General features: G+C 42.0%; 2 protein-coding genes across 3 annotated transcripts; both read left to right on the top strand.

Moving 5' to 3' along the window:
* Window positions 1-3,226: 3,226 nt before the first annotated feature.
* LOC130293222 (5-hydroxytryptamine receptor 3A-like) lies at window positions 3,227-51,603 on the top strand. Its single transcript, XM_056541725.1, has 9 exons — window positions 3,227-3,290; window positions 4,348-4,511; window positions 9,971-10,015; window positions 13,536-13,645; window positions 18,307-18,476; window positions 22,647-22,804; window positions 23,208-23,418; window positions 38,566-38,802; window positions 51,413-51,603. The coding sequence occupies exons 1-9, from the start codon at window positions 3,227-3,229 to the stop codon at window positions 51,601-51,603; spliced, it is 1,350 nt and encodes a 449-aa protein (XP_056397700.1).
* Window positions 51,604-64,567: 12,964 nt separating this feature from the next.
* On the top strand, window positions 64,568-114,357 carry LOC130293713 (5-hydroxytryptamine receptor 3A-like). Of its 2 annotated transcripts, none has more exons than XM_056542740.1 (7): window positions 64,568-64,636; window positions 67,140-67,249; window positions 82,424-82,593; window positions 89,825-89,982; window positions 103,763-103,973; window positions 107,413-107,640; window positions 114,076-114,357. In XM_056542740.1, the coding sequence occupies exons 1-7, from the start codon at window positions 64,634-64,636 to the stop codon at window positions 114,342-114,344; spliced, it is 1,149 nt and encodes a 382-aa protein (XP_056398715.1). In that variant the 5' UTR covers window positions 64,568-64,633; the 3' UTR covers window positions 114,345-114,357. The 2 variants fall into 2 exon arrangements, with proteins under 2 accessions (XP_056398715.1, XP_056398714.1); XM_056542739.1 differs by lacking the exon at window positions 64,568-64,636 and adding an exon at window positions 64,829-64,945.
* Window positions 114,358-124,474: the final 10,117 nt, after the last annotated feature.

Here is a 124,474-nt window from a genome sequence, read left to right as displayed (position 1 = left end):
CTAGGTAGGCATCATAGTTCCCCCCACATTAGGTTATCAGCATAGTTCTCCCACATTTAGTTGTCAGCATAGTTCCCCCCCCCCCACATTAGGTTGTCAGCATAGTTCCCACCACATTGGCTTGTCAGAATAGTTCCCCCACATTAGGTTGGCAGTACAGTTCCCTCACATTAGGTTGTCGTTCCCCCACATTAGGTTGGCAGTATAGTTCCCCCACATTAGGTTGGCGGTATAGTTCCCCCCAAATTAGGCTGGCAGTATAGTTCCCTCCACATAAGGTTGTAGTTCCCCCACATTAGGTTTTAGTTCCCTCACATTAGGTAGGCAGTGGACCCCACAGACATGCAGCCTTCAGCCATATACAGTGTATAGCTGGAGGCTGTATGCCTATGTACTGCCCCACTTCAGTGCTCCGACCACCGGTCCTCCGGTCCAGGGTCACGATCTACTGCGTGTGCTACCTACCGGCGGCCCCTGTATTTTTAAAGATAACGCGGGGCCGCAGAAAGGTCTTTCGGGACACAGGGATGTCCCAAATATGACAGGGGAAGTTAATCTCGGGCGGGATGCCCGTGGTATAGATAATCCATACCCTGGGCATCCCAGCCAACTGCAGCACCCGGTGTATAAGACGACACCCGACGTATAAGACATCTCCTGACTTTTGAGAACATTTTACGAGGTTAAAAAGTAATCTTATATGCCGGAAAATACGGTATTATTTATTTATTTACAGTGATTCCTCAAGATACAATGGTCTTAGTTTACAATATTATGTAGAATACATTTGTCTTATCTGAACCATTATAACTTTGCACCATACTCAACACACAATGCTATAAACAGTCTGGATCTGAGGCTTTTGTGAATGACTGATAAATCCAATCAATCAGAGTCGGCATTTTACTGGTAAAACCCCTGTATTTTTTAAGTGTATACACTGATTTTCTGTCTAGTAGCACATCCCTACATTATAGTGCGGTAATGTACTACTCTTTACCTGTGCCAGGATTAGCTGCTCCTTTGGACACAAGGTGAGATAGGCTTCATGTTGTATCTCCGGTGTGTACTGTACAGGACGATAGAGAAGCACCTGTCCTCTCTGTATAAAGTGATTTATAGCTTCTAGCAGATATTTATGACTCTAATACAGGACTTGTATTATCTGTATTAGTAATCTTCATTTTTTCATATTTTTGGATTACATTCTAGAGACTCTGGAATCGATTATCAGTTTTCAATAGGGTTATTGCTTTAAGATTTATTTTTAATGTGTTATTTGCTGGAAGATACTAATATGTAGGCCCCTTAAAACTAGTTTACAACTGAATTGAAGGGTAGAAATACTGTGGAGGAGATTTATAAAAATATGCATAGGGAAAGGTATTGCAGTTGCCCATAGCGACCAATCAGATTGCGTATTTCATTTTTCAGATTCATTTTTAAAAATAAAAGAAGCAATCAGATAGGTTGCTATGGGCACCCGCACCACTATTCCTCTACACAGGTTTTGATAAATTTCCCCCTGTATGTTTTAGAAACTTTCTTGACAATTGAAAAAAAATAATAATTGCTGCATAACTAATAGGTAGGTATTCAAACATATAAAAATGTTTAGAAAATGATGACAACATAAAAAAAATGAAAACAGGGACGTCAATATACAATGTACGATTAAGGGTGCAGAAAAAGCTCCTAAAATGCATTACATTTTGTATCCTGACTTTGGTTTTAAACAATAAAGGATTGGTTCTGAAAGGACGAGTTCTGTGAAGGACGTCCCTGTTTTCGTTCATCCACTGAGTTTGTGCTGCCTTACATAGTGCAGGTCACAGAGAGACTGAAAGGGTGAGCTGGAGCACTCTTCATTTTCCTCTAACATAAAAAAATATATTTTCATTTATTGACTAATTATATATCTCACTATCTATCTATTTATATTAAACATTATGGCTGAACCTTACAATGTCTTTTGAAATAATAATCTTTGAATCACTTGGATATATCAATGCATTCCAAAGGTATAATCACATAAACTGACAGTGCTGAAATAAGAACAAAAAAAGTTACATCCATAAAATGACTACACAAAAATCCCAATTTTGCCTTCACTACTTATTGACTAAACAAGGGGAATAACTGCAAGTTGTCAACATTTTAGAAGAGTGAAATGAGGTATACATTGAACTATTCCAAATCCCCTCTGAGAGTTTTTAATAGAACTGCTTTGCTTGTGTGGTTTGGCAACATAGCAACAGGAATGTTTGCTCCTAGATTCCATACGGCTGACCAACTTGTAGGAAAGTCCCTACACCCACCAAAAAACAGGTTGTTCTCCTCTCTAAGATTAACATTGTTTGTCAGAATTTATAGGATTAAAAGGTTCTGGCAGGTTTGTTTTTGTTACCGGGTTATGCTTAGCTGTCTGGCTGGTCAGCTGACCTTTTGACGATAGAACCTGCTGGGTTGCCTATTTAACCTGGCAGTTTGCTCTCATTCAGTGCCTGCGAGAGAGTCCAACTCCTATAGCTAGCAATATACCCTGTTTGTTCTTGTTTACCCGGTATCTGTGACTTTTGGCTTTACTTCTCAACTTCTCTCTGGTATTAGCGTTTTTTTGTACTACTCCTGGTTTTGATGCGGATAGTGGACATTGACTTATTGTGTGTGTGTTAGTTATGCTTGTTAGTCTGTCTGCTCTCTACTGTACCCTGACCTGTGTCTGTATTATTGTAGTTTGTTGTGTTGACTGTTGTTTCCATCACTTATATAGGAAGGGATCGGCACTGTGGTTACGGACCCGCTGCCTAGGGCGGGTACAAAAGCAGGCAGGGACAGAGACTGTCAGTTAGTTCAGGGCTGCACTCTTTCCCTGCCCAGATGTGACAATATTGGAGCATTTTTTTTTGCCAAGACACCACAGAAAGCTATTGAAAATTTTTTGCAGAAATGTCTGTAAACCAGTCACAAATGGATACATAAATTTATGAATAATAGATAGAGAATACCTGCTTTAAATAATGCATTAAAATGAGAACTTGAAAGCAAGAGCGGTAGAAACCAAAGTATAAAATACATCCTGTGTTTAGGACATGTCTCATTTACTGGCGAGTTAATGGTCAGCTATCCAATAGATACACGTCAAGGCAGAGATTATATGATCTGATTGAAATTTTCTTCCTCACTACCCTCGATTTTCATACAGTTCTCTTACATAAGTACAATAATGGTGCAGGGCTGGATTCACAAGAGCTTATTCTGTCTTCTTCTTCAAATAACTTATGGCTCAGGTGAGTGAATTATCAACAAAAAAAAGTAGATTTGGATCTGCTGTCACATTTCCATTATCTGATATCATTTGCTGGAATAGTTTTATGGTACTTTATACATTTAATGAAGGTATATTGACAATAACAAGGATTGTATGCCTCAGATAACTGATACATTTGCTACACTGTTCTCTACATACCCAACGTTTACTGTGCTACTATATTCCTTTACTACATGTACTCTATGGCTTAGTGGTCACTAGCTGTACTATATTTACTGTACTGTTATCTACTTGAACTTTCTTTACCTGTTCTACATGTACTGGCTTGTTATTTTCCTGTGCTTCATCTGCAATGTACGGCCCTATATATACTATGCTGTTCACCTAGATAACTGCCTGTTCTATACAGCATTCTATTTATGCTACATGTACTGTCATTATCTTTTATTGGGTCATAATATATTGCTTCTATTGGCACCTGGTAAAGGAGGCTCCATTTGTATCATTATCATAAACGGTGCATACCATACCATACGTAAAATAACTTCAATCTTTGAAGGCTATAGAGACCATTGAAAAGGATATTTTACACTTGCTTTGTAGTTATTATAGTGCAAAACCTTTTTCTCCATATGTTTTTATTACAAAATGTTTGTGTTCTTCAGCATCTGTTATCAGTAAAGTTCATCAGAAAAGTAAGTCTTTGCCAGGCTATTTATCGACCTCTCTCTTCTTCTTCTGATCCAACTGTTTAAAGAGATGTATGACCAATTCAAAGGTAAACAATAATGTAGTCTCAAATCAGACTAGATGTATCTTCAGGAGAACAAAGAAAGGCTGATAAAAATCCTGTCGAGAATAGCTTCTCTGACAGACTTTACTAGTAACAAACTGTAGAGCACAAACGTTTCGAAAGTTGTCCATTGCCTTGTACATAGAAAATGACGAAACAGCTAATTTCGTACCTTTTTGCCTATGATGTAAGGATCTGATTCAGTTATTTACATCTGTTTTTTCTTTGGAGTTAACATTTTGCACATTTACTAGCATAGTACTTGTTTGTGTGTTTCTCATAGGAGACCAGAAAGAAAGAAATAGTACTGCAGATTCAAATTTGGCCCAAGTACGTCTATTACACTCTCTGTTAGATGGATATGAAAAGGATCTAAGACCTGTAAAGTACTGGAAAAATGGCACTACAGTGAATATAGATATAACAATATATTCAATTTTTGCAGCGGTAAGTACAGATAGTTGGATGCCTCCCAATGCAAACGTTCTTTTTATGCTGGACCTTTTATTAGTAATAATATAAATAGTAATAATCTAAATACAGGCACAAAATTACATATAATATAATGCTATGCAAGGCATATCACTTATCCTTACTGAGAGAGGTACAAGTAGTACTATTGCTTGCACCCCAATCTGACACCAGATGCCAGAAACTATGGAGAGGCAGATGCATAGGATGTCGCCACATTTTCTAGGTAATTAACTGGGCAGTGTTATTTAGTATGTACTGTACTGCCTTCCAGTGTCTTTTGGGAATCTCAAGGATATTTTAACACAATATATTTTTCCCAAGAAGGAAAATACACTGGGAGACATATTCAAAACTCTTTAAGTAAAAAATGATGTGTTTCACGCCAAAATTTTGGCGCAAAAAAGTTTTTATCAGATATTCAAAGTGTTTTACATTAGAATAAACCAAGGTTTGCACTACTCACTCCAATTTAGCAAAACTGGGCATGGTGATGTTTTACATAACATTTTGAAAGGGTGAGAGTCCAATTTACATCCAAAAATTTCCCACCAGCTCTTTGCTAGTGTAGAAATCACAAAAATTGTTGTTTTTTTCCTTTTGTGAAAAAGTGTTATTTATTCAATTATTGAAATATAAATATTAATTATTGGCAAATCTTAATATTTTTTTTCCATGGTTACTGCACCTGCACTCCCATTTAACCCTTGGACATATTTTATCGACACAGTTATCACTTCTCTGGGCACTAGTGTCATGGATTATTACATGTCATGCTTCCATCAGAATTTTCCGTGATTTAAAAATTTGCTGTTTTTGGTGTCAAACTCAGCAGTTTTGACCCCACACCCCCAATTTTTTTTGGTCTCCAAACTAAAAAAAAAAAAAAATTAAAAATAAAAAAGGCACAAAAATGGACTATCATAGTGTGAATCATTGTGTGAACTGTGTCATCTATTCACAATGAAAACAATGAGGCATGTATTTTGGCACTTAGTATGTGCCGAATGTGATAAGACAACCTTTTTAAAAAAAAATTTAGGGACTCCATAGGAATATAGTCTGTCAATATATAGTAAATATGGGGCCAATATTCAAAAAGGGGTCAAATAGTTACTCTGGAAGCTATAGGTCTGTAGGCATAGGCGTGCGCAGCCTATTGCATTAGGGTGTGCACCCTAAAGCACAAACTCACGCTGCGCGCGTGCATATATATATATATATATATATATATATATATATATATATATACGCACACAGTTAGTATAGTTCCCCCACATTAGGTGCAGTAGAGTTCCCCCACATTAGGTGCAGTACAGTTCCCCCACATTAGGTGCAGTAAAGTTCCCTACATTAGGTGCAGTACAGTTCCCCCACATTAGGTGCAGTATAGTTCCCCCACATTAGGTGCAGTATAGTTCCCCCACATTAGGTGCAGTACAGTTCCCCCTCATTAGATGCAGTTCAGTTCCCCTCCATTAGGTGCAGTACAGTTCCCCCACATTAGGTGCAGTATAAGTCCCACCACATTAGGTTGGCAGTATAAGTCGCCGCACATTAGGTTGGCAGTACAGTTCCCCCACATTAGGTTTGCAATACAGTTCCCCCACATTAGGTTGGCAGTACAGTTCCCCCATATTAGGTGCAGTTCAGTTCCCCCACATTAGGTGCCACCTAATGTGGGGGAACTGTACTGCACCTAATGTGGGGGAACTGTACTGCACCTAATGAAGGGGAACTGTACTGCACCTAATGATGGGGAACTGTACTGCACCTAATGTGGGGGAACTGTACTGCACCTAATGTGGGGGAACTGTACTGCACCTAATGTGGGGGAACTGTACTGCACCTAATGTGGGGGAACTGTACTGCACCTAATGGAGGGGAACTGAACTGCATCTAATGAAGGGGAACTGTACTGCACCTAATGTGGGGGAACTTTACTGCACCTAATGTGGGGGAACTGTACTGCACCTAATGTGGGGGAACTGTACTGCACCAGTACAGTTCCCCTACATTAAGTGCAGTACAGTTCCCCCACATTAGGTGTAGTATAGTTCACCACATTATGTGCAGTGCAGTTCCCCTACATTAGGTGCAGTATAGTTCCCTCACATTAGGTGCAGTATAGTTCCCCCACATTAGGTGCAGTATAGTTCCCCCACATTAGGTGCAGTATAGTTCCCCACATTGGGTGCAGTATACTTCCCCCACATTAGGTGCAGTACAGTTTCCCCACATTAGGTTGGCAGTATAGTTCCCCACATTAGATTGGCAGTATAGTTCCCCACATTAGGTGCAGTATAGTTCCCCACACATTAGGTGCAGTATAGTTCCCCCCACATTAGGTGCAGTACAGTTCCCCCACATTAGGTGCAGTACAGTTCCCCCACATTAGGTGCAGTACAGTTCCCCCACATTAGGTGCAATACAGTTCCCCCACATTAGGTGCAGTACAGTTCCCCCACATTAGGTGCAGTACAGTTCCCCCACATTAGGCTGGCAGTATAGTTCCCCCACATTAGGTGCAGTATAGTTCCTCCACATTAGGTGCAGTATAGTTCCCCACATTAGGTGCAGTATAGTTCCCCCACATTAGGTGCAGTATAGTTTCCCACATTAGGTGCAGTATAGTTCCCCACATTAGGTGCAGTATAGTTCCCTCACATAAGGTTGGCAGTATAGTTCCCCCACATTAGGTGCAATATAGTTCCGACATTAGGTGCAGTATAGTTCCCACATTAGGTGCAGTATGTTCCCCCACATTAGGTGCGGTATAATTCGCCACATTAGGTGCAGTACAGTTCCCTACAAAAGCAAAATAGACATGGAGGCCACCAGCATCTGGGGGTGCTACCTTCCTACTGGCAGGAAGAGGGGGTTGATTTGAGGGTACTACCTTCTTACTGGGGGGGGGGTTAATCTGGGGGTACTACCATCCTACTGGGGGGGAGGGGGTTAATCTGGGGGTACTACCTGCCTACTCGGGGCCCCAGATTAACCCCCTCCCCCCCTGAAGGAATGCAGAACCCCCCAGATTAACCCTATCCCCCCACCCTGTTAGAAGGTAGTACCCCCCTGATGACCCCCTCCTCCCCAGTAGGATGGTAGTACCCCCCAGTTTAACCCCCTCTCCCCCCTGAAGGAATGCAGTACCCCCTAGATTAACCCTATCCCCCCACCCTGTTAGAAGGTAGTACCCCCCTGATGACCCCCTCCCCCCAGTAGGATGGTAGTACCCCCCAGTTTAACCCCCTCTCCCCCCTGTAGGAATGCAGTACCCCCCAGATTAACCCTATCCCCCCACCCTGTTAGAAGGTAGTACCCCCCTGATGACCCCCTCCCCCCCAGTAGGATGGTAGTACCCCCCAGTTTATCCCCCTCTCCCCCCCCCTGTAGGAATGCAGTACTCCCCAGATTAACCTTATCCCCCCACCCTGTTAGAAGGTAGTAACCCCCTGATGACCCCCCCCCCCAGTAGGATGGTAGTACCCCCCAGTTTAACCCCCTCTCCCCCCTGTAGGAATGCAGTACCCCCCAGATTAACCCTATCCCCCAACCCTGTTAGAAGGTAGTACCCCCCTGATGACCCCCTCCCCCCCCAGTAGGATGGTAGTACCCCCCAGTTTAACCCCCTCTCCCCCCCTGTAGGAATGCAGTACCCCCAAGATTAACCCTATCCCCCCCCCTGTAGGAAGATAGTACGGTGCGCCAGATTAACCTCCTCCCCCCAGACCCAGTAGGCAGGTTGCAATAACATTCACTCACTCAGCGTGGTAATCCTGCGAACCGCATACCGTCACGTCACGCTCTGGGGCCGGCGTCCTTGAATACAGCGTGACGTCCTGATGGTCATGTGATGGCAGTAATGCGCCGTCACATGACCGGAGCAACTGAAGGTGAGCCAGAGCGGAGCGGGGCGGGGCACAAACAGGAGCAGGAGGCAGCGCTGTGCGGTGTGCTTGACGGACAGGCGCACCGCACAGCGGGGGGGCGGGGGTCTGGGCTGGTGAAGGACGGTCGGGCATGGTGCGGAGCGTCTTGGTATCACCCGGTGCGGGCCGTAACGCCACTGGATTAGGGTGTGCCTGGGCACACCCGGCACACCCCGTGCGCACGCCTATGTCTGTAGGTTTAACCTCTACTGTATGTAAATTGTTGGGAGGTTTTCTTAGAGACGCTATACTGGAGTATTGCCATGAAAGCAAATATATAACTTCACATTAGCATGGGTTTATGAGGGATCAGTCCTGTTAGCCTAACCTGATCCACATTTATAAGGAGGTGATTGGACTGGGGTGAATCGCTGGATATCGTATTTCTGGATTTTTCCAAAGCATTTGATACAGTGCCACATAAAAGGTTGGTACATAAATTGAGAATGCTTGGGCTGGTAGGAAATGTGTGTAAGTGGGCAAGTAACTTACTCAGTGATAGGAAACAGAGGATGGTTATTAATAGTACATGCTCTGAGTGGGTGACTGTTGCTAGTTGGGAATAAAGGTATCAGCATCAGAGAGGTCACTGTTACTAGTGCTGTACCACAAGGGTCAGTATTAGAGAGGTCACTGTTACTAGTAGGTATCAGTTTTAAACCTTATTCTTCTATATTTAATAATGGCCTCGTATTGGGATTGTACAATATCCCTTTTTTTGGGGGGATATTACGGTGTAAAGTGGTTAACACAATAGAGCACAGTGCACTATTGCAAATGAATCTGATAGATTAGAGGCTTTAGCAGAAAAGTAGCAGATGAAGTTCAACACTAATAAATATACGGTAAGGTACAAGGAAAGGGGAAATTCATGCCAATTTTATTTATTAAATGGGAAAAACCGACATGGAAAAGTACTCAGGAGTCTGGGTACTGGGTACACTAAGTGTAACTGTGCTCCATGAACACTGGAAAGGAAAAGTTTAGGCCATCAATTACACTGCATTATATTTGCCCATAAAGGGGATACAAGACACAAACACTTAAAGAACACAAAAAAGAACATTTCTGTCTGATGCACTTTCTTCAGTTTTCCACTGAAAACTAAAAAGATGGGTGCCTTTTTTCTATTTTCTTGCCAAAAACAGGTGGATAGCCCAATATTAGTTACTCTTGGAGAACCTCTTTAAATGTATATACCATACATCTGTATTTATTGATACTCCGTTCATACTATTTATAATTGTGCTGCAATTTGCTACATTAGTGCCCCCCATTGGAATTGCAGCTTTGCAACAGCTGGAAAGCTCCAGTGTGGATAACACTGTAAAATATGGTAAAAACAGCAAAATTCTAGTGGGATCTCCCAGACTTGCATTTCCATCCACTAAGAACAGAACTGTCATAGCAATCAGATATTCATGGATGCCTTGATGCAGATGTGAACAGAGTCTTATTTTGCTTCTTTTCTTGGATGCCATGTTTGTTTGTCCTTTGCAGGATGAGAAGAATCAGCTGGTGTCAATGTACTTCTTGTATAATCGGGTAAGAGACATCTATAAAATTAATAGTTAAGGTTAAAAAATAATTTTACCTTAAATACAACATGAAATTATTTTAGAACCTTGAACTTGTGTACCTATGGGATCTTGACATTTTTAAATTTATGGTCTATCATCTAGGTGAATAGTAGTGGGATGATGTTGTAGCCTAGCATGCATGCTGCCATTTCATCCAACTTTAGAAGTGGTATAGAAACAGCCAAGCACTATGACTTGGGCAAGAGGCTCCCATTCTTGCAATTGATGATGTTCCCATTGGTTGGTCTATCACTGAATTGGACTAGGACTACTGTAAATAGGTTATAGTTTCTGTAGACAGGAGATTAATGCTAATATTGAGCTCCAGTCTTTAGTTTAAAGGGGTACTCTGCCCCTCCATGCATGTCAACATAAATATTCAGAACACCGGGGTGCCAGCTCTTGAGGTTTCGGCAGGTCCCAGGGGCCGTACCCCCTGAAATCAGACATCTAGGGGTGGAGTACCCCTTGAATTTCAGATGAAAAATAGACACACGACTCTGTGGATAGCAGACTACAATTCCCATCATGCATTGCTGGCATCTATTTCAGGCTGTATTCTCCTGACTGCTAAAGAGAAAGTGCCCCCTCACTGCTGATCCTCTCACATTTCTTCCTAAATCTGCTGTTTCATAGACAAACAGCTCACCCTCCCCTCCTAGTGATATAACTGAGCATGTGCAACCAGAAAGCGAATGTTTAATTACAAGTCATAACCATAGCTATAAACTTCACATTTTAGGCACGTAAGTGGTTAGTGATTGTGTAAAACTTCTGAAAAGACTTGATGACTATATGTTGATGATTTTTATTTTGTATTGTATACTTTCAAATGGGATACAGCATCATATCTTACTTCTTGGGCTCATACACTTGACCTCATACACTTATGCTTTGTTGGACACAGATATGTGCAGTAAGTGGTGTTGAATGCCATAGTGCCACTTAATTTCAGAAGCAGGGTTTCCTTTCTTTTACAGGAGTCCCTGTTCCTGTATGTAGTTTCCATGGCACCTATACTGTCAGCAGAAGGTGCTACAGAAATTGCATCCAAGAGCAGAGACTCCTGAGAGGAGGAATCCCTGCTCCTATACTCACTGAGCAGCAAGGCATACAGTGAATATTTTCTGTGTCCAGCTCCGTAAAAGTGGGTAAGCCTTATGTATGGCTACTGAATTGCCACTGCCCTCCTGGCTGCACACATTCACTGGGCCGGGTTCCCTGTGCCAAAATCACATGTTCACTAAGGAAGTACGGAAGAAAATAAAATTAGGGAGGTATCCAAATTTCTTCTTATTGTGTGTCTGTGTAGATTCTTCCTGGATTTTAGTCTTTGTTTCACCAGAGACTAAAATCCAGGGAAGATTCTTGTGTACTTTCTACATATAACCTAAAATATATAGAGGAAAATGCAGGGAGATAAATCATTTCTGGTATTGGGACCTTAACAGAGTGGAAAATATTCTAGGTCCTTTAGTAAGACACACATGTAGCTATGTCCAAGACACCATAGACATCTTGGAACGTTCACCCTTAGGTCCACTACCAGACAGCACAATGGGGGGGAAGTTACTAAGTAAAATCCCACTTGCATTTGGCAGATTTATTATGAGGAACACAACTCTTAATAAATCTAGCTGTTTAGAGGCTGCCCAGTGTGCAGCACTTTATAATCTGTGGAAGTCTGTCCTGTATTCAGCTGAGACCACTGGTGGTCAGTGCCGCAGATGCCCAGTGGTTCGTTGTGTTTACTTGTACTTGTGGGATAAAGTGCCAAGCAGGGCCGGCTGCATTCCTTATCTGAGAGACTTTATAATCTATGTCATCTATGATGGAGCTTGCATAGATGTCATCTACAACTGCTAGATCTCTGATATAAATTGTAGTAAATCTGGTGGGTACTGTGGATACACCCAATTTTCACTGAGCCCCAGCTACTTTTGAAAATTGTTGCAGCTGGCATAAGAGGGCAAAAAGTAAAAAAAACTTTGTACAAACGGGAGGCTTGCACAAAAATTAAATAGGTTATAGTTTCTGTAGACAGGAGATTAATGCTAATATTGAGCTCCAGTCTTTAGTTTAAAGGGGTACTCTGCCCCTCCATGCATGTCAACATAAATATTCAGAACACTGGGGTGCCAGCTCTTGAGGTTTCGGCAGGTCCCAGGGGCCGTACCCCCTGAAATCAGACATCTAGGGGTGGAGTACCCCTTGAATTTCAGAGGCTACCCAGTGTGCAGCACTTTATAATCTGTGGAAGTCTGTCCTGTATTCAGCTGAGACCACTGGTGGTCAGTGCCGCAGATGCCCGGTGGTTCGTTGTGTTTACTTGTACTTGTGCAATAAAGTGCCAAGCAGGGCCGGCTGCATTCCTTATCTGAGAGACTTTATAATCTATGTCATCTATGATGGAGCTTGCATAGATGTCATCTACAACTGCTAGATCTCTGATATAAATTGTAGCAAATCTGGTGGGTACTGTGGATACACCCAATTTTCACTGAGCCCCAGCTACTTTTGAAAGTTGTTGCAGCTGGCATAAGAGGGCAAAAAGTAAAAAAAACTTTGTACAAACGGGAGGCTTGCACAAAAATTTTGCGTGTAAAATTGCATATAAATTTGTAAATTCTCAGTATTTTAAAGGGGTATTCCGGCTTTATGCATCTTATAAGATGTATGATCGCAGGCGTCCCGCTGCTGGGGACCCCCGCGATCTCGGTGCAGCCACAAGAATGCCCAAGAATGCCGGGGGCTGCACAAAGATCGCGGGGGTCCCCAGCGGCGGGACCCCTGCAATCATACATCTTATCCGATGCATAAAGATGTATAAAACCGGAATACCACCTCAATATCCCCTATGGATGGCATAGCGGCATGTCAACACATCTTTTAGAAAAAAGAAAACTATTTGAGGCCATGTTCTGTTTCTCTATTTGTGAGTTACATTTGTATCCTGTCCCCTCTTTCATTTTGTTTTTCCATGGTCAGCACTCCACTACACCTATTTGGATCAGGCATTTTTATTTAGCAGGAGACTGCATAAGGGTTTCCTCCTAGCATTCTCCCAGCCCTCTGACAGGGAGCACATGGTTTGTGTTAACACTGGTGTGGTGCTCTGTGGCAGCCATTGATGCTGTAGCACTTTGTCTGTGGGGTGGTGTGACCTGGACCCGGCGGCTTGGTCGGTCAGCTCTGGGGCTGCCTGGCCACTGGATCATTTCCCCTGTGGGTTTGGTGTCACGGTGGCAGTGGTTTCCACCCTGCGCTACACCAGTGTTAGTTTAGGGACCCAGATCTTATCAGGTGGCCTTGACGTGATGAGCGGGCTTGTATGTTTTGATCAAAAGATACACTAACAACCTGTTAGTTTTTGAAATTATGCTGAGAAGCAATATAGTCATAGTACAAGTTGGGGATGTGCGACCATGTTCTGTATCTCTACTTGTGAATAACATAGATGTAATTTTATGATGTTTTCTCTTTAGTACTGGACTGATGAATTTCTAACATGGAATGCTCTGGAATATGACAATATTACTGTAATTTCTCTTCCTTCTAATATTGTATGGGTCCCAGATGTACTTATCACTGAATTGTGAGTAAAAAAATTAAATAAATACAATGCATTCGGAAAGTCTTTAGACCCTTTCCCCTTTTTCCACATTTTGTTATGTTCTCCATCAATCTGCACTAAATATCCCATACTGAGAATGTGAGAATATAGTTTTTTTAAATTCTGTTGCACTGAAAGTTCCAGAGAGCACAGTAGCTTCCGTAATTCTTAAATCAAAGTTTGGGACAACTAGGACTCTTCCTAGAGCTGATGCCCAACTAAACTAAGCAATTGGGGGGGGGGGGGGGAGAGGGCCTCCTCATATTAATGGTTCACTTGTCTTATTCACTTCACTATTTCTATATTGTTTGGTGTATAAATATGATTCTGCACTGAACCATGTGCGCCGAAGAGCCCTTGGTAGAATTGTGACATATATCAGAAAAACTGAAAAAAAATGTAACTTATATTGCAGCATAACAGCTAATTTACAAATTTACACTGCAGGAACATTTTTTTTGATCCTCTGCTGATATTCTATATTTGCCCCCTGACAAATAAAGATCAGTCTATAATTTTAATGGCAGGTTTCTTTGAACAATGAAATTGAATAACAACAGAAAAATCCAGAAAAAAAACACATTTCAAAGAAATTATGAATTGATTAGTATTGGTGAATTATATATTTGATCCTCTATCAATCAGCAAGATTTCTGCCTCCCAGGTATCCTTTATACAGGTAACAAGCTAAGATTAGGAGCACTCCCTTAAAGAGAGTGCGCCTAATCTCAGCTTGTTACCCGTATAAAAGACACCTGTCCACAGAAACAATAAATCAATCAGATTCCAAACTCTCCACCATGATCAAGACAAAAGAGCTGTCCAAAGACTTTCAAGACCATCGCCAAACAGCTTGGTGAGAAGTTTACAACAGTTAGTGCAATTTTTCACAAATGGAAGAAACAAAAAATGACTGTTAATCTCCCTCGGCTGGGGGCTCCATGCAAGAACTCTCCTCGTGGAGTTGAAATGATTATGAGAACAGTGAGGAATCATACCAGAACTACATGGGAGGATCTTGTCAATGATCTCAAGGCAGCTAGGACTATAGTCATCAAGAAAACAATTGGTAACACACTACGTCATGAAGAACTGAAATCCTGCAAGGTCCCCCTGATCAAAAAAGCACAAGTGCAGGCCCATCTGAAGTTTTCCAATAATCATCTGAATGATTCAGAGGAGAACTGGGTGAAAGTGTTTTGGTCAGATAAGACCAAAATGGAGCTCTTTGGCATCAATTTAACTAGTCGTGTTTGGAGGAGAAGGAATGCTGCCTATGACCCCAAGAACACCATAACCACCGTCAAACATTAAGGTGGAAACATTATGCGTTGGGGGTGTTTTTTCTGCTAAAGGGACATGACAACTTCCCTGCATCAAAGGAATGATGGATGAGGACATATACTTTCAGATGAGAATCTAATTTCCTCGGCCTGGCCACTGAAAGTGGGCAGTGGATGGATATTCCAGCCAAGGAAACAAGTGGCTCAAGAAGAGGCACACTGAAGTTCTGGAGGGGCCTATCCAGTCTCCAGGCCTAATCCCATAGGAAATTTGTGATGGGAGCTGAAGGTTCGAATTGCCAACCATCAGCCTCAAACCTTAATAGCTTGGAAAGGATCTGCAAAGAGGAGTGGGTCAAAATCCCACCTTAGATGTGTGAAAACCTCATAATCCACTACAAGAAACATCTGACCTCTGCGATTTGCCAGAAATGGTTTTGCCACAAAGTACTAAGTCATGTTTTGCAAAGGGGTCAAATAGTATTTCACCGAGTAAAATACAAATTAGGTATTTCATAAGGCAACAGATTTACAACATTTTGAAATGTTTTTTTGTTGTTCTTATTCTGTCTTTCACTGTTTAAATAAAAACCGACCATTAAAATTGTAGACTGGTCATTTCATGTCAGGGGGTGAATATACAAAATCAGCAGGAGATCAAATATTCAATAAGCTAAGATGGCGGAGGAGGGTCCCCTTACCTGCCTCCTGCCGCCAATCGTCGATTCACTGATGCAGCCTGGCTTAGGCTGCATTCACATTGGGGGAGATTTTTCAAAACCTGTGAAGAGGAAAACTTGCCCAGTTGCCTATAGCAACCAATCAGACCGCATCTTTCATTTTTAGGAAGGCCTTTGAAAAATTAAACAAGCGATCTGATTGGTTGCTATGGGCAACTGGACAACTTTCCCTCTGCACAGGTTTTGATGAATCTCCCCCATTATGTTTGCTTGCTACTGCTGCCGAATCCACTCCCTGAGGAAGCCATTCAGTGGTGAAACGATCGTTGGGGTTGGTAGGTAAGGTCTGGCATTCTTGTTCATTTTGGTCTTTGGATTTGGTTCTCTCGTTCATTCCCTCTTCGCCCTCGTGCTTGCGTTTAGCAGTATTCTGGTGCGACTTTACTTTTGATACCTACATCTTATTGCCCTCAGACCTCATACTTATGTTTATTATCCCTTTTATGCTGAGTTCCAGTCCCTACCTACCTATCTGTAGTTTTTTTCGGTGTCTTGCTTTTATCATGTATATGTACTGTTGTTTTTAATTGATGATACACTTTAATAAAGATTTTGTTAACTCTTTTTCTACATGCTGTTCATTTGTGCATAATTTTTTCTGTATTTTTGGTGGTGATCCACTTTAATAAGCCGACTGGAGTCAGATAGTGACTTTGGTCGGTTCATTTTTGCCCCATATCCAGTTTTGTGACTGGAACTAAATCTGTAGTATAATATGGTTTTAAGTCCGGTCACAAGACCGGATACGGGGCAAAAATTAGCCGACCAGTTTCACTATCTGACTCCAGTCGGCTCATAAAAGCGGTATTCCAGTAAAAAACAGGTTTTTCATATAAATTGGCTCCAGAAAGTTAAAAAGATTTGTAAATTACTTCTATTAAAACATTTTAATCCTTCCAGTATGTATCAGCTGCTGAAGTTGGGTTGTTCTTTTCTGTCTGACAACAGTGCTCTCTGCTGACACCTCTGTCGGTCTCAGGAACTGTCCAGAGCATGAGAGGTTTGCTATGGGGCATGCTCCTATTCTGAACAGTTCCTAAGACAGACAGAGGTGTCAGCACAGACAGAAATTAACAACTCAACTTCAGCAGCTGATAAGTACTGGAAGGATTAAGGTTTTAGGGTCCATTCACACGTACAGTATTCTGCGCAGATTTGATACGCAGGATTTGAAGTTGTGTTCAGTCATTTAATTTAGATTGAAATGTGCAGCAGAAAATCCTGTGCATCAAATGGGCGCATCAAATCTGTGCAGAATACTGTATGTGTAAATAGACCATTAAAGTGAATGGGTTTCGGCGCTCGTCCAGCTGGGATATGGGAGCAGCCTCAGTTAGGCTGTGTCAGTGGATCACTGATTATACTGTATAATGTGATGCCATAGGCGTAAAGAGGAAAAAACAAAAATACAAAAATGAAAATTGGCTGTATCCTTAAGGCCAAATTGAGATGTGTCCTTAAGGAAAAAACATTTACAATTTATTGGCACCATAAAATTTCAAACATCAGGCTTTTAGATTTATTTATTTTTAGATAAAAAAAAGGGGGTTAAACTATCAGTATTGGAGTTTTCAGTGATTAGGGGCACGTTTATATCAGCTACACATATGCGGACGATTTTGATGGGTTTTAGTACCAATACTTAGATCATTGTGACATAAATTGTATTGGTGGCATGCTCTGTTGTTTTCATGGAACTCTACTATATGTGACAGAAAGCATGTATGGGATCAGGGCTTTCTGCTTCTATGTAAACTCATTGCTCCTGCACCTTCAGCGATGATGCATTGAGAGCAACCGGCCTTGGGGATGTACAGTAGTGAACGGAAATGCATACAGTATTGCATGTATCTCTTCTCATTTCATATTCACTGGGCCGAGTGCAAAATGGACAACAAACAATCCTGTAAATATACTGTATGCATCACCGCTCACACATTCACTCGGCTAGATGCCCTCACAATTGTACAGTATGTGCCATACCCTACCAGCATGCAGGCAGGAGTTGTACTTTTAAAACAACTAAAGAGCCACGAGTTTGAGTACACTGATCTAGAACAAGGCTTAAAGAAAAAGTCAAAACGTATCTCTTATCCAAAGGATAGGGGATAAGTTTTAGATCTTGGGGGGCTGACTTTCCTTCACCGTGGCATGTCACGACCCCTGCCGAAGAAGAGGCCATCATGCCCCCTCTATATAGCTCTATGGAAGAGCCAAAGATTGGCAAATGGCTCTCCCATTGACCTATATGGAGGAAATGTGGCGGCCCCTGCTTTGGGCAGGGGTCGTGACGTGCCGCTGTGGATGAGAGCCGGGGCTCCAAAAGGGAGATTGCAGAGGGCCCCAGCGCTCGGACTTCCCACAATCTAAAACTTATCCCCTATCCTTTGGATAGGTGATAAGTTTTCTTCCATACTTCTACCATACTTCTCCTTTAAACAAGTGTAGGCATACTAATATCATTCTAGGCTATGTAGACTTTGCTATGCAACAAATGGTAATATCTTCCCAAATCTATGGGAAAATGTAAATGGCAACCCAGTATAGCCACCACTTCAGTATGATTTGCTCTGAATTCCCTGCAGAAACCATACTAATAATCTCTCATCTCTTTCCACAGTGTGAGTTCAGAAACACCACCATTTCGAAGTTTTGTCTACATTCACAACACAGGACTAGTAAACTACCAAAAACCACTCAGAATGTCATCCATGTGCATATTCTACATCTACTACTTCCCTTTTGATCAGCAAAATTGTACCTTGACCTTTCAAAGTCAACTTCACACCGGTACGTCATATCACTTTTCTTTAATGCTGCCAAACATTCTAAAGATTATAAGATTACAATGAGTGATTCTGTTGGATGATAGCAAGTGGAGAACGTGAGGAATTCACATACTCTCATTGACAAAAAAAAAAAACATTATTCACCCTGATAGAAAGGTCAAATTGCCTCAAAGCTCAGCATACAGCTAAGGCAGATATGTAAATATTACTGGTGTGGTCTGAATAGACACTGGGTCTTGCCACGAGATAATGTACAAGTACTTCCCCTGCTGCCCTATAAAAGGAGAGACTACTTTTGGCTAGTGTACCTCTTGGTGACAGCTAGATATGCCTCTATGATGTACTCAAAGACATTTTACCCAGTTGACAGACTTTGAGAGGAGGCCGATCAATGGACTGGGAGAAGCCGGATCATCATTTCAACAAATTGCCTGCCATCCAAGCTGTTCTGACTGAGCTATTAGGAGGTGTTCGGAGCAGTGGTTACGTAAAGGCCCACACAGTGAACAGACACCCAGACAGCTCAATCCTGCTGTTGCATATGACAGGAATCTGCATGCCTCCATGCCCAAATGTATTTCATCTTGTATCCAGGATAGAAGTGACCCAACTAGAGCCTCCTTCAACTAGAGCCTCCTCTTAATTGTACAGTTTCTCCATTATACTTAACATTTTGCCCTCATATTGTAACCACTTATATACTATATCATCATTACATAGTTACATAGTTCATAAGGTTGAAAAACACAAGAGTCCATCAAGGTTAACTTACTACCCTTCCCTGTTGATCAGGGGAAGGAAGATGTCGATCTCTCCATACTTGGAAACAAATAAATTCCTTCCTGATCCAAAATATGGTTATCAGAATAAATCCCTGGATCAACATCCCAACTCCAGAAATCTAATAAACATAACTTGTATATTATATTTTTCAAGAAAGGCATCCAGGTCCTATTTAAATGTGTTCAATGAACAAATCATCACAACATCATGTGGTAGAGATCCATAGTCTCACTGCTCTTACAGTAAAGAACCCCCGTCTGTGATGATCGTGAAACCTTCTTTCCTCTAGACGTAGAGGATGCCCCCTTGTCATGGTTATCAGTAGAGATGAGCGAACTTACAGTAAATTCGATTCGTCAAGAACTTCTCGGCTCGGCAGTTGATGACTTTTCCTGCATAAATTAGTTCAGCTTTCAGGTGCTCCTGTGGGCTGGAAAAGGTGGATACAGTCCTAGGAGACTCTTTCCTAGGAATGTATCCACCTTTTCCAGCCCACCGGAGCACCTGAAGGCTGAACTAATTTACGCAGGATAAGTCATCAACTGTCGAGCCGAGAAGTTTGTGACGAATCAAATTTACTGTAAGTACGCTCATCTCTAGTTATCAACCTAGGTATAGAAAGATCTCTGTATTGTACATTTATATATTTGTACATTGTAATCAGATCGCCCCTAATATGTATTTTCTCCAAACTAAATAACCCCAAGCTTGATAACCTGTCCTGTAATCCTCCCATACCATTAATTATCTTTGTCACCTTCCTCTGCACCCTCTCCAGTTCAGCTATGTCCTTCTTATGTACAAATGCTGAAAATTAAGCATTAAAATTTTAAAATGAAGAAATTTGGCTTGTACAATGTACATCATGGGATTTTGTGCCTTTCTCTAGTTCAACATTATAGGGCAGTGATTCCCAACCGGGGTGCCACAGGATTGTGAAGTCAAAATTACTATTTATTTATTTATTTATTTTAATTTCCCACCCCGGCCTGCGCGCCTGTGACTTCCAGGGGGGAAGGGAAGTATGTGTGCGCTTTGCTGTGCGTGCACACACAGCGTCCCCCAGCATCCCCCTCCCCCCTGCCGCCCAGTGAGTGAGCACCCTGGCGGTGCTCGGCCAGATTACCGTGCCGCTGTAGTGACCCGTGCCCCAGCCTTCCCCTCCCCCCAGCAGCGCAGTGAATGAGTGCCCTGCCGGAGCCCTGAGTCAGTGCCCTGCCGGAGAGGGGAGGAACGTGGAAGCTGCGCCAGATTCCCTTGCCGGTGTAATGAAGAAAAATGGCTTGCTTAAGGTACTGTACCCTTTCCACCCCTCTGTTACCCCTTCTTAACCGTGACCACCCCCCTCCTGTCACCCATGTCCACTCCCCTTCTCACCCATGTCATCCATGTCCACTCCTGTCATCTATGTCCACCTGGTCCCCCCCTGTCACCCATGTTCACCCCCCTGTCTGCCCCCCAGTCTATCCCCCCTGTCTGCCCCAGTCTACCCCCTGTCACAAATGTCTACCACCCAGTCAACCCCGTCACCCATGTCCACCCCCTATTCACCCCTCTGTCACCTCTCTTTTATCCCCCTTGTCATTCTTGCCCACCCTCCTGTCATCCCTGTTCACCCCCATGTCTCCCGTGTCCACTCCCCTGTCATCCATGTCCACCTTGGTTACCCTCTGTCACCCCTGTCCATTCCCCTGTCACACATGTTCACCCCCCTTATCCACCCCTCTGACCACACCCCAGTCTACACCTGTAACCCATGTCTACCCCTCACTATTCACCCTCTGTCCCTTTATCACTCCTGTCCACCCCTCTTTTAACCACTTGTCCACCCTCCTGTCATCTCTGTCCATTCCCCTGTCACCCATGTTCACCCCCCATTGTCCACCCCTCTGTCCACATCCTTGTCACCCATGTTCAACCCTCTGGCCCTTTGTCACCCCTGTTACTACCTTGTCATTCCTGTCCACCTCTGTTACCCCCGATGTCCCCTGTCACCCATTTACACTCTTCTACACCCCTCTGTCACCCATGTACACCCCTGTCACCCATGTACACCCTCCCAATGCCCCCTGTCACCCATGTACACCCCTCTACACCTCTCTGCCACCCAAGTACACTCCTCTACACCCTTCTGCCACCCATGTACACTCCTCTACACCCCTCTGCCACCCATGTACACTCCTCTAAACCCCTCTGTCACCCATGTACACCCTTCTGTCTCCCATGTACACCTCTCTGTTACCCATGTACGCCCCTCTACACCCCTCTGCCACCCATGTACACTCCTCTACACCCCTCTGCCACCCATGTACACTCCTCTACACCCTTCTGTCACCCATGTACACCCCTCTGTCTCCCATGTACACCCCAGTGTCTCCCATGTACACTCCTCTACACCCCCTGTCACCAATGTACACCCGTCTACACTCCTCTGTCACCCCTGTAAACCCCTCTGTCACCCCCTGTAAACTCTGCCACCACTGTACACTCCTCTGTCACCCATGTACACCACTCTGTCACCCATGTACACCCCTCTGTCACCCTTGTACACTCTGCCACCCCTGTACATCTCTCTGTCACCCATGTACACCCCTCTGTCACCCATGTGCACCTTTCCACACCCCTCTGTTACCCCTTTACACCTATATGCCCCTGTATTCCTCTGCACTTGTAAAAGGGGAATCTGGAGGCTTATGCTGGTAAAGTGCAGAGCCTAATAGGTTTGTTTTGCAGGTTTAACGGTGAATAGTTGTGGCTTGAAGAAATGGTCATGATGGCCTGGACCAGATGGAGAAAAGAAGGGAACAACGCTGATCAGAGAAGACGTCATTTGTGAGTTACTGTATAAAGAAGCACTGTGCATTGTGTAATTTTCCTTTTTTTTTATTTGCTCGTCAACTTTGGAAGGGGTGCCCCCACAATTTTTTTTATTTTTTTTTAGGGGTGTCCTGACCCGAAAAAAGGTTGGGAAACACTGCTATAGGGTAATATACATATAAAACTAATAGGTCCTCTCTACTATAGTTAGGGAGGATCTGTATAGGTAGAATGGTTTGCTGGTGGTGAGTAATAGCCCTTATCAACAATTCAACTTATTTCCCTTCTTTCCTTTTGTTTCTCGCTTTGGGTGGATATAGTACCTCTAGTTAAAATTATATGTCTAGAAACAGATACTTTAGACTGTAAAGTGACAGCACTAGTATGGGGTGAATTTAAAAGTTGCAAGGTTTAGTACAAATGCATTTTACCACAAAAATTAGCAATTTGTGAGTTTAGAGCTTCTCAAATCCCTCCATGTGTAGATAGATGTATATTTATAGAAACTATGAAAAACTTTCTATCTTTATCTTGTCATATAGTAAGTTCTACTTATTCCTTTGGATTGTAGTTGAACATATTAACGTGTCCATGTGGAGAAAATCGGAGGAAATGATGAAGGATCTGCAAAAGTTTTATGATAAAGGAGAATGGGAACTTCTCAGTATTAATTCCAATTACAAAGTAGTGGATGAACTGGGGCGCAAATTTGGCGTGGTAGAATACTATGTGAGTTGACTTGATGGCTATTCATTTTATCCATAGTATGCACATTACTGTACACTAAAGGAGAAACTTATCATTCCCCTACCCAGTGCAGTGTGGCAAAATTGTGCAAATTGTCTGAGTAAGCCCCGCCATTGCGCAAACTCCCACATTGTGAAAACGCTAAATTTGTGCAATTTTACCCTGGTGTAGGGAATAATAAATTCTTCCTTCTGTGTTTATTATATAAAAATAATAATAATAATCATCAATATGATCACCATGGAATTCACATTCGGCATTTACGTTATACCATAAGTACATGCTGCCATAATGCCATGCCATTATGTAATGCCATGGTGTCTTCATAGTACAGCAGTGAATGTTTTTGTATTGTTTTTGAATTGTTCAATTTGTTTGCATTTAGGTCAGCTTCAGGAGACATCCAATGTACTATATTGTAAATCTAATTATCCCCAGTGCGTTTCTCATACTTATGGATATCATTGGCTTTTACCTCCCTCCAGAAAGTGGAGAAAGGGTTACTTTTAAGATCACCCTCCTTCTTGGTTATTCGGTCTTTCTCATCGTAGTTTCCGAAACTTTACCTGCTTCGGCCCAAGGGGCTCCAATAATAGGTATGAAGTAAAAAAATATATATAAAAATGTCTGTAAATGTTAAATATCAAATATTTTTTCATTATAAACTAGAAGAAAATCTTAAAGACATTTGTAGTGATGATATTTTGTTTATGTTACCTTTTATACAGTATACCTGAGTTTTCATGAAAAGTTAAAGGGCAGGCCAGATCTTCATTGTCCTAGGATTAATAATAATTGTGGGGCATCCTTACTCCCAGTAACTGGGAGCAAGGATGCACATTAATAAAATAGTGCATTGAGAGTGCGGCAATACCGTTACTGTATGCAAAAAAAAACATATCAAAACAAAAAAAAAAATCTTCCATTATTAACCATTATTAAGTGCAACTGATTATTTTAACGTGTTGTTGAGGGGTTCTTACCATTTTTAGAAAGAAATATAATAAAGATTAAGTTCTTTTTCGGGGGTTCTCAAATGGGTTTTCCCCCAAAAATTGATAGCTTCAATTGCCCTGGAACCTTCAGGGACTTTTTGTTTTTGTGTGACCCTCTACATTTTGCAACCAGATGTGCCTTAGAGATTTTTTTGTTTTAGTGATGATTTGTGCCAAAAAAAAATGAACAAGCCCCATGAGAACTATTGAAACATCACATATACTGTATGTTACCCTAGGCAGGAAAAAGTGCAGCCCTGAACTGACTCACACCCTCTGTCCTTGCCTTTTGGGGTGCCCCGGTATCCCCATGCATGGTGCTGGTCCCTTCCTCACTTATAGCTTTAAAACTTGTGTATAACACAGTCTTCTAAGAACTCCAAATTCCCTGTATAACACTATTAGGTCACCTAGGAATGTATCTTAGAACTTCTAAGCAGTTTTTAAACCAAAGTAAGTGTCAAAACATTTATGGCTATGGGTAAAAAAAGGTCCACAATGTATCCTTTTGTGTGGCAGTGATCTATGCAACAGGTTTTGGCCTAGAAAGTGAAGAAGAAATGGCGTTTTAAGTCATTAAATGATAATCTCTTATTTGGAAACAATAACAGAATTGGCATCCTCAAAAAGGAAGAAGAAATGGCTTTTTACAAATAGTAAATCAAATAAATGAGCCATTTTAATATGATTTGATCTGTAGTTGTGCTGTACCCTGGTAGTAGAAGCAGCAGGGATGGTGGTAAAAGCAGTTGTGCCAGAAGGGCCACAGTATAAAACATTAGGACAAGGGATTTGGGATTGCATAGACCTGGTTGTAGTATGTGGCAGCAGTGGTGGAGTGGTGATAGTAGTAAGGCATTGACAGCAGGAGACATTGTAGTACTAGCAAGTCAACAGCAGCAATGGCATAGACAGTGCACAAAAATGACAGAAAATCCTCTATGCACTGCTTTTTCATGACAATAAGTGTACCACAAAAAAAAAAAGGGAAACTTATCCTGCAATTAAACAGATTTTGCTCTGATAGAACAGATGTAAAATGTCCCTCACATAAATCTTCCTCTAACTGCTATCTGTAATATAACTACTGAAGCTATGTGTATAGCCCCTTAAAGGGAACCAATCATCAGATTTTACCCTATATAATGCTTGGTAAAGCGTTATATAGGGTAAAATCTTTATTTTCACCATTCCCGGGGGATGCTCCTGCCCCCAGGGATGGTGAAGATATGAAGTTATAAACTAGTCACCGCCGCTGCCGTAAGTAGTCACCTGGGCGGGGAGCTCTCCTCACCTACTCCCGTTCTTCGGCCGGCAGCGACGCCCCCTCCGCTTGATTGATGGGCCACGTCATCGTTCCGCTCACTGAACAGACGGAGCAGAGTGATGACGCGGCCCGTCAATCAAGCGGAGGGGGCATCGCTGCCGGCCGAAGAACGGGAGTAGATGAGAAGAGCTCTCCGCCCAGGTGACTACTTACGGCGGTGGCGGTGACTAGTTTATAACTTCATATATTCATCATCCCTGGGGGCAGGAGCATCCCCCGGGAATGGTAAAAATAAAGATTTTACCCTATATAACGCTTTGCCAATTGTTATATAGGGTAAAATCTGATGATTGGTTCCCTTTAAGGACAATGGAAGTACATTTACGTCTATTGTCCGCTCCCCTTCTATGACACGCGCTCAGGAGCTGAGCGTACGTCATAGCGAGATGACAGCTGCAGGGACCCATGGCTAATGCTGGACATCACCGATCATGGTGGTGCCTGGCATTAACCCTTTAGACGTTGCAAATGTTTATGGGGACAAAAAAATTGTGAAAAAAAAAGTTAATAAAAGTAAATTATCCCCTTCTCTAATAAAAGTTTGAATCACCCCCCTTTCCCCATAAAAAAATACATGTAGACAAAAATAAACATAAATATATGTGGCATCGCCACATGCGTAAATGGCCGAACTATAAAAATATAATGTTAATTAAACCGCATGGTCAAAAATACCAAAGTCCACAATTGTGGGTTTTGGTCACTTTGTATACCCTAAAAAAGTACAATAAGATATTTTAATACGATTTTTTTTAAAGAAGTAAAACAAAATAAACCTATATAATTTGGGTATAGTTGTAATTGTATGGACCTAAAGAATAAAGATAAGGTGTCCATTTTACCGAAAAGTGTGCACTGTGTAGAAGCAGAAGCCTCCAAAATGTGCAAAATGGCGTTGTTATAAAAAAAAAACATTTACACCACAAATTATTTTTTTGGGGGTTCGCTGTAGATTTTGTGGTAAAATTATTACTTTACAAAGTAAAATTGGTGGCGCAAAGAACAAGCCCTCACATAGTTCTGTAGGTGGAAAATTTAAAGCGATATGATATTTAGAAGGTGAGGAGGAAAAAACGGAAGTGCAAAAATTTAAAAACCCTGAGCCCTTAGGCTTTAAAGGGGTACTCCACTGGAAAACTGTTTTTCCTAAATCAACTGGTGCCAGAAAGTCAAGCAGATTTGTAAATTACTTCTATTAAAAAAATCTTAATCCTTCCAGTACTTATTAGCTGATGAATACTACAGAGGAAATTATTTTCTTTTTTCAACACAGTGCTCTCTGCTGACATCATGACCACAGTGCTCTCTGCTGACATCTCTGTCCATTTTGGGAACTGCCCAGAGCAGCATATGTTTTCTATGGGGAATTTCTCCTACTCTGGACAGTTCTTAAAATGGACAGAGATGTCAGCAGAGAGCACTGTGTTCCAAAAAGAAAATAATTTCCTCTGTAGTATTCAGCAGCTGATAAGTACTGGAAGGATTAAGATTTTTTTATAGAAGTAATTTACAAATGTGTTTAACTTTCTGGGACCAGTTGATTAACCAAAAAAAAATGTTCCCCTTTAATACTGGCCTTTTTCCTGAGAGTTGTTTGCAAGGTATTGTACTGAAAAAAAGTTCAAGCCAATCTGGATTTGAGAATTATGTACCACAAAATTGCACTAATAAAAACTACAACTCATCCTGAAAAAAACAAAACACACAGCTACATTGGTGTATAAGTAATACATTTTGGCTCTCGGTATACAGCAACACAAAAGTTATATTTTTTCATAAAACATTGTTTTGTAATAAAAATACAAAACTATAAAACAAAAAAAACAGATATATTTGGTATCTCCACATTTCTACTGATCCGCAGAATAAAGAAAAAAAAGTTATTCATTATGGAGAATATTCAATATTGTAGCCACCAAAAATGATTCCTATAAAAACTATGAACTGTCCCACGAAATACACAAAATATAGGGTTTCAAACAGCCACAATTATGAAAAAAGAAGTAATGACTCCTGGAACAAAATTGTGCCAATTCTTAACCCTTTAGTGATGGTGCCTTTTTTTTTTTACCTTAAGGGGTTACTCCGCCCTTAGCCATCTTATCCCCTATCCAAAGGATAGGGGATAAGATGTCTGATAGCGGGGGTGCTGCCACTGGGACCCCCCGCAACCTCCATGCAGCACCGTTGTTAGTTTAGAACGCTGGCTGCGGCCCCAGAGGCTTGTGACATCACGGACATGCCCCCTCGTGATGTCATGCCACGCCCCCCAATGCAAGTCTATGGGAGGGGGCTTGGTGGCCCTTTTTTTCAAATCTGGCATGTGTCTGTTTAAGTAGTAATAACTTTGAAATGCTTTTACTGAGCAACGTGATTCTGAGATTGTTTTTTCATTGCATATTGTGTAATATTGTGTAATATTCATATTAGAGGAAATTTTTTAGCTGACACATGTAAGGTTTTTGTGAAAAACTCCAAAATATTGTGAAAAATTGGCAAATTTCTGCAGTTTTTTTCCCATTATTAGTATTATATTTTTTTGGCATTCACTGTGCAGTAAAAATTATGTTGTTATCTTTATTCTGTGGTATAGTTTTGGCTATACCCAATTTATTTAGCTTTTTATGTTCTTTTTCCTTTTTCCTTTTCACAACAAAAATTATTCATACTCTGACTTAACTTTTTAAACTTTACTTAACTCCTTAAGGATCAAGCCCATTTTGACCTTAAAGGAGAACTCCGGAATAGGAAAATTATCATCCAAACTGCCGGCAGTAAAAAAAATAAACAGGTACATACCTTCCTTCGCTCTCCCGGTGCCTCCGGTAACCGTCTTCGGTCTCCGCCACGATCCTGTTCCTGGTTGCCGGTGGTCGACTGGTCATACTGCGCTCAGCCAAGCACCGGCCGCAGCGAAGTCCCGAATCGGCTGGCGATAGGCTGAGCGGCAGTGTGACGTTCTCGGCCCCCGGCTGCAGGTGCTGGTGGAGTAAAGAATTATGTGTCTTGAAGCGTTCTCACACTGTCGCTCAGCCTATCGCCGGCCGAGTCGGGACTTCGCTGTGGCCGGTGATTGGCTGAGTGCAGTAAGACTCGCCGACCACCGGCAACCAGGAAGAGGATCGTGGCGGAGGCCGGAGCCGGTTACCAGAGGCACCGGGGTGCGAAGGAAGGTATGTACCTGTTTATATTTTTACTGCCGGCAGTATGGACGATAATTTTACTATTCTGGAGTTCTCCTTTAAGGACCAGGCCAATTTTATTTTTGCGTTTTTGTTTTTTCCTTGTCGCCTTCTAAAATCTATAACTCTTTTATATTTCTATCTACAGACCCATATAAGGGCTTGTTTTTTGCATGGCAAATTGACCTTTGTAATGAAACCCCTCATTATACCATAAAATGTAGGGGGAACCCCCGAAAACTTTTTTTTAGGGAGGAAATTTAAATGAAAACCACAATTATGCACATTTTGGAGGGTTTCCTTTTCCCACTGTACATTTTACGGTAAAAATGACATGCGTTTTTTATTCTGTGGGTCAATACGATTAAAATGATACCCATGACTAGATACTTTTATATTTTTGTACCGCTTACAAAAAATCAAAAACTTTTTGTGCAAAACCAGTAATCTTAAATTGCCCTAGTTTGACCACCTATAATTTTTTCATTTTTTCGTATCAGGCGGTATCAGGGCTAATTTTTTGTGCCACCACCTGTTCATTTTATCGATACCACATTTGCATATATAAAACTTTTAGATCATTTTTTATAATTTTTGGGGGGAATAAAATGTGACAAAAAAGCCGCATTTTTGGACATTTTTATTTTTACGCCGTTCACCATACGGGATCATTAACATTATATTTTGATAGTTCAGACATTTACGCATGTGGTAATACCAAATATGTTTATTAAAAAAAATTACGCTTTTTGGGGGTAAAATGGGAAAAACTGACAATTTAAATTTTTATTGGGGAGGTGATTTTTCAAATTTTTTTTTATTTTTATATTTTTCAACTTTTTTTTTTTTACACTTGTTATGTCCCCATAGGGGGACTATCTATAGCAATCATTTGATTGCTAATACTGTTCAGTGCTATGCATAGGAGACAGCACTGATCAGTATTATCGGCTATCTTTTGCTCTGGTCTGCTCGATCTCAGACCAGAGCAGGAGACGCTGGGAGACGGAAGGAGGCAGGTGAGGGGACCTCCGTTCGCCATTACAGATGATCGAATCGCTGCTGCAGCACTGCGGGCGATCCGATCATTTATTTTAACATGCACATTGTCGCAGATGCCGTGACCTGTACTGATCACGGCATCTGGGGGGGTTAATGGCGGACATCCACGTGATTGCGGATGTCTGCCATTACTGGCGGGTCCCCGGAACCTGCAGTGTATGACGCGAGCACCGCTCCGATGCTCGCGGTCATACACAGGACGTAAATGTACGTCCTTGTGCGCGAAGTACCGCCAAACCATGATGTACATTTACGTCTGCGGTCGTTAAGGGGTTAATCATAGTTTTTACCTGTTAGACTATACTACAGAATAACTGTCAGTATTACACTGGCTTTCAATCTGTTAGATCCAACCAACTTGTTCCATGTAGCAGGACCCTGTTCTGTAATACTACATTTTTATAATTCTTTTTAATGTATAACAAATATGAAATAGCTTTCGTGTACTTACAGTGTATATATTTCAATTTTTAGAGGTGTATTTTGTGGTCTGCATGGCTCTGCTCGTCCTCAGTTTGACAGAAAGTATTTGCATAGTTCGTATAGTCAATAAGAAAAATATTCAGTCTAAGGTTCCGAAGTGGATAAAGAAGCTGGTTCTGGAATATATGACCATTTTGCTTTGCATAAATGAAAAGCAACATTCTTTTCAGCCTAATATCAGCTCTTCTGATACATTGCAGATGACAGCAACTCCAAGCACAGGTCAGTCTACATAACATCTCTACAGTATGTGATGCTTACTTATTTAGGGTACGTTCACACATACAGGATCCTGCGCAGATTTGATGCGCAGGATTTGTAACTGCAGATTAGAAGCTGCGCTCAGTCATTCAGTTTACATTGAAATCTGCAGCAGAAAATCCTGTACATCAAATCCTGTGCATCAAATCTTGAGCATCAAATCTGCGTACGTGTGAAAGTACCCTTTAGTACATTTTTGTTACAGCCTGCTACTCCCTTGGCCCAAAAAGAATCCCACTTTCTTTCCTTTTTTATTTAATGTTTTGTTTGAAGTGCAGATAAACGTTTACGGAGTAGACCAGCTAACTGTATATATTTTTCTGAGCTCTAAGATTGCATGGCACCCTCTATTACAGTATACCGATTTAAGATACAGAATGCATAGAGTGCCCAAATAATTTTACCACCTAGTGCCCAATTATTAACAGCGTACAGGATAGAGCCCAAATAACAGTGCCTTACAGTTTTCTAAACAAGGCTGCCACTACTTGCAAATATAATATAATGTAATGTATACTGCTTGGGCAGCCCACACAATGCCAAGTAAGTACCTCCATATAGTGTTTACATCACACAAATCTCACATAATAGCAACATATTGTACGGTGAACGACATCTAATGCATGTGAGTGCATGTGATCCCTAAAGCCAGCAACTGGCTGCAGCAGCTCGTGTACAGTGTAACTGGCAGCTAGTGGAAGGATCAGTATGTTTTTTAATTGTTCTTTACTATTAGCAACATACATGTCTTGAAAACATGCTAGGTCCCTTTTAGTGTATTTTTCATGGGCAAATAACACATTGGGCCTCATTTACTAGCAATGTCAGGTTTTTACTAGTGTGAAATGTTGTTTCAGACTTGTAAGATTCCTCTCTATTTACTATTGGGATCACAGATTTACTAGTCGGGAACATTTTCTGACCAGCTTTTTCTAGGTGGAAAGTTCCAGCCATTTATTCACACGATGTTCTGTGAATTCAATAGTAAATATGTCAGTTTGTGAAACCATGCCCCTTTTTGGTCCATTCACACCCCATTTGTGACAGACCACACCCCTTTTTTGGCTTTTTATAATGCAATGTCAGGTTAGTTGTATTTTCCTGTTGCACACTGTCTGAGAAATGTCTCTTACAGTCTCAGACATGTCTCAGACATATCACAGACACTATGCACCAAAATAACTGTTACGCCGAGCGCTCCGGGTCCCCGCTCCTCCCCGGAGCGCTCGCTTCACTCTCCCCGCGGCAGCGCTCCGGTCACGTCCTCTGACCCGGGGCGCTGCAATTCCGCTGCCAGCCGGGATGCGATTCGCGATGCGGGTAGCGCCCGCTCGCGATGCGCACCCCGGCTCCCCTACCTGACTCGCTCTCCGTCTGTTCTGTCCCGGCGCGCGCGGCCCCGCTCCCTAGGGCGCGCGCGCGCCGGGTCTCTGCGATTTAAAGGGCCACTGCGCCGCTGATTGGCGCAGTGGTCCCAATTAGTGTGTTCACCTGTGCACTTCCCTATATCACCTCACTTCCCCTGCACTCCCTTGCCGGATCTTGTTGCCTTAGTGCCAGTGAAAGCGTTCCTTGTGTGTTCCTTGCCTGTGTTTCCAGACCTTCTGCCGTTGCCCCTGACTACGATCCTTGCTGCCTGCCCCGACCTTCTGCTACGTCCGACCTTGCTTTTGCCTACTCCCTTGTACCGCGCCTATCTTCAGCAGCCAGAGAGGTGAGCCGTTGCTAGTGGATACGACCTGGTCACTACCGCCGCAGCAAGACCATCCCGCTTTGCGGCGGGCTCTGGTGAAAACCAGTAGTGGCTTAGAACCGGTCCACTAGCACGGTCCACGCCAATCCCTCTCTGGCACAGAGGATCCACTACCTGCTAGCCGGCATCGTGACAGTAGATCCGGCCATGGATCCCGCTGAAGTTCCTCTGCCAGTTGTCGCTGACCTCACCACGGTGGTCGCCCAGCAGTCACAACAGATAGCGCAACAAGGCCAACAGCTGTCTCAACTGACCGTTATGCTACAACAGTTACTACCACAGCTTCAGCAGTCTTCTCCTCCGCCAGCTCCTGCACCTCCTCCGCAGCGAGTGGCCGCTCCTGGGATACGCTTATCCTTGCCGGATAAATTTGATGGGGACTCTAAGTTTTGCCGTGGCTTTCTTTCCCAATGTTCCCTGCATCTGGAGATGATGTCGGACCTGTTTCCCACTGAAAGGTCTAAGGTGGCTTTCGTAGTCAGCCTTCTGTCCGGAAAAGCCCTGTCATGGGCCACACCGCTCTGGGACCGCAATGACCCCGTCACTGCCTCTGTACACTCCTTCTTCTCGGAAATCCGAAGTGTCTTTGAGGAACCTGCCCGAGCCTCTTCTGCTGAGACTGCCCTGTTGAACCTGGTCCAGGGTAATTCTTCCGTTGGCGAGTATGCCGTACAATTCCGTACTCTTGCTTCAGAATTGTCCTGGAATAATGAGGCCCTCTGCGCGACCTTCAAAAAAGGCCTATCCAGCAACATTAAAGATGTTCTGGCCGCACGAGAAATTCCTGCTAATCTACATGAACTTATTCACCTAGCCACTCGCATTGACATGCGTTTTTCCGAAAGGCGTCAGGAACTCCGCCAAGATATGGACTCTGTTCGCACGAGGCGTTTCTCCTCCTCGGCTCCTCTCTCCTCTGGTCCCCTGCAATCTGTTCCTGTGCCTCCCGCCGTGGAGGCTATGCAGGTCGACCGGTCTCGCCTGACACCTCAAGAGAGGACACGACGCCGTATGGAGAACCTCTGCCTGTACTGTGCTAGTACCGAACACTTCCTAAGAGATTGTCCTATCCGTCCTCCCCGCCTGGAAAGACGTACGCTGACTCCGCACAATAATGAGACAGTCCTTGATGTCTACTCTGCTTCTCCACGTCTTACTGTGCCTGTGCGGATGTCTGCCTCTGCCTTCTCCTTCTCTACAGTGGCCTTCTTGGACTCAGGATCTGCAGGAAATTTTATTTTGGCCTCTCTCGTCAACAGGTTCAACATCCCGGTGACCAGTCTCGCCAGACCCCTCTACATCAATTGTGTAAATAATGAAAGATTGGACTGTACCATACGTTTCCGCACGGAGCCCCTTCTTATGAGCATCGGATCTCATCATGAGAGGATTGAACTTTTGGTCCTCCCCAATTGCACCTCGGAAATTCTCCTTGGACTTCCCTGGCTTCAACTTCATTCCCCTACCCTGGATTGGTCCACTGGGGAGATCAAGAGTTGGGGGTCCTCTTGTTCCAAGAACTGTCTAAAACCGGTTCCCAGTAACCCTTGCCGTAACTCTGTGGTTCCTCCAGTAACCGGTCTCCCTAAGGCCTATATGGACTTCGCGGATGTTTTCTGCAAAAAACAAGCTGAGACTCTACCTCCTCACAGGCCTTATGATTGCCCTATCGACCTCCTCCCGGGCACTACTCCACCCCGGGGCAGAATTTATCCTCTCTCTGCCCCAGAGACTCTTGCCATGTCCGAATACGTCCAGGAGAATCTAAAAAAGGGCTTTATCCGTAAATCCTCCTCTCCTGCCGGAGCCGGATTTTTCTTTGTGTCCAAAAAAGATGGCTCCCTACGTCCTTGCATTGACTACCGCGGTCTTAATAAAATCACGGTTAAGAACCGCTACCCCTTACCCCTCATCTCTGAACTCTTTGATCGCCTCCAAGGTGCCCACATCTTCACTAAATTGGACTTAAGAGGCGCCTATAACCTCATCCGCATCAGAGAGGGGGACGAGTGGAAAACGGCATTTAACACCAGAGATGGACACTTTGAGTATCTGGTCATGCCCTTTGGACTGTGCAACGCCCCTGCCGTCTTCCAAGACTTTGTCAATGAAATTTTTCGTGATCTGTTATACTCCTGTGTTGTTGTATATCTGGACGATATCCTAATTTTTTCTGCCAATCTAGAAGAACACCGCCAGCATGTCCGTATGGTTCTTCAGAGACTTCGTGACAACCAACTCTATGCCAAAATTGAGAAATGTCTGTTTGAATGCCAATCTCTTCCTTTTCTAGGATATTTGGTCTCTGGCCAGGGACTACAGATGGATCCAGACAAACTCTCTGCCGTCTTAGATTGGCCACGCCCCTCCGGACTCCGTGCTATCCAACGCTTTTTGGGGTTCGCCAATTATTACAGGCAATTTATTCCACATTTTTCTACCATTGTGGCTCCTATCGTGGCTTTAACCAAAAAAAATGCTGATCCCAAGTCCTGGCCTCCTCAAGCAGAAGACGCCTTTAAACGACTCAAGTCTGCCTTTTCTTCGGCTCCCGTCCTCTCCAGACCTGACCCTTCCAAACCCTTCCTATTGGAGGTTGATGCCTCCTCAGTGGGAGCTGGAGCTGTTCTTCTACAAAAAAATTCTTCCGGGCATGCTGTCACTTGTGGTTTTTTCTCTAGGACCTTCTCTCCAGCGGAGAGGAACTACTCCATCGGGGATCGAGAGCTTCTAGCCATTAAATTAGCACTTGAGGAATGGAGGCATCTGCTGGAGGGATCAAGTTCTCCTGTTATTATCTACACCGACCACAAGAACCTCTCCTACCTCCAGTCTGCCCAACGGCTGAATCCTCGCCAGGCCCGGTGGTCTCTGTTCTTTGCCCGATTTAATTTTGAGATTCACTTTCGTCCTGCCGATAAGAACATTAGGGCCGATGCTCTCTCTCGTTCCTCGGATGCCTCAGAAGTTGAACTCTCTCCGCAACACATCATTCCACCTGACTGCCTGATCTCCACTTCTCCTGCCTCCATCAGGCAGACTCCTCCAGGAAAGACCTTTGTTTCTCCTCGCCAACGCCTCGGAATCCTCAAATGGGGTCACTCCTCCCATCTCGCAGGTCATGCGGGTATCAAGAAATCTGTGCAACTCATCTCCCGCTTCTATTGGTGGCCGACTCTGGAGACGGATGTTGTGGACTTTGTGCGAGCCTGCACTATCTGTGCCCGGGATAAGACTCCTCGCCAGAAGCCCGCTGGTTTTCTTCATCCTCTGCCTGTCCCCGAACAGCCTTGGTCTCTGATTGGTATGGATTTTATTACTGATTTACCCCCTTCCCGTGGCAACACTGTTATTTGGGTGGTCGTTGATCGATTCTCCAAAATGGCACATTTCATCCCTCTTCCTGGTCTTCCTTCTGCGCCTCAGTTGGCTAAACAATTTTTTGTACACATTTTTCGTCTTCACGGGTTGCCTACGCAGATTGTCTCGGATAGAGGCGTCCAATTCGTGTCTAAATTCTGGAGGGCTCTCTGTAAACAACTCAAGATTAAATTAAATTTTTCTTCTGCATATCATCCCCAGTCCAATGGACAAGTAGAAAGGATTAACCAGATCTTGGGTGATTATTTGCGACATTTTGTTTCCTCCCGCCAGGATGACTGGGCAGATCTCCTCCCATGGGCCGAATTCTCGTATAACTTCAGGGTCTCTGAGTCTTCCTCCAAATCCCCATTTTTCGTGGTGTACGGCCGTCACCCTCTTCCCCCCCTCCCTACTCCCTTGCCCTCTGGTCTGCCCGCTGTGGATGAAATTTCTCGTGACCTTTCCATCATATGGAGAGAGACCCAAAATTCTCTCTTACAGGCTTCATCACGCATGAAGAAGTTCGCGGATAAGAAAAGAAGAGCTCCCCCCGTTTTTTCCCCTGGAGACAAGGTATGGCTCTCCGCTAAATATGTCCGCTTCCGTGTCCCTAGCTACAAGTTGGGACCACGCTATCTTGGTCCTTTCAAAATTTTGTCTCAAATTAATCCTGTCTCTTATAAACTTCTTCTTCCTCCCTCTCTTCGTATCCCTAATGCCTTTCACGTCTCTCTTCTCAAACCACTCATCCTCAACCGTTTTTCTCCCAAATCTGTTCCTCCCACTCCTGTTTCTGGCTCCTCGGACATCTTCTCGGTCAAAGAAATTTTAGCTGCCAAAAAGGTCAGAGGGAAAAATTTTTTTTTAGTGGACTGGGAGGGTTGTGGTCCTGAAGAGAGATCCTGGGAACCTGAGGACAACATCTTAGACAAAAGTCTGCTCCTCAGGTTCTCAGGCTCTAAGAAGAGGGGGAGACCCAAGGGGGGGGGTACTGTTACGCCGAGCGCTCCGGGTCCCCGCTCCTCCCCGGAGCGCTCGCTTCACTCTCCCCGCGGCAGCGCTCCGGTCACGTCCTCTGACCCGGGGCGCTGCGATTCCGCTGCCAGCCGGGATGCGATTCGCGATGCGGGTAGCGCCCGCTCGCGATGCGCACCCCGGCTCCCCTACCTGACTCGCTCTCCGTCTGTTCTGTCCCGGCGCGCGCGGCCCCGCTCCCTAGGGCGCGCGCGCGCCGGGTCTCTGCGATTTAAAGGGCCACTGCGCCGCTGATTGGCGCAGTGGTCCCAATTAGTGTGTTCACCTGTGCACTTCCCTATATCACCTCACTTCCCCTGCACTCCCTTGCCGGATCTTGTTGCCTTAGTGCCAGTGAAAGCGTTCCTTGTGTGTTCCTTGCCTGTGTTTCCAGACCTTCTGCCGTTGCCCCTGACTACGATCCTTGCTGCCTGCCCCGACCTTCTGCTACGTCCGACCTTGCTTTTGCCTACTCCCTTGTACCGCGCCTATCTTCAGCAGCCAGAGAGGTGAGCCGTTGCTAGTGGATACGACCTGGTCACTACCGCTGCAGCAAGACCATCCCGCTTTGCGGCGGGCTCTGGTGAAAACCAGTAGTGGCTTAGAACCGGTCCACTAGCACGGTCCACGCCAATCCCTCTCTGGCACAGAGGATCCACTACCTGCTAGCCGGCATCGTGACAATAACTTGGAAAGACCCGACAAAAACTAGTGGGTTTTAGCTTAGTAAATGAGGGCCATTCTGCCAAACCAAAACACTAAAAGGGTTATCCATGTTATTATTTTTTTAAATGGCCCCAAACACAATAAAACAATGACTATCCATGCTTACCTATCCAATCTAGCGCTTATTCTCTGTACAAGCTCTGGTCGGCAGCCAGGTGTTATTTGGGAAGTGGATGATGGGTGATCACTGCAGCCAATCAGTGACCTCAGTGGTCGCATGCTGTGTCCTTAGCTTCACTACTCAGTAATGAGTACCATGATGCCAGGAGTATGACATGTGACTGCTGAGGCCACTGATTGGCTGCAGCAGTCATGGGTCATCTGATTCTCAAAAAAAAAAAAAAAAAACACCAACCGGAGCTTGTATATGGGATTGGACAGGTGAATATGGATGGTTTTAGCACAATTGGGGCCATTAAAAAAAAAAAAACTGTTAAAATAAATAAATAAATACCTATTGTGCCAATCAATTCTTAAAACTGTTTATCATTTTTTTTATACATATTTATATTTATAACTATTCCAAAATCAACTATAAGCCTAGATTTGGCACATAGTTCACAAAATACCCCATTCTATGTGTTAATGGATAGTTAACTAACATACTGTATACTGAGTGCTTCCACCTAAGTATTTAAAGGAAATCTGTCATCAGTGTCACCTGCACTAACCGGTCGGTACACTGATGAGAATGATACTTACTTGGTCCTTTTCCATGCTCTGGTTCTTTAGCAATCTTCTGCTGTATCTTCCGTTCCGGGGTCGACTTGGAGCATGGGCGCTCCAGTGCTGTCACCACTGCTGTTCTCTACTGGGTTCTGCTGCTAGCAAACAGCAGAAGTGATGTCACCGCCAATGCTCCAAGTCGGCCCCGAAATGGAAGATACAGTGGAAGATTTTCGGGAGAACCAGGTAAGTATTGTTGTCATCAGTGTCACCTGCACTACCTGTCTGTCCCAACAGGTTAGTGCAGATGACACTGATGGCAAATTTCTTTAATAGGGTGCTTCACTTTAGATAAACTTATTCACTATCCACAGGATAGTGGATAAATATCTGATCGAAGAGGGTCTGGCCTTTGCACCCCACCATGATCTCCCTGAATAGAGCCCATTTCACACCTCTGAACACTATCTCTCCCCACTAAGTGCTCCAAAACACAGGCCATCTTCTGAGATGGCCTCCACTTGTTAAACAGTAATAGCTGCTCAGCCAGTCATTTGAGTACGGTCTCAGCCAGTGATTGGTGGAAGGGCAGTGTGAGGTCTACTCTAAGGAGATAGGAACATTTTTACCAATTTCATCAATTATATATTATATTATGGTCTGTGCTCAGTATGTGGGCCTGCATAGTTTGAGGTCTATTCTGAGGAGACAGGAAAATTTTTACCAATTTCATCAAGTATATATTAGATTATATTTCTGGTATATATTATATCAATCTTTTTGGGTGGTTAACGTTCTGGTGCAATTCATACCTTGGGGGCATTAGTGTTTGTACATATGCTCATAACTAACAATAGCTTTATTTATTTCTTTTCTTTAATTTTTTTCACTTTCCATTTATTATATTATAGATGAATTGTCCAAATATTGTGAAAATGGAGGAAACTTCAATATATCAACAACAACTCTGCTAATGAAAGAAAATCCTGAGATCTTACAAAGTATCTTCAATGAGATTGTGGCTCTTAGACAACATCTGGAGAAGAAGGATCTTCAGGAAAACGCTAATGAATGGCTCAGTGTTGGATATGTACTTGATAAATTTCTTTTCTGGGTGTATGTAGCAACTATTTTGAGTTATATTGCTAGTTTGTCAGTTTGTTGGTCATATCACTATATATCAGATGATTTCAACTAATGTTATTGATTATAGAGTCACCACTTTAACCCCTTAAGGACTCAGCCCATTTTGGCCTTAAGTAACCAACAAATTTTTGGTTTTTGCATTTTCATCTTTTCCTCTTTCCCTTCAAAAAATTCTAACACTTTCAATTTTGCACCTACAGACCCATATAAGGGCTTGCTTTTTGTGTTACCAAATGTGCTTTGTAATTACATTACTTATATGATAATCTATGGTGAAACAAAAAAAAAAAAAAAACGTGTTTGTGGAGTGAAATAAAAAAAAACTCCATTTTGTAAATATTGGGGCCTACCGTTCCTATGCAGTGCACATTTTGGTAAAAATGACACCTGATATTTATTCTGTAGGTCCATATAGTTACAAGGATACCTGATTCATGTAGATTTTGTTTTATTTTACTACTTAAAACAATCATGACTACATGCACCAAAATTTGTATGTTTAAAATTTTCATCTTCTGACCCCTACTGTATAACTTTTTTTTTTCTGCATAGGGGGATACATGAGGGCACATTTTTTGCATCTTAGTCTGTAGTTTTTATTGGTAACATTTTTGTTTTGATGGGACTTTTACTTTTTGATAGATTTTTTTTAATTTTTTTATAGTATATGAAGTTACCAAAAATGCACAATTTTGAACTTTAGTACTTTTTTACATGTATGCTATCGACCGTGCGGTTTAGTTAACCTTATATTTTAATAGTTCAGACATTTACACATGCGGCAGAACCACATATGAATATTTTCATCTTTTATTACATTATTTCATTTTAAAAATGGGAAAATGGGGGGGGGGGGGCAAACTTTTATTAGGAAGGGGTTAATTCTCTCTCTCTTTTTTTTTCATTTTAGCCCCCATAGGAGGCTATACCATGCATTCTTTTGATTGCATATACTGTTCAATGCTATGTCATAGCATAGCATTGATCAGTGCTATCGGTGCTCTGCTGCTCCAGCCTGCTGAAGCTTCCTGGAGCAGCAGATCACAGATTGGATGGCGAGGAGGCAGGTAAAGGCCATCCCGCTGTCCTCTCAGCTGATCGGGACATTGCAGTTATACCGCGATGGTCCCGATCAGCTCCACTGAGCTGCCAGGATACTTTTTTGTTTTAGAAGCTGCGATCAACATTGATTGCAGCGTCTAAAGGGTTAATTCTGGGTATTGGTCCGATCAGCAGTGCCCGGCATTAACCCTGGATCCTGGTTGCTGGCAGTAGTCGGGACCCACGGGGTTTGACTCGTTTTCCGCTCGTGAGAATGCTTTACACCCCTGTAACGGGACCACAGCATACAGGTATGCCCTGCATCCTTAAAGGGGTATTCCAGGAATAAAAAAACAGGCCTTTTTTCTTTCAAAGACTTCTTGCTGTTTGTCTAAACTTTGGGTGTGGTTCTGCAGCTCAGTCCCATTGAAGTGAAAGGTGCCAAGTTTTAATACCACACCCAAAGTGGAGACAAGGAGAGCGCTGTCTTTGAAAGAAAAAATGCCTGTTTTTTTTATTCTTGGAATACCCGTTTAAGTACCAGGAAGCAAGGGCGTACCTGTACGCCCTGCATCCGTAAGGGGTTAAACTCGAGGATGCAACTTCTTTGCATACCATATTTAAAGGGGTACTCCGCTGGTTAATAAGTTAAACAGATTTGTAAATTATTTCTATTTAAAAATCTCAAATGTTCCAGTACTTAGCTGCTGTATGCTCCAGAGGAAGTTGTGCAGTTTTTTTTTGTGTCTGACCACAGTGCTCTCTGCTGACACCTCTGTCCATGTCAGGAACTGTCCAGAGCAGGATAGGTTTGCTATGGGAATTTGCTCCTACTCTGGACAGTTTCTGACATGGACAGAGGTGTCAGCAGAGAGAAAATAAATTTAAAAAGAAAATAACTTTATGTGGAGCATACAGCAGCTGCTAAGTACAGGAAGGATTATGATTTTTAAATAGAAGTAATTTGCAAATCTGTTTAACTTTCTGGCACCAGTGGATTTAGAAACAAAGGGGGGAATTTATCATTGGTTTTACCCTGGTTTTGTGGTTTACATTTGTCTCATAGTTTGTGTCTAAAAAGAACATAACAAGTCATGATTTCAGTTGATATCATGCAGTGGTAAGGAATTCATGAAATGCGACTTTTCAGTTTGTCGCATCTTTTGTCGCAACTGCGCTCAATTAGGTGCAAATCTACACCAGCCCTGACTTGGCTTACAAATCTGACTGCAAACAGCATTATAAAAAAAGTCACACATTTTGTCCCACGGATAAAAAGTCGCCCAAAAAGCCACAGAGGGCACAATACAAAGGGGAGTACTGGAGTAAGAAATGTGATCAGCGCCAGATTTATCACTTGCCAGGCACCATGTAATAAATCTGGTGCAGGTACACAGTTTTCACCACATGAATTAATGGGGGTAAAAAGACGTTCACCTACACCACTTGATGAATACCCCCCCCAAATTGTTTTCCACCCGAGTTGTGTGATTCATGTGATGAGTTACATAAGCCGCCAGTGATGATTTACCATTTTGCACTGTCCCACTCTGTTACATCACCTTTTTAAAAAAAAAATTTTTAATCTGACATAAATATGGCCAAATAAATAGCAAGAGCGATATGACATATGGTTTATTGCGTTGCACTTCATTAAGTGTTTAATATATTAAAGCAGAAATAAAATTGAATTAAACTAAAGTTATACACTAAACTAAAGAAATACACTAAAGTTAAACAGTTTCTGACAATTCTCATAAGAAATTGATAATGGTTATATAAGCGTAGAAAATATAGTGCTTATAAAACTTAAATGTCTCTTTGTACAAATCAGTGTTTTCTCAACAGTGTGTCGCCGACTGTTGCAAAACTACAACTCCCAGCATGCCTGGACAGCTAAAGGCTGTCCGCCATGCTGGAAATTGTTGTTTTGCAACAGCTGAAGGCACACTGTTTGGAAAATACTGGTTTAAATATTTATTGTTCAATGTATTCATGCATGTGATGATAACATGGTAAAATGTGTCACTTGGATTAAGAAAATACATAAGACAGTGTAACAGTTTATTTTCTATTACAATTACATGTTTGTATGGTTAGTGTACTTACTGTCTGGGATGCAGATGGTATTTATTAAAAAAATATAATAAAAATAAATTATTGTTGGCAGAACAAGTCTGAATATGTTACTGTTCCGAAAAAAAAATACCCTTGTATTGAAATAACTGAATTTGAATCTTCATATACGGAAACACAAAAGAAATAATGAAGAAAAAATTATTAAATGGGAATCTGTAAAGGAGTTATCCCTAGAACGCAAAAAAAAAAAAAAAATATATATATATATATATATATATATATATATGTATAAATAAATAAATCTCTATCACTATCCTAACACTATCCATGTAAGAGCAGCCAGTCATGTTCACTTTCATTGTAGCTTATTTCTTCCTCTATATACGATTCTGGACTCCTATGTGGGTCGGCACCTGTGTGATCATGGGCATCATCTGAATTTTATGTATAGAAATAGACATAGACTGGGAATTGCACTTAAAAAGTTCTTTATCTCCAAATTCATCCATGTACAAACAGAGAGATATACAGAACATAATCACCCGGTGCTCAATAGACTGCTCAGAGGTTATTCCACTCGGTGTCTTCAGAACCTTCCATCCCAGACTTGCTGCTTGCTGGACGGTGTGTTCCTGGCCATGTGGACGCTAATTCTGAGAGGGTGTGGAAACGCTCGCTGGCATGCCAGCGAGCGTTTCCACACCCTCTCAGAATTAGCACCGGGTGATTATGTTCTGTATATCTCTCTACTGTTTTGTACATGGATGCACTTGGAGATAAAGAACTTTTTAAGTGCAATTCCCAGTCTATGTCTATTTCTATATATATGGTTTACTACACTCGGGAGACGGAGCCCTGAGATAGACATAGGGAAGCCACCCATTACGTGCACACCTGTGGTCTGATTATGTTGAGAAGTTGATACATCATCTGAATTTACCAGTAGTGTATTGCTGTCTTGCCCTTAGTAACTCCATTACTACCAGAGCACTCTTCTCCTGTCTCCCTCCACCGACCTATATTAAAAGTAATCCCTTACATGCAGCTCCAGAGAGTGCTATAGGATCTAATCTCTCCAGAATATTCTTCTCCAGTGTCCCCACCAATTCATCATTTTTATCTATTGTTTGATCTGTACCTGTATAAGCTGTATAAGTAAAGAAAGATAATATAGTACTAAACAGAGATACATTCTAGTCCCCCACACATACTCCTTCCCACCATTCTAAAAATGCAGTGTGAAAAGACCATTAACCCCTTAAGGACGCATGACGTAAATGTACGTCCTGGTGAGGAGGTACTTAACGCACCAGGACGTACATTTACGTCCTAAACATAACCGTGGGCATCGGAGCGATGCCCGTGTCATGCGCGGCTGATCCCGGCTGCTGATCGCAGCCAGGGACCCGCCGGCAATGGCCGACGCCCGCGATCTCGCGGGCGTCCGCCATTAACCCCTCAGGTGCCGGGATCAATACAGATCCCGGCATCTGCGGCAGTTCGCGATTAAAATGAACGATCGGATCGCCCGCAGCGCTGCTGCGGGGATCCGATCATTCACAACGCCGCACGGAGGTCCCCTCACCTTCCTCCGTGCGGCTCCCGGCGTCTCCTGCTCTGGTCTGTGATCGAGCAGACCAGAGCAGGAGATGACCGATAATACTGATCTGTTCTATGTCCTATACATAGAACAGATCAGTATTAGCAATCATGGTATTGCTATGAATAGTCCCCTATGGGGACTATTCAAGTGTAAAAAAAAATGTAAAAAAATGTAAAAGTAAAAGTAAAAAAAAGTGAAAAATCCCCTCCCCCAATAAAAAAGTAAAACGTCCATTTTTTCCTATTTTACCCCCAAAAAGCGTAAAAAACATTTTTTATAGACATATTTGGTATCGCCGCGTGCGTAAATGTCCGAACTATTAAAATAAAATGTTAATGATCCCGTACGGTGAACGGCGTGAACGAAAAAAAATTTAAAAAGTCCAAAATTCCAACTTTTTTAATACATTTTATTAAAAAAAATTATAAAAAATGTATTAAAAGTTTTTTATATACAAATGTGGTATCAAAAAAAAAGTACAGATCATGGCGCAAAAAATGAGCCCCCATACCGCCGCTTATACGGAAAAATAAAAAAGTTATAGGTCATCAAAATAAAGGGATTATAAACGTACTAATTTGGTTAAAAAGTTTGTGATTTTTTTTAAGGGCAACAATAATATAAAAGTATATAATAATGGGTATCATTTTAATTGTATTGACCCTCAGAATAAAGAACACATGTCATTTTTACCAGAAATTGTACGGCGTGAAAACAAAACCTTCCAAAATTAGCAAAATTGCGTTTTTCATTTTAATTTCCCCACAAAAATAGTGTTTTTTGGTTGCGCCATACATTTTATGATATAATGAGTGATGTCATTACAAAGGACAACTGGTCGCGCAAAAAACAAGCCCTCATACTAGTCTGTGGATGAAAATATAAAAGAGTTATGATTTTTAGAAGGCGAGGAGGAAAAAATGAAAACGTAAAAATTAAATTGTCTGAGTCCTTAAGGCCAAAATGGGCTGAGTCCTTAAGGGGTTAAAGGGGTACTCCAATGAAAAAAAAAAATTTAAATCAACTGGTGCCATTAAGTTAAACAGATTGTAAATTACTTCTATTTAAAAACCGTAATCCTTCCAGTACTTATCATCTGCTGTATGCTCCTCAGGAAGTTGTTTTTCTTTTTGAATTTCCTTCTGAATTACCTCTGTTCATTTTAGGAACTGTCTGGAGCAGGATAGATTTGCTATGGGGATTTCCTCCTACTCTGGACAGTTCCTAAAATGGATAGAGGTGTCAGCAGAGAGCACTGTGGTCAGACAGAAAGGAAATTCAAAAAGAAAAATACTTCCTGTGGAGCATACAGCAGCTGGTAAGTACAGGAAGGATTAAGATTTTTAAATAGAAGTAATTAATAAATCTGTTTAACTTTCTGGCACCAGTTGATTTAAAAAAAAAATGTTTTCCAGGGGAGTACCCCTTTAATACGCTAATTCTGTTTTCCAAATTCCTTTCCTAGGAAACTTATACAAAAGTCCTACATGTGCTATAGCAGTTATGAACACACTTTTTTTTTTTTACTAGATCAACTTAAAAACAAATGTTTTCCCATACTATATATTCTGACATTACTTGACTGTTACATACATGTATAAAAATATAATCTCTTTTCTGTTTATGGTATAAAACATCGCCTGTTGTTGTAACCTGGTGTTCATATTGTTTTTCCTCCTTTTCTTTGGAGTCTTTTGTATTGAAACTCACTTATATGTAATCTGATGAAGAGGGGATTCATGCTACAGTTTCATTAAATCACAGTTTTGGTTTCATGCAGCTATTCGATTCACAAAAAGGTCACCCCAGATCCAAGTTTGTATAATTATTTATTCATGTAGGGTCACTGACATTTCAATCCAATGAGAAAGATGTCACAGCTGTACACCTTGTAGATCCTACAAATATATACATTTACTATACAAACTGCTGTGTTCTTAATACAGCTGAAAACAGTAAGTGCGCTCCCTAAAGAGTTTTACTTTTATATTTTACTGGTGGCTAGTGTTGAGCAGCATAGGCCATATTCAAATTCGCGATATTTCGCGAATATATGGACGAATATTCATCATATATTTGCAAAATTCGCATATTCGTAATATTCGTGTTTTATTTTCGCATATGCGAAAATTCGCGTATGCAAAAATTTGCATATGCAAAAATTAGCATAAACCACAATTAGCATAAGCGACAATTCGCATATGCAAAAATTAGCATATGCAAATTTTAGCATATGCGAAAATCCGCACGCCAGTCTCACACAGTAGTATTAGAGCCTTCTTTACACCACACAAGCTGGAAGCAGAGAGGAATGATCACTGTGATGTTTACTGTGAAAAAAAAAACAAAAACGAATATTCATAATTACGAATATATAGCGCTATATTCGCGAATATTCACGAATTCGCGAATATGCGATATTCGCGAATAAAATTCGCATTGTGAATATTCGCGAGCAACACTAGTGGTTACATGTAATCCTATTAGGTACTCTGACTGTGTTCATTTTCAGTTATTTTTCTGCTTGAGAGGTATTTGTTTGCAGTGAGGATCCATATTTTGAGGTTTATACCTGCTTTCCACTGTATGCCACTACTAAACCAATAACAAGTAAAAGGAAAACACATAGAGCACTAATTAAAAAAGTATTAAATTTAAAAAAAAAAACTCGACACCACCCCTCCTTGACCTTTTATATTAAATAAAAATCAGTTCCGAATCTGACTAAATATATATATATATATATATATATATATATGTATATATATATTGTGACGGATCCTAGAGTCACCCTACCTACTTGGATGGACTTTAGGACATCACTATTTGTACCCCTCAGTTGATGTTGTCCAGTGACATAAAGCTCAGAGTTACTTTTATTTACTGTTTTCATACACTTTTGCACACTGTCCACCTCCTTTACACAATACACCTTTTGCACATGGTTCACATTTTGCACACGGTCCACTTTTGGTACAATGCACTAATTCTACACATGCTTCTCCTTTTTGCACACAGTCCAATTTCTGCACACCTCCACCTTTTGCACTCAAGGCACTGTATAGGGAGAGCTATTTTTATTGGATTATCTCCCAGACTCACTGTCACCTGTATTGTCTTTACTGACCCTTCCCCCTGTGATGTCCTTCCTATAAAAGAAGACACTTGTTCCACAATAAAGAGTTCTGATTTTATACCTGAAGACAAAGGTGTTGCCTGGTTCTTTGGGTACAAGGATGCAATAATCTCTAGTTCTGCCTGGGGATATTGCCTGTGATATGCTGGGGCTTGTCATCCCCAGTGTGTATCAGGCATCCTGAGTTAGAGGTTTGAATTCCTAGGCTGGGTGCGCCCAGCCTAATGAATCTACTAAAATGTAGGTGCCAGTGTGCCAGTGCTGCATCTCGAGGGCTGGCTACAGTACACAGCTGTTCACAGTTTAAGATCTTATTCAATAAATTAGAAAACTAAAGGCAAAAATTTTAAGAAATAAATAAAACTAATAAAAATAGTAATCTCAAATATATTTTACTCATCAAATTCCAACAATTATCCTTAAAATTTTATTTTCGTTATGGCAGGCTAAATAATAGCAGGGAAAATAAAACGTAAGTGTCTTATCGGTTAGAACATTTAATATTCAAAGTAAAGATGCAAGTGATAAATCATAATAGCATGGTAAAATGTATGACTTATATTTAAAAATACAATACTGCATGTGATTGTAGCATAATAATTGTGCTGCTTTAAGATGTTTAACTTGTATTAATATATTTTTTGCTCTTAAATGTTCAAATAACTCATATATTCTGCAGCTCCCAGTAGCATTTATCGAGATTTGTGATTTAATCTTCCACAAAATACTTTGTCTTATTGACTGTATAATATTTTTGCAGTATTAACACTGTTTATTTCTATATTTGTATGTGCCTCAGCACATACATTTTTATGGTAAAGTGTACAGCCTCCAAAAGCTGCTTTTTTTTACCAATATCCCCCCACAAATTTTTATTTTGGTTGCGCCATACATTTTACAGTAAAATGAAAGGTGTCATTACAAAAAAACAATTGGTATACGTAAAAAAAACCTCTCATATTATTATAGTTATGCCTCTTAGAAGGCAAGGAGGAAATGCAAAAATAAAATTGTGTCTTTAAGGTCAAATTAGGCTGTGCCCTTAAGGAGTTAAAAATATAATGTCACCGATAGAATTTTTCTACAACTAGGTAGAATAAGGTGCATATATAGATAGCAATTCCTATTAGTAAACAAATGCACCTGACACTGAATATATCAGCCAAATAAAAAAATCTTTATTATACATATAACAATTAAAATGATTGAAAAAGCAATACATATAGATACACAACACAGCACCAGTACATACAAGGTATAAGAGGATAAGCACAAAGTATTATAAAGATACACAGGTCACAACTAGCAGCGGTAATACCGGATAAAGTACCAGAAATACATATACGAAGTACAATACAGATAAAGCATGGACCTGGTAAAACAATGCAGACAAGTAACATGTAAACAAGCAAGAATACAGTGCCAAATCCTACCTATACCTGACCCCAACGATCGTTTCACAGAATGACTCCGCTTCCTCAGGGGGCGTTTACATCTTACTTGTCTGCATTGTTTTACCAGGTCCATGCTTTATCTGTATTGTACTTCCTATATGTATTTCTGGTACTTTATCCAGTATTACCTCTGCTAGTTGTGACCTGTGTATCTTTATAACATTACATTTTACTATCTTTGTGCTTATCCTCTTATACCTTGTATGTACTGGTGCTGTGTTGTGTATCTATATGTATTACTTTTTAAACAATTTTAATTGTTATATGTATAATAAAGATTTTCTATTTGGCTGATATATTCAGTGTCAGGTGCATTTGTTTACTAATAGGAGTTGTGAGTAAAAAATATGTCAATAGAAAATATAGAAAATTTGAACATTTTTAAAAGCCCTCACCAAAAACTACAGGAAGGATTTAAAGGTGAACTCCACCCCTAGTCATCTTATTCTTTATCCAAAGGATAGGGGATAAAACGTCTGATCATGGAGGTCTGGCTGCTGGCACCACGACATTCTGAACATTTATGTTGTGACGTCACACCCTGCTTCCTCCATCATCTCTATAGGATTGGGTGTGATGACCACCTTCCCCCCTTTCATAGAGATGAATGGAGGGGGCATATTATGACATCACGACCACGGGCATCAGAAGCCGGCATTCTGAACATAAATTTTTAGAACACTGGGGTGCTGGCTCAGAGATTGCGGCTGGACCCCTCTCAATCTGACATCCTATCCCCTATCTTTCAGATAGGGGAAAATATGTTTATGGAAGGAGTACCCCTTTAACAGTGGCAGCCACAGGACCAATGTAACACTGACAAAAAAAAACAGCCACAGGACCCCCATAACATTACCAGCCAGGACCCCCACTGCTGTAATAATGATAAAACTCCCTTGAAGGATACTGCTTCTGGACTGAAAACTGTATGCACTGTAATTGTGGTTTGTGGACAGAGACAGTAAAATAGAGTTTCCTACATTTGCCTATGGACTTGTGATATAGTGTCTTGTTCTTCGAGTCTATTGCAACAATATTTCCAATGTAAACTCCCAGGAATTAATTGTCAGACACAGACTTATTTGACTAAATCTAAAATTACTAAGTCTGTGTTTTTCATGGATATTAAAATACATCCATAAATAGCAGTAAGTTAACCACAAATTTGCTAATAAGTCTGGAGCCGAGATTCAAGTATCGGGTAAACCCAATATTTGTACCGAGGATTTTAATAGAGACAATTGTAAGTCAACTCTGTTGAAAGAGATATTATTTCTCTATATTATATGTAATCTGCCCAGTCTACACTACAATGGCTTATGGTTGGATACAGGGCATCATATTCTGCCTCCTTTGCATCTGGTCAAGTGAGTACATTACAAATGTTGTTTTTAAGTAGATTAATTTATTCATCTCTTTTCATTTATAACAAAAAACAGAAATGATACCAAACGCTGGGGATGATTTGGACATTTTCAAAGTAGAATTTTTTACCTTGTTTCTTGTGGGGATCAACTATATACTATAAAACTTTCTTGAACTCTGTTAGTTTCAGATATAGCCTATGAGTAAAACCTATGGTAAAACCTATGATGAGACCACCGATAAAACCAAAGTTAAAATCACAGGATAAAATCCTCAGGTAAAACCTTATATAAGATAATGATGATGACTGTTTAAAATGCTGGTATATAATGACTATTTAAAGTGCTAGTAAATCGAAGTCGTGGATAATCACACTACTATTAGTGCCGCGATACCCCCCTATTGTCGGGAACGTGTGGAAATATTGAATTAGATTCGCGTATGTAATCTTACTGTGATTCAGAAGTTCCTGGTCCTTGGAGGGTGAGGAGTTCCGTAGTAATGCTCGTACAAAAGAGTCCAAAGGGTGGGGGAAGAGACTGCCCGGCCGGCGGCGTCTCTGCCACTTCAAACCCCGATGTGATATCCGCCCGTGTGTTCCCGGCGGTCAAAGGTGACGTAACTACAGGTACCTGTGTTATCCAAAAACCTTCTGACGCGTTTCAAAAGCATTCAGCTTTCTTCGTCAGGGCTGGTGTGCTTGGATTCCGGTCTCCTTTATATATCCTTCCATCGGGAGTATTAACCCCTGGTGTGCCGGCATAAATTCCTTTCCTCCTGTGGTCCAGGTGAGTAATATTGTTATTTCTCCACAATAGTTTATACATATGTATCTCTGAAGGGAAATGTATATGATGTCCATACAATGTATTTTGTATGGATTACTGTATTGATTTATGTATAAAAAAAGATCATGAAAATTATTTAAAAAAACAAAGACTTCCAATTCCGCATTCAATCCGTGGGGAATCATTGTGTCCAAATTAAAAATCCAATGGGATTCTGCTCGAGATAACTGAGCAATGTAGTTTCCACCCCTCCAAAGTGGGGGGATTTTTTCAATCCCGAAAAAAGTTGATCCAATGGGTGATTTATTGTGGGTGTCGCTATAATGTAGAGATATGAACTATGAACAATACCATCAAGAAAGCTTAAAATTGTTGGGAGATATGCACACATACGAAAAATTAAAGTATAACCCCACTGAAAAATACAACAAACAATTAAAAGGTCTGATCAAAGAAGGAATGGATGAGGGTATATTAACTAAAAAAGAAGCGGAATATATAATAATTCCAACACTACGCATTCCAATATTTTATCACATTCCCAAGATACATATATCGGTGGAAAACCCCCCAGGACGCAAATTGTATCGGGAATAGAGTGTCTGACCTCAAATTTGTCCCGATACATTGATGTATTACTACAACCCTGTGTTGAAAAATTGCCAGCCTATCTTAAGGATACGGCCCATGTATTACGTACACTAAAATATGTGACATGGGAAAAGGATTACATTATAGGGACTCTAGATATAACGTCCCTATACACTATTATACAACATAAAAAAGGAAGAGAAGCGGCTGAGCATTTTTTAAGTTTAGAAAGCACTGCACCCACAAAACAAAAGGAATTTTTAGGAAAATGTATTTTATTCATTTTAGAACATCATTATTTTAAATATGAGGAAGATTTTTACTTGCAGAAGGGGGGTACAGCGATGGGGACCAGATTCGCACCCAGTTATTCAAACCTATATGTCGAACTATGGGAAAAAGAAGTTATATACCCTAGACAGGGACTGAGTGTGAATCTGGTCCTCTGGAAGAGATTTATTGACGACGCTGTTTTTATATTGAAGGGAGATAAAGTTAGTCTGGATACTTTTTTAAATGAAATTAATAAAAATGAATTTTATTTAAACTTTACAGCTACATATAGTAACACTTTAGTCCACTTTTTAGACCTTAATATTAGTATCCAAAACAATATAATTAATACAAGTACCTATGAAGCCAACAGACAGCAACAGCCTTATACAGATCGACAGCTGCCATTTGCCAATTTGGCTTACCAACATACCATGAAGCCAGTTTATGCGTTTGAGGAGAAACTGTTCTGATATAAACACCTACAATACAGAAGCCAATGACTTACAGAAGAAATTCCTAAATAAGGAATACAAGGAGGCACATCTAAAAAATGTAAGTCAAGAGGTGGCAGATATGGATAGGGAAAACCTCATTAAACATAACCCCCTCGAAAAAGATATAAAGGATGAACCACTTCATATCCCTATCATAACTACAAATAGTAAAAAAAAAAAAAAAAAAAATAGGACTAACAAATAAGAACACTGATACAGTAAATAATCAGTTCCTTCCCTTAAAAAATGGCTTTTTTCCTTGAAGACAGTGCAAACCATGCAGGACCCTGGAAAATTGTGCACCAGTATTAAAAATAAAAAATGGCAATGTAGAAAATAAAATTACAAGCCATATCAATTGCAAAACAAAAGGAATAATATATGGACTGAGGTGCCCATGTGGAAAATTCTATATAGGTAGGACAAAAAGACAGTTATCCACACGCATAGGAGAACATATTTAAATATAAACAGAGGATTTGAGGGACACCCATTATCTCTACATTATAGAGACACCCACAATAAATCACCCATTGGATCAACTTTTTTCGGGATTGAAAAAATCCCCCCACATTGGAGGGGTGGAAACTACATTGCTCAGTTATCTCGAGCAGAATCCCGTTGGATTTTTAATTTGGACACGATTCCCCGCGGATTGAATGCAGAATTGGAAGTCTTTGGTTTTTATAATTTTCATAATCTTTTTTTCATACATAAATCAATACAGTAATCCATACAAAATACATTGTATGGACATCATATACATTTCCCTTCAGAGATACATATGTATAAACTATTGTGGAGAAATAACAATATTACTCACCTGGACCACAGGAGGAAAGGAATTTATGCTGGCAAACCAGGGGTTAATACTCCTGATGGAAGGATTTATAAAGGAGATCGGAATCCAAGCACACCAGCCCTGAAGAAGAAAGCTGAATGCTTTTGAAACGCGTCGGAAGGTTTTTTGGACAATACAGATACCTGTAGTTACGTCACCTTTGACCGCCGGGAACACACGGGCGGATATCACATCGGGGTTTGGAGTGGCAGAGACGCCACCGGGCCGGGGCAGTCTCTTCCCCCACCCTTTGGACTCTTTTGTACGAGCATTACTATGGAACTCCTCACCCTCCAAGGACCAGGAACTTCTGAATAACAGTAAGATTACGTACACGAATCTAATTCAATATTTCCACACGTTCCCGACAATAGGGGGGTATCGCGGCACTAACAGTAGTGTGATTATCCACGACATTGATTTACTAGCACTTTAAATAGTCATTATATACCAGCATTTTAAACAGTCATCGTCATTATCTTATATACGGTTTTACCTGTGGATTTTATCCTGTGATTTTACCTTTGGTTTTATCGGTGGTCTCATCATAGGTTTTACCATAGGTTTTACTCATAGGTTTTATTCCAGGTATTCATTAACCGTATTTTAGCAAGTTCTAGCAGTGATATCTTTTAACATATTTTTCAATAGTGGTCTCTATCTTTGTGCGGTTGTCAGGGACACGCACACAAAGGACAGCAGCAGTAGGCACACTCCATAGAACCTATTGTTAGCGCTAGTGTGGTGTATCTGTATAGATACAACTTCTTTCCTAGTTTCAGATATAGTATATCATAGAATTATAATTTGATACAATCTTAGATGGGACAAGCTATTTCCACCCAAGATGGGGATTTTGGTATGTGTCCTACCACTTTTGGTCTCTGAAGTTCAGTCTGATAGCTGTTGAATGGACAACCATTGATGTATTTATTTACTGTTGCCCCATGTCTTACTAGTCCTCTTATTGTTTATAATATATACTTCCTGTTTCCTTCCACCATCATTCCCTCCACATCTTCAGTTCAGATCTGGTACACCTCAATACCCCTTATCTGTAGAAGGGTCCACCAGCTCCTCCTAATCCCACCAGCTCCCCCTAAACTCTCCCCATTGATACTAAACACTAAATATGTTTTATTTTTTTTAATTTTTTTTATCAGTACCTTCTGAGAGCCCAAATTTTTTTTCCCATCAATGAAGCTTCATTATTCATATGGCATAAATAACACATAGGCCCAGATTTATCAAACTGCGTGAGAGAAAAAATGGAGAGATTTTCACCCAGAAAAAAAACCACAGCTCAGCTAACAAGTTCTGGTAAAGTGAAAGCTGAGCTGTGATTGGTTGTTATGGGAAAATCACTCCACACAGTTTGATAAATCTATGCCATAATATGTATTATGTGGTTCAGTGTGATTACGACAGCACAAATTTGCTTTTTTATATTTCTATGTATATTTTGCACAATAATTTTTTTTGTAAATAACTATTGAATAATTTAAAGAATGTTTTTTGCAGGATGAGTTGTATTTGTCATAGGTAACATGAAAAAATGCTGTTCCTGCAGCTATTGCCTGTGTGTCTTTGTGCACTGAGGACAAGCAGGCCTCTGTATACTGAGGACAAGCAGGGATCTGTACACTGAGGACAAGCAGGGCTCTGTACACTAAGGACAAGCAGGGCTCTGTACACTAAGGACAAGCAGGGCTCTGTACACTGAGGACAAGCAGAACTCTATCCACTGAGGACAAACAGGGCTCTGTACACTGAGGAGAAGCAGGGATCTGTGCACCGAGGACAAGCAGGGATCTGTGCACTGAGGATAAGCAGGGCTCTGTACACTGAGGACAAGCAGGGCTCTGTGCAGTGAGGACAAGCAGGGCTCTTTGCAGTGAGGACAAGCAGGGCTCTGTACACTGGGGACAAGCAGGGCTCTGTACACTGAGGACAGGCAGGACTCTGTACACTGAGGACAAGCAGGGCTCTGTACACTGAGGATAGGCAGGGCTCTGTACACTGAGGACAAGCAGGGCTCTGTGCAATGAGGACAAGAAGGGCCATGTACACTGAGGACAAGCAGGGCTCTGTGCTCTGAGGACAAGCAGGGTTCTGTACACTGAGGACAAGCAGGGCTCTGTACACTGAGGACAAGCAGGGCTCTGTACACTGAGGACAAGCAGGTCTCTGTGCAATGAGGACAAGCAGGGCTCTGTGCAATGAGGACAAGCAGGGCCCTGTGCAATGAGGAAAGAAAGGCTCTGTACACTGAGGACAAGCAGGGCTCTGTGCACTGAGGACAAGCAGGGCTCTGTACATTGAGGACAAGCAGGGTTTTGTGCACTGAGGATCTACTACATGCCCGGGCTCACACAGAAGGCTGACCTGTCCTATCCACCCTTCATGTATTTTGTCCCAGCCGAGGCAAACAGATAATAGCTGCAGGGACAGCCTTTTTTCACCAAAAAATATATACATTTTTTAACCAATGTATATAACAGATATACATATGATGTTATTGTCTACATTATATCATATTCTTTGAAATGGCCATATACACTTTATTAGTTATTGGAGTACAGAATTTGCCCTGTACAAATATGGTTGCTAGTGGCCTACGGGCCACTACCTTGCACAGATCGAATAATACTATATATAACACTATAGCCCCCAAGAGAAATAGTGAAAAGTCCTTATTAATGGGGGTAGCACCTTTTTAAAGAACCAGTCTGTATAAATTGCAGCAATAATACCTTCTGATGAAAGGGTACTAAATACTTGCAGAACACAATGTTAACTCTTAAATGTTTCCCTATGGTATGCAGTCAAAGTTTACTTTGCCTTAGATGTCCACTCTGTCCTCTGGCCAGTTCATCTCTAGTTAGGGCCTCTCTCAGCCGGTCACAGTCAGCGGCTCCCAATGCCCTTCACTGTATTGCCACCACACATTCAGTCAGCAGTAACAGACTTGCTACTCAGCAACACAAGCAATTAGTGCTTCTGACATTACGACCATAGTGATACCAGACTCCTCCAGCCAGCATGGAACCAGGAAATCATGTTCCCCATGTGCCCAGTGACATTGGCAGGATATATAAGGGAGAAAGCGACAAAATACCATAACAGTAACCACCTTATAAGTATTAAATAACAATATGGACTTTTTTTTTAATTATTACAATTAGAAAATATTATGCATTGTGTGATCCAACAAAACATCTGATATATAATCATGTGACAACCATCTGTGGTTGTTTATTGGGCAGCATGCTAGAACAACGGCAAATACTTTTTCTTAAAGGGGTACTCCCGTGGAAAACTTTTAGTTTTTTTTAATCAACTGGTGCCAGAAAGTTAAACAGATTTGTAAATTACTTCTATTAAAAAATCTTAATCCTTCCTGTACTTATTAGCTGCTGAATACTACAGCGGAAATTATTTTCTTTTTGAAACACAGAACTGTCTGCTGACATCACGAGCACAGTGCTCTCTGCTGACATCTCTGTCCATTTTAGGAACTGTCCAGGGTAAAAGGAAATCCCCATAGCAAACATATGCTGTTCTGGACAGTTCCTAAAATGGACAGAAAGGTTGTGATTTTTGAAAGAAATTAGCTCTGTTTTTCTATTTCTAGATAATCCCTTTAACCCTATAAAACTACCGTAGGCACTTTATACATCTGAAGATAAGCTTCCCTACCATGTCTGGATGTCCTCTTGCTCATCAGAGAAAGTGGATAAAACAACTTTTAAATGTATGTATATTAGTCATAACTAGTCATTGGCGCTTTCCAAACTAGTCACTGTGCCCAGGCCTGTAATAACACCTCAGGCAGGGTTGGCAGCCCGGGCATGTCCAACTTCATTGTTCTTCTCACTGAATGTCCCACGTGTGGATGCAGCTGCGGCGTACCACATACAGAAGTGCTCACATAGAGGCTCATATAGCCTGCACGTGAATTTAGTAAGAAAATCAGTAACATCCGCTGTGCCTGGGCTGTCAATGATGCCTGAATAGGCTTGATAAGAATTCGAATAAGAATAGACATGGATACAGGTTAAAACTGGAGAAAAACTGTTCCAGGTTAAACCCCCCCAAAGGACGAGGGGGCACGCCCTCCGTCTGGAGAAGAAAAAGTTTAGTCTCAAGGGGCGACACGCCTTTTTTACCATGAGAACTGTGAACTTATGGAACAGTCTACCTCAGGAACTGGTCACAGCAGGAAAAATTAACAGCTTTAAAACAGGATTAGATACATTCCTGGAACAAAATAACATTAATGCTTATGAAGAAATATAAAATCCCATCCCTTATCCAATATCGCGCCACACCCCTACCCTTCAATTCCCTGGTTGAACTTGATGGACATATGTCTTTTTTCGACCGTACTAACTATGTAACTATGTAACTATGTAACAGTGCAGGATGCGGTGACTAGTTTGGAAAGTTGAACACTCCATGACTAGTTGTGACCAATTTTTTTTAATTTGTTTTATCCACTTTGTCTGAAGTTAGTAATGGTGCATATCGTTGGCTCTGTAAATTTCCATATAAAGTATGACATGTACTGAGCATGTGTTCTTTTCATATTGGTAAGATATATTATTATTATTTATTTTTTTGATGGTTTTGTTTGGAGGAACCCAAGAAACATCCATTATTAAACAGTCAAACTCGACCCCAGCGCACCTTTTACATTACCTGATGGATGGATACGAAGCAAAGCTGAGACCAGTAAGAGACTGGAAAAAGGCCATTGTAATGCACATAGACATAGTTATCTATGGAATCCTTAAAGTAGTAAGTGACCATTTCTTTATCATAATGTAAATGTTCTCTAGATGTAGGGTTTCTATGCAATGCTTTAATAAGTGTAACAATGTTAACTACACTTTTCATTCCCTAAACTCTATATAAAGGGGTATGTGGTTTCAGCAAATAAAAATTATTCTTTATATAAATCAAAGTTATAGGATTTCAATTACAATGCATTCCCTGGTAAAAGTTATGGAATCACCACACTTGACTATCTAGCTCGGTGGTCTTAAACTGTGGCCCTACAGATGTTGCAAAACTTCAACTCCCAGTATACCCAAGATTAGGGATCAAACGTGTATCGGTTTGGCCGTTATTATCGGTCAATATTCACGATTTTGGATGTTATCGGTATCGGCAATTACCTTGCTGATAATCCGATAATTCCCCGACCCCCCCCCCCCCCCCCGGACGGCCCCCCCACACTGCACCGCCCCCCCACCACACCACACCCCTCGCACCGCCTCCCCACCGCCCCGGCCAGAGACCGCCGCTGCCCCATTGCCTCCCCCATCCCCGGTTTTATAATTAGCTGTTCCCGGAGCCCGGGGTCCGCGCTACTTCTGGCTCCTGCCGAGTCCTGCATTACGCTCTGCGCTGCACAATGACAATTGAAGTCCTCAACGTGACGTCACCGTCAGTGCGCACAGTGACAGCTCAGTACCTCGCCGGAGCAAGAAGTAGCACGGACCCCGGGAACAGCTAATTATAAAACCGGGGATGGAGGAGGCAATGGGGCAGCGGTGGTGGTTGGACTAGGGAGGACCCCAGGACAGGCAGGGGAGAGAAGCGGGCACCGGCGGCGGTCTTTGGCCCCGCAAAAGCCACTGCAGTTCATTCATTTAAAGCGCCCGCTTTAAATCAATGATCTGCAGCCGCTTCTTCGGGGCCGGGGGGTTGGGGGGTGGGTGGTGGAGAAATAGCCGATAACTTATACTGGAATATGGGTATAAGTTGTCGGCCATCGACCTGAAAGGCCACAGATTATCGGTATCGGCCTTAAAAAAAATGATATCAGTCGATCTCTACCCAAGACATTGATTTTATCAGTGACCTAGTAAATATCTGACCCCGTCCAAATTTGTTATTTCTTTACCAGATTAAGTGCATGCACATAAGTAAATCACACAGACACATTGTCAGTGGTAACATACTTCTAACCGTTTATTTGTCAGTCATCAAGTTATATAGACATTGCAATTAGCATAAGTTCCCATCCTCACTAGGGAGGTGTGTTTAGCTTTGCCATATAAGGTATGCTCTTCCTGTTAGATTTTTTGGAAAGACTTTAGGCGTTAGCTAGAACTGGAAATTCCTTACAAGGTGGGAGAGGGGGAAAACAAGGAGCAGAGCAAGGGCCTTGTCAAATAGTCTTTTTATACTGCATATATATATATATATATATATATATATATATATATATATATATATATCTCCATTACACCCGGACAGTCAACCACTGGAAGTTGAAGTTTTGCAACATCTTTAGGGCCACATTTTGAGACCACTGATCTAGCTTTTTCATTTTGTAACAAATACCCAGACATAACACAAGACAATGTTTGCTTATAAGTTGAACTTTCTGGCTTCATGAAACATAAAAATAAACCCCATATAAATGAAAGGAAATTATTTTAATTAAAGTCATAAGTTTTTAAAGGAAAAATAAAATATTTTGGTGAGTGTTGCCTGTTGCTGCTGATGGCCTGACTTTTTTGAGACACAGGATGATATCCTGACTGGAACTGGAGTATCCCTGTATCCCATGATGCACATGTATGACATCATACATAAATGGTAAAGGAGTACTCCCCTGGAATTTTTTTTTTTTTTTTAAATCAACTGGTACCAGAAAGTTAAACAGATTTGTAAATTACCTCTATTTAAAAGTACTTATCATCTGCTGAAAGCTCCAGAGAAAGTTGTGTAGTTCTTTTCTGTCTGACCACAGTGCTCTCTGCTGACACCTCTGTTCATGTCAGGAACTGTCCAGAGCAGGATAAGTTTGCCATGGGGATTTGCTCCTACTCTGGACAGTTCCTGACATGCACAGAGGTGTCAGCAGAGAGCACTGTGGTGAGACAGAAAATACATTCAAAAAGAAAAGAACTTCCTGTGGAACATACAGCAGCTGATAAGTACTGGAAGGATTACGATTTTTAAATAGAAGTAATTTACAAATATGTTTAACTTTCTGGCACCAGTTGATTTAAAAATTTTTTTCCCCAGTGGAGTACCCCTTTAAGAACTGGTGTATGGAGTGGATCACCGCACTCCATACATGATGGGTGTCTCGGTCCTTTCTGCACCTGACACCAGATGATAGCATTTGGCATCAGCATAAAAAACAACTCCAATGCAGGCCATTTAACGCCCTAGATGCTGAAATAAAAATTAACAATGTTATTTAGATGATAAGCTGCTTGGTACAAGGCCTGTCAGGTTGAAAAGGGGGGGGGGGTGCCAATGGGTTTTCAGTGCCTCTGTTACTTTGTATGCTGGTAGTAGGTACTTGGCTTCAGAGGAACCCGGCTCACGGCGCTGATCGACCAGAAAGGAAGGTATGCTTAAAAGAGGATTTATTGACCAGAATGCAACGCGTTTCGCTGCGCATGCGCAGCGAAACGCGTTGCATTCTGGTCAATAAATCCTCTTTTAAGCATACCTTCCTGTCTGGTCGATCAGCGCCGTGAGCCGGGTTCCTCTGAAGCCAAGTACCTACTACCACTTTAACTCCGGAGGGTAGCAGACGACCTTCCTCTAAATACCCATCCCATTGTTGTGTATGTGCTTACACAACCACCCAGGGTGAGCAATTCTAATATATATATATATATATATATATATATATATATATATATATATATATTTAGCCCCCTGGGTCCATCAATATTATTCTATGGAGCGCTTACTTCCTTATCTCTAGACTTTGTATGCTGGACTTGCTGATAACTCACAGCTGTCTGAGCACCAGAAGAGATAGAAAAGACTATAGAGAAGCAGACCATTATTGCTATTTACAAGGGTGGTGACGTGTTGTCCTGTGTGGAAAAATTACCCCGTATATCACAGACACAGCTTTACTAAGCACCTCCTTACAGGGTCATAAATAGTTAAAGGGGTATTCCAGGCAAAACCTTTATATATATATATATATATATATATATATATATATATATATATATATATTAACTGGTTCCGGAAAGTTAAACAGATTTGTAAATTACTTTGATTAAAAAATCTTAATCCTTCCAATAGTTATTAGCTTCTGAAGTTTTCTGTCTAACTGCTCAATGATGATGTCACGTCCCGGGACGTGAGTCATCAGAGAGCAGTTAGACAGAAAACAACAACTCAACTTCAGAAGCTAATAACTATTGGAAGGATTAAGATTTTTTAATAGAAGTAATTTACAAATCTGTTTAACTTTCCAGGGCCAGTTGATATATAAAAACAAGTTTTGGCCTGGAATACCTTTTTAAATCCTACACATATGGAAACAGGCTACAATGAAGACCTACAGAAATTAACACTTGTTGTCTTAAAGGGGTGCTACTTTTCAACCTCTTCTCCCTCAGCCCACTTGCCTGTCAGGCCTGTTCCCCACAACCTTTTCACTTTCTTTATCCTAGAGTTGTGTCTCCTTCTGTACTTACAAAAAGGTACAAAAAGTATTCTACCATTTGGCTACTAGAAATGATCAGAGTGATCAGAATAAACCTCAGAGTCTGGTGTATTCAGGAGGGTAGTATGTTTCCTTCCTCTCCCTCTCAGTGGTGACTGACAACTGACTGCTATGTATCTGTAGACACAACTACCTGGAGTGCCCCATTACAGAGAGTAAAGGAGATAAGGGGCACACTGCCCTCAGAAACACACCAGATTAAAGGAGTTACCCAGGAATAGAAAAACAGAGCTAATTTCTTTCAAAAACAGCTCCACATCTGTCCCCAGGTTGTGTGCGGTATTACAACTTGGTTCCCTTCACTTTAATGGAACTAAGCTGCAGAACCACACCCACCTGGAGAAAGACAAGGAGTGGGTTTTTGAAAGAAATTAGCTCTGTTTTCCTGTTCCTGGATAACCCCTTTTAAAGGGGTACTCCGGTGGAATTTTTTTTTTTTTTACTAACTGGTGCCAAAAAGTTGAACAGATTTGTAACTTACTTCTGTTTAAAAATCTTAATCCTTCCAGTACTTATCAGCTGCTGTATGTGCCACGGGAAGTTATATTATTTTTAAATTTCCTTTCAGTCTGACCATAGTGCTCTCTGTTGACACCTCTGTCCATGTCAGGAACTGCCCAGAGCAGGAAAAAATCCCCATAGCAAATCTATCCTGCTCTGGACAGTTCCTGACATGGACAGAGGTGTCAGCAGAGAGCACTGTGGTCAGACTGAAAGGAAATTCAAAAAGAAAATAACTTCCTGTGGCGCATACAGCAGCTGATAAGTACTAGAAGGATTAAGATTCTTAAATAGAAGTAAGTTACAAATCTGTTCAAGTTTTTGGCACCAGTTGATAAAAAAAAATGTTTTCCACCGGAGTACCCCTTTAATTATAATCTGGGTGTATTCTTTGATCACTACTGTGTTTCCCCAAAAATACACCCTACTCCGAAAATAAGCCCTAGCTGGATTATCGGGGTGGGCTGCAATTTAAGCCCTACCACAAAAATAAGACCTAGGACAGGGGTACTCAACTGGCAGACCGCGGTCCAGATCCGGACCGCAGCCGCCAGTAAAGAGGACCGGAACGCTCCCCCCCTCCCCCTTTGGCTGGTCCCTTGGCTAGTTAAATGAGCCGGGGCAGGGACGCTGTCGCTTTGAAACGTCCGTGCGTATGCACGCCCGTCATGGACGTGTCCCTGCCCCGGCTGCTAAGCAGCAGAAGGAGATCCCGCCACCGAGAGCTGCAGCTTCAGTTGCGGACGCTGTGAAGGTGGGGAAGTGCTGATTTCCGCTGGGGATGAAATGTGTAGTTTATTATGGCAGAGGGGTGGGGGGGCACTGTAGGAGTGTGGAGGACGACGGGGGAAGGGGAAGATGGGGGGGCTGTAGCAGTGTGGAGGACGGGGGGCTGCAGGAGTGTGGAGAATGGGGGGGGGGCTGCAGGAGTGTGGAGGATGGGGGCTGCAGGAGTGTGGAGGATGGGGGCTGCAGGAGTGTGGAGGATGGGGGGCTGCAGGAGTGTGGAGGATGGGGGCTGTGGGAGTGGGGAGGATGGGGGGCTGTAGCAGTGTGGAAGATGGGGGGGGGTTGCGGCATCCTCCACACTGCTACAGCCCCCCCATCCTCCACACTGCTACAGCCCCCCATCCTCCACACTGCTACAGCGCCCCATCCTCCACACTCCCACAGTCCCCCATCCTCCGCACTGCTACAGCCCCCCCATCCTCCACACTGCTACAGCCCCCCATCCTCCACACTGCTACAGCCCCCCATCCTCCACACTGCTACAGCCCCCCATCCTCCACACTCCCACAGCCCCCCATCCTCCGCACTGCTACAGCCCCCCATCCTTCCACAGCCCCCCATCCTCCACACTCCCACAGCCCCCAATCCTCCACACTCCTGCAGCCCCCCATAAATAAATAAGTCATACACTGAAAATAAGCCCTAGTGTGTTTTTTGTGACTAAAATTTAGATAAGACCCGGTCTTATTTTCGGAGAAACACGGTACTATTAACCAAATGGCACAATTTTTGCTAATAGGGGTGAACTTGACCCCATTTTATACTGCCTTTGCATAGGATACTAAAATTACAGTAGGTAAGTACAGTAAGTAGTGGTAAGTAATAGTGTTGAGCGGCATAGGCCATATTCGAATTCGCGAATATTCGCGAATATATGGACGAATATTCGTCATATTTGCGAATATTCGCATATTCGTAATATTCTCGTTTTATTTTCGCATATGCGAATATTCGCGTGTGCAAGAATTGCCATACGAAAATTTGCATCAAAAAATCTAGCAAAAGCGAAAATTCGCATATGCGAAAATATGCAAATGTTTCGCATATGCGAAAATTCGCACGCCAATCTCACACAGTAGTATTAGAGCCTTCTTACACCACATAAGCTGGAAGCAGAGAGGGGTGATCACTGTGATGTGTACTGTGGAAAAAAAAAAAAAAACAAAAACGAATATTCATAATTACGAATATATAGCGCTATATTCGCGAATATTTGCGAATTCGCGAATATGCGATATTCGCGAATAAAATTCGAATTGCGAATATTCGCGAGCAACACTAGTAAGTAATAGCTATATACCTAGGCTAGCATCATTGCTTAAACACAACACATACTGAACCTACAAACAACATTGCCCCAGTGCTGAAATGATTTAAAAGGTACAATGGTTTTAAATACATGAATGTAAACAGACAAATGTATACAAACAAAGTGACAACTGGAAAAAAAGAGACCCAATAGGATCCTTGTGCTCAAAAGTATTTATAGTGGTACCACATATCTCACAACAAGGTGCATAAACACTTGCATATTATAAAATCATCAGGATAGGTAAACAAAGACACTAACAGCAATGTACAAAAAGTGCAAAAACAAGTAAATAGAATATGCAAAGTGCAAAATGCATTACCCAAACATATAGAACAGAGGTACCATACACTCACCCCATGTGCTTAGTGCCTTAGCATAGGGCATTGTAATCTCATAACATATCCATTGTGAATATGTCACATGTCATCTCTTGTCTTATATTATTTCTTATTTCAAAGGAAGAGAAAGAGCAACTGATGACAATATTCTTCTCGTATAATCAGGTGAGAAACAAGGTAACGGTAAAGGGGGAGGAGGTTGTAATGGTTTGCAGAAACAGGGATTCTTAAAATATAGTGTAGCAAGTTAAAGGGGTACTCCACTGGAAAACATTTTTTTTTTAAATCAACTGGTGCCAGAAAGTTAAACAGATTTGTAACTTACTTCTATTAAAAAATCTTAATTCTTCTAGTATTTATCAGCTGCTGTATGCTCCACAGGTAGTTCTTTTCTTTTTGAATTTCCTGTCTGTCTGACCACAGTGCTCTCAGCTGACACCTCTGTCCATTTTAGGAACTGTCCAGAATAGGAGCATATCCACATAGAAAACCTATCTTGCTCTGGACAGTTCCTGAGATGAACAGAGGTGTCAGCAGAGAGCACTGTGGTCAGACAGAAAGGAAATTCTAAAAGAAAATAACTACCTTTGGATCATACAGCGGCTGATAAGTACAGATCTGTTTAACTTTCTGGCACCAGTTGATCCAAGTTTTCCAGTGGAGTACCCCTTTAAGATGCTAATGTTTATGGTTCAATTGATGCCTTATATACCATCACAGGGTTCATGGTAATAAAATAATCAATGTTATTTACTTCACCTGTCAGTAATTTTAGCCTGCTTATAGACAATGGTGGAGATTTATCAAAACCTGTCCAGAGGAAAAGTCACCCAGTTGCCCATAGCAACCAATCAGATCGCTTCTTTCATTTTGCAGAGGCCTTGTTAAAAATGAAAGAAGCAATCTGATTGGTTGCTATGGGCAACTAGGCGACTTTTCCTCTGGACAGGTTTTGATCAATCTCCCCCCTAATGTGTGTGAACAAGAATGAGGAGCAACTACAATACTCAATATTTTCCTTGGCTAAATATAGTTTGGTAAATATTATTATTAAGTAGTATTAGCAGAGACATTAAGATTATTATTATTATTATTATTATTATTACTTATATAGGTCTATTGTATGCTACTGCAATTTACTTTAAGATTTTTTTTCCGGATAATTAAACTTATTTAAAGGGGTACTCCACCCCTAGACAGCTTATTCCCTATCTAAATCTCGGCTGCGGGACCCCAGACATCTGGTGCACAGAGCGAACTTCGCTCCGTGCTGGATGACTGGCGATGCAGAGCGGTGGCTCGTGATGTCACGGTCACGCTCTGCCCCGCCCATGATGTCATGGCCATGCCCCCTCAATGCAAGTCTATGGAAGGGGGCGTGATACCCATCACACCCCTCCCATAGATTTGCATTGAGGGGGTGTGGCCATGATGTCAAGAGCCTCCGGGGCTCCGACACTGCACCAGATGCTCTAAAAGAATGTTGTGTGCAGCAGGGAGATCATGGGGGTCCCCATTGGCGGGACCCCCGCGATGAGACATCTTATCCCCTATCCTTTGGATACGGGATAAGATGTCTAGGGGCGAAGTACAAAGACTCACTATAAACAAGGTGTGGGTGTATATCTGCACCTGGGTATGTCGCAGTGCACCTGAATTTCCACAGCTCCTCAGTATCTCACAATTCAGAAAAATTGCACTTGTACAACTGGACTTGAGTTCAACGTTTAACACTTTACTTCATCCGTATGTCTTCATATACAAAACTCTAAATACGGAGACAGTGTATACGGACACAACATAATCACCCAGTGCTCGTTCGCTGATTCCGTCTACAGCATAGAATTTAAAGTTTTGTATATGAAGACATACGGTTGAAGTAAAATGTTAAACTTTGAACTTAAGTCCAGTTGTACGAGTGCAATTTTTCTGAACTAGGGGCGGAGTACCCCTTTAAAGCTGTATAATAGATGACCATATATTGATAAATAAAGTTATTTTATTACCTTTCTGTGGTATTTCATGCTTTCCTTCTGCTTCTGATGCAAACAATCTGATATTTTCCCTTCCTGTCTGGTGTATATCCTGCAATGGACCTCCTGTTCCTGCTGTACACTCTAACCCAGAATTTAGCAACTTTTTCTCCCTCCTTCTGGGTCGGAGTTTTTTTTTTTCTGTGTATTGGGTGGGGTTAGAGTGATAAGGTTTAGTGCAAAGATAAAAAAAAAAAAAACTTTATTTACCAAGATATTTCTATCTATCATCATCGAAAATATAAAAAAACAACTGAAGTTAGTACATTGTAGTAGTAGCAAGCATATGCATAAGAATACTGATCAAAACCAAAACTAAGAGAACCTCCTAACATAGTAAACTTGTTAACCTACACATGCATACAGTATTGGGAAAATGTTACGTGACTTTATCAAAAATCACTAGGTAACTGGATGGAATTTAAAATCAGTACATATAGCAAACAACATAACACTACAACAGCCAGGCACTATGTATAGTTATGTTGTAAAAGACAGTAAATATTATTATTTAAATATTTTTCTAAAATTGGGGAGGTCTCGGGGAAGGTAAATATAAACTATCTAGTTTTCCTGGGAACTAAGCTAGGAAGAAACCATCACCCAGTTGGTGCCCCACCTCTTACAGCATAAACTTCAACTAGGTAGGGAAAGGGGTGCAGGTGGAGTTTGTGGCTGCATATCCCTGTCCTCTATATTACAACAGTAAAATGAGACTAGCCTAACAAGGAATTGGGACTTATCAGGAAGGCAGTGGGACATGGGCATAAAGGGTATAGCGTAACATGTGATGCCAATGTGCTATAATATTGATACACTGGTTTTGCATAAAGAAAACCAACAAATAGTTGCTCTAAACGTATACTGCAAACTTGAACTAGATAATCTACAGATAAACCAGATTTATCAAACAGCCTGAGCCACTGAGAAAGTTCTGGTGCATTTATGTGTAATGTGTTTTCTAGGTTTGCTCTGTCTGAGGGCCAAATCAGATGGTCCAAGCCAACCCGAGAATAATTCATTTGCACTGGATGCGGATGATGTCCTCTTTCATGCACAAACTTACTGCTGGGTCAGATTTGGAAAGAGGGCATATGCAACCAAAATGTAAAAAGCATTGATGGGGTATTTAGTACTATCTTAGATGAAGATTACATTATTTTATACTTATTTACTACTGTGTTTTCTCTTTGTATAGCACTGGACAGATGAATTTTTACAATGGAATCCAACTGACTTTGACAATATGACTATCACTTCCATTCCTACTGAGACCATATGGATTCCAGATATAAAGATAGCTGAACTGTAAGTGCAAATATGACCTGCATGACACTGTGCAAATAACACGAAAGGTAGAGTAAGGTGTTATAGAAAGTTTAGATTGTTGTTTGCAAATTCACCCAAAACAAGGCTGTCTGTAGAATCAATAAAGCCCTGGCATCAAAGCAACAACATCTGCATGATCTGTTTTCAAGTGCTTGTTAATGTGCATTGTAAAGGGCCAATGATCTTCTTTATTGTCTGATATACATTGGAGAAAAAGTCCATCACAAATACAAAATACCAGAATTCCTAGGGCATCTTTACATGGGCTTTAACCGGGAGTTTTTTATGCAAAAGATTTAAAATAATGTATATATATATATATATATATATATATATATATATATATATATATATACAAATCATAAAATGTTGCAGTATCTTGTAATACCTTTTTTTATTGGACTAACAGCATTTTGTAGAGAAGCTTTCGGGATTCCTCCCTTTATCAAGTCCAAAGCAAATCTAAGCTCATAAGTAGAAGACACAGGTTACATCTCACAAATATGCAGGGGTTAAGACAATAGATGTGGAGAATTCACACTAAGATGGGCCATAAATTGTCCTGTTATGGGAACATAGACTAAATAGATACGAATGAGAAAAAGGGGGAGGGAGGGGGGGCAGGGGAGAGACTGGTAATTAGCAGGACATAGTGAGATGTAATAGAGAATACAGTGCAGGTTATAAGAGAATACAGTATATAGCACAGGTTATAAGAAATTTTGATGATGAGATAAGAAGCTCAAATCCACATTAAGTCCCCTGTTTTTCGATTTAAAAAAAAGTATAATTTTGGCTTCAAATGTCTTTCTCTCTTGAGTGCTTTTGAAGTTCCCTCTCAGTATCTTGATTGTAAGGTCATGTATGGAGGGGCCTGTTTGGGTAAAATGGTATCCAACTGGGTTGCAGTAGTCATTTTCTTTATGGCGGTTGATGGAATGTCTGTGTAGATTCATCCTTTTGTTGAGTTTACGGCTGGTTTCACCAATGTAGCATCCCATGTCACACTTGGTGCATTGTATCACCTGATAGAGTGCTCTTGCACCCCACCCACCTCTATCAGGTGTATATAAGGTGCCTTGGATGTTTCAGATCTTGCAATGCCTGCTGAGTTGTTCACACAGAGGCATATTCATAGTGTAGGGTCCGTCCCAAAATGAGGTCACCTTACCGTGGTGGGACGGTCCAAGCTATTTGGCCGCCAAATTTGCAAGCTAAGTACCTCACTGTTTCATAATTTCATATTTTCATTTATTGCACTACAGCTGTATAGCTTTTCATGTTTTATCTATATACTCATGTTTCATCTATATACTCATGTTTTATCTATATCTTTGTGCTAGCAGTGTGCTGCTGTATTCTCCTGTTGCTGTATATTTTGCACAGTAGCCTGCACCTGTAAGCCAGGTCCATATAATAGTCTGGAATCATTAGTGCTGGCCAACTTATTCTTTGTTCATATATATATATATATATATATATATATATATATATATATATATATATATATCAGCGGATAACTCCAGAAATTGTGAAATTGTGAAATAACAAGTGAATTTATTCAGCCCATGTCAGCAGCAATGTTTCAATTCATCAATAGAATCATTTTCAAGCAGAGTGATACACAGCATTATGGGGCTTTTTATGCCCAGACAAGTGATTGCAACAATCAAGTGCACATGTGAGAGAATGATGCATCATTATATATAAATATTACAAAACTATTGTTAAAATTACAAAATCTGTGTATATTATACAAAATGTGATAAAATGTCAATAATAAATTCTTGTGGGGAGGGGGGGGGGGCTAGCCGCGGACTGAGATGGACGCGTGAGCCTGCAGCTCTCCTTCCTAGCACGCTCCCAACACCTCTCTCACCCTTCTCATCAGTGTGGCTATGTCACAGAACCTACTGTGACCCCAATGAATCACCGGGACCGGGGAAAAACCAAGCCAACATGGCTAAATTCCTCAAAAAGAAGAATGCAAGCTCTCCAGCCAGGCCTCCCAAGATGGCGCCTGTGACTTCCCCTCACCAGGCTTATGAGGATGAAGCAGACTCTGACAGATATGAGGAGGGAGCTGCACCTGCGGTGGTTACACAGCACTTCCTCAAGACCTTTATGAAAAAAGCACTCTCTGAAGCCTTAAAGCCAATGATTGCCGACTTGACTGAAACGTAGACGGAGGTACACACCATCGGTTACAGAACGGAGGCACTGGAAGTAGCTTGCTCTGGTATGGCTTCCCACTCTGAAATGCCGGCGACCAGGCAGAGAGAGGCACCGGAGACCCTGTGAAAAGTCACCATGGACATTTTCACCAATCTCCTGGTCCCAGAAAGAGCTGCACAGGTCACCATTGAGAGAATATACAGAGCATTGTGCCCTAAACCTAAACCCTCGGAACACCCAAGGGATGTGATATGTGGACTGCTATCTTATGTGGACACTGCGTCCATACTGCAAGCTGCGAGAGATCACAGACCGCTCATATATGGAGATGCTGAAGTCACAATGTACCAAGATATCTCTCCCACCACATTGGCAAACCACAGGCTCCATAAGCCACTACTGGAGAAACTAAGAGAAAGAAATCTCACCTATGCATGGCTCTTCCCATTCGGACTCTCCATCAACTTTAACCGCAGAAGGATCACAGTCCAGTCACCGGAGGACTTGGAGGCGATTTGGTCAACCCTAGATATTGCACCTATGGACATTTCGACTTGTCTCCCTGTCGCCGATATGCCGCCGTTACCGTCGCTCCTGAGACATGACGAATGAAAACAGGTCTACAGACAGAAGTCCAACAAAATGAGGAAGATGCCTGTTAACGGACAGCCGTTGCCTCGCTGAGAGACACTAGCTGCGAACCCAATCCGGGCTCAGTACTCAGGTTAACTTGGGACCTTCTGACTGTTCTCCTATATGTCGGCTGAATGTCTTTGATCTGCACTATTGTGAATATATTCTCCACTGATCGAGCTAGGATCAAGTTATTTCTACAGTATATAGTCATGTTGCACTTTAGTTATGTTTATAGCTGTGGTTTTGGTACATAGCCCCCACTACTGAAATTCTGGTTCATGCATACTATGTTATAAAGTAGGTAGTTTTTATACTACTTGAAGTAGAGTGTTCTTACCCTGTTATATGCAACCCCCCCCTCCACAATTCTATTCTTTACTCTATTGACTTCACACTCATCCCCATTTGGGATTCTCTAACCATTCTATGCACTTGTCCCTGTATACTTCTCCTGTTAACCTTCTTTCTCCTACTTGGCCTAGGTGTTACCTTTAATACTCTCTCAAATCCCTCCTTGAGGCCCTTCCTCTTCCCCTCCCCCTCTCTCCCCTTCCTCTTTCCTGACTCTATTACTATCTCTGATCATGCTCCTACCCACATCACTCTTTCTCTCTAACTATCTTCACCCACCCCACCTCGTTGGCGACTAAATGAAAGCATTTTGGAGGACACTAGAGCGAGAATACTAATTAATACTAATTCAGGTCCATCAATCCCAGTTGTATGGGAGGCACACAATTCTTATATCAGAGGTATTTATATTTTGTGGGGCTACAAACTCAAAAAAGAAAGACAGGGTACCATAAATTCTCTCTTAACTAGAATTTCCACGTTGGAAAGGTCACAAAAACAAACTCAAGCATTCGCAGTGCAGGGAGAACTTAAATCCCTCAGAGAACAACTATTGAACCACTTGCAATTAAAGTCATCTTGAACTTATCTTCTTTATAGACACAAAATATATGCACACGGGAATAAGGGAGGCAAACTAATGTCCACTCTTCTTAAAACAGCGAAAGCTAAGAGCCACATACACGCCATCAGATCAACCAGGGGTGTTACCTACATGACCTCACTAGTTATGGCTAAATCTTTTAGAGACTTTTACCATTCTCTTTATAATCTGAGAGAGGACGATTCTGCCCAACAGAGAGAGGAACGGATATGTCTTATAGACAAGTTCCTCAATGAGCTTCATCTTCCAAACTTGACTCCTCCTATGGTGCAGGAATTGCTATCGCCGGTCAGATGGAGGAGGTGGGTAGGGTCCTTACCTCATTCCCACCTGGTAAAAGTCTAGGCCCAGATGGTCCCCCTCTCTCTTATTATAATATATTTCGGGAAATACTCCAGCCTAAATAAATTGAGTTTTGTGTGGCACTCTTCTGGGGGGAAGCACTTCCCAAGCAGACACAGGAGGCTCATGTCACTCTTTTGGTGAAAGAGGGGAAGCATCTGGAGAAATGCGATAGCTATAGACCGATCTACCTTCTCAACCTAGACCTTGAGATTTGGGCAAAATTACTCTCATTACGCATAAAAAAATTCCTACCTCATTTGATTGGCAGTGAGCAATCTGGTTTTGTTCCCAGGAGAGAGGGCCACACAAATATATGGAGACGATTGACAAGAATACATGAAGCACAAGCCAACAAAACCCCCCATAGTCCTTCTCGGTGTAGATGCCGAGAAGGCTTTTGATAGGGTCAGCTGGCCCTTTATGAAAGTAGCATTGCTGAAGTTTAACCTCCCAGCGGTCTTTGTGGAAGCAACCTTTTCACTTTATTCTTGTCCCACAGCCTCCCTATTAGCGAACGAAGTAATCTCCTCTGCTTTCCCCATCAGCAATGGAACCAGGCCGGGCTGTCCTTTATCACAGACTCTCTTTGTCTTGGTAATGTAGACCTTATTAAAGAAGGTTCGCCAGACGACGTGGATTAGAGGTTTGTCCCTCCAGGGGGGCTAACTTAAAGTTCTTGCTTTTGCGAATGACTTCTTTTTCTTATGGAGAGACCCCATGGGAGGTCTGCCCTGCCTGGTTCAGCTGTTTGAGGAATTTGGCCATATTTCCAATTTCAAGGTTAATATCACCAAGTCAGAATTGCTGAATATCTCAGTTCCCAATACCCACGTAGCTACGATTAAGCAACTCAAACCATTCCCGTGGGCCAACACCTCGCTGAAATAGTTAGGGGTCCACATACCTACCTCAGTTACAAGAGTGTATGATCTAAATAACAAGCCCTTACTGAAAAACATCAGTCAGTTACTAGCCGACTATGATCTTCCCATGATATTGTGGTTTGGACGGAAGAATGTCCTTAAATGTTATGTCCTTCCCAATCTTCTTTACATGAGGAGAATGCTTCCCATAGCCCTTCCCTTATTGTTCTTTAAGCAAATTAAATCTGTGTTCTCTAGATATGTCTGGAAAATTAGCAAACCTATGTTGACTCATAGACTACTAAGCTAGGTGTCCGGCAGAGGCTGGGGGATAGGCCTCCCCGATGTCAATCTAAGAAAGGGATACACGCTACTAACCTTTTACATGACATTTGGATACCTCCTCGTGTCAGGTATAGGGCAGACTCTAAATATCTTCTCTACCAAGGAGTAATTACGACCTGATCAGAACTCTCCTCATCTCTTGCCCCTGCTATTTCTCCTCTACTTCCTTCTACCTTGATACCTGCGGTTGTGGGTCAGCTCGCTCACACTTTTTAATCAATGTGGGACAGATTACACAAAGTTTCTGTAACCCAGTTATTCCGGGATGGATTCTGAGGGCACTGTAGCCCCTGCAAAGATATTCCTTCCTAAACATAAACCACTTTACCAGCTGCTGTTCCTCCTTTCTGGAAAAATTTGGTCAGCTGAAAAAATTAACCAAGTTTGAGGAGCTAGTCCTTAATCCACAACCCAGCAAGAGGATATTGTCAAATTGTCTATCACTCATCCTATCTGCACAAAGCCAACCTCCTCCACACTTTGTGGACTCATGGGCGAAGGAGCTGGGGTTGATCTTATCAGACTCCGACATAGCACTAGTACTCCAACACTCCAATGGATTCTCCCGCTGTGTTACACTCCTGGAGGCCCATTATAAAGTTGTCTCTAGATGGTATAAAACGCCAGAATTTCTATATACTCACAAACTGTCTGCAACTAACCTTTGCTGGCGTTGTATAACACACATAGGAACCTACTCACACATTTGCTGGACCTGCCCAGCCAGAACGCCCTTTTGGAAGGAGATTAATACTACAATTGATTCTATCATGAAATCAAGGATCCCCCTCTCTCTCGGGCTGCAGTGTTGCTGGGTTTGCCATCCTCGGTATACACCGCGGGGAAACACTCCTGGCAGCTGCAAAATCCATAATTCCACTCCATTGGCTCAAAACTGAAGCACCCTCAGTGGGAGAATGGCTTTCTAAGGTCCACCAGGTGTGTAGAATTGAGGAGATGCATCATAGAGCAATGAGAACTCATAATAAATTCTTGAAAATGTGGAGACCCTGGTTACAAACTGAACATGGTAAATGACAGGTGGTATGATGTGATGTTCCACGAACATCCAGTTTGAAATTGATTGTGATAGTTACCGCACAACCATATATGAGAACACAACCCGTGATGTGAATATAAACTAGTATAAACTAGGTTATAGCTTCCACATTCTTGAGTCTCGGAGACTCATTATATAATAAATAGTGCTTCCCAAGGAATATGCTCCATTAGGTAAGTATATAGAGTGCCAAACCAATAAAATAATGAAATGATAAAGAAATAAAAAATGACCTATACCCATATCAGTCATGCCACATGCATTATGAAGGATGTAAATACCTCTGAGCCAAGGAATGGCATGCACTCAAGTACTAGGGTTCTAGGTAAGAGCACATACCTCATGAGGCACAGGGGATCAGTTCCAAAAGAGTCAGAACTGTCTCCTGCATCACCATCCATTGGCAGCCTATAGAGGACACTGTGACAATAACTCCCCACAATCATCCTTCTATTCAATCATGGGGAAAAGGTCAGATAATTTGTAAGTTGCATAGTACTATATGAGCACATTACGCTTTAAAAGTTATCAAAAAATAAATAAAAATAAAAACTAAAAAAAATGACTGCCCATCCAAACAAAAGGTTGTGTCACATATTCCGAAATCGGAACCATGCCCCAATGTCATGGAGCTACCCCATCCGTACAGTGTGCAAAAACCCACAAAATAACAAAATGTAAAATAAATTAAAATAAAAAGTTTTTTATTACATCATAAAGTCTCACATATGAATTATAAACATAATTTATTAAACCACTGAACGGTTATGCTGTCCACTCTCTCCCTTGAATCTTCATTGATCCATATAGATCCAATAATATACTTCATAGAATCTAAAAGGAAAAAAATTACAATTAATATTTGCAAAAAAAAACAAAAAACACAAAAATAATAATTCACTTGTGTATCACCCCCTATACTTGTGATAAAAAAAAAGTACCTGTTCCAAGGGGAACCAATAAAGTTGTTTCCATTCAACATTCAACATTAAGTCCCTGTGGACATAATAAACCCAACCTCTGGATCCACCACAACTCTTTTTTCCCTAAGGAGAGCAAGCCTGTCACATCCCGGCCGGCTGTCCTGTCCTGCATTGCCATAGTTAGCTGTTCATCTGTCTGCGGTTTTCTACCTAATTTTTTATATTTAGCTCTTTATTATAATTCTCATGCACTTTGATCATTATTGTAGTGTCATTTACATTAGCACTGTGCACCTTTGAGTAGCAGCATTGTTGTTATCCTTTTCTATTGTTGCAGGACAGGACTTGAGATTAGGGGGTTCTGCTTTGTTCCCTTACGGGTCTTGTTTTTAGATATCCTTGTCTATTTCACATAGTGATGTCATGTGTGTGTGTTTTTTGTACAATAAAGATATACTTGATCATTGAACAAGATTTTTTTGGGTGTGCACTTGTATACTGTGATCCCTGGTTTACTACATAGGTTGAGCCCCCCTCACTTGTCATTTCACAATTCCTGCAGTGCTGCGCTGTTATCTGCTTATCTAAAGTGAACCAAGGTTTGGATCGCTGGCTCCTTTTTGTTGATTCGAAGTAGTGCTGCTATACCGTCTATGTATATCTATATATATAAAACTCAATGGCCCTCATTTACTAAAGGATAACCAACACTTTTTCTCGGTTATTGCGCCTAAAATTTGGTTGCATCCCGCTTTCGACCAAATCTGCGACTTAAATTTAGGCGCACAACCTACATTTTCTTAAAAACGCAGAGATTTTTTTTTTACCTACAAAATGGGCGTGCTTTACTTGAAGAGGGTCGTAAACCCGACAAAAAGAGAAAAAAACACTCCGAGTGTGAAGAAAACTGTGAGTTTTGCTTCACAGAAAGCTGACAGCTCAGAGCTGTCGGTAAATTCCTCAAAACGGAGTGAATCCTGCTACCCCCAGCATGGAACAGGGTCTGTTCCATGTTGGGGGTAGTAGTAGAGGGGCTGAGGGATTGATCGCACCAGGTCTCACTTCTGAGACCCGATCCGATGTTATTAAGCAGGAGAGCAAGCGGCATGTTCCGATCCCCTGCAATGTACTGTAAACTTTCATTTTTAAATTTCCCACCAGAAGCCCTGAATGGCTGGGACCGAGGAGCCAATCAGGGCTCCTGGCAGGGTTTTAATATAGAAGCGCTGTGGTGGGCAAAGATGTATAGAATCGCTGGGGGGGGTATATATCTGGCCCCTCCAGAGTTTCTATATATCTTTGCCCCTGCTGCGCTATATCAAACTTAGTGCCCGCTGCGCTTGAATAAATGTACTGCCCCCCCCAGCGCTATTATATATCTATACTGACCCCCCGCTGCGCATATACTGACCCCCCCCCCAGATGCACATATTAATATTCATGCTCTCCCTCCCCTGGCTGCCAATGAATGAAAACACTACTAGCGGCAGAGCAGAAGGCTGCTGCCCGCTCACGCTGCTAAGAGTTTGTCATTCATAGCAGGCAGCTGCATATCATGCTGTGGGGGTCAGACATATGGATATATGTCTGACCCTCACATCATACATATACAAATGCTGGCTCACCGCTATGAATGACAAGTAAGCTATTGGCAGCAGCAGCGCGAGCCTCCGCTCCCTGCACTGCTTTACTTGTCATTCATAGCGGTGAGCCGGCACCTGTATATATAGATGCTGTGAGGGTCAGACATATATCCATATGTCTGACCCCCACAGCATGATATGCAGCTGCTGCCTGCTATGAATGACAAACTCTTAGCTGCGAAAGCGGGCAGCAGCCTTCCGCTCCGCCGCTAATAGAGTTTTCATTCATTGGCAGCCAGGGGAGGGAGAAGATGAAGATTAATATGTGCAGCTTGGGGGGGCATTATATATATAAATATGCACAGTGGGGGTCAGTATATGCGCAGCGGGGGTCAGTATTGATATATAATATCGCTGGGGGGGGCAGTACATTTATTCAAGCGCAGCGGCCACTAAGTTTGATATAGCGCAGCAGGGGGAAATATATATAGAAATGCTGGAGGGGCCAGATATATACCCCCCAGTAATTCTATACATCTTTGCCCACCACAGCGCTTCTATATTAAAACCCTGCCAGGAGTCCTAATTGGCTCCTCGGCCACGGCCATTCAGGGCTTCTGGTGGGGAATTTAAAAATGAAAGTTTACAATACATTGCAGGGGATCGGAACATGCCTCCCGCTCCTCTGCTTAATAACTTTTGATCGGATCGGGTCTCAGAAGTGAGACCCGGTGCGATCAATCCCTCAGCCCCTGTACTACTACCCCCAACATGGAACAGACCCTGTTCCATGATGGGGGTAGTAGTACAAGCACTAATGTAGTCAGAATTTGCAGAGACTTTTTTCTGTCGCACAGAATACATTTTGTGTGACAGAAAAAAAACCTGCGACAGAAAGAAAGGGAAATTGGGCGACAGATTAGTAAATCACAAGGAAAAAAAAGACGAGTACACTGAAAAAAAAAAAACTAACCGACACTCCAGTTTTTGTAAATGAGGGCCAATGTGTGTATGTATGTTTGTATATTCCAGCATCATGTCCAAACAGCTAACAGCTAAAGATTTTAACATGAAAATTGGCACACGTTAGTTACATGTCAACAACAAACATAGGATAGGTAATTTAACCCTTACTCACCACCATTTGCCAGGGTCAAGGTTTTTGTTTAAAGTCCCATACAAGTCTGTGGGAAATATGTTACTGCATAACTTCCAAACGGCTGGAGATATTTCGATAATACTTGGTCACTTATACTTATATGTCCACTTAAAATATAGGATAGTTGATTTAACCTTTAACTACCCCTGTCAGGCCCAAGGCCTGATTATTAAAATCCTATATGTGTATTATAATTGTAACTGTGTAATGTCTTATCCAAGACATGGGTGAGAGGTCATTCAGACTGTATTTTGTGTATTGCATTTTATTGGGGGTCTGGCTGTTTGTTTACATCTCCTTTGAAGTCGTGCACTCTGGTCCCATCATATAATCAAACAGATAAGGCGTCAGGAAGAGAGATGCCCCACCTGGTGGGATCAGAGGGGAGGGGGGGAATGGAGTCTCCCTCCCAAGAAAGCAGATATGATATTTAAACAATGCTAGACTAAAAGTGGGTTGTTCAATGCTGTGCAACGAGCTGACAAGACCATCCTAAGAACAGCTGGAACTCACTCATTGACTGCTATATCATCATGCTGTAAGAACTTCATCTTTTGTTTTCTGAACTTGCCTTGCAAAACTTTTTTATATATTTTTGTAACTGTATGTCATTTGTTTCTGTATTTTTATATAGTCAGCACTGTGATACCTTTTATCAGATTAAATTTTTAATTAATCAGCTCTGGTCTTTGATCTCTAAATATATGAGCTCACCTTTCTGAAGGAGGCTCTGGTAAAACACGTTTATCTAAGGGTTAGTTTGGTGACTTGCTGGGATTTGTAGTGGATACCCAGAGGTCCGATGGCCTTAACCCTTGCACCATCACACTCTCTCTAATGTCTTGGCTGGACCGATAGGGTGTGATTGTGACAACCCCCATTTGTGAGGGTCGGGGTTTTTGTTTAAAGTCCCATGCAAATCAATGGGAAATGTATGTTCCCGCATAATTTCCATACAGCTGAAGATATTTCAATTATACCTGGTACACATATTACTTATATGTCAAATAAAAAGATATGATAGTTAAATTAACCCTTATCTACACCCTTATATAACAGATGGGTTTTTGTTTCAAGTCCTATGTAAGTATTTGGGACTTCCAGTACCTTACTCCACAAGCTCCACTATGCATCTCCTTGTGAATGTGTCAGTCTGGCTTGCAAGCCACACCCGATCTCACAAAGACATGCCCACATTTTAAGCCCCACCCCTTTTATTATCTACCCTTTTTGTGCATCGGTCTGGTTTGCAAATCCCGCCCAGTTGCACAAAGCCACGCCCCCTTCTATTTTCAGCTTACAATATCTTCATCACAAATCAGTCCCACCTGAGGACAGGATATGAGGATGGAACATGAGAACGGGATATGAGGTCGGGATATGAGGACAGGATTTTAGGGTGGGATATAAGGACGGTATATGAGGTCGGGATATGAAGACGGGATATGAGAAAGGGATATGAGGTCGGGATATGAGGACAGGATATGAGGTCGAGATAGGAGGATGGGATAGGAGGACAGGATAGGAGGACGGGATATGAGGATGGGATATGATGACGGAATATGAAGACAATATAGGAAGTCAGAATAGGATGTTGGGATAGGCGGTTGAGATATGAGGTCGGGATATGAGGTCGGGATATGAGGATGGGATATGAGGACGGGATATGAGGACAGGATATGAGGTCGAGATAGGAGGATGGGATAGGAGGTCGGGATTTGAGGTCGGGATAGGAGGTCGGGATAGGAGGTCGGGATAGGAGGTCAGGATAGGAGGTCGAGATATGAGGTTGGGATATGAGGATGGAATATGAGGACAGAATATGAGGTCAAGATAGGAGGATGGGATAGGAGGTCAGGATATGAGGACGGGATATGAGGTCAAGATAAAAGGTCAGAATATGAGGACGGGATAGGAGGACAGGATATGAAGTCGAGATATGAGGACAGGATGTGAGGTCGGGATGTGAGGTGTATACAGTTTATACATTTATATACAATCATAGCCGTAAATGTTGGCACCCCAGATATTTTTCAAGAAAATTATTTCTCACAGAAAAGGATTGCAGTAACACATGTTTTGCTATACACATGTTTATTCCCTTTGTGTGTATTGGAACTAAACCAAAAAAGGGAGACAAAAATGCAAATGGGACATAATGTCACACCAAACTCCAAAAATGGGCTGGACAAAATTATTGGTACCCTTTCAAAATTGTGGATAAATAAAATTGTTTCAAGCATGTGATGCTCCATTAAACTCACCTGAGGCAAGTAACAGGTGTGGGCAATATAAAAATCACACCTGAAAGCAGATATAAAGGAGAGAAGTTCACTTAGTCTTTGCATTTTGTCTCAGGAAGCATCAGTGTCAGCGCGAACTATCTGTCGACAATTAAATTAAATGCTATGGCATGAGACCCAGAAGGACCCCACTGCTGACACAGAGACATAAAAAAGCAAGACTACATTTTGCCAAAATGAACTTGAGTAAGCCAAAATCCTTCTGGGAAAACATATGAGACCAAGATAGAGCTTTTTGGTAAAGCACATCATTCTACTGTTTACTGAAAACAGAATAAGGCCTACAAAGAAAAGAACACAGTACTTACAGTAAAATATGGTGGAGGTTCAATTATATTTTGGGGTCGTTTTGCTGCCTCTAGCACTGGGTTCCTTGAATGTGTGTAAGGCATCATAAAATCTGAGGATTACCAGCGGATTTTGGGTCGCACTGTACAGCCCAGTGTCAGAAAGCTGGGTTTGTGTCTGAGATGTTGGGTCTTTCAGCAGGACAATGATTCCAAAGATACGTCAAAAAGCACCCAGAAATGGATGGTAACAAAGCGCTGAAGAGTTCTGAAGTGGAAAGAAATGAGTCCAGATCCAAATCTCATTGAGCACTTGTGGAGAGATTTTAAAATTGCTGTTGGGAAAAGGCGCCTTCCAATAAGAGAGACCTGGAGCAGTTTGCAAAGGAAGAGCAGTCCAACATTCCGGCTGAGAGGTGTAAGAAGCTTATTGATGGGAAGCGACTGATTTCTGTTATTTTTTCCAAAGAGTGTGCAACCAAATATTAAGTTAAGGGTGTCAATAATTTTTTCCATCCAATTTTTGGAGTTTGGTGTGACATTATGTCCAATTTGCTTTTTTTTCCCTCCCTTTTTTTGGTTTAGTTCCAATACACACAAAGGGAATAAACATGTGTATAGCAAAAGATGTGTTACTGCAATCTTTTTCTGTGAGAAATACTTAATTTTCTTGAAAAATGTCAGGGGCGTATATATATATATATATATATATATATATATATATATATATATACATTGTTACTTCAGTGAAAATTCTGTGAAAATGTAGTAAAGTGCAGAAGAGTTGGGGTCCCTACAGCCCTGCTCACACTGGGGGTCACACACACAAAGCGGGTTATCACTTTGAAGGAACAGCCCCACCACTTCACTAGCTCTCTTGGCGCCCTGATAATTCAGTCTTTTTTGGAGGAATATTTGGAGTATCCGCATATCCTGACCTCATATGCCATCTTTATACCCTGTCCTCATATTCTATCCTGACATCCTGGTCTCATATCCATACCTCATAACCCGTCCTCATATCCCAACCTCATATCTTGTAGAGTAAGGTACCATAAGTCCTGTAGATTGCATAAAGTTGACATATAGTTGACATATAAGTGACATATGTACCAAGTTCTATCAAAGTATCTGTTTGGAAGTGATGCTGTAACATACAACACACACATTGAGTTTTATATATCGATAGACGGCCATCACATTAAACACAGGTAAAGTTAGATTTATCTCATGACTTACTGCCAGGGTCTACAGCTTCGTACCTTGTATGGAGCAAACAGATCCCGTTTCATAAAGCCTGTCTCCACTCATGTGCAGAAGAACTTTCAAGAATGCCATGCTTTTTATATTATTAAACTATTCAAAAGCCTCTAATTGTAAGACAACAAACAGGCCAAGCACATGACTATCATCTCTAGCTATGCATTTCACTGGTAATGTTATTTTAATGTGTTGTCACTACATACAGTATATTGGGAAAACCTACATACAATGCATTAGGAAAGTCTTCAGACCCTTTAGCTTTTTTCACATTTGTAATATTGCGGCCTTGTGCTTAATTCAACAAAACTCAAGTTTTTCCTCTCAATCTGCATGCAGTGTCCCATAACAAGACTGTAAAAAACAGCATTTTAAAAATGTTTTGCTCATTGATTAAAAAGGAAAAAAATGATATTTCTCATGGACATAAGTATTCAGACCCTTTACTCAGTACTTAGTTGAAGCACCTTTGCCACAAGGTTTACACATCTGGATTTGGGGATTTTTTTCCCATTGCTCCCTGCATATCTTCTCATGCTCTGTCAGATTGGATGAATACCGTTAGTGGAAGCCATTTTCAGCTATCTTCACAGATTTTTGATTGGGTTTGATTGTGATTCATAGATGCCCCCTGTTTCACTGGAGTGACCATGACAATCAGAGTGACCAAGACCCTTCTCCCCCGATTACTTAGTTTGTTGGTGGAGCGGCCAGTTCTAGGAAGAGTTCTGGTTGTTTTAAACATCTTCCACTTAAGAACTATGGAGTCCATTGTGCTCCAACCTTCCCGCGACCTTTGCCTCCACACAATCATATCTCGGAGCCCTACAGGCAGTTCTTTCCCTCTCATGGCTTGGTTCATGCTCTGATATGCGTTGTTAGCTGTGAGACCTTATTTAGACAGCGGGGGGGGGGGGGGGGTCCATGTGAAGTTTTAGTTTTTCCTTTTTAATAAATCTGCATTATCACATCAGGAGTCAAATCTTACAGCTGTGTCCAAACATTGTGGTGGCACCAAGGAGAGAAGAAGAGAACTGTAGAAATATGGATAAGTAAGTGTTCAGACAGAAGCAGGTCTCTGGAAAAAGACTCTCTTCTGGAGATTCTAGGAGAGTTGACCAGCATGTATAATATAGTGGCTGAACAACAAGTAATCAGTGTCCAAATTATTGTTCTCCTTGGGAAAATAAAGTACTGACCGACAATAATGAAATAATCTTTAACCATTTGCATTAATGTTGTGTTTTATCTTCCCACAGTGTGGCCCCTGAGAGTTCCTCAGGACCTAGTTTTGTCTACATTAATAACATGGGACTAGTAAAATATCAGAAGACACACACAGGATCATCCATGTGCTTGTTCTACATATACTTCTTCCCTTTTGATGTTCACAATTGTACTCTAAGTTTTTATAGTCAACTTCATTCAGGTACATCTTTACTTTACGACAATGTAAATCACATTCACGGTGAAAAAAAAACTTACAGGGGTACTCCACTAAACTAAAATGTTTTCAAATCAACTGGTGCCAGAAAGTTAAACAGATTTGTAAATTACTTCTATTTAAAAAAATGTAACCCTTCCAGTACTTATCAGCTGCTGTATGTTCCAGATGAAGTTCTTTTCTTTTTAAATTTCCTTTCTGTCTGACCCCTGTGCTCTCTGCTGACACCTCTGTCCATTTTAGGAACTGTCCAGAGCAGGATAGGTTTGCTATGGCGATTTGCTCCTACTCTGGATAATTCCTAAAATGGATAGAGGTGTCAGCAGAGAGCACAGTGGTCAGACAGAAAGGAAATTCAAAAAGAAACGAACTTCCTCAGGAACATACAGCAGCTGATAAGTACTGGAAGGGTTAAGATTTTTAAATAGAAGTAATTTACAAATCTGGCAAAAAACAGAGATATCAATGTCCGGCACTGCTGCTGACCACCGAAAGGACCTGGATCTAGGATGAATAGGAGTAGTCCCCGAAGCTAAGGTAGTGCTCTGACTTGTAAGACGAGTCAAATACAATGTGCAAGGAGAAGGTGAAAAAAGTCGGCAGACTCACCAAGGCTTCCTGAAAAAAGAAGCCTTGGTGAGTCTGCCGACTTTTTTCACCTTCTCCGTGCACATTGTAATTTACAAATCTGTTTAACTTTCTGGCACCAGTTGATTAAAAAAAATGTTTTCCAGTGGAATACCCCTTTAAATCCAAATATTGATGTCAGCTTCAGTATTTCTTCCTTTATGCTAAGTTTCCACTTGTTTTTTTTCTGACAGTTTTTGGAAAACTGCTGCTGCAGTTTTTGAGCCAAAAACAGAAGTGTACTCAAAAGGAATAGGAAATATAAAGGAAGGACTTACATTTCTCCTCCCTTATGGATCCACTTCTGACTTTGGCTCAAAAACTGCAGTGGCAGTTTTCCAAAAACTGCCAGAAAAAAAAAGTGGAAGTGGAAACTTAGCCTTAGAGAGTCTTCATTTCATACATGCCTGTCCCTAAATTCCTATGTATGTTACATGTAAAAATTCCACTTTAATGTCTATTTCTTTCTAAATAGAAACAGTTCTGTTTTGAAAGATGTTTCATTTATCTTCTCATGGGCTCTGTCAATTTTTTTTTAACAAAAAAAAATAAAGAATCGAGTCCCCTGCATGGATATAGAGTTAAAGGTATTTCCCAAACATTAGATATTGATGGCCTAACCTCTGACCGGCTGAGTGACGGCACCTGGCACCCCACAGAATAGCTGTTTGGGTGGGCAGTGGCACCTAAGTATGCAAAATGTAGATCAGCTGGAAGCCTTGGCTGTGTGCACTTTGTAGCGGTTTTGTTGGGGTACTGCAGCTCGACTCCCATTGAAGTAAATATGAGCTGAGTTACAACAGCCCGTCACTACCACAACGCAATGTATGGCACACCATGGCTCACCTGAATAGCAGATTGTCAGAATAGATCAGAAATTGGTGGCCTATCCTGAATATAGGCCATCAATTTCTGAAGTTGGAGAATAACTTTAACCCCTTAAGGACCAAGTCCATTGTGGCCTTTAGGACCAAGGCAATTTTCATTTTTGCACTTTCTTTTTTTCCTCCTCCCCTTCTAAAAATGCCTAGTATAACTCTCAGATAGTCGACAGTTCAGCCTACCTGACACACATTTAGTATTTTAGTATTTTACCTTTGTCCTGGATTAGCTATAATATATTCATTGAAAAAATAAATAATGCACCAAGAAGAAGTTGTTGGAATCTAATTATTACATATGCAAGTAATTACAGTATATTTAAGTGAATAAATTAAGTTTGCTAGGGCAGACTGTATAACTGAAAGAAAGCTCTAGTGCCCTGTTGGCCATCTCTGTTGAAAATTAAAATGTTTGTTTTGGAAAAAAAACAATCTGGAAACTGTGCAGACAAAAGAAGTGTTACAATTTGGTTAGATTCCTGGGAAATTATTATCCTGTGAAAAAAAAAATGCTAGCTCGAAGCCCTGCCATGAGAGGAAACACATGTACCTGCAAATATCACTGAGCTGCTGGTGTTCCTCATATCACTACTAAGAGCGACCGATTGTCTGGCTCCCCAGATCATCACACAGTAGTTGGGGCAGTGTGTCACTCCACAGCAAAGGCAGGATTGAAGTGCTCACCATGAGGTCTCCATAATTAACCCGTTAAGGAGCCAGCCAATTTTCAGTGTAGGACCCGGCCATTTTTTGCACATCTGACCACTGTCACTTTAAGCATTAATAACTCTGGGATGCTTTTACCTTTCATTCTGATTCCAAGATTTTTTCGTGACATATTCTACTTCATGTTAGTGGTGAAATTTTGTCGATACTTGCATCATTTCTTAGTCAAAAATTCCAAAATATGATGAAAAAATGGGAAATTTGTCATTTCTTTTATTTTGAAGCTCTCTGCTTATAAGGAAAATAAATATTTCAAATAAATTATATATTGATTCACATATACAATATGTCTAATTTATGTTTGCATCATAAAGTTGACATGTTTTTACTTTTGGAAGACATCAGAGGGCTTCAAAGTATAGCAGCATTTTTCAAATTTTTCACAAAATTTTCGAAATTGAAAATTTACAGGGACCAGTTCTGTTTTGAAGTGGATTTGAAGGGCCTTCTTATTAGAAATACCCCATAAATGACCCCATTATAAAAACTACACTCCGCAAAGTATCCAAAAGGACATTCAAAAGTTTTTTTAACCCTTTAGGTGTTTCACAGGAATAGCAGCAAATTGAAGGAGAAAATTCAAAATCTTCATTTTTTACACTGGCATGTTCTTGTAGACCCAGTTTTAGAATTTTTTTCCAGGGGTAAAAGCAGAGAAATCTTCCTAAAATGTGTAACCTAATTTCTGTCGAGTAAGGAAATACCTAATATGTGTATGACAAGTGCTCTGTGGGTGCACTAGAGGGCTCAGAAGAGAAGGAGCGACAGTGGGATTTTGGAGAGTGAGTTTTTCTGAAAAAGTTTTTGGGGGGCATGTCACATTTAAGAAGCCCCTATGGTGCCAGAACAGCAAAAAAAAAAAAAACACATGGCATACTAATTTGGAAACTACATCCCTCAAGGAACTTAACAAGCGGTACAGTGAGCCTTAACACCCCACAGGTATTTGACAACTTGTTGTTAAAGTTGGATGTGTAAATGAAAATTTTTTCACAAAAATGCATTTTTCCCCCCAAATTTTACATTTTTACAAGGGTTATTAGTAGAAAATGACCCCCAAAATGTGTAACCCCATTTCTTCTGAGTATGGAAATACCCCATGTGTGGACATCAAGTGCTCTGCTGGCAAACTACAATGCTCCGAAGAGGAGGAGTGCCATTGAGCTTTTGGAGAGTGAATTTGTTTGGAATGCTAGTCAGGGGCCATGTGCGTTTACAAAGCCCCCCGTGGTGCCAGAACAGTGGACACCTCCACATGTGACCCCATTTTGGAAACTACACCCCTCACTGGCATTTTTACATTTTTCATTTTCACGGACCACTGTTCCAAAAATCTGTCAGACACCTGTGGGGCGTAAATGCTCATTGTACCCCTTATAACAATACATGAGGGGTGTAATTTCCAAAATGGGGTCACATGTGGGGGGGGGGTCCAGTTTTCTGGTACCAGGGGGGCTCTGGAAACACACGTGGCCTTCAATTACGGACAAATTTTCTCTTCAAAAGCCCAATGGCGCTCCTTCTCTTCTGAACATTGTAGTTCGCCCGCAGAGCACTTTACATCCACGTATGGGGTATGTTCTTACTCAGAAGAAATGGGGTTGCAAATTTTGGGGGGCTTTTTTCCTATTTTCCCTTGTGAAAATGAAAAATTTAGGATAACACCAGCATTTTAGTGAAAAACATTTTTTTTTTTCACTTTCCCATCCAACTGTAAGGAAAATTATTCAAACACCTGTGGGGTGTTAAGGCTCACTGTACCCTTTGTTACGTTCCGTGAGGGGTGTAGTTTCCAAAAAGGGATCACATGTGGGTATTTATTTTTTTGCGTTTATGTCAGAACCGCTGTAAAATCAGCCACCCCTGTGCAAATCACCAATTTAGGCCTCAAATGTACATAGTGCGCTCTCACTCCTGAGCCCTGTTGTGCGCCCGCAGAGCATTTTATGCCCACATATGGGGTATTTCCATAGGAGAAATTGCGTTAAAAATTTTGGGGGTCTTTTTTTCCTTTTACCGCTTGTGAAAATTAAAAGTATGGGGCATCACCAGTATGTTAGTGTAAAAACTTTTTCTTTTCATAAGAGGTAAAAAGAGAAAAAGCCCCCCAAAATTTGAAGTGCAATTTCTCCCGAGTACGGAAATACCCCATATGTGACCCTAAACTGTTTCATTGAAATACGATAGGGCTCCGAAGTGAGAGAGCGCCTTGCGCATTTGAGGACTAAATTAGGGATTGCATAGGGGTGGACATAGGGGTATTCTACGCCAGTGATTCCCAAACAGGGTGCCTCTAGCTGTTGCTAAACTCCCAGCATGCCCGGACAGTCAGTGGTCTTCCAGAAATGCTGGGAGTTGTTGTTTTGTAACAGCTGGAGGCTCCATTTTGGAAAAACTGCCGTATGATACGTTTTTCATTTTTATTGGGAGGACAGTGTAAGGGGTGTATATGTAGTGTTTTACTCTTTATTATGTGTTAGTGTAGTGTTTTTAGGGTACATTTGTACTAGCGGAGGTTTACAATGAGTTTCCCGCTAGGAGTTTGCGCTGCGGTGAAAAATTTGCCGCAGCTCAAACTTCAAGCAGGAAACTTACTGTAAACCCACCAGTGTGAATGTACCCTGTACATTCACATGGGAGGGGCAAGCCTCCAGCTGTTTCAAAACTACAACTCCCGGCATGTACTGACAGACCGTGCATGCTGGGAGTTGTACTTTTGCAACAGCTGGAGGCACACTGGTTGGAAAACCTTCAGTTAGGTTCTGTTACCTAACTCAGTATTTTCCAACCAGTCTGCCTCCAGCTGTTGGAAAACTACAACTCCCAGCATGTACTGATCGCCGAAGTGTATGCAGGGAGATGTAGTTATGTAACAGCTGGGGGTACGCAACTACAACTCCCAGCATGCCGAGACAGCTGTTTGCTCTTTGGGCATGCTGGGATTTTCAGTTTTGCAACATCTGGAGGGCTACAGTTTAGAGACTACTGCACAGTGATCTCCAAACTGTGGCCCTCCAGATGTTGCAAAACTACAAATCCCAGCATGCCCAGACAGAAAACTGCTGTGTGGGCATGCTAGGAGTTGTAGTTTTGCAAGATCTAGAGGGCCACAGTTTAGAGATAACTGCACAGTGATCTCCAAACTGTGGCCCTCCAGATGTTGCAAAACTACAAATCCCAGCATGCCCAGACAGCAAATAGCTGTCTGGGCATGCTGGGAGTTGTAGTTTTGCAACATCTGGAGGGCTACAGTTTAGAGACCACTGTATAGTGGTCTCAAACTGTAGCCCTCTAGATGTTGCTAGGCAACTCCCCGGCTTCCGCAGGATCCAGGGAGCCAGCCGCACGACATCACCGCCCGCCGATCCCCGTCACCCGCTGCCGCCGGATGGGTAAGTGGATCTTCGGTGCCGGTCCTCTGTTGGTTTCCCCGTTCTGCCCCGCCTATTGTGGGTAGGCAGAACGGGGAAACCGAAAGTTAACCCCCCCACCCCTGATCTGCTATAGGTTGTCGCTTCTTGACGACCATTAGCAGGGATAGGAGAGGTGGCCCCCCTGCCACCTCGCTCCTATTCCTTCAGGGGGATCGTGGGTGTCTTGGACAACTCCAATCACCCTTATTTTCCGGGTCGCCATTGACCAGTATGACCCGGAATTGCGCAAATCGCAAGTGTAAATTCACCTGATGACCCCCCCTGGGCATTTGCATGGGATGCCTGCTGAATGATTTCAGCAGGTATCCCAGTCCGATCCCCGCCCGGCGCGTGGTGGGGACCGGAATTCCCCATGACGTACGCGTACGTCATGGGTCCTTAAGTACCAGGGTGCCATGACGTACGCTTACGTCAAGGGTCCTTAAGGGGTTAAACCCCACCAATGTAGGATCCCAAATAGAACCTGGATTCGTTGCCAAAAATAATACAGATCTAGTGCAAAGCATTCCAGGTTTCTCAGGACACCAGTTCAATTGGGGGAAACATTTAATGGATGCTGCGACACCAAACTTCCTTCTGCTAAGTGGCTGTAAAAGGTCCAGGCCGAGACAGGGGTGTGTAATGAGGGGGAGATGTAATGCCACTGGTTGGCAACCACCGGTGTACTATGTGTCCTGGTTCTTATCAGCATCAGGCAACATCTTCTGTGCCATATCTCATCTGTGCACCCTGGTCTTCCTTCTCTGGACTATCTCCTTCTGCTTCAGCCATTGCTGAAGTTTACCCTTTCCCCTCTAGGGGCTGTGTGCAAGCACTGGCTGAGCCTTATAGGGCCAGTGTACACTCTCTATGGGATCCCCCTCCAATCCATACCAGGCACCACCTATAAGAGAGTACTCTTCCCTTTCTGTGGTGCCTGTGCAATATTGTGTGTTTGAACAGCTTAAGTTATTGTCTGCTGTGTTCCAGACTGCTGTGTTCCAGGTTTGCTGTTATTCTGCATCTGATCTATTTAGGTCTTCTGTTGTAACTGCACCAGCCCTGCTAAATCACCTGGCCTACTCTACAGAATCTTTACCTCCAGTTTCAGCTCACCCCCCACTTGCCTGTACCCTGATGCTTGGCACTAGGGCATTCTGCTACCATTTTCTGAGACTACTCTTGTGGCACTGTGGATTAAAAGCCCTGGGGAGACCTGTGTCTGGATGGTGGACAAGGTAACTGTAGGAGCTTTTCATGCTTGTTGTTTGATCAGTTTATCCTCTCTCCATCCAGGGAGATGAACTCTCAACAGGAGGCACACTACCCAAAAGTAGCCTCTGATAGCCTTTTTTTTCTATTCATAGTGCAACAGGGGAAGCACTTTTACACCCTCTGGCAAGACCCAGTGTCTAATCAGCCCACATCTGTAAACATTTACATAACTGCATGTCAAGTTTTGCAGCAATCCAAAACTTCCATCTGGGTGCATTTTTATTTTTTTTATGTATAGTGTATTTTCCAAGTTAAATGAGACCTGTGAACTATTAATAACTCTTTTGTTTCTAGTTGAACATATTAATATTTTTGCTCGGAGAACTGCAGAGAATATGAAAAGGGATATTCAGAAATATTTTCATCAAGGGGAATGGATACTTTCCTATGTAAATCCCATTTACAAACTGGAGACTAACCATGAAAGAAAATTTGCATTGATAGTCTTCCATGTAAGTTGGCTTTCCCTAAGTCAGACATCAATTGATATTACTGTATGTTGTACTGCAGTGAATATATACATGCTTATATTAAATATATTTGTTGCAAATATTTTTTAATTATTGTATTTGCCAGACAAGCTCTATATAGGAAAACATTAATATATAGATAGTCTTACCACATTCGGAAATATGGTACTGAAAAAAACTTATGATACTTGAATTTAATTCGAATTGAAATCACCATGTAAATCATGAATAGTGCTGAATGAAATCATAGTAAGGGCAGGGTCACACGGGGTGCATCCACAGCGTATATTTCTGCGACTGACGTCAACGGCAATCACAGAGTGACTGCAGAGTTAGCTTCCGGGTGCGCCGGGTAGTTCTGTGTGTCTACTTGTAGTGGCGGATTTCGCCCTGTAGAAATCTGCCGCTACGAGCAGACACACAGAGCTACCTGGCCGCAGCCTGAAGCTTGCACTGCAGTCCTTCTGTGACTGCTGTCAGTGCATCCGCAGCGCAAAATAGCGCATAGTCATAACTACAAATGACAAGTGAAGGTAACCATTTTTAAAAGATAACTATGAACACCTGAAATTTTATGGAGCTAAAAGTTTGTTCGTATTCTTGTTCTACATGTGCCTTGTGAACCTATGGTGTTTAACTAACCTACTAATATATTATACATCATTTTTTTATTATTTCTTTTTCATTATGTTGTATTAACTTCTTAGAGGCAATCCTCAAAGGGAAAGGGGCACATCTAAACAAGTAGTGGGATATTATTCATTAACATTTATTATTTCTTACTGATGAGTATCTGAATACCAGGACCTACCCCTAATCATCAAAATGAATGCAGCTATATTGCATTACACTGTTCACCATCTGTTAGTTAGGTAAAAGTTTTAAAATGCGATTTTAATAAGACTTAATTCACTAGCTAAGCCAGTCCTTTTCATCATCAAATCTAAGGAAAGGGCGCGTGCACCCTGAAATGCACCATTTGTACTTTTATTATTTTATTGTACTGCAAATAAACAAGTCCCCTTTGGATTTGAACATTACTCCAGACTTGGAATCCATTTTTATTGGTATAAGTTTTTTTTATCCTTTACCTTCGTACCATGTTCTAAATGACAGATTGCCTCTTCCCTGAGACCCCTAGGTAGCTTTTTCAAAACAGGTAATACCCCATTAATAGAGGTAAAAGGTCCCTTTTCTTGTATGCACAAGGTGAGCGGCCAGAGGCTTCTATCTGTGTGGACACCTGAGCAGGGTAATTGAATGCCAGGGTAATACACAAGGCCCTGCCCTCTGGTCTACCTATTTCTATTCTCATACAGGTTCTCTTTCTCATCAAGGCAGTGGCAAAGGGATTTAGCTTAGCTGGTTAACTTTTCCACAATGCCAGTGTGTCCCTTAATGGGGGTGTCCCTTAATGTCTCTGGGGTCCTTTACCCTAGTTACCTCACTACGCCCAACAGGCCGATCCTGAGCCTCTGCTATCTGGGAGCAGGGGTACATGTCTGCGGTAGTGCCTCCACCCAGTGGAGCATCCTGGGTAGGGATGTGGGGTCCCACTGGGAACATACTTGATGCAATAAGACTGACACAGCCTAACTGGAACTAACTTTATATAGAAAATAAACAAGCAAACATAAGAAAACACAATGACAACAGTATAGCATGAAAAGCAATGCAATGTGGATTTTCCTTACCCACCCACACCTGCGACTCACCCCCCCTGTCTTCGCCCTAATGGCCGTTGGTGCACGTAGGAGAGATGGGGACCTTACAAGTCCTGCTCCAAAGTGTTGCTGAAACAGGCTTAGCTGGTTGATGTCTGCCACTGGACCATAGAATCTTTACCTTGAGAAGACAGGTGCCCTGCGGTGGAACAGTGTAAAGAGTTCTTTCGCTTACCCTTCAGCACCCATTACCAGGTCAGTCCAGCTGCAGTTTTCGCTCACTGCGTTCACCAGATGTCTGAACTTAGTTCTTGTCCCACAGTAGGAGCAAATCCCCATAGCAAACCTCTCCTGCTCTGGACAGTTCCGTAAATGGACAGAGGTGTCAGCAGAGAGCACTGTGGTCAGACAGAAAGGAAATTCAAAAAGAAAATAACTTCATGTGGAGCATACAGCAGCTGTTAAGTACTGGAAGGATTAAGATTGTTTTCATAGATGTAATTTACAAATCTGTTTAACCAGTTGATAAAAAAAAAAAAAAAGGTTTTCCAGTGGAGTTCCCCTTTTAATACTGAAAGTGTGTTTAGACAACAAACATACTTCAGTGGGATTGGACAATTCTTAATCGACAGATGATGTTAAAGCGGTAGCGACAAGGGGATTTTGGAGAGTACGTTTTTCTGAAATGGTTTTTGGGGGGCATGTCGCAATCAATGGTGCCAAAACAGCAAAAAAAAAAACCCACATGGCATACCATTTTAGAAACTAAACCCCTTGAGGAACGTAACAAGGAATTAAGTGAGCCTTAATACCCCACAGGGGTTTCACGATGTAAAAAAAAAAATGTCACTAAAATGTGAGTTTCCCCCCAAATATCACATTTTTTCAAGGGCTAATAGCAGAAAATACCCCCCAAAATTTGTAACCCCATCTCTTCTGAGTATGGAGGTACCCCATAAGTTGACCTGAAGTGCACTACGGGCGAACTACAATGCTCAGAAGAGAAGGAGTCATATTTGGCTTTTTGAGAGCAAATTCTGCTCGGGGGGCATGTCGCATTTAGGAAGCCCCTATGGTGCCAGAACAGCAAAAAAAAACACATGGCATACCATTTTGGAAACTAGACCCCTTGAGGAACGTAACAAGGAATAAATTGAGCCTTAATACCCCACAGGGGTTTCACGACTTTTGCATATGTAAAAAAAAACATTTATTTTTCACTAAAATGTGTGTTGCCCCCCAAATTTCACATTTTTGCAAGGGTTAATAGCAGAAAATACCCCCGAAAATTTGTAACCCCATCTCTTCTGAGTATGGAGGTACCCCATAAGTTGACCTGAAGTGCACTACCGGCGAACTACAATGCTCAGAAGAGAAGGAGTCAAATTTGGCTTTTTGAGAGCAAATTTTGCTCGGGGGGCATGTCACATTTAGGAAGCCCCTATGGTGCCAGAACAGCAAAAATAAACCACATGGCATACCATTTTGGAAACTAGACCCCTTGAGGAACGCAACAAGGAATAAACTGAGCCTTATTACCCCACATAGGTTTCAGTAAAATGTGTGTTTCCCCCCAAATTTTACATTTTTGCAAGGGTTAATAGCAGAAAATACCCCCAAAATTTGTAACCCCATCTCTTCTGAGTATGGAAGTACCCCATAAGTGGAAGTCAAATGCACTACGGGAGCGCTACAATGCTCAGAAGAGAAGGAGTCACATTTGCAAATTTTGCTGAAATGGGGGGACATGTCGCATTTAGGAAGCCCCTATGGTGCCAGGACAGCAAAAAAAAAAAAAAAAACACATGGCATACTATTTTGGAAACTGCACCCCTCAAGGAACATTACAAGGTGTACAGAGAGCCTTAACACCCCACAGGTGTTTGATAAATATTCATGAAGTGGGATGTGAAAATGAAAAATTAGATTTTTTTTTTACACTAAAATGCTGGGGTTACCCCAAATTTTTCATTTTCACAAGTGGTAAAAGGAGAAAATGTCATTGTAAATGTGTAAATACATTTCTTTGGAGTAAGGACATACCTCAAGTCTGGGCGTAAACGGCGTGCACACCGGTCTCAGAGGTGCCGGAGATCAGTCAGGGTCCTTGAGCTTTGGCTTTCTCCTGTGGAGCCAAAGCAGTGGGACCCCCAATCAAGGGGCATTACATGGGGTAAATAACTGGGGTACACTAATTAACTAAAATGGGGTACAGTGGGACATAAAATTATAAAACAGATTATGTTCGCAGAATGATGATACAGAGCATAGCCAAAACAAAAAAATATGCCCGCCCCAAACCCTATGCTCTGAATAATCATTCTGGAATGTGATATGTGTGGCCGTCCCTAACTTGTTGCCTCAAATGCGCACCCCGCTCAGGTGGAGAGAGAGCGCTGCGCATTTGAGGCAACATAAAAAGTCCCCGATGATAGTGAATCAGTGACCCATGACCCATTTTTTATTAAAAAAAATAGCCCCAGAGGTCTTATGATTTTTTTTTGGGGATTAAATAGTTTTTTTGGGGCAATTTAGTGGTTTTATGGTGTTAAAACTTGGAATGTACTCTGTACTTGGTACATTTGGGTCAAATTGTGGAAAATTAAAATAAAGAGGGAAAATTTAGAACTCCATGGAAGTGTGAAACTCCCTGAAGCAATCCTTAATGCAGAGGCCCGGATTATCTGGGCAAGTGTCACATTGAGTGGTGGTGTCCTTCCGAATCCCCCTCTTGTAACACACTCTGCATATTTTCTGGGCTCGTCCCTTCTTTCCAGTGTGGGGGATCTCACCTGGAAAGTGTTGGCCTGGGACGATCCTGGCACCTATTACTTCAGTTCCTTGGGAAGTCCGGCCTGCTCTTTCCCGGTCGCCAAAGATCAGGACCTTTAGGACTTCTTCTTGGAACAGTTGCCAGCATACTGGGACAGTACAAAAGAGTTGTACATGGCAACCTGTACCATGTAGACCACAACTTTCTTGTACCATACCCGTGTTTTCCGCATGGCGTTATATGGCTTGAGGACTTGATCAGAAAGATCAACTCCCCCCATATACCGATTGTAGTCCAGAATACAATCGGGCTTGAGGACCGGTGTTGTCGTACCTCGCACAGGGACAGGTGAGCTGCCGTTGCCATGAAAAGTGGTCAGCATAAGGACATCCCTCTTATCCTTATACTTGACCAGCAGCAGGTTTTCATGGGCAAGGGCACGGGACTCACCCTTGGGAATAGGTGTCTTAGCAAAATTTAGAGGGAGGCCTCTCTGGTTTTTCCGCACGGTCCCACAAGCGGACGTGGATCTGGCGGAAAGGGATGTGAACAGAGGGATGCTGGTATAAAAGTTGTCCACGTACACGTGGTAACCCTTATCCAGCAATGGGTGCACAAGCTCCCAAACGATTTTCCCGCTAACACCCAGAGTGGGGGAACAATCTGGGGGTTCAATACGAGAATCTTGCCCCTCATACACTCTAAACTTGAGAGTGTACCCGGCGGTACTCTCACAAAGTTTATAGAGCTTCATGCCATACCGCGCCCGCTTCGAGGGAATATACTGGCGGAAGATGAGTCTCCCCTTAAAACTGATAAGAGAGTCATCAACTGAGAGCTCCCTGAGGGGTACATAGGCCTCCAAAAATTTGGCCCCTAAGTGATCGATGACCGGCCTCACTTTGTAAAGCCGGTCATAGGCGGGATCACCTCGGGGTGGACATGCCTCATTATCTGCATAATGCAGGCATTTCCAAATGGCCTCGAACCGCCTCCGCGTCATGACCATACTGTAAAGCGGGTTCTGGTATAGGATGTCCCCGCTCCAGTACTGTCTGACACTGGGCTTTTTGACCAGGCCCATATGCAGCAAGAGGCCCCAAAATGTCCTCATTTCTGCTGCATCAATTGCGCACCATTCATTGGACCTGGCCAAAAAAGAATCAGGGTGGTGGGCGATGAACTGCCTGGTGTACAGATTCGTCTGCTCCACCATGTGATTGACAAAACTGTCACTGAAAAAAATAACTGAAATAGTCAATTTCAGTGAATCCAGAATTGTCAATCCGGATTCTGGAGTCGCCAACAAACTCCGGAACCCATGGCTGATAACCCTCTGGGGGTCTCCAGACACGTTCACCGGAAGGGGGCTCCGGTAAACTTGTCTGGGGGGTCGGACTCCTAGTACGAGTGGCATCACCACTCGCACTAGTGCTGGCCACTGGGCCACTATCATGGGGGGTGCGTGGCCTCGCCTGGCGGCGTCTCTGCCGCCGTGCAGGGGGCTCATCATCACTACTAGATGATGAGGAGGACGATGAAGAACACAGAAATGGTGGATCTTCATCGTCCTCACTGACAGATTCGGAGGCAAGAAAAGTGTATGCCTCCGCTACCGAAAACGCCCGGCGAGCCCTCGCCTTTTTTCCACGGTGGCGAGGGGGGGGCGGTGTGTGGGGGCGGTGTGTGTGGGGGGGTTATGTACTGTGTGTGTGCTTGGTGTATACTATATATAACGGTGTGTGATTAGAAATCACACACCGTTATATGGGGGGAAAAAATGCTGCAGCCAAAAAAAATGGGGGGCTAATGCAGCACCCTGAACCCCTAATAGGGCCCCGGTCACACTGAAAAACTGCAGAAGACCCTTGGGGACCTATTAGGGGGTCGGGGGGGGGAATTTTTTTTTAACTTTTTTAACTTTCTTTTTTACTATTTACCCTTCCTTTCCCTGGGCTGTATGCTTTCCCTGATCTATGGGGGGGCTTCTTTTCTTCTCTGGGGGCTCCGATCTCGGCAGAGGGGGGTCCCCGGCTTCCTCCAGCAGCTCTGACCGCTGACTGAACCCAGCCAGCCGCGGGAGCTGCAGGAGGATGCTGTTAACTCCTCCCCTGCCGGCTGCTATTGGCTGGACGATCGTCCAGCCAATAGCGGCGATCCTGGGGGGATGGCAATATCGCCACCTCCCCATAGATACAGTGGGTGATCATACACCCCCGATCACCTTGTATCTCCGGGTCGCCGGAATAGCCGCAAATCGCATGTGTGAATTCACATGCGATTTGCGGCGATCGCCGACATGGGGGGGTCTAATGATCCCCCTGGGCATTTGCACGGGATGCCTGCTGAATGATGTCAGCAGGCATCCCGTTCCAATCCCCGTCCGGCGGGGACCAGAACTGCCCATGACGTAACTGTACGTCCTTGGTCCTTAAGACCTAGGGTGTCGTGACGTAACGTTACGTCATGGGTCCTGTAGGGGTTAAGGGTGAAAAGGTTTGGGCTTGTTGGAATTTAAGTGGCCCTACATTCTTGGGAAAATAAGCTGCTCCCAGAGCTATCTTGCAGCAGTATACCCTTCCACGCCCCATTGAAAATACATGAACGTTCATGCATATAGGGAGATCTGAGAGATAGCTGTAGATCAAGCAACTATTTAAAGGAGTACTCCAGTGGAAAACTTTTTTTTTTAAATCAACTGGTGCCAGAAAATTAAACAGATTTGTAAATTACGTCTATTAAAAAATCTTAATCCTTCCCCTACTTATTAGCTGCTGAATACTACAGAGGAAATTCTTTTCTTTTTGGAACACAGAGCTCTCTGCTGACATCATGAACACAGTGCTCTCTTCTGACACCTCTGTCCATTTTAAGAACTGTCCAGAGGAGGAGAAAATCCCCATAGCAAACATATGATGCTTTGGACAGTTCCTAAAAGGGACAGAGATGTCAGCAGAGAGCACTGTTGTCAGGATTCGGCAGGCTGGAGGTGGATCCTCTGTGTCAGAGAGGGATTGGTGTGGACCGTACCGGTGGATCAGTTCTAAGTTGCTACTGGTATTCACCAGAGCCCGCCGCAAAGCGGGATTGTCTTGCAGCGGCGGTAGCAACCAGGTCATATCCACTGGTAACGGCTCAACCTCTCTGACTGCTGAGACTGGCACGGTACAAAAGGACAAGGCAAGAGCAAGGTCGGACGTAGCAGAAGGTCAGGGCAGGCAGCAAGGGTCGTAGTCAGGGTCAACAGCAGAAGGTCTGGAACACAGGCTTGGGACATACACAAAACGCTTTCTCTGGCACAAGGCAACAAGATCCGGCAAGGCAGGGAAGGGGAAGTGAGGTTATATGGACAGGGAGCAGGTGGAAGCTAATTAGACTGATTGGACCAGGCACCAATCATTGGTGCACTGGCCCTTTAAATCTTAGAGAGTGGAGCCGTGCGCACCAGAACATGACAGCCGGGGACTGGGACAGCATCTTCACGGTTTGATAACTCAATAAGTTTCTTATCGTCCGTACTCTCATGGTTAATTCATACGCTTATTATATACGGTACATATACTCACTGACAATACATTCACAGCATTTATACTGTGCAAACTCGTTTATGCTGTTCACCTCATGGTTATTCTCTCTCGCTGGTGTTTTACACGGTCCACAAACTTGGCTTTTATGCTGTTCACATATTCTTGGCATGTTCATGGTCTTACGTTCTTTCTACCATGTTACGTTCATGGCAATCAAACACCTCGTAATTATCATTGGTTCATACGCTCAAAGTATCATTCGGTTCATGTTAATGGTATTTCATACTGGTTACGGCAGTATACTGCCTATAGCAATTATACGGTTCATACACTCATGGCAGTTATAGTGGTCACACGCTCACGGTTCTTAAGTTGTTCTCATGTTCACCGCATTCATACACGCAGGGTTCATACGGTTCATACACTCATGGAAGTTATATTGGTCACAAGGTTATGGTTTTGTTGTTCACACGTTCACCGCATTCATACACGCAGGTTTCATACGCTCATGGAAGTTATATTGGTCACATGGTCATGTTTTTGTTGTTCACACGTTCATCGCATTCATACACGCAGGGTTCATACGCTTCTGGCAGTTATATTGGTCACACGGTTATGGTTTTGTTGTTCACACGTTCATCGCATTCATACACGCAGGTTTCATACGGTTCTCACACATAGTGTCATGCTGTTTCGTGCGGTTGAGGCCACACGCTCATAGCATGTTCACAGCATTATACTGGTCATAGTACTCATACCTCATAGCATCATACCACAAATTAATTCGTAGCACATATGCTCGACGCTTATACTGCACATGTACTTGTAGCATTTATACTGCACATACTCATGGCCTACATCAGGCACATACGCTCCTAGCATTTATACCGCAAGTATACTCATAGTATTATACTGCTCATAGTATCATACCACATAGCATGTTCACAGCATTATACTGGTCATAGTACTCATACCTCATAGCATCATACCACAAATTAATTCGTAGCACATATGCTCGACGCTTATACTGCACATGTACTTGTAGCATTTATACTGCACATACTCATGGCCTACATCAGGCACATACGCTCATAGCATTTATACCACATATACACTCGTTGTAGTCATACCACAGACATGTTCACGTCATGTATATTGCACATATAATTGAAGCAATACACTACACGGATATTCGTAGCATTCATTCTGTACGTACGATGGTAGTCATTATTATGCTGACACGTTGTAGTACTTATTCTGTGTACATGTAGCATTCATTCTGTTTTGTTCTCTGCATTAACATCCATAGCGTTTACTGTACATGGGTAATGGTATGTATTCTGCATGTTCATCCATAGCGTCTACACTACACACATGCTCCCGTAGCTTTTACTGTACGTATGTTCATAGCATTCATTCTGTGTATTCGTTCATAGTCTTTTATACGGAAACTTCACTCAGGTTTGTCAGGATGTTACCCTATTGCCTGACGCCTCTTCAGGTTAAGGGGTCAATGTCGGGTTGCTACTGACTCGTTCAGAGCAATGGCATTGTTGTTTATTGTCATGACAAGTTCTCAGGTCAGATACAACCTCCTCTGTTGTATTTCACAACTACGTTATCAGTTAGTTATAGTACACATATTCAACTACCCGGCACAGGTACTCTTTCAAAGGGTGGTCATCATTTTAGTGGCACTAATTGGCTGTTCAATACCCGGTCATCTGACTCGTTCCTTCAGGATTAGGGGTTGAATCCCGGTTGTTACTGACTCACATTCAGAGCAACCAATTTCAGGAATAGTCACAATGTTAACCTGTTGCCTGACTCCTCTTCAGGTTAAGGGGTAATGTCGGTTGCTACTGTCTCGTATTCAGAGCAATTTTGTCGTTTGTGTATTTGTTATGACCTGACACGTTTTCAGGTCCGATACAACCTTGTCTGTTGTATTTCTTGATTACGTTATCATTTCGTTATAGTACACAGATTCAACTATCTGGCATAGTTGCACGTTACGTTCATAGTTTGGTAGTCTGGTTACGTTCATAGTTGTACTTCAAGTGGGTAATAGTTTTTCTGCATTTCCATCCTTAGAGTCTACACTACACATATGCTCCCGTAGCTTTACTGTACTCCTGCTCATAGCTTCCATACTGCATATTCGTGCATAGTGTTTATACGGAAAGCTTATACAGATTTGTTAGACGTTGCCCTATTTGCCTGACTCCTTCAGCTTAAGGGGTTAATGTTGGTTGATACCGACGAATTTTCAGAGCAATTACATTGTGGTTTATTGTCATGACCTTAGAAGTTCTCAGGACAGATACAGCCTCCTCCGTGGTATTTCATGACCACGTTATCAGTTACTTATAGTAGACATATTCAACTATCCGGTATAGATGCACGTTGTCTTTTATCTTTTTAGAGATATGTTGTTTACACTTTATTTTTAGGCATGTATGCTGTACTCATAATGGTGTTAGAGCATAAATTCATAACATTCCTTACATTTTCACGGTACTTACGCTCCCAGCTCGTGTATGATACATGCACCAGTACACAGCATTTGTTGCATACTACCATAGTTGTATGCGGGTAGGTTATTATGTGCATTCGTTCCTAGTGTTGAATAGCAGTTGTACCTCTGGCTGTACATATATTTACAATACACGGTTACAGTATTCATATTGTGCTTGCATTCATTGCAGATATATCGAGCACATATTCTTAAACCTCCTACGTCTGCAGGGGGGGATGCAACACATAGGTTATTGTTACAGACATGTCTCAGAGCAATAACATATTGAATAGCGACTTGTAGTTGGGTATACTGTTAGCAGGTTATGCCGCACATACGGTTAACATGTTTCATGCAGTGCACACAGTGGGTGTAGATCATTTGGTTAGGGTATTGGACACAATTGGTCATTTTTGTTACTGCCTTCAGAACAACACGCCAGCTTCATACAGGTTTTTTGTCAGGAATACTAATGATGTTACCCTGTTGCCTGACTCCTCTTCAGGTTAAAGGGGTAATGCCAGTTGCTACTGACTCATTTTCAGAGCAATTTTGTCGTTTGTTATATTTGTTATGACCTGACACGGTTTCAGGTCAGATACAACCTCGTACAACGTTATTTCGTTATAGTACACAGATTCAACTATCCTGCATAGTTGCACGTTCTCTTTTAAGGAGGGTCGGCATTTAGTTGCAGATATATTATGTATTTAATACACAGTTACATGACTCATTTTTTTTAGGATCGGAGATTGAATCGTGGTTGCTGCTGTCTCATTTCAGAGCAATTGATTTGACATGGTTATGTAGGTAATCTGACACGTTTCAGATAGCATACAATCTCAATATGGCATTTCACACTTACGTATTGGAAAAAAAAAAGTGGTTTACAAAGACCTGTGACGTTTACAGGCACAATGATTTCACAAAGACCTGTCATGTCTACAGGCTCGATGGTTTCGCGGGGACCTGTGACGGGTTCAGGCACGACGGTGTCACAAAGACCTGTCAGGTCTACAAGCATGATGGCTCACCTAAACACTGGTCACGCAGGGAGCTGTTATCTGCAAAGGGTCATCACTTCCAAGTCCAGTTGGGTCAGTACAGTGGCTAGTTAGGTATGTCTGTTGTTACTGTCTCAATCAGGTAAGGTGCCTTCGTGAACCTTGTCAGGCGACATGACCCACACGGTCTATCAGGTAGATAGGTATTTCTTGTCATTTACCTGTCAGTTTAGTTTTTGCCTCTTAAATAGCAAGGGATTGGTGCTTTTCAGACCTGCCATGAAGTTAGCCTTTCCGTGTCCATTTGAAGTAATGTCACAAGTAGGGATGGTAATAGGTATAATTCAGTTAGTATATTTGGCAGGGAATGTTATTCTCAGGTTGATTCTTTACAGATGGACTTACTACCACGGTTTCAAAGGTATGGTTGCCAACTCTAGTAGTCACTAGTTGGTCAGGGCTACTCTTTCAGCACATTAGGTATAGTCTACTTCGGGTAGGGAAGATTGATGCTGGGTGTAGGATGTGTTATTTCAGGAATTGTATTTATCCTAGCATGGTTGCTTTTTGCCCTCTATAGGCGTGCCCTCATTACGCGGTTATGGCACAACTCAGACTGCTATGCTAGGGTAAGATCTTGTATAGGTATGTAGGCAATCTTTCCTGTCACTAGTACACGTATGGAGCCCCAAACACAAGTATAAAGCCTGATGGGCTGTATTTGTGTGAGGGGCAGAAGTAATTATCGCTCCCTGCACTTCCAGGTGGGGCTTATTAGGAACAGGTGGGGGCGTGTGTATATAACTTCCCCTCTTCTACAGGGGCGGAGCACGTGTCGTTTGTGGAACCCACCTAACCCTCCATTATTCTATTTCTTCACTATAGTGCATGCCCTCTATAGGCGTGCCCTCATTACGCGGTTATGGCACAACTCAGACCGCTATGCTAGGGTAAGATCTTGTATAGGTATGTAGGCAATCTTTCCTGTCACTAGTACACGTATGGAGCCCCGAACACAAGTCCGATTCATTGTTCATTTAGAGATAAAAGATAGTGTTTTTGCATTAGCAAGAGTAAATATCTTTTGTATGTGGTGGACTTTACTGTGTTTATTCTGAAGCCATACAATATGCTAGAATACCATTCTGATTAAGTACTTTACCTACTACTGATACTAAGTGACCACATTTCTCAAGGCTTTAAAACAAACCTTTTTCATATTACTCTGTAGTATAGCTTGGGTGGCCAGTGCGTGTTAAAACTGCAATATTTAATGTTTTCTTTTGCATAGAAATGAGAATCAGTTACCGTATTTTTCACCCTATAGGACGCTCCGAAATATAAGACGCACCCAATTTTAAAGGTGCAAAATCTAGAAAAAAAAGATTCTGAACCCAACAGTGATCTTCAACCTGCGGACCTCCAGATGTTGCAAAACTACAACTCCCAGCCTGCCCGGACAGCCAATGGCTGTCCGGGCAGGCTGGGAGTTGTAGTTTTGCAACATCTGGAGGTCCGCAGGTTGAAGACCACTGGTATAGGAGGTAATACTCACGTGTCCCCGCCGCTCTGTACCCATCACCGCTCCTCACCGCTGCCCTGGATGTCGCTCCATCGCTGTTACCACATCCCCGTGGTGTCCCCGATGCTCCGGACGTCTTCTTCCCCGGGATCCACGCTCTCTGTCACTGTCATCACATCGCTATGCACGCCGCTTCTATTAGATGATGGGACAGCGTGCGTGACAACGTGATGACGTCGAAGGAGAGCGCCGGCCATGCAGGGGATCCCGGCACGGAGCAGACACCGAGGAGGCAGGTAAGGTCCCTCCCGGTGTCCTGTAAGCTGTTTGGGACGCCACGATTTCACCGTGGCGGTCCCGAACAGCCCGACTGAGCAGCCGGGTTAGTGTCACTTTCTCTTCAGACGCGGCGGTCAGCTTTGATCACCGCGTCTGAAGGGTTAATACAGGGCATCACCGCGATCGGTGATGTCCTGTATTAGCCGCGGGTCCCGACAGTTGATGGCCGCAGGGACCGCCGCAATAGGTGTGTATTCACCGTATAAGACGCACCAACTTCTCCCCCCCCCCCCCCCCCCCGTTTTGGGGAAGAAAAAGTGCGTCTTATACGGCGAAAAATAAGGTACAATAAATATTTACAAAAAGTAAAAAAAAAAAAGAATAAGGTTACCTTTTGATGATATTGTCCCTTTAAATGTTCTAAATTCATTCAAAGTCATTCTCTATTTGAGGATTTATTATTTTTTTCCCATAGGTTATCTTTAAGAGATTTCCGATGTACTATGTTGTGAACTTAATCATTCCCAGCATATTTCTCATGATTCTGGATATCATTGGATTCTACCTCCCTAATGACAGTGGAGAGAGGATTTCCTTCAAGACTACTCTGTTGCTTGGTTACTCTGTCTTCCTCATCATAGTTCTGGATATATTACCTGCTTCATCACACAACACACCAATAATAAGTATGGCTATAAATGTATATCACAGCCTGTTGGAAATCATATTTGTAAATCATGTATCTAAGTAAACCAAATCCAGTCACATTTTACAGAACCACAAAATGTAACTCCTCACGTTAAATTGATGAGTTAATAGGATCCAAACCAAGCTTAAAAGAGGTACTCAAGGGGGTCACATCAGCTTGGGCCAGAAAGTTAAACAGATTTGTAAATTATTTCTATTTAAAAATCTTAATCCTTTCAGTACTTATCAGCTGCTTTATGATCCTGAGAAAGTTTTGTAGTTCTTTACAGTCTGACCACAGAGCTGTCTGCTGACACCTCTGTCCAAGTCAGGAACTGTTCAGAGCAGGAGAGGTTTGCTATGGGGATTTGATTGGGAGATTGGAAAGAACTACACAACTTTCTCTGTAGTATACAACAGCTGAGAAGTACTGGAAGACTTAAGATTTTTAAATAGAAGCAATTTACAAATATGTTTAACTTTTTGGTACCATTTGATTTGAAAACATTTGTTTTCCACTTGTTTTCCAACAAAGTACCCCTTTAACCCTTTCCCGCTATAGGACGTAGGCATACGTCCCAGCACCCGACATGTTCTCGGCGGGATCCCGCTGACAATCACAGCCAGATTCCCGCCTCAGCTGGTGGGGCTGCAATCACGCCAGTCCCGGCAGCATCAACCCCATAGATGCTGTGATCAATCCTGATCACGGCATCTATGGTGTTGACAGGGGGAGTGTTCACCAACGGCATCGCTAGTCTGAATTCCTCTCAAAGGGAGGGGGCGTGGCCTCACTGTGCAGGTCTCCGCCCCCTCCCTCAATATGCTGTCTGCTGACATCTCTCAGACCATTAGAAAAACTACAACTTCCAGCTTGTCCTCACTGACAGTAGCGGGACACAAGCTGACAGTGGGAGGATTTTTCCTCCAGGTGTGAACCCTGCACTCACAGCTGTCAATAAAGGAAGTGTGTCCATGACATAGGCGATGACACATGGACACAACAGGACTAGTATGTGTCCAAGCAGGCAGGGGGGGCAGTTGTTTGACTGACTTTTTCAGTATGAAATACTGAAAATGTTCTAATAAAAGCAATTGCAAAACCTATTGGTTTTGCATGCTTTACAACATATCAAAAAATGTTGTATCTCACAGTGCCCATTTAAGGTAAAAAATGGATCCGACCTTAAGGGGTTAAAGTGTAACTGCCAAATGTGTGAAAAAAAACAAAAACAAAAAGAAAACAATGTGCTATAACTTCTCCTTACTCTCCATAGAAGAGCTATGCTGCAGCATGGTTGTGTTGTATGGCAAGACAAAATGTGCTGCAAACAAGAGACACATTAGTGTCCTGAGCTGTTAATGCCACCTAGTGGTGGCTAGATAAAAGAGGATTTTTCTATCATAGCTGTTATAACTTTTGCTATGGAACAACATAGCAAACGTTTATGCAAATGTCAGTGCCCATATAATTAAGAACATAAATTAAAGTGCAAATACAAACATTACTAGAATACAATCAAACTTCCTGCTCCATATATTTCAAGCTTTGTTGTCCATCTTCTAAAAACATTCTGATGCATTTTCCTTCTCTATGACTAAAAACAATGAATATAGATAACAAACATACATGTATAGTCAGAACTACAAATGAAAAGTGAAGATTAGTGTTGGGCGCGAATATTCGCATTTAAAATTTTTATCGCGAATATCGCAAATTCGCCAATATTGCGAATATATTCGCTATATATTCGAAATTACAAATATTTGCTTTTTTCCGCATATGCACATATACATGTGGTAGGCCTCTGGGGTAGGGGTAGTGTAGTCAGGGTTTTGCTTCAGTATATCAGGGGTTAAGGTTAACCCTATTGTTTGTGACGCCAGGCTGAGGGCTAGTATGCTGAGGTAATTCTCCAGCCTAACGCCGCCCTTCCCAGTGACGATAGGTGCATGCATAAAATGACTGAAGGTCCACAAGGTAGTTGAACTTGAACTTGGATAAACTTTACTTAAAGACTTGCGGTACATCCAGTGAAAAGTAACAGTCTCATTAATACAGTCTCCATACACTTCAGTGACTGACAGTTGTTGCGGACCTTTTGATATAAGTCTCTGAATTTAGGGTCAATTGCGAAGATCTGTCCGGATTTAGGGGATAGATAAGGTCCGGAGATCTTGCAGAGTGCTTAGGGATTGATACACTCACGGTTTGTAAAGATCAGCCGTCGCCGCAAGGCTCGGGCCTAACTCACTGATGACAGCAGCGCAGATCCTTCCCTGTCAACAGCCCAGGAACAAGAGAGCTATGGCCAGGGCCCCCTTATATGGGCAGGGGCAGGGCCGTTTTGATTGGTCCGAGTAACTGTCACTCACCGTTACAAGGAATGATGGGTGAAATACGTCATAGGAACCTCCAATGGTCCTTAAGCAAAAACCATAGAGTTTACCTGATCACGTGACCCGCAGGTCCTGCTACTCTCTGTACAGGTAGTTAACCAATTATATACATTTGTACAATTATATTTATATAAATCCTGAATAAACAAGGGGTGGACTAGATAAGAAGAACCCAGACGTCCTAGGGACTCTGGCTATGGGGACCTATATACAGGTACCGTACAGGATGCGGTACCGGGACACCGCATACACATATTTGCATATATGCATATTCGCATATGCGCATATGCACATATTCGCATATTCGTTCTTTTAACTTGTGGGCCAACTAGAATTATGAAAATACACTTGTCAGAGGTTATCAACAACATCCCTAGCAACCAATAGTAAAGTTGCCCACCCCACACTGTTTTCTTCCTCAAATACGCGAATATTCGCATATGTGAATATTCGCATATGCGAATATAAAGAATACGCGAAATCCGCAAATATAGGACAAATATCGCAAATTCGAACATGGGCAATGCCACTCATAACTAGTGAAAATAGCCATTTTTAGAAGCTAAGCATTAAAGATGTTCAGCAAAAAAATGTATCCCCTATCCACAAAATCTCCCACTCAAGGCAGTGGTTCGGCTCCTGCAAATGACCTTTTGCACCCAGCAGCACTTCAGCTGGTCGAAACAAGCACCCTCCATTCATCTCTAAGAATCAGAGACCCAGCGTTCGTGTGAATGCTGACATGCTGGGTACAAAACACGCATTAGCAGAGCAGAGCCGGGGCCTAGCCAGGACTCCATACGGGAGATGGTGTGGGGGTCCCAGCGATTGGACCTTCCTCGCAATCAGACATTTATCTCCTGTCCTGAGGATAGGGGATACATTTTATTTTTTCACTGGACATCTTTAACACTTGAAATTTTATAGAGCTAGAAGTTGGTTTGTATTCCTGTTCTGCATATGCCTTGTGATACTAGGGTGTTTAACTAACCTATTAATATATTATTCATTTTTTTATATGATTTTATGTTCTTTTAGACACATATTTCATCGTCTGCATGGCTCTACTTGGGATCAGTTTGGCAGAAAGTATTCTCGTATTTCGAATAATGAATAACAAAATTATCCATTGTAAGGTCCCGACATGGATAAGAAAGTTGGTTTTAGAAAAGCTAAGCATCTTGGTTTGTCTGAAGGATAATGACTGGGGCATTGAGCCATACAAGAAGTTCTCTGAAGAGCCACAAGGGACGAACACGACTAATGGTGAGTAACAGAAAAAAAAGGTATGTATATGCCTCATCTTTTTAGACAATTCTTTTGTGAAATGTTTAAATTCAGAGTTGTTCCTTTACGTATTATAATGTGTAATACAGAAACTTTGAAGTATATGGATTTAACAAATTTTTATGGTTTGTATATTTTTTGTAAAACTTTGTGCAAAATGTATATACTTTGTACAGGGCCCAAAGGGTGGAGCATAACACAAGGATTTCCTTTGTGGAGTTCTTATGTTCTGCACACTGCACAACAGTTTATGCTGTTGAGGGAACGGGATCAGGAAGGTGATAATTGAATAGTTTAGACAATTTTGCATGTTTATTTATTCATTTGCATATATTTTTGGGGTGGATTTAAAAAAATAAAAAATTATTAATAATAATAAAACTTTTAACTTTTTTCAATTTTTTTTTATATGCGATCATTGTTAAGGCATATCAGGCAATTGAACAACACAATGTGGGTGTGCTTGTCAACTACTAGACACCAGGGATGCATGCCAAAACAGTTTCAACACTGCAATCGCTATTGACCTAGAAATGTATTCAGTTAAATGAGGGGCATCGGAGTGCTCTCTGATGTTGGTCATTACTGGGTGGTGTCGGCTTCTTGGGCTTGGTTTCTTTAGTTCCCTCTGCTGCCCCTCTTCTGACAACAGGTGACACAACTTGAGGTCACTAATGCAAGTGCCTCACGACAGAAGTGCTCCTGGCTCTTGGATAAGAAAATATTTTAATTTTTTTATCTTTTCTATTTAATCTATTCTATTTTATCTATTTAATTGTTTTGCTTTTTTTATACAACCTAATATTTTATTTGCTTTCTGAGCTGCCGCTTGGCTTTAAATGCTTAGGCTTTAAATGCTGCATTAAATTTACTGTACAATAAAAATAGAGAAACATAGCCACCATTTGTATTTTGATCTACTTGCTTCTCTGCATAATTTCAAAAACTAACAGGTTGTTAGTATACATTTTGATCAAAAAGAATAAGCCCACTCGCCACATCAAGGCCACTTAGAGTGGCTCCCTAACCTAACACTGACGTAGTGCCGGGCGGTGACCACTGCCTCCGCAAAACCAAGCCCATAGGGGCTCTGGGCCACCCCACCCCATGGACAAAGAATCACAGAAACAATGGCCGCCACAGAGCACCACACCAGTGTGAACACCTACCATGTGCTCCCTGCAAGAGGGCTGGTAGAATGTTAGGAGGAAACCCTTATGCAGACTCCTTCTAATTAAAAACGCTTGGGCCGAATGGGTGGAGGGAAGTGCTGGCCATGAAAGAAGGGAGAAACTATAAATGTACAACAAAAATAGAGAAACATAGCCGCACATCCACCATTTGTATTTTGATCTACTTGCTTCTTAGCATAATTTTAAAAACTAACCAATTGTTCTTAAACATTTTGATCAAAAAGTACAAGCCCACTCACCACGTCAAGGCCAGCTAGTCAGAGTGGGTCCCTAACCTGACACTGGCGTAGCACTGGGCGACGACCACTGCCTCCGAGACACCATGCCCACAGGGGGAATGACCCAGTGGCCAGGCCGCCCCACTGCTGCTCAACCAAGCCCCTGGCTGTGGGCCACACCACCCCACAGACAAAGCGTCAGAGAAACAATGGCCACCACAGAGCACCACACCAGCGTGAAACCTACCATGTACTCCCTGCCTCCCTACTGTAATAACCACAAAAATATTACTGTGAACTAAATTTATACTTTACATTTATGCCCTCTTGGTAAGCACTTTCGGTAGTGTCACAATCATACATACACTAACTTCATGTCACCAATAGACATGAGCAAACTTTTCAAAAGATCAATTCTGCCGGTTCAGTGAACTCTGGAAAAAAAGTTCTGGTTCTGACAAAACTGTCCTAACCTGTGCTTTACCAGTAGCCCAGAAATGTCTGTATAACACTGTGTAAGAGCCCTGAAAGCCCTGTATAACACTGTTAGGTCACCTAGGAATGTATTTATGAACTTCTGAGCTGTTTATAAGACAAAATTCATTTCACAGTTATGGCAACATGTATGGCTATGGGTAAATAATAATACACAATGGTAACTAGCAGGTTAAATAAAAACACACTGTACTAGCTGATTGTTTATGAATTTTTAAATGAATGTCCAAAAATGATCCCCTTTTGGAGGCAGATGTCTGCCTGTGTTTATGTGCACACAGAGCTATCGAAAGAAGCAATGGCTTTTTTTTTTTCTAAATGGTCACAAATTATCTCTTTTTGGGAGCAACAATAGCTTTTGTGCCTGGAAAATAAAGAATCAATGGATTTTTGCAAACTGTGAAAAAATTATTCTAATTTTGGGGCATAGCAACAGGATTGGCATCTTAGAAAGCTGACAAAAATTATACAAAACCCTATATGTATGGCTTATTCACAATAAGTATAAAGCCAAAAAAGGCCACTCAACCTTCAATGAAAATAGATTTTGCATTGACAGAGCATATTCATAATGCTCTCTGCTGCTTTACTACAATTATTTTATCTGTGCGGCCCTTTCTTCTATCTCTAAAATGGCTGCTGAAGCTATGTGCAAAATGCCTTAACTGGTTAACGACCAAGGACTTGTATACACGACCATGTGTTGTTAACGGGGTACAATGCGGGCTCCCGACTCGAGCCCGCGTGATACTGGCCGGCCCTCAGCTGATTGTTGTAGCTGTGGGCTGGCGTTAATAGCCAACATGCCACGATCGGCATGACCAGCTATTAACCCTTTAGATTGCCGCTGGCAAAGCTCTAACTGCTCCCTGGTGGTCGAGTGGAGTGGATCCCCCCCCCCCCCCACACACACAGATCTTGGGGGGCGATCTACTTCCGAGGTAGCCGGAGGGCTTACCTCTCCTGTAGTGCTGGCTGCTGCACTGTGAATGATAAAGCCAGACAGGACCATCCTTTATCAATCGAGTGCAGAGCACACAGATCAATGTGGTTCTATGGAACCACATTGATCTGTATGAGGAATCAAATGATTCCTCCTAAAAGTCCCCTAAGGCTAAGTTTCTACTTGGTTTTTTGTCTGGCAGTTTTTGGAAAATTGCCACTGCAGTTTTTGTGCCAAAGCCAGAAGTGTATTCAAAAGGAATATGACATATATAGGAAGGTCTTACACTTCTCCTCCCTTATGGATCCACTTCTGACTTTGGCTCAACAACTGCAATGACAGTTTTACAAAACCTGCCAGAAAAAAAACCAAGTGGAAACTTAGCCTAAGGGGACTAAAAGTGTAAAAAAAAAAGTTTAACATTTTTTTTTAAACACACACATTAACCCCTTCCTTATTAAAAGCTAAAGTCACCCCCTTTTCCCAAATTCCATATAAAAAGCATATAAACATAATGAAAATAAACATATGTGGTATCGCCATGAGCCTAAATGTCCAAACTTTAAAAATATAAGGTTAATTAAACCGCACGGTCAATGGCGTACAGGTAAAAAAAATTCAAAAGTTCAAAATTGCGTATTTTTGGTAACTTTGTATACACTAAAAATATGTATAAAAAGTGATGAAAGAGTCTAATCAAAACAATCATGGTATCGATAAAAACTTCAGATCACTGAGCAAAAAATGAGCCCTCGTACCACCCTGTATGCAGAAAAATAAAAAAAGTTATAGGAGTCAGAAGAGGACAATTTTAAACATTCTAATTTTGGTGCATATAGTTATAATTCTTTTTTACGTAGTAAAATAAAGAAACATACTATAAATTGGGTATCATTGTAACCATATCAACCTACAGAATGAAAATAGGGTGTCATTTTTCTGAAAAGTGCACTGCGTAGAATCGGAAGCCCCCAAAAGTTACAAAATAGTGGGGTTTTTTTTGCAATTTTGCCCCACAAATATTTTTTTTCTGGGTTTGCCGTAAATTTTGTGGTGAAATGATTAATGTCATTACAAAGTACAAATGGTGGCACAAAAAATTAGCCCTCATATGAGTCTGTAGGTGCATAATTGAAAGTGTTATGATTTTTAGAAGGTGATGAGGAAAAAATGAAAGTGCAAAAACTGAAAAGCCTGTGCTCCTTAAGGGGTTAATAGGGACTTTCACATTGCCCCTATACTACCTCCTGATTGGCATTATCAAATTCCCTAAGGTCATGTTATCCTTCCTTCTGCCATTTGGCTGACATCTTATCCCCTATCCACCCCTAGATATCTTGTCTAGTGATGTCGCGAACATAAAATTTTCGGTTTGCGAACGGCGAACGCGAACTTCCGCAAATGTTCGCGAACCGGGCGAACCGCCATTGACTTCAATGGGCAGGCGAATTTTAAAACCCACAGGAACTCTTTCTGGCCACAATACTGATTTAAAAAGTTGTTTTAAGGGGAATAATACCTGGACTGTGACGTGCTGGAGGGGAATCCATGGCAAAACTCCCATGGAAAATTACATAGTTGATAAAGAGTCTGATTTTAATCCATAAAGGGCATAAATCACCTATTATTCCTAAATTCTTTGGAATAACGTGCTTTAGCCCCCCTTTAGGCAGCACATAGAGCCCCCCTTTAGACAGCACATAGTTAGATCCCCCCCTTTAGGCAGCACATAGATTCCCCCATATTAGACAGCACATAATTAGAGCCCCCCTTTAGGCAGCACATAGGTAGAGCCTCCCTTTAGGCAGCACATAGAGCCCCCTTTAGGCAGCACATAGTTAGATCCCCCCTTTAGGCATCACATAGTTAGATCCCCCTTTAGGCAGCACATAGATTCCCCCATATTAGGCAGCACATAGTTAGAGCCTCCCTTTAGGCAGCACATAGAGCCCCTTTAGGCAGCACATATTTAGACCCCCCCTTTAGGCAGCACATAGATTCCCCCATATTAGGCAGCACATAGTTAGAGCCCCCCTTTAGGCAGCACTGGTTTTATTTCACAGCCAAAAAAGGTATTTTTTTAATTTTTATTTGAACAACTTTCACACCAAATGTGATTTGCACTAGTGAGGAAAAAAGGTTGCCAGTGGAGTTCCCCTTTTAAGCAGAGGTCCCCAACCAGGGTGCCTCCAGCAGTTGCAAGACACATGGACTGAACTTATAGCCCTTTTAATACTGTAGTTAGTTGCTTGAAGGAACTTAAGTTTTACACTGGAGTACCCCTTTTAACCAGCGGTCCCCTCCCAACCAGGGTGCCTCCAGCTATTGCAAGACACACGGACTGAACTTATAGCCCTTTTAATACTGTAGTTAGTTGCTTGAAGGAACTTAAGTTTTACACTGGAGTACCCCTTTTAACCAGCGGTCCCCTCCCAACCAGGGTGCCTCAAGCTGTTGCTAGAAACACGGACTGATAGTTGAGCCCTAAAAAGGGCTTTTTTGGGTGCTGTCCTTAAAGCAGATGTTAGACTAGTGTTTTAGGAGTAAAGTGGACCCTGAATACACCACCTAGCAGCAACCTAGCTATCGCTTTCCCTATTACAGCAGGAGCAGCTTCTCTAACCCTCCACTTACTAAGCCTGCAGCATGCTGAATGAAGGTAAAATGGCGTCCGTGCAAGAGGTAGGAGGGTCTGGAAGGGAGGGACTGCTGCTGATTGGCTGTAATGTGTCTGCTGACTGACTCACAGGGTCAAAGTTTACCGCAATGTTAAAGTATAGGGGGCGAATCGAACTTCACATATGTTCGCCCGGCGATGCGAACATGCTAAGTTCGCCGGGAACTGTTCACCGGCGAACAATTCGCGACATCTCTAATCTTGTCCCCTATCCAAAGTATAGGGGATAAGATGTCTGACTGCACTGGGATTTCCTAAGGAATGCAAGTCTATGGGAGGGGCGTGGCGGCCATCACACCTGCTCCCATAGACTTGCATTGAGGGGGAGTGGTGTGACGACACGAGGGGCGTGGCCATGGCAACAAAATGTTCCAAAGGCTGGGGCAGCGGAGTACCATTTAAGTCTGCATAAATTAGTTCAGCTTTCCAAGATGACAGTCTTCGGTCTCCTAGAAATGCATTGACCTTTTCCAGGCCACCAGAGCACTTGTAAAGCTGAGCTAATTTATGCAGATTTAAGTAATCAACAGTCGAGCCACAAGGTTCATTATAAACCAATTTACTGTAAGTTCGCTCAACTCTACATAGCATCTGTTGACCCACGGTCAGGCCAGAACTTATGGCCATAAAGCAGGCACAAATATTTCTAACATGTTTGGGGCATCCCAATTGTTCCCCAATATCAGGGCAAATGAGGAGCAAGTGCATTTTATTCTATCATATCTGCATTATTGTTCTGGATCAGAAGTGTCAGGAAAAAGATTTTCTCCATCTTCACATTAAAATAAATATATGCTAAAGAAAACATAATTCTAAGGAAGTCAGGAGAAATCAACATATGTGACATATATAATTTCATATATAATTTCTTTCTTTTCATTAACACAGATGAATTAGACAAATATGCTGACAACACAGAACTCACCACCCAGTCAACTCCAGTTACGGAAGCAGTCAGAGATGTACTGGGAAACATCCTCAAGGAGATAGTTACCATCCGGCAGTATATCAAAGACAAAAGTGACCAGAAACCTCAGAAGGAATGGCTGTTGGTTGGATATATACTTGATAAATGTCTTTTCTGGGTGTATCTGGGGATTGTCATGGCTTACATTGTTAGCATAACTATTGTCTGGTCGTATCACATAGTTCAATAAATGACACCAACAAAAAAGATTGATGATGTTGATTAAAATTCATGAGCCTGGAGATTAAAACGGCTTTGATGTGGCTCATAATTAAATACTTAGGCAAAAAATATCCTTAAAGAAGCCCTTTTATGCTTATATAGGGCAGTATAGTCTATTATAATGTTCATGTGTATGCCTTTTCCTTACCTGTGTTAGCTGACGTGGCAGGCATGGGATAGGCTCCATGTTTGATGCACACAGAGATCCTCATTTACTCAGCGTGTTGGATTATTACCAGTGTGAAATGTTTCCGACTTGCAGGATTCATCTCTATTTACTATTAAGATTCACAGATTTACAAGTCGAGAACATTTTCTGACCAGCTGTTTCTGAGTTGAAATTTCCAGCCATTTATTCACAGGATTTTCTGTGTATTCAATAGTAAATAGGTTGGGCTTTAAAACCACGCCCCTTTGGCGCAAACCATGCCCCCTTTTCAGCTTTTTGCAAAGCCTGGTTTGTCGGATATTTCTGGCGCACACTGGCGCAAATAGGTCGCAGACACTGTGCACCAACATAACTTGGAATAACAAGACAAAACGAGTCTGTTTTAGCTTAATAAATGAGGACAAGATTCTCTGATGTAACTTAATAATGCAGCCTACACTTCTTATGAATCATCTGGCTTTGGGTGGGGTGTTTGATTATTGCAGCTGGTGATCTCATCAGGCTGCTGGTGCTGGAGATCACCCAGGTAAACTCATTAGACTCACAAGTGGGTTGGTGTCAGTTCACACTCAAAGTGCGTATTTTAGAGAAATATTGCTATGAGACAAAAGCTATTTGACCTCTAATCACAACTGAGATGTTTTATGACTATTTAAAGTCTTTATGATAGTTACACGTTTAATTTTTACAGCATTTTTTTTTACACATTTTACAGCATTTTAGCTGTTTTTGTGGCAATTTTTCCAAAATCATGGTAAAAAGTACACATTTTACTGTATTTTGCACAGTTGTGGTACAATATCTCCTTTTTGCCATAATTTTGGGAAAATCACAACAAGAAAAAAAAAAAGCATGAAATGCAACGTGCAAACATTGCTTTAGGGGAGGTGTATAAATCTTATATATACTCTGATCCCATAGAGACAGCAGTAGCAGTATACAGATAGAGCTGGAGGGGATCCCATAGAGATAGCAGATGAAGCTGGGAGGGGTCTGGAGGTGGTAGGAGGCAATCTGGTAATTGGTTATCCTGTAGCTCATAGTCAAACCCAGATCTGACATAATGTGAGACACTATATGCACAGTTAGGGTGCATGCACACTACGTTTCTTAAGATACGGGACCGTATACGGCTGGGGAAAGGGGGGTGGAGAGTCAGGGGCGGGGCAACCGCACGCTGCCATATGCCGTCCCGTATCTAATGTATTTCAATGAGCGACCGGAGTGAAACGCTGCCTCCGGTCGGCTCCGTTTTGCCCCGTATACAGTTTCCCGACCCTAAAAACGCTGTTGACTACGTTTGTAGGTCCGGTCGGGAAACCGTATACAGGCCAAAACGGAGACGACCGGAGGCAGCGTTTCACTCCGGTCGCTCATTGAAATACATTAGATACGGGACCGCATATGGCAGCGTGCAGTTGCCCTGCCCCCCTCTCCCCAGCCGTATACGGCCCCGTATCTTAAGAAAGGTAGTGTGCATGCACCCTTACGGTGTTAGAGTCAGACTGGTGATCACATGACCAATTTAGACTAATAAAACATATAGATGCCTCTGTGTTGAAAGTAAACAAATGGCTCTTTACAACTAGTGATGCTGCGTGTGCATGATATGGGCAAAAAAAAAAGAATGAAAACCCAGCACTTTTTTCCTTTTTTTCATAGCATTCCAGGAGCCCTAACTTTTTGGTTTTCCATTCAGTTTTGCAAGACATCTTAGGGTACATGTAAGGGTTAGTTCATATCACGATTTGCCCAGAAACCAGTAAACCATGCTTTTGGGTCAGAGACCAATTTCATATACACTTAAAGGGGTATTCCGGCTTTATACATTTTATCCCCTATCTAAAGGATAGGGTTAAGATGTATGATCACAGGGGACCTGCCGCTGGGGACCCCCACGATCTCGGTGCAGCCCCCGGCATTCTGTGCCGGGTGCTGCCTCCGAGACAGGGACGTGATGTCATGACCACTCCCTCTAGTGACATCACACCATGCCCCTCCATTCATGCCTATGGGAGGGGGCGTGACGTCTGTCACGCCCCCTCCCATAGACATGAATGGAGGAGCGTTGCATTACGTGATGTCACTAGGGGGTGTGGCAGAGACGTTACGTCCCCGTCTCGGAGGCAGTGCCCGGCACAGAATGCCGGCGGGACCCCCGAGATCACACATCCTATCCCCTATCCTTTAGGTAGGGGATAAAATGTATAAAGCTGGAATACTCCTTTAAAGATTACTGTTTGCGACATTAAAAGTAATGGAGCCCAAGCGTCTCTGTGCCTGGATATGTCAGCAGCAACCCATTTTTATATTTTTCAACATATCTGTGCAACAGAAGGCACAAATGTAATGTGAACCTTTCTTAGCTTTTATTAACTTTTTTTTTTTTTTCAAAGGAAATGCAAAAATTCCACCATAACTTTTTGTAGTTCTTTCCAACCTTTTACCAAGCATCAGAATTAATTGAACCTTTATATTTGGGTTGTATGACTGCAGCAACACAGTACTTGTTTAAGGGTCTTTTTTGCACAATAAAAACATGTTTTAAGGGAATACATCATTTTTGTGAAGCCATAACTTTTTTTTTTTTTTTTTTTTACCTATCAGTGTGGAAAATGTGTCAAAACCTGTGTAGTGGTACAGGAGCAGTGGTTCAATGTCCTATAGTAACCAATCAGATTGTCTTTTTCATTTTTCACAGACCTCTTTAAAAATTAAAGAAGCAAACTGATTGGTTGCTATGGGCAACTGCACCCCTCTTCCTCTGCACAGGTTTTGATAAATCTGTCCCAATGTAACTATATGAGGTCTTCTTTTTTGCAGAGTAGATTTTCTTTCCAGTATTTTGGGAAACATGTAATTAATTAGTATTTTATCACTTTTCTTGGTGGAGGTAGGAAAATAAGAATTCCACAGTGGTCTTTGATTTTTTTTTTGGTTTTTTTTGGTGTTCATAATGCAATTTCAATAACATGTCAACATTAGTGCTCAGGTTATTATTCTTAAGATCACATTTATGCTATATTTGTGTGTATGTGCAGTGTGTTATTGTCTTTCACAATTTTAATAAATAAAACCAGTATTTATTGTGCACTTTTTACATTTTCTAACTTTACTTTAGACACAGATATTTTGTTTATTTAACTTATTCATTAAACCTCCTGCCTAGACCGGCATGATTGAGTTAGAGAAGCCCTCAGGCGGTTATGTTAATCAAACCTGACTGGCAGGGGTGCCATAAATGAAATAAATGGAAGCTGCCAGGTCGCCTCCCCTGTGACTAGATGGGACTAGATGGCAGTCATAGCCGGCAGTGATTGAAGATACTTTTCAGGATTGCAGAATGCTGTTCTTCTGGCCTGTCAGGTCCAGGGGCCAGTATATGATTCACCAAGGACCTGACAGGCTCCATGGATTGTCCAATAATATGAACCCAAAAAAAATGTTTTTGTAGATCCAACACATTCTCCTCAGTAGTCAAGGCATGTAGCACTGGCATCACCATGCTTTTTTTAGACCATTTGTGGCTTTTTTTCATACTCTCAAAAAAATCCTTGAAAATGCACTTAAAGGGGTTCTCCCCCCCCCCCAAAACATCTTATCCCCTATATGGCCGCTGGGAACCCCGTGATCGCTGAAGTACTGAACAACAGCAGCTTGGGGCTTCCATGTTGGTGATGTCACACCAGGCCCCTCCATTCATGTCTATGGGAGGCTAGAATATAGCTGTCATAACCCCTCCTATAGACAAGAATGGAGGGGACATGATGACGGTGGTTGCCCGCCATCAGGCACAGAGCGGAGTTCAGTCCTGCATGGGATTACAGGGTGGATTCCCAGCAGCCGGACCCCGCAATCAGACAGATGTTTAAGGGCAGAGTATCCCATCAATAAAAGCAGTAACTACACCCACTACACTCACAGTTGAATTTGATTTTGCTAGGAGCCATCTACATATTTACAAGATATCATATCCCCCACATCAGATAATACAAGCATACACTGTATTGCAGAATGAGCTTTCTGAGGCCCCTTTCACACTACCTTTATGACCCATCAATAATGAGAATTCGGGTAGAAAACAGACATGGTCGCACATCTACAATCTTGTATAATGATCTGATTGCTTCTCAGCATAATATCAAAAACTAACAGGTTGTTAGTACACATTTTTGATCAAAAAATACAAGCCCACTCGCCACGTCAAGGCCACCTATTTAGAGTGGGTCCCTAATGTCCCTAGCATAAAATGGCATAGCACTGGGCGGCAACCACCACCGCCACGGCACCAATGCCCACGGGGGGAACGACCCACTGGCAGAGCGGCCCCAATGCCACTCAAACCAGTCCATGGGTCGCACCTCCCCGCAGACACGGCGCCACGGCAGCAACGGACGCCACACAGCACCACACCAGTGTGACCCATCAATAATGCTCGTCAAACTCTCTCTCTTTTTTTTTTTTCTAGAGTTTAACAGTCGCCATTTTGACGGGGCACAACGGGCAATAACAGGTCCCAATGGACCCCATTATAGTCAATGGGGTCCGTTGGGTGCTGCTATTTTCAGAGAGAATAGCGGGAGAAAAAGACGGTGAAAGCACAATTTTTTCTCCCGCTATTCTTCCTGGTGGTCCTGACGGCCGTCACACTACCGGGTCATAACGGTAGTATGAAAGGGGCCTAAGATGGTTTCAAGAATTTATTGTTTGCAAATTAAATCAAGAATTATTTTGCATTTATTAATTTCACAACCATCTCTCTAATCTTATGTAGGAGAGCAATAGAGGGTAATGCAATGATTATACCCACCAGAAAGGTTCTCTTATTAATAGCATTTGTGGTAATGTGAACATTAGTAAAACATCTGGATAAATAATTAAGCTTATTTATATATTAACATTTACCTCTGCAATGAGAAGACCAGAGTGCTCCTGTTACACTGAAGGATAATCTGTAGTCATCTTCTCAAACATCTTCTGTCTTGGAGATCGAAATTAAAAGAACAGGAGACATATTAATTTAACACTTTTCTAACATCAGAATAACTCTGAATGGGACTTTTCTGCACATTTCAACATGTATATGAATTTTAAAGGCTACAATTAAATAAATAGGGCAGTCATAGAGATTGCAAGGTAAAATTTCAAATATACATCTAAACAAAATAAAAAAATAAATTGAAAAAATGAAGAAGGGCCATGAGTCATGCCCAAAAGCAATGGAAATCCTGGCCAGCAGCTGGAAGCACTTACATCTATGGGAATAGTGGGGTAAGATTTATCAAAACCTGTCCAACTCAGTAACTTTTACTCTGGATAAATCTCCCCAGTGATTCCACTCCCTTCAGGCCAGGATAGGTGTTATAAAGCTGTCATCACATATGCCCGGTGTCCGGCATAGGTGAATTCAGCCTAAATTAGGATGCAACTGATGTGACAACTGATGACAACATGCATCAGTTGTCATCAGTTGTTTAGCATCTGGTGACCATCGTTTCAGAACGCCAGACATGTGGTGCTGTTCGGCGATTAAAACCGTCCGGTGTCTCAATTTGGAAGCCAGATGATTGTGAACTGTCCCAGTCACAGGTTCCCTCCAATGCATACTGGAGAGAAACACTGCCGGACAACTGTTGTATGTGAAGGAGGCCTTACTGCCCCGATTCGCATCAGAATTACCTGTATTTATGTGTTTTTAGTAAATGTTGTTTTAGGGTACGTTCCCACACAGCGTATTTTGCTGCGTATTTGCTGCGTATTTGGTGCTGCGTATTTTCCTACCCATTGACTTCAACAGAGAAAATAAAATACGCAGCAGCAAATACGCAGCAAATACGCCGTGTGGGAATGTACCCTTAAGCTGTAACAGCATACAACTACTGTGGCATCTGGTGCTGATAAACAAGTGTTGTACACCTGGTGGAGAGAACACAAAAAGGAGGAACTCCCATTACATTAGGACAAACAGAGCTGCAACAGCTTGCTAGAGGAGGATAGGTGGCATTATTCTGGCCTGAGAGGAGTTGTGATTCCATTCTACTCATAGAAGTGATAGCTCTCTGTGTCTGGACTATGAAACGTTAATATGATGGCTTTTAACATTTAGTGGGCAGTAGTGATTTGTCACTCACCAAGTGTAAGTTTTGCTGTTTTAATTTTTCTTCCATGTTTCTTTCCAATGGATGCTCCACTTGGTGCCGTGACCCCCACGATCAGAAATGTTATCCCTTATCCTTTGGATAGGGGATAAGATGATAACATTTTAGTAATTTTAGTAATGTGAGTGACTTTTAGGTGATGGCCATAATTATACAGTAAGGGGTGTTTATTAGGGATACATGTCCCTTAATGTACAACATTTACACCCCCTGACTATATAATACCATCCATCACCTGATTCCCTTAACTGTTAGATAAGGGCTCATTCACACATCCGCCTGCTCCCGTAAAAAAATGCCCCTTATGCAACCCGTTTACTAATTTTGCAAACGGGTTGCAAAGGGCTGTAAAAGTATATCTATCAGCAGCGCATAGTGCCAGCAGCTGGCAGCCGATGCTGCTGATAGATATACTTTTCATACATAGCGCTGCAATGGCATATGTATATAGATTATATAGATGCGCTGGGATGGGGGAAGGGGAAGATAACGCTATATGTCTGCCTCCCCCAGATATATATATATATATATATATATATATATATATCTAATGCGCTGGTGGGGGGCATGTCTTTATTAATGCGCTGGGGGGCTAGATATATAGGCCATATGTCTGCTCCCCCCTGCAGCGCTATATATCTTGCCCCCCACAGCTCTTTTAATATAGATATGGTCCCCCGCTGCCACTCCCAATGTTCATTTTAAAAACCCTGCGGAGAGCCCTGAATGGCTCCTCGATACCAGCCATTCAGGGCTCCCAGTGGGGGATTTAAGAATGAAAGTAAAAACACACCATACATCGCAGGGTTTCGGAGCTTGCCGCCCGCTCCCCTGCTTAATAACTTCTGATCGCATTGGGTCTCAGAAGTGAGACCCGGTGCGATCAATCCCTCAGCCCCTGTACTACAACCCCCATCATAGAACAGACTCTGTTCCATGATGGGGGTAGTAGTACAAGCACTAACGTAGTCTCCCCAGCCACCCGCAGACTCCCATAGCCAGGAAACTACTACTTCCATCATGGAAATAAGTCTCTTCCATGATGGGAGTAGTAGTAGTCCCGGCTGCAGGAGTCTGTAGGTGGCTGACTTTTCATACTAACGGATGAAAAACTGATGCAAAAGGATGCCACAGAATTTCATCAGTTTGCATCAGTTTGCATCCGTTAGTAGTATGGTCCGTTTAGGAGGCAGTGATGGGAGAAAAACGGAACGGAAGTAAACGGCTGTGGGAACCTAGCCTTAACTACTAACCCTCATATCTCAGGGACAGGACAATCTATCAAGAAGCTTTAAAAAGGTGATTACAGGTCCTCTTAGTATTTTCCTATTCCTATTTCCAATAATTTTCAGGGTAAAGTACCTTTTTATTTAAAAAAATAAATAAATAGCAGTAATAACCAAGAATATCGAACATATTTTGTATTAACTGATACTATATGTATTTTACACTAGTTACATATTGCCTTTTCTTATACATGGCTCATCTACAATGGCCTATATATGGATTCCAGCAGGAAGGGGACCTGAAAAATTCTATTATGAGAATAGTGCAATTAACATAAAAAAACAGAGAGGAAATTAACATTTCCACTTAAAAGCTGAGGATTATTATAATGGATGTTTACAAAAGTAATCTACATCTGGGCCTTTCTACTACAGATTTCTACAATGCATTAATAGAAATGTGGTTTTTCGTCCTTCAGCACAAAAACAACTTCACAGTACATACATTATTTATACGTCTTTTTAAGATGGAATCTCTGTAGTTTTGTTTCATTGTGTTTTTATGAATTCATATATATGTATGTGTGTGTTGTAAATGTAAAATGCTTTAAAAAAAATCCCTCGTAATTAAAAATTAAACAAAAATAAATAAAAAAGTTCTCTAACAGTGTTTTTCGGTTATCATATTTCATATCTCACGGAATTAAAGTGATCAATATGTTCAATGTATGCAAGAATTGTACAGATAAAAATACCAATCACAAGGCAATAAAATGAGCCCTCACACAGCTTCATAGAGGGAAAAATATAAATGGGATATAGGGGTAAGAATAGAGCGAATAAAAGTTGTTGTTTCAATTTTTTTGCACAATGGGGGTGCACTGCTGTATTGAGTCACAATAGCAATGAAATAATGTCACACAGCAAAAAGGAAAAAAGATAGCGGCACTCATCCATCTTTAAATATCCAATCTTTAATTAATCCTTCATTATATATATGCCCGGAGGTAGAAAGGTTTTTTCCATTTTTCTTTTTTTTTTAAGCTTTGAGCATAGCACTTTTTGAAAGGAGTAGGGACAGCTGGGGGGTATGTATGAAGCTTTTTACCCTTTGGAATTCATTAATTGCGACTTTTCGATTTGGCGCAAGTTTAGGCGCAAATACCTTCATTTAGGCGCAAATCTACACCATGAATAAAGTGACAGAGAAAATAGCTACACCAATAGAATGTCCCAAAGTCAGATTTACTGCCTGGAATTCTGGGGTCTGCACCTTTTGTAGGGCTACATTTGTGCCAAAATTAAAAACTTGTGTACGACAATTGATAATTTTGGCGCAAATATGCTCCATTTGATGCAAAAAAACATACATAAAATCACACATTGCTACGCCATTATTGATACATGTCCCCCAGCTGTCTTTACCAGGTGCCCTGTTCCCTAGCATACTTTTGATGATGCTTTATGCTTATATTGTAAGGTACCCTAAAAAGAGGATCCAGGATACTAGAAAATTCAATTGTCCAGGCCACATATGCCGGACCCAGAGAATCTGTGCCTTTTCTTAAAAGTATGTCAATAATTATACAATAATATTTTTTGTTATTCCATAAAACCTCCTGATATCCACCTCCACCATGGGCATTGGAAAGAGCTGAGTACCATAATTTAAAATGAAGCTTCAGACCTGGGGTAGCTTCAGGCTATTTTATTTTATTTTTTTGAGTACCATGCTGGTTACAGAAAAAACATTACCAGCCTAAATCTGCCTCAGGAGTGGAGAATGATTTTAGATGCCGAATGGTGCCTAGCTTTTCCTGGCATACCTGGTGGCAGTGGGTACCACAGGCTTAAAACTTAGCCTTTACTTAGTACCAGAAAGCTGACAGATGGCTCCACTACTAAGCCAGTAATATGGGAAAACAAGAATAACATTTCCCCACACATAAAAGAACCCTGTAAAAAAGTGAACATATTAGTAAACATATTAGCAAAACAATTATTATGCTTACCATGTTTTAAGTCCGGGGCAGAAGCTGGCTCTGGTTACTGCCACAGGGTTTCCTTCTCGGGAGCAGAGCATGCACACATATCCAGTTCCATTATCTGACACACCATCTACTTTTGGCCAGGAAACCCCATGCATCACCAGCATTGCTGGTTTACTTGTGATCACGGTGAGTCAGAGATGCATAAAGCATCCCTGGTTTACTGTTCTGTTTGTGGAGCAGGGGATCCCTGTAAAATTTTGCTGAGTCCATGCTCCTCTGAAAAAGTTTCTGTGGTTGCCTATGCTGTTTACGTAGTGCATCACAAAAACTACTACAAATGATGGGTGATTTGCATGCATCTAAGGTCTCTTACACAGGTTTACACAAAGGGGGTATTTTTGAAAAGTGGAGTAGGTAAATGTCTTTTTACTCCCTTATTTCATGCAGTGGAAACTGTGTACCCGCACCAAATTTATCACATGGTGCAATACATGTGATAAATCTGGTGCTGATCAAATTTCTTACATCAGAGCTCCACTTTGTATGGTGTTTTC

This window comes from Hyla sarda, chromosome 10 (assembly GCF_029499605.1).
Source record: "Hyla sarda isolate aHylSar1 chromosome 10, aHylSar1.hap1, whole genome shotgun sequence".
Classification (NCBI taxonomy): Eukaryota; Metazoa; Chordata; class Amphibia; order Anura; family Hylidae; genus Hyla; species Hyla sarda.
Note: the sequence above shows the minus strand (reverse complement) of the source record. Positions and strands in the feature narration are given on the sequence as shown.

Coding starts and splice junctions, on each gene's coding strand:
- LOC130293222 (XM_056541725.1), top strand. CDS start 3,227: ATGGTGCAGGGCTGGATTCACAAGAGCTTATTCTGTCTTCTTCTTCAA. Junction 10,016..13,535: donor TGTACTTCTTGTATAATCGG/GTAAGAGACATC, acceptor TTTTCTCTTTAG/TACTGGACTGATGAATTTCT. Junction 22,805..23,207: donor TTGGCGTGGTAGAATACTAT/GTGAGTTGACTT, acceptor GTTTGCATTTAG/GTCAGCTTCAGGAGACATCC.
- LOC130293713 (XM_056542739.1), top strand. CDS start 64,880: ATGTGTGTGAACAAGAATGAGGAGCAACTACAATACTCAATATTTTCC. Junction 64,946..67,139: donor CCTTGGCTAAATATAGTTTG/GTAAATATTATT, acceptor CTCTTTGTATAG/CACTGGACAGATGAATTTTT. Junction 103,974..107,412: donor ACACAACACACCAATAATAA/GTATGGCTATAA, acceptor ATGTTCTTTTAG/ACACATATTTCATCGTCTGC.